The sequence below is a fragment of the Theropithecus gelada genome, chromosome 4 (genome assembly GCF_003255815.1).
Source record: "Theropithecus gelada isolate Dixy chromosome 4, Tgel_1.0, whole genome shotgun sequence".
Lineage (NCBI taxonomy): Eukaryota > Metazoa > Chordata > Mammalia > Primates > Cercopithecidae > Theropithecus > Theropithecus gelada.
Genome location: NC_037671.1, coordinates 30,786,470 through 30,930,648, shown reverse-complemented (window position 1 = coordinate 30,930,648; position 144,179 = coordinate 30,786,470). Strand labels below are relative to the sequence as shown.

The 144,179-nt window shown below is 39.6% G+C and overlaps 6 protein-coding genes across 11 annotated transcripts; 1 reads left to right on the top strand and 5 right to left on the bottom strand.

The window, feature by feature from the left end:
• Positions 1-5,473: 5,473 nt before the first annotated feature.
• LOC112622987 (zinc finger protein with KRAB and SCAN domains 8) lies at positions 5,474-24,126 on the bottom strand. Of its 2 annotated transcripts, none has more exons than XM_025383101.1 (6): positions 23,961-24,126; positions 17,033-17,541; positions 16,220-16,361; positions 13,026-13,117; positions 12,580-12,703; positions 5,474-11,898 (listed from the first exon to the last, which is right to left on the bottom strand). In XM_025383101.1, exons 2-6 carry the CDS (start codon positions 17,447-17,449, stop codon positions 10,937-10,939), a joined length of 1,737 nt encoding a protein of 578 aa, XP_025238886.1. In that variant the 5' UTR covers positions 17,450-17,541; positions 23,961-24,126; the 3' UTR covers positions 5,474-10,936. The 2 variants fall into 2 exon arrangements, with proteins under 2 accessions (XP_025238886.1, XP_025238887.1); XM_025383102.1 differs by having other exon boundaries at positions 17,019-17,541; positions 23,961-24,080.
• Positions 24,127-27,897: 3,771 nt separating this feature from the next.
• Positions 27,898-91,922, top strand: LOC112622991. Its single transcript, XM_025383107.1, has 2 exons — positions 27,898-29,206; positions 91,016-91,922. The coding sequence occupies exons 1-2, from the start codon at positions 28,863-28,865 to the stop codon at positions 91,242-91,244; spliced, it is 573 nt and encodes a 190-aa protein (XP_025238892.1). The 5' UTR covers positions 27,898-28,862; the 3' UTR covers positions 91,245-91,922.
• ZSCAN16 (zinc finger and SCAN domain containing 16) lies at positions 36,252-41,650 on the bottom strand. 3 transcript variants are annotated; one of them, XM_025383103.1, is made up of 4 exons: positions 41,529-41,650; positions 40,403-40,854; positions 39,403-39,541; positions 36,252-36,909 (listed from the first exon to the last, which is right to left on the bottom strand). In XM_025383103.1, exons 2-4 carry the CDS (start codon positions 40,787-40,789, stop codon positions 36,389-36,391), a joined length of 1,047 nt encoding a protein of 348 aa, XP_025238888.1. In that variant the 5' UTR covers positions 40,790-40,854; positions 41,529-41,650; the 3' UTR covers positions 36,252-36,388. The 3 variants fall into 3 exon arrangements, with proteins under 3 accessions (XP_025238888.1, XP_025238889.1, XP_025238890.1); XM_025383104.1 differs by lacking the exon at positions 41,529-41,650 and having other exon boundaries at positions 40,490-40,808; XM_025383105.1 differs by lacking the exon at positions 41,529-41,650 and having other exon boundaries at positions 36,778-36,967; positions 40,403-40,848.
• A 959-nt stretch (positions 91,923-92,881) lies between the features above and the next one.
• ZNF165 (zinc finger protein 165) lies at positions 92,882-101,846 on the bottom strand. 3 transcript variants are annotated; one of them, XM_025383446.1, is made up of 4 exons: positions 101,021-101,846; positions 96,575-96,985; positions 96,157-96,295; positions 92,882-93,882 (listed from the first exon to the last, which is right to left on the bottom strand). In XM_025383446.1, exons 2-4 carry the CDS (start codon positions 96,983-96,985, stop codon positions 92,975-92,977), a joined length of 1,458 nt encoding a protein of 485 aa, XP_025239231.1. In that variant the 5' UTR covers positions 101,021-101,846; the 3' UTR covers positions 92,882-92,974. The 3 variants fall into 3 exon arrangements, with proteins under 3 accessions (XP_025239231.1, XP_025239234.1, XP_025239232.1); XM_025383449.1 differs by having other exon boundaries at positions 101,280-101,364; XM_025383447.1 differs by having other exon boundaries at positions 101,090-101,303.
• An 18,433-nt stretch (positions 101,847-120,279) lies between these two features.
• On the bottom strand, positions 120,280-121,209 carry LOC112623692 (olfactory receptor 2B6). The gene is given in 1 exon segment (XM_025384297.1): positions 120,280-121,209. A coding segment is annotated over 1 exon segment (930 nt).
• Positions 121,210-142,700: 21,491 nt separating this feature from the next.
• LOC112622044 (putative olfactory receptor 2W6) lies at positions 142,701-143,654 on the bottom strand. Its single transcript, XM_025381297.1, is given in 1 exon segment — positions 142,701-143,654. A coding segment is annotated over 1 exon segment (954 nt).
• Between the last annotated feature and the right edge of the window lie 525 nt (positions 143,655-144,179).

Genomic DNA, 144,179 nt, shown 5'->3' with positions numbered 1-144,179 from the left:
CCATCCTCCGAGGGTGTCCACCCCAGGGCATAAGCAAAACCCTAGAAGAAAGTCAAGAGGGAACTCACCTGAAAAACTGCGATTAGACTATCTGACCAAGCGACTGAGGACAGCTGTTGGCCTAGAAAGCTTGACTTTCACTTCCACAGATTGCGCGCCTGGGCATCTGGTCATCTACTCTAGGATCCTGGAGGCTTCCCTCTCAGTGGTTTGTGAGCTGGCCAGAATGGACCGTGTGAAGAAAGGATCGCTTACTCCAAGAAGGCATTTTATGCTTTTTATCTCATTTAATCCTACAGGGCAGACATTCAAGTTCTTCTCGCATATATATAAAAACTGAGAAGCAAATAAATTTTCCGAGGTCAGGCACCTGTTAAAACAGCCAAGATGAAATTTCAATCTAGGGCTTGCTTCCCAGATTAAGCCACTTTATGGCTCCTCAGGGGTTAGTACTCAGAGAGTAATCTCCAAATTAATTTGTAAATTCAACACTATTTCCATGAAAATATCAACTTTTTAGAAGATTTTAATGTTCACCTAGAAGACTAAACATACAGGACTACCTGGGGAAACTGAGAAAGAAGGGTACTTGTCCTAAAGAACTTACATATTATAAAGCCTTAATACTTAAAGTGTGTAGTACTCATGAAAATGGTACAGAAGGCTCAGAAATAGGCACATACATTTAACATACAATAAAGGTAGCAAATAAATTTTAAAAAAAAGCGAACTCTTCAAATGCATGGTGAGAACTGGATAACCATCTGGAAAGATGGTAAATTAGATTTCTACCTTACTCTATAAACTAGGATATATTCCAAATAAACCAGTTTTAAATGTTATAAATGAAACCATAAAAGTACCAGAGGAAAACATGAGGTGAGTCCTTTATAACCTCAGAATAGAAAGGCCTTCCTCCTGGCCGGGCACAGTTGCTCACGCCTGTCATCCCAGAACTTTGGGAGGCCAAGGTGGGTGGATCACAAGGTCAGGAGTTTGAGACCAGCCTGACCAACAGGGTGAAACCCCGTCTCAACTAAAAATACAAAAATTAGCCGGGCGTGGTGGTGCATGCCTGTAATCCCAGCTACTCAGGAGGCTGAGGCAGGAGAATTGCTTGAACCCGGGAAGCGGAGGTTGCAGTGAGCAGAGACCGCACCACTGCACTCCAGCCTGGGTGACAGAGCGAGACTCCATCTCAAAAAAGAAACGCCCCCCTCTATGAGACAATATCCAGAAGTCATTAATGAAAAGATTGATAAACTTGACCCACATAGAATAAAAACTCCTGTGAGGTAAAACAAACAAACAAAAGCACTTTAAGCAAAGTCAAAGACAAAAAAATGGAAATACAGTTACAATTTCTATTTCTGAAAACTGGCAGCCAAGATGAAGCTCCTGAATGATTAAAAAACGTGGAAATGGCACATCTGAGCTGTATTCTCTCCTGCTCCAGTCTCACTCTGAACTTAATCAGACTCTGCTAAGCATTCACAACTCACTTATCCTGATCCTATCCTATAGCAGTTGTTTTAAAGTCTCCTCAGGTCCCTTACTTCCAGAATCCCCAGAAGACCACAAAACGCCAAGTTTAGCACAACTCTTCTGTAGAGGGAAGAGTCTGTCATTGACACCTCAGTGGCATATTCCTGGATGGCACTAGAGAATATCTTATTCTCCCTCTGCTTCCAGAGCTGGCATTTCTTGCCTACTTCCTGACTGTATCCAAGAGCTGGGGCCAGAAAAAAAATAAACACATGAGTTTATGAAAGAATCGCTGTAGAAATGAATAAATCAGCAGAACAAGCTAATCCCAGGGAGGTAAGGAGAGTAAGAAATAATTACAACAAATACCTGGATAGCACTTCCTAGAATGTAGCAGGTACTGTTCATGTAATCCTCATAACAACTCTAGACAGGTGCTTTTACTATCCCCATTGACAGATGGCACATAGGCACAGAAAGATAAAATGACTTGGACAAAATCACAGTTAGTCTGGCTTCTGACTTACGTGCCTGAAAAGTAGGGGAAAAAAGGGAAGAATCCCTAAGGGACCAAAAGTTTTAAGATAACTTGATAGTATCTCTCCCCACCTGCTGTCTGGGTTCACTCAATTCCTTGAAATCATCCAGCTTAGCCACTTCCCCAAGGAAAATCCTCCCTCCCTCCCCTGGTCAGTGCTGCTCCCTCTCCCAGACCTGGTGTTCCTCAGATAGGATGATCAGGAACTGGCCTCAGCCACTGTCAACTGGACTGCTGGAGCCAGCTTACAGAATGCTGGCCTGTGGAGTTTTCTCATTAACAGAATCCTTGGAACCAGCGAAACCAACTCCTCTAAAGATGCAGTCAAGCGTCTTTTCCTGTAATTGAAGAGTCTTCAAGAACACTTCTGTAAAAGAAAAATTATTTTACTCAAAGAAAAAGCAAAGATTGCCATAGGTGTTACACTACTAACGGTTTTGGGGGGAAAGAAGTGCAATGCTAAATAAGGAGCTAATTTGCAAAGGGCTCTCAGATCACATGCTGGGGCAGCAGGTCTGCAGTGGTGATCTTTCCCATTGCCTTTGAGCACTGGTTGGGATAGTGGAAGGGCTCATGAGAGAACAGCATTAAGGGTGCTGTAAGGTGGTCCTGGCGTGGATGGAGGTGACTGTTAAAGGGAAGGGTAGCCATTTACTGCCAAGCTGAAGTACAGAGAGAACGAATTCTGCATTCAAAATGAAATGTCACGGGGACAATTAAGTGGTGGAACAAGCCTCTCCTGAATTTAGAGCACCGAACACTTATTTCCAATTCTTTGCAATTTCCCCCTTTTGTTTGAAAAAGCTGAAGATCTGGTGGGCAGTGATTGGTACCAGAAGCACACTTGTAGTTGGTACTCAATGAAGTTCTGAAGACGGCAGTAAAGACCAGGGTTGTAACTGAGAGGGAAGTAGTCCCAACTCTGGGCCCCTGCAGCACTAAATCTCGAGGAAAAACCCTTTCCTGGAAGACTGCATTTGGATACAATCCCCACTGTCCTAGGACGGGTTGCCTCTCCTGGGGTTCCTGCTCACATTCCACCCAGGCAGGCGCGGAGAGAGGAGGTCTGAGGGGTTGCAGCTGTGCAACACCCACCCAAGCGGCACCCAGATGCATACCAGCCTTTCTCTGCCTGTGCGCAGCAGCCACCTCCGAGGCCTCGCCGCAGGGAGGAAGTCCCTCTCAGCACTTCCGGGGCGTGCCCCGGAAATCTCTGGGCGGGGCCTGGCTGCGCCCGAGTTTGCCAGAGAGGGGTTGAAACCTCAGCCTGTCCAGGCTGTGGTACGGGCGGGGTCTAGACAGGGAGCGATTTGCTCTGGACCGTCGGCAATGCTATGACTTCCTACCTCACCTCTCCCGAAGGTTGTTTTTGCTTCCTGAGTTTTATCCAGGGCAGGACCACCCGTGTATGTTGGAATTTAAAGATAGTACAGCTGGTGAAATATCTCGTGTGGGCCCTACAGGATCCCTTAAACCGACAAATGGGGCCACAGACATCTGGTCTTATTAGTGATCTGAAAGCCAACACACTATATCCTGTGTGCTTTCTCAAAGATTAGAGACAGGAACCAAGAGCAATCTTTTCAAAACATGACTGCGATACTGCAAAATTTCTCCGGCTATTCAATTATTTATGAAAGAATTTAACTCAAAACACTGTAGTCAGTAAATATACTGGCTTGAACATAAAGCTGATAAAAGGAGTAATTCGTAAAACAAAACATTAGAGGTGGAGGCACAAAGTTTGAATCCATCTTATGGCAGAGCATGAATTAAGAATATACAAGGGTCACATCTGAGAGCATAACTAGGGGAGAATGGGCAAAGCCCCAGGAAACCTAACCAAGTGGCCTCTTTGAGCCTCCATTTACAGAATAATGGATTGGAACACTAAACTTAGCATTCTAGACTATGAATATTTAAATATGACAGAACAAGCAGTTATTTCTTTGGTGTATTACACATTTAAACTGATTTTCTAACTTGGGTTGAACTTTTGAGACCTCTGTCGCCCAGTGGCATAATCACAGCTCACTGCAAGGGCTCAAGGGATCCTCCCACCATATTCTTTTGAGCAGCTGGGACTACAGACGCATCCCACTACACCTGATTAATTTTTTTATTTTTTAAGTTTTTTTTTAGAGACAGTCTTGCTGTTGCTCAGGCTGCTCTTGAACTCCTGGCCTTAAGCAATCCTTCTGTGTCTTGGCCTACCAAAGTGCTGGGATTACAAGCACGAGCCACTGCACCCAGGGGTTGAACCTTTCTAAACCTGCTGGATTAAGTACCACTGAACGGCAAAAGGAAGCTAGTGCTTCTAAAGGCCTACTTTTTAACGATTTAATTTAGGAAATCACATTTCCTCCTACATATTTGCCTTCCTAAATAGGATTAACACAGTATGTTAAAAACTATGTTAAAAACAAGTAAAGCTGGAATGGTTTTACTTGGCAAACTGACAATATTCTGGCTCGTGATTTCCTTGGTGTGCTGGTAATTCCTGCCTAGTGGCTGTCCAAGGGACTGAGGGTCGTACGTTGACCTCAAGGATAAATCTTTGATGTTATAGCCCCTCTGCTAAAGAGACAGCCCCCAGCATTTTACCGTTGATGCTATAATGAATCAAGATGTGGAAGACTAAAACTAGTACTTCTGTAACACTTGTATGCTGAAACACTTGGCATAGAGATGATGGCAGATCTGATGCTGAAAGCAACCTTAAAACATCATCAATAACTTTATTGTTTCTCAATACCCTGACATATGTTGCTGTGAATGCCAAACACTAAGTCTTCTTTTTCTTTTGTAGTCTTAAACACCACAAAATATGCACACACTTAGGATTCTCTTAAAGCTTGGAATAGCTACTTTTTCTAATTGTATTGCCAGTACTTCATATCTCTTTCTCCTATTTACCTTAAATATATCAAGTCTCGCAACCTCAGCATTAAGGATTTTGGGCCAGATAATTCTTTGTGGGGCGGGAGCAGGGGCAGGGGCCGGGCAATGTGGGGGGTGGGGTTGTCCTGTGCAAACATGATGCTTAGCAGCATCCCCAGCCTCTACCTACTAGATGGCCAGTAACATCCCAGCTGCCCACCAATGGTATGACCAAAAATGTCCCCAAACATTGCCAAATTTCTCCCAAAGACAATCACTAATCTCATATACCAAAGCCTATTCTCAAGCACTTTTGGAATTATAACCTTAACACAATAGTCTTAGTGCTTCTTATTTTCTTTCTTGACCAATAAGGCTGGCCAAATGGAAAGCTTCAGCTTTTTACACATAATTTCCTAAAGTTGAATTTTTTTGGCCTTACTCAGGTAGAGGCAGATCCTGACATACTATACTAACATATGAAAATAGGTCTGTACATTTTTGAGCACCCAAAGTGGTAAGACACATTCTTGAAAACAGCTTAAAAATTTCTGTAGATAACACCACAAATAATCCACACAATACTTCAACAAGCATTTATTAAACGCCTACTATGTGCTCAGCACTATACTAGGCACTCGGGGGTGCAGAGATACAAATGTAAAAGTTATTATTCCTGCCCTCAAGGAGCTTACAATTTAATTTTGGAAATAAATACAAATATGAAACTATAACACAGAGTGCTAGAAAATAATTACAAAGCAACATATAAGTACATGGACCACAGTATAAACTCAAAGGTAAGTGCTGAGGCAGCACAGAATGAGGGAGGTCACCACATAAGGTGATGTCAATCAGGGAGAGCTAACTCAGAAGATATAAAGATAAGCTTTGAAGGGAGTGATGAACATGAGCTGGGACCAAAGAGCAATCTAAGCAAAAAGAATAGCATGAGAAAGGCACAGAGGCAAGAGCTTGTAAGACATCAGTAGAAGGCTGTAGGAAGTTTGAATCTGCTGAATCAAGGTGAATATGCTAGAGAGTAATGAAGGCTGATGAATATTAAGCATAGAGGTAATGGAGAATTTGGAACACCACTGCTCCATAGGAATTATCTACTGGGTGTTACTTAGTGAAAATGAAATTTTACAATAGAGATATTGTAAAAAACAGGTGTTTGAGGAGGATTGCCTTGGAAAAATTATCTACTGGGTGTTACTTAGTGAAAATGAAAATTTTACAATACAAATATTGTAAAAATGGAGTTTGAAGAGGACCACCTTGGAAACTTTATACAAGATGGGGATCCTGGGAGCAAGGAAATTGGAAAAAAAAGAATTACAGTAATCTGGGCCTCAGATCTACAAGAAAGGCTATAATGGGATGTGAGAAATGGGAGATCAAGCCTCAAGGAGAAAACTGATTAAAAACTAGACTGACAGCAAGTGTTTGGACATGGAGAATGGAGAGCAGAAAAAGATAACTCCAAGGCTGGGGTAAAAATATGAAAGGTGGTGACACTTTTCAGGGCAAAGGAATTAGGCAATGAGGCCTGTTTAAAAAGAAAACAGGGGTTGGCGATATATGGTGATGAATCCTGTTTTCAAATATCAAGTTGTACAGGTACCTGTGGAAAATTCCGAAAGTCACAAACTGACCCACAGGGTGGGAAAAATGAAGTCATTCGAATACAAATAGTAGGTATAAACAATCAAAATGGATAAACAGGAGTATAGAAAATAAAGTGAATAAAAGATAGACGGGAGATTATTCTCAGCGGAGAAGAGAAGGGGGAGTGGGTGGAAAGATCAGTCAAAAAAAGAAAGCCAGATATTAGAGAAAAAGGTTCCCACAAGCCAAAGGAGGGAAAATTCAACAATATAAAATATAAATTAGATCAAAAAGGACATTTAAAAAAAAAAAAAAAGGCCTTACTATTTGTCCACTGGTGAGTCTACGAACATTTCACTGGAATGCTAAGTATGAAAGCCAGCAAGAAGTTGTTTTAAGAACAGATTAAAGAAAAAGGGGGGGTTGAAAAGCGGAAGACATGTTTGAAAAACCATGAACAACAGAGGAGAAATAGAATGGTAGTTAGAAATGGGCAATGAGGTTGAAAGCATTTCACATTTTATGCTGCAGATGAACTTACTATTGTTATCCTAACTGACCATCTGCCTGGCCTGGTACATGGGTATTTCATTTCCCTCCACAATTCTACTTTCCCTTTGGCAGTTTAGAGAAAAATTATATTTGAATTTATTATTGGTTTATCCTCCCAGTTATTCTGTTAAATTATGTTTTGTTTGCACAATTTAGTTTTATGGTACTACAAAGCATCAGCACTTAAAAATGATATAACTATAACCCCAAAGGGCATTTTCAACCAATTTACCAGTAATTCTAATGTATTTGCACTCTACTGCATATTCTCTTCCCCAGTACCTCTCATGACAAGGGCTACATATTTTTAAACAGCTGACTAGATTACCATGTACATTATACACAGCACAGCACAGTAGTCAGAAGCACAGGCTCTAGTCTAGAATCAAACTGTGTGGGTCAGAATCAGTTTTATCACATACTGGCTGTGTGATATTGGTCAACTCACTCAACTCTCTAAGCCTCCGTTTCCTCATCTATAAAATGGGGGATAAAATAATACCTACTGATATGGTTTGGCTGTGTCCCCATTCAAATCTCATCTTGCATTGTAGCTCCCACAATTCCCACGTGTCGTGGGTGGGACCAAGTGGGAGATAATTGAATCATGGGGGCAGAACTTTCCTGTGCTGTTCTTGTGATAGTAAGTCTCATGAGATCACACTGTTTTATAATGAGGAGTTCCCGTGCACAAGTTCTCTCTTTGCCTGCTGCCATCTATGTATAAGACATGATTTGCTCCTCCTTGCCTTCCACCATGAGTGTGAGGCATCCCCAGCCATGCAACTGTGAGTCCATTAAACCTCTTTCCTTTATAAATTACCCAGTCTCAGGTATGTCTCTTTATTAGCAGCATGAGAACAGACTAATACACTTATTATGAGCCTGAGAAAGGCATAACAGGGTTGGGCACACAGTAAGTGCTCAATAAATGTCGGTTATTATTATCTGGAGACTCAGAACCAACAGTAAAGTTAACTGCTCTGTTTGGGAATCAACCACCATATTCTAGCTCTGCACCTTGCTCCACGGAGAAAATCTTTGAAACCTAACATGCCTCTCCCAGGGCTATGTTGGATGGCATTAGAGTTATGAAAGAACCACCTTATCATGTCAGTTCCTAAAATGAGAAGCTTAGGATGGGAGGAAAAAGTACTGATGAACCGTTGATTTCAGGTAACATAAAGATAGAATCTATAGGATAAAGGAGCTTAATGAATGCCATTCACAGTTAAGAGCTCAAAATAACACACAGCCTGGTCAATAATATTCTATGCTAAGAGTGTGAACTTGAGACAAAGAATGATTTATAATGTCCTCAAAGAATCCACAGCCTTTTTCTATTGTCTTATACCGTTTGGCTAATTCTATATATGTGCTGTATCAGCTTTGATAATTCTTTCAAGACACAGTCTTTTCTCACACCGAATATAACACTGATTTTTCTAGTCATTATTTTCTCCGAATTTATGCCAGATGCTTAGTGATTCTGAGATTTAAGTAATCTGGCTACACATTACTCTGAATACTGACACATAAAGAGACTTTAGCTAGTACATATGTACACATTTCAATATGTTGCTCTGGTCTATGGCCATACCACCCTGAATGCACCCAATCTTGTTACTATGTTGCTTTGCTAAAAGGGCTTTTTATTGGAATAGAAGAGAAGCGTTCTTCTAAAGTGTACGGCAGGTGTGTGTGTGTGTATACATACACATGTGTACACACACATGTATTTTCCCTCTGACAATGCACCTATCATATGTAATACCTGCATACAAGGTAGTACTGGCCCCAGGAAGAATCAGTATCTTACAGAGGGTAAGGCACAACTGAAACAGAGAGCGAAGATCTAGATATGACCAGATTTAGTTGTTTCTGGTTTCTTAAAATTTCAAATACAAAGAAATTAGGAATGGTAACTTATAAATCAAAAAAAGAAACAAGAGAAGGGAGAATAAAATAAAGGATAATGAAAAAGACTGTTGGAAACCAATTTGACAAGTGATGGGTGCCTTCATTCACCAATAGCTCAATGAAATTGATGTAAATAATTCTGATGTTGTTAGTAGTCAAAGTGGGCCATAGGGAGGCAGAGAAGGAATGTTATAGGGAAAGAATTTGTGATCCAAAAGGTGGTCCTCTATGAGATAAGATTTTGATTGCTATTTTTGACCCATCAATCATAAAATAATATGATTAAGTGTTATTTCTTTTCAAGATAGTCACAGGGTGAAATTATGAAGCTTTCATCAGAACCTATTTTTTTTTTTTCTGAATAGGCTTAATGTAATCAATTTTAAGTTTGAAGGTTAATTTTGGAAAGCCCAAAATTAATTCCAACTCTGGTAAATAAGTGGCTACTCAAATGGTAAAACTAAAGTGTAAGAGTAATAGAGGGTTTTCTCATATGGATTATTAAATGGGAATTCTAAGAATGTTCCAAATATTTGGAAGAATACAGTAGTACTATTGGAATAACAGTACTTGGGAATAACAAGTGACAACCCACATTGGATGCGTAAGTTCTGGCATGTTACTTTAAACCAGTCTCATTACTTTATATAGTATTCCTTGGTATAATGAAAGCCTCAAAGATGAAATATAGTGTCTGGTGATACCGAGTTTAATAGTACATCTCTGTTGGTAGATTACAGACATGGATTACAGATCAAGTGCACCAGAGTTCAAAAGAATGAAAAACTGTGAGGTAAGATATTAGATTACCACTGTGGATATTAAAGTCATATAAACTAATGGCAAGAAACAGATGGAGAATAACGAGTGAGGTGCTAAGGCCATCTAAAGAGGTGGGTGCAAGGTAGTGATAGGAGTGACAGACCATCTAGTCAGGGAGTTTGCACAGGCTGATAAGAACCTGAGAAAGCAGTACTGTAATGGGCCAAAAAGGATGAGTATACATTCTTTGTAAGGTTTTTATCTTCCTAAAGCATCTTTGTCTCCTTCTCCTACCTGATGCCATAACTAGCATAGTGCAAACTATTTGTACCACAGTGTACAGTGGGGAGGTAGAAGGAGAGTCAGAAGTCAGCAAAATGTATAACTATCCAAGATCAAGAGCAGCTGGGCTGAGTCTCCACTCACCTCTTTCTCTGTATTACTCCCATAACCATCACTATATGTGTCCACTTCCTTTGCTGACACAGGTACTGGGACTGGGGGTGGTGAAGGATATATATAGATGCTTAATGATTCAATGGAGTCAGTGAAGGTGATACATGAAGAAAAATGCTGGAGTGCTGTTAAAAATATAGCATTCTGAGTTTGTATGGGAATACAAATTTCCACTGACTAGAAGGAATATTAGAATAAAAAAATGCACACTTAAGCATAAATACATTAAGTGTCTGTAAAATTTTCCTAGAAAGCTACATACAAATATAAGTTTCACACAGAAGCTACTTGTGACTCTAAAGCAGCTTCTTAGATCAGATTAGGAATACAAGGGCACCTTCAAGGGAATAAATGGGAGAGAGGGATCACATGAGATAGGAAGAAGCAGAGGAACTAGGAGTAGCAGCCTCTCTCAAATCTATAGCTACTCACCTAAAAGACAAACTTAAGTACCTCAAGCCACGACAAGCAACTTGCTCTAATGCTATTTTAAATTTCTAAAGGATACATTTGTCAGGAGCTCCATCAGATACTTTCAAAGACAGTCAAGCTAATCAAACCCCAAGGCACTGGGCCCAAATTACTGAAGAGCTATCCTAATTTTGCCACCACTATAGATTCTGACACTAAAGTTGTGATGACCTTTCTGCCTTTTAGTACACTGAAAGAGCTCTCACTGATGTGTGGTTTCTCTAATGCTGAATAATGTTCAAATTGTAACTGAAGTTGTTCCTAAACGCCTATGGATTCAGATTTTTCACCACTGTGGATTCTCTGATGTCGAATGAGACTCGACCTCTGAATAAAGGCTTTCCCACACTCATTACATTGGTAGGGCTTCTCCCCTGTGTGAATTCTCAGGTGTTGAATGAGACCAGTGTTCCCATTGAAAGCTTTCCCACATTCTTTACATTTATAGGGTCTTTCTCCAGTGTGGATTCTCTGATGTTCAATAAGGCCTGACTTCTGACTGAAGGCCCTCCCACACTCATTGCATTTGTAGGGTTTCTCCCCAGTGTGGCTCCTCTGATGACCAATAAGATGTGAGCTCCGCCTGAAGGTTTTCCCACACTCATCACACTCATAGGGCTTCTCCCCCGTGTGGATTCTCTGATGTCCAATGAGGTGTGAGCTATGACTGAAAGCTTTCCCACACTCATTACATTCATAGGGTCTCTCCCCACTGTGGATTCTCTGGTGCAGAATAAGGCCCGCACTCTGACTGAAAGCCTTCCCACACTGATTGCACTGATATGGCTTCTCCCCAGTGTGGATTCTCTGGTGCAGAATCAGGCCTGTGTTCTGACTGAAGGCTTTACCACACTCCTTACAGTGATAGCGTTTTACTTTGTTGTGGATATCCTGATGTGAAAGAAGGGCTGACCTGTAACTGAAGGCTTTACCACACACATTACACTGATAGGGTTTCTCCCCAGTGTGGATTCTCCAGTGGCGAACAAGGCCTGAGCTCTGAGCAAAGCTTTTCCCACATTCATCACATTTATGTCGTCTCTCTTGTGTGGGATTTCCCCGCTGCCTCTCTAATCTGCCCAGAAGGTCTCGGGCTTCTCCATGCTCAAGACCCCTGATAATATCCCCGTTGCATTTTGCAGCTGTCTCTCCATGTGGTTGGATTCCAGTAGATATTACCTGTTTTGATGCTAATTCCCTGTTCTCATTCCTGGTCTCACCACCTGAATAAAAATGTAATAAATAAACATTAAGCCAATGTCACATCCTATTCTTTATGGTAGGAGAAAGGAACTGAAGATAGGGAAAAAGGAAAGTACACATGAACAGCTATAAGTAAACACAAAACTTCTGTCTCCAAAACAGCTTCTTAATAGTGACCTTGCTTAATATGAGCTAGTCAACTGGGAAAGAGGTACCATTAAAAAAAAAAAAGGTAACTGGAAGGGGAACTAAAGTCAGGAAAGGATCAACTGAGGTAAGATGAAAGCTGGGGAGTGAGAGGAATATGAAACTACTAAAAAAACTAATGAGCAGGACAGAAATGGGAAAACACCCCAAACAGTCATCAAAAGGGAGGAGATACAATTAATTTATGTGAGAAAAATCTATGTAGGAATCCCATGACAACTTGGAGAAGAAATGTATGAACTCAGACAGCACCTGTGAGATGTCAATTTCCAACTGGCAAACATGCCAGTACCCTAGTACAAAATATAAGGAAGTTCTGGACAGGAGAACAGAAGTTTCATGTAAGATTTCAAGAAGTCTAAACATTATATCCCTCCGTTGGATCCTGAGCTTAAACTCAACTATGTCTTTCAGAAAGGCTGTAGCTACTATATACATAAACAACAAACAAACAAAAAATCTAAAATGACAATAATCACCACAGTTCTCCTTACCCAGGGAGAACACGTTTCTGAAATTTTCTGGCCTGTTATCTCTACTCAGATCCTTCTGTGATGGATCAAGAAGCCACTCCTCTCGAATAAGGGACACGGCCATGTCTTCAATCTTCTCCAAAGTCTGAAACAAAACAAGATACCCATTTGGGGACTGTGATTCTTCCACAGCTCAAACCTAGAGCTTGGGAGATCCACCAGTATTGGGAGAAGATTACAACTTGGAAATGTACTATGTAAAGGGATATGAATAGCCAGGAAGAAGAGGAAAATGCATGAGATCAATTGGGGGAAATTTAGGATCGATCTGTCCCTAGGCAAAAGAATTTTTGGGATAAGTTTTTGGGTAGGTACTGCTACAAACTAGACAGTCTAGATATAGGGCAGATGCCACAAACACTGACAAGCACAGCTATGGGGTTTCAGTGAGAAGGAGCACAACTCACCTGGAACCCTGCTGTGAGAAGTGTAGCTGTCATTTCCTGGTCTCCAGAACTTCCTTTCTGGGAAGGAGTAGGACTCTGGGAAGTAGACATGGCTGAGAGGAGAAAGGAGCTATGAATGAGACCAGTCCTGTCCTGTGGTTGTGGGAGTCGGCAGTCACCAATTCCAAATTATTTGTATTTCAGCAGATATACACGTATGCCAAAGATTTTGCACATGAAGTGCTGATATCTTGGATTCTGGGCCCATATCTATGGTTGCCCCACAAAACATATGCACCCCAATGTCCCTGAAGTCAGACTGAAGTTACACTCAAAAATAGAAAGTATACTGGTTTCCTAACAGGAATCACTTTTCAATTTCTTCTCTACCATCAAAACTACTTCTATCTTTGTGCTTGTACACAGTATTTCCTTAGGTCCTGTTCTCTTGGCAAACCAAGTATCAGAATCAATCAATCTCTATTAATTCATTATCTTTCTGAAATGTCTACTATGGCTTCCAGTATTTGCTTTCTATAGATATCAAACAACTTACTATTAAAATATAGACTACTGTATCTCAGGCAACAAGCTTTAGGACTTTAGACAAGAATTATTAAGAGTGTTTTAATGCTTCTTTAGAAATATTAAAAAGTCATATTTATAAACTAAATCGCATAAATGAAAAAATATGAAATGCAGGGGAAGATGAGATTGGAACATCTCATTCTGCAATAAAGTAAAAAAAATTCTCAAAAAACGATGGGAAAATGTCAAGAGGATACAAGAGCCAGACTGAAGAGGCCTTCTGTGGCCAAATCTGAAATGATTTAGCAAAATAAAGACACTGGCCGAGCACAGTGGCTCATGCCTGTAATCCCAGCACTTTGGGAGGCTGAAGTGGGCAGATCGCTTGAGGCTAGGAATTCGAGACCAGCCTGGCCAATATAGTGAAACCTCATCTCTACAAAAATTAGCCAGGCATGGTGGCATGTGCCTGTAATCCCAGCTACTGGGGAGGCTGAGGCATATGAATCGCTGGAACCCAGGAGGCAGAGGGTCCAGTGAGCTGAGATCACTGTGATCACAGTGAGCCACTGCACTCCATCCTGGATGACAGTGAGACTCTGTCTCAAAGACAAAACAAAAACAAAATAAAGACAGTAACAGAATATTTATGGAATAAATAGGAATTTATGAGTCCATATTGATAAAGAAAAAATAATAAAATTGGGACAAGGGAACACTCTCCTTTACAATAAAGAAATGTAGAAGAAATGACACAGTTAGAAAACCACTACTTCATAACTATTTCAGTAATCACTAAGTCAGTTAAGAAGCACCAATGAGGCCGGGCGTGGTGGCTCAAGCCTGTAATCCCAGCACTTTGGGAGGCCGAGACGGGCGGATCACGAGGTCAGGAGATCGAGACCATCCTGGCTAACACGGTGAAACCTCGTCTCGGCCGGGCGCGGTGGCTCAAGCCTGTAATCCCAGCACTTTGGGAGGCCGAGGCGGGCGGATCACAAGGTCAGGAGATCGAGACCATCCTGGCTAACACGGTGAAACCCCGTCTCTACTAAAAACACAAAAAAGTAGCCGGGCGAGGTGGCGGGCGCCTGTAGTCCCAGCTACTCGGGAGGCTGAGGCAGGAGAATGGCGTAAACCCAGGAGGCGGAGCTTGCAGTGAGCTGAGATCGCACCACTGCACTCCAGCCTGGGGGACAGAGCAAGACTCCGTCTCACCAAAAAAAAAAAAAAAAAAAAAAAAGAAACCTCGTCTCTACTAAAAAATACAAAAAACTAGCCGGGTGAGGTGGCGGGCGCCTGTAATCCCAGCTACTCAGGAGGCTGAGGCAGGAGAATGGTGTAAAAACCCGAAAGGCGGAGCTTGCAGTGAGCTGAGATCCGGCCACTGCACTCCAGCCCGGGCGACACAGCCAGACTCCTTCTCAAAAAAAAAAAAAAAAAAAAAGAAGCACCAATGAACACTAAAACTAGTGTTTTAACAAGAAAAGTTTAATGAGGACTAAGATATTTAAATACACTCAAGAGTATCTTCCACAAATTATTTATTACTTATTAGTTACAAATTACTTATTAGTTACAAAGGGAAAAATAGTAACTATACAAGAATAACTTTAACCAAGTCATCAAAGATAACACCACCAATAATAGGACAAATTCCTGTTGTACCCTTAAGAAGGAGTACAACATCTCTTGTTAAGATTTAGGTCCTGTATCCTTGGCAGGGTGAGGTGTTCCTGCCAAGTATATATGACCTCAATGTAAACATGATCAAACATCATGCAAATCCAAATTGCAGCCATTCTACAAAATAACACACCTGTACTGTTCAAAAAAAAGAAAGGTTGAGGAACTGTTCCAAATTAAAGGAGACTAAAAAGCCATGACAATTAACTGCAAAGTGTGAATCCGGACTAGACTCTGAACCAGAAAGGACATAATTGGGGCAACTGGTAAAATATGAACTGTGGCCTAGGTTGGTATTGTAGCAATACTACATTTCTTAATTGTGATAAATTTAGGAATGTATTTATTTAAGTTACCTAAGAAATGCTCTTGTCTGAGGAAATACATACTGAATATTTCCAAATGAAGTGGCATGACACTACCAGCATAACCCCAAAAACACCTGTGTTGTAAATGTACTGGGGTAACAGAAATACGCAACTACATAAAAAATAGCCAAATTATTTAATTTGTCCATGAGTTTACCACTAGAATGAATAATCTATATTTAAAGCCTAAACATTTAAACACAGACATTGGGACTGGTCTGTAAACAGGATTTTAGTTCCTGGGTCTTCAGGAACGAGATAGGTATCCCAAATGGACTTTTTTTTTTTTTTTTTTTTTTTTGAGATGGAGTCTCGCTCTGTTGCACAGGCTGGAATGCAGTGGCATGATCTTGGCTCACTGCAAGCTCTGCCTCCCGGGTTCATGCCATTCTCCTGCCTCAGCCTCCTGAGTAGCTGAGACTACAGGTGCCCGCTAATTTTTTGTATTTTTTTTTTTAGTAGAGATGGGGTTTCACCATGTTAGCCAGGATGGTCTCGATCTCCTGACCTCGTGATCCGCCCACCTCGGCCTCCCAAAATGCTGGGATTACAGGCGTGAGCCACCACACCGACCCCAAATGGACTTTTATTTCTACTTCCTCTCCTTATTATCAATGAAATCTGGCTACTCACCTCTCTCTTGTGACCCTTGGGGCACTGGAGATTTATGCTGGGTTGCTTCAGATTGGAGCTGAGTATTTGGAGGCTCTGGTGCAGATTCTGAATGTACTACCTCCTCCCAGAGTACCCTATGTCCATGTACACGAGCTGAGACCTGGAAACAACAAACAGTTGAATAATAAGAAATTCCTTTGCGAAATGTAATGAACAATGAAAGAGGACCAAGAACACATCTATAGGGATATATACTTGGGGAAGGAAGCAGCGGACTCTCCCTTACTCCTTAGGGACAGTAAGGAACACCAATATGTAGATGAGCACAGAAGGAAAGGCATCATTTTTGTTTAGTACTAAAGGAAAAGCTTTCTGCGGATGCCTTCCCTGCTACACAGAACACCAGTATTTTGTGCTCCTAAGGCAGAAGAAGGAGGAAAATAACAAACTTAAAGCAGTGCTATGCAGTAGAAAAATCTTTTAATAAGGAACTAGAAAGCCTGATTTCTGGTCTCAAATTTACCTTTAATTATTTGGGTGTCCCTGAAAAAGTAACTTAAGCTTCCTATACATTAAGTTCCCATCTGGCAAATAAGAACAACACAGTTGTAGGGACATTATGACAAAAAAAAAAAAAAAAAAAGGATTTATATCCTTTACAAACATAAAAAGAACTCTACAAGTACGAGTCATAACTACACTAAAACTATTTTCATCTTTATCCAACAGAAACTGATGCTAAGCATCTGCTCTCCCACTGTGATGCCTATGTCCCTCTACCAAGCTTCCAGGACTCCCACAGTCACAGCATGCACACCTCCTTCTACTTACTGGTCGTCCTAGTATATCAATCTGCCTTTCCAAATCCTCTAATAGGGTCACCACCTCCTCTCCGTTCTCTAGCTGATGTTCCTTAACCAGAGTCTGGAGCTCCTCAGGTAGGATGGTCAAGAACTGCTCCAGCACCAGCAGCTCCAGGATCTGCTCCTTGGTGTTCAAATCTGGCCTCAGCCACTGATGGCAAAGTGCCCGTAGTTGGATCAGAGCTTCTCGGGGTCCTAGTGTCTCCTGGTAGCATAACTGCCTGAAGCGCAGGCGGAACAGTTCTTGGCCAGGAGGGTTATTCTCATGCAGACTAGATTCCTGGTCCCAACCATGATCCTCCTCTACCTTGACGATTACAAGATCCTCTTCAGGAGTCTGGTCTGGTGGGGATGGGGCTGATGGCTTTCTTGATTCTTCAGCCATTAGAGCCTGAAAAGTTCAGTAGGTTTGTTTCCACTATCTTCTTTATCTTCTTAAGAGAAGACTCTTCTGAGGGCCTCTTTCTAAGGGTACTTCTTCATGAAGAAAATATGATAGTGTTAAGGCAAGTCAAAAGTCACTGTAACTTACTATGGTATCTTAACAAGTTCCTTATCATGACATGGACTTCACGGTTCAGCCAACTAAATGATCCTCCCCACTGTTCCAGAAATAACTTCTTACTTCCCTAACTTTCTGCCATGCCAGTCACGCCAAACCCATCCATAGAAAAACCCCTTCCTTCTGCTTTCATCACCATGTTTGGGGATGTGGAACATGGCTAAGCAAAGTCAGGAAACTATGTAGACTGGGTCTAGTTGAAATTCTGTGTTCAATCTCAGCTAGCCTTCAGGGCTGCTTTTAGCCTTTGTTACACCAGCTGTACTAACCTGGTTCTACACACTTCAGCTCTCAACCTTTCCCTTACTTGTAACAGATGAGACTAATTTCCATATAATCTAATTCAAGGTATTGTCAAAAACTTTCCTAACACTTTGCTCTTCTCCACCCAACATTCCTTATCCTACCTGTGCCCCCCATCTTTCCTCCTATCTCAAGGTTAATTTCCTCTACTATGAATGTGACCTCCAACTCAAAAACTCTCTATAGAGCACTCCAAGGAACCAGGATGCCCTATTGACACCTACAATCCAAAAGTCTACTCCTACACTCAAAAGGCTACATACCATATGATTTTATTGATGTGAGATTCTGGAGTGGGAATCTCACATAAAATCATATGGTATGTAGCCTTTTGAGTCTGGCATCTTTTACATAGCATAATACATTTGTTTTTAATCAATGATGCATCAGCAGTTTGTTCCTTACGTGGATGAATGTTTAAATGTTTATCCACTTCCCAGTTGAGCAATATCTGAGTTGTTTTGTTATCACTGAATAAAGCCACTATGAACATCTGCATGAGTTCTGGTGTGAGTGTAGTTTTCATTTTATATGGGCAAATATTCAGAGGTAAACTTGCTGTGTCATAAAACACATATATGTATAACTTTATAAGAAACTGCGAAACTGTTTTCCAAAGCACTTTGCATTCCACTACCTGTATATGAGAACTGCAGTTGCTCACCAATTTGACCAGCACTTGATATTGTTTTTGCTTTTAATTTTAGATATTCTAACAGGTGTATGTGTGGTGGCAACTCATTATGGTTTTAACATCTCGTATGATTTTAGTATGCATTTCTCTACCAATAATGTTGAGCATCTTTTTCTATGCTTACTTAACATCTGTATATCTTCTTTAGTGAAGTATTTGTTCAAAACTTTTACCTATTTTTAAATTTAGTTATTTTAAAATTAGGTTTTAAGCGTTCCTTATATACTCTGGACACAAGTCCTTTATGAGATATGTAATTTGCAAGTATTCACTCTTTTTCATTCTTTTCACAGGGTCTTTTGAAGAAAAAAAGTTCATTTTTTTTAGTGACTGTGCTTTTTGTGTCATATCTAAGAAATCTTTGCTTAATCCAAGGTCACAAATATTTTCTCCTGTTTTTTACTAAAAGTTTTATAATTTTAGGTTTCACATTTAGGCCTATGATCCATTTTGAGTTAATTTTTGTATAAAATTTGAGGTATGGATGGAGGTTCATTTTAAGGATTCTCCTTTACGTACTCAACTGTCTTTGTGTATTTGTCAAATATCAGCTCACTATATGTATGTATATATAAGGGTCTATTTCTGGAATCTCTATTTTGTTATTTGACCATCTATTCTTTCACCAATACAGAATAGTCTTGATTGTGTGACTTTTAAAATCTTGAAACCAAGTAGGTGTGAGTCTTGCAACTTTGTTGTTCATTTTCAAAATTATTTTCACTTTTCTAGTTCTGTTGTCATTTGATACACATTTTAGAATCGGTGTATTAATTTCTACAAAAATTCTTGAATTGGATTTGTACTGAATCCATAGCTCACTTTAGGGACAATTGATAGCTCAACAATACTGAGTTTTCCATTCCATGAATACAATATGTCACTCTGTTGAAGTCTTCTTTGACTTCTTTCATCAGTACTGACACTACCTTCTTAAAGGACAAGATAAAATACTGTTGCCTTTAAAATCCTTTCCTGGTGTCTCCAATTCTAAATTATTTTCCTCTCATTCTATACCTCTGTTACTTAAATGTGTATTGTTTTAATGTGACTTTCCCAATAACTGTATATTTATTAGTTCTAAAGGAATTCTGACTTCGTAACTTAATTGTATTTTCCCCAGAGGCAAAGGTCTATATCTTTATCTTATTGATAGACTCGAAGAACATTAGCTGTATTTACAATAGCAAACACAGAACATGTTTATATTTCTTGTAAGAGTGAGGTTTAAAAACAAGACCTGACGTCCAAAAAAAGTTCAATTTCATGATCTTATTTCTTTGTGAAATATGTCTATGGTTTCCATCTTTGGTATAGACATCATCTCTTGCCTAGAATTGCAATGGTAACTTTGGTTATGCTTTTTTCCCATTCATGTTCTACAGTATTGCCTACTGTGGGTTGAAATGTGTCCCCCAAAAAGATATGTTGATTTCCTAACCTCTAGTACCTGTTGATGTGACCTTATTTGGAAACAGGGGCTTTGCAGATGTAATCAACTTAAGATGAAGTTATACTGGAATGGAAGCCAATACAACTGGCACACTTTTAAAAGGAGAAAAGACACAGAGAGACTCTCAGAAAGGAGAAGGTCATGTGAAGACACAGACACACAGATGAATGACAGCTAAGTGACTACAGAAGCAGACATGGAGTTATACAGCGCAAGCCAAAGCTTGTCAATGACAAGAAGCTAGAAGAGCATGGCTCTGGCGACACCCTGATTTTGGACATCTAGCCTCCCTAACTATGAGACAGTAAGTGTCTATTGTATTAAACTACCAGGTTTATGATACTTTTTTTTTTTTTACAGTAGCCCTATACTGCCAGAGAGATTTTTTAAAAATATGTAGTATGACTCACTTTCTGAAAATATTTCAATAGGAACCAAATTATTTAGCATGGTATGCAAGGCCCTTTATGAATGTAAACCTGGCTGGCTTTATCTACTTTAAACTCACATAAAGCCTTTTTGGGCTGTGGCTTTCTCATACTTCCATTCTACTACAGAGTTCTTTACTCTTGCTCAGTGGTTCAAAACTGATGGCAATATTGTCCTTACCCCCATCCCAGGGACCTTTGGTAATATCTGTAAATATTTTTGTTGTCACAACTTGGGGGGAAGGGGTGCTACTATTATCTCATACATAGAGGCCAGGGATCCTACAACGCTCAACATAGCCCCCACCACAAAGAATTATTTGGCCCAAAGTGTCAACGCCAAGGTTGATAAATCTTGGTCTAGCTAAAACCATTCAACTTTTTTTTTTTTTTTTTTGAGACAGAGTCTCACTCTGTCGCCCAGCCTGGAGTGCAGTGGCACAATCTCGGCTCACTGCAAGCTCTAACTCCCGTGTTCACGCCATTCTCCTGCCTCAGCCTCCCAAGTAGTTGGGACTACAGGCTCCTGCCACCATGCCTGGATAATTTTTTTGTATTTTTAGTAGAGATGGGGTTTCACCGTGTTAGCCAGGATGGTCTTGATCTCCTGACCTCGTGATCAGCCCACCTCAGCCTCCCAAAGTGCTGGGATTACAGGTGTGAGCCACTGTGCCCGGCCTAAAACCATTCAACTCTTAACTATAATTTATCTATTACCTTTTTCATGAGTTCTTCTCTGTCATCCCCCTGCCATTTGTCATTCCTACCAAAGCATTTTTTACATGGTCCAAATTTAGGACTTATCACATTGTGAGAATGGGTCATAGCCTTACTGCAAATGTTTATTGACAGAGGTGATCATTATCTTTGTATTTCAGGAAACACTGTAGAGAATGAAGAAGAATGTAAGTAAAGGTAGCATACCCAAAACCAGTTGTCATAAGATGCTAACATCAAGATAAAACCAGAGACCTATAGTCCACAAAGAAGAGACAGGTACTTAGGAAAAAAAATCAGATTACTGTACATATAGTTCCCCATACAGATCATCAAGGCAGCGCTTATCTTTCTAGTTTCTGGAGTTGCGGCGGGGGGTGGGGGTGGGGGTGGGGGTTGGTTTATAGACTCTTCAACCTAAAGAAAACACAGAACTTCTTTCCAGCAAAATGTCCACAGATACAAAATTGTACATTCAATTTTAGCAGGGTTCACAGACTCAAAGGCCATCTAAGAATGACAGAAAGGTTAAAAACAAACAAACAAACAAATCCTCCATAGAGAGTATGTACAGAAAAGGAAGCGAATTTGAAAATTATTTTTAAAGTTAGACAAGGCCAGGAACAACAGGGTGGAGAGTAAACTACAGATTAGAAGAACCAAGGAGCAAAAGATATGGTTAAATATATCAATTAACATCAGGGGTATAGTTCACTGATTACGATTTTACAGGAAAGTGGAGGAATTTGCTAGAATAGTGAGATTTGGGGGAAGAGAGAATTTGAGGAAGATGCTGAGATTTTTTTGAGAAAGGGTAATCAATTTGGTTTGAACAAATTACCTATTTGTTTTTGTTTGAATAAATTATCTATAATTTTAAGATAATTTATTTTAAAATGATCTTAGCTCATTTTAAAATAATTTAATTTTTCAAATCAAAACAAACTTGAATTATCTTAAAATAGCTTCTTGTGGTTTAATGTTAAAAAACTTAAAGGTCATTACATGGGACATAAATTCTAACTGTTTAGAATGTGATGTTATATAGTGATAGTCTTACCATGTTTTCTTGTAAATTTCCTTAAAGCCGAAGTTCATTTTTAACTACTGAACAACTGGCCATCTGTTACTGAACAATCCTCATCCATAATGGTTATAAAATATTTATTATTATTATCATTATTATTATTTAGGGACAGGGTCTCACTATGTTGCTCAGGCTTGAGTGCAGTGTCTATTCACAGATGCAATCCCACTTCTTACCAGTACAGGAGGCTATAAAATATTTTAATGTGAAGTGTGCAGCATTCAAGAACTTTATATTGTTGATGTGGTATTAAAAAGTCTCAATAGTAATACTGATGAAAACCAGCTAATTACCAGGTTTGTTCATTTTTTATACCAAATCGGCCAACAGGTCTTGCCCATTGCCCATCTTGATTATTCTATTTAGTGGCTAATTTTCCATATTTTTAAGTCTCTTCCCTCTCTAATCAGCTAGTTTTTGAGAATTACAACCTATAAATAACTGAGTGCAAAATTACTCCACTATGTACTTTCCTCTCAGTTTTGTGCGTACATGTCTGTATTAAGTTGGTGAGCACTGTGTGGATACAGACTGATTTTTACAGTCTCCTTAAATAACACCTAGTCAAGTTTACATGAGTTTAATATGCCATCTTTAAAGCTTCCTCTGAATTTTAAATGCTGTAATCCTGTGAGATACTGAAGGCACAACTCAATTTTAACAGCATTATTTTTTCAATAGTTGTAGAAGGAATGTATTCTTCCTTCAGACTAAGTCTTAATTTGAGAAATGTTTGGGAACTGAAAACAAAACAAAAAAGACATTTTCCAGGATTTAAAATCCAAGAAAAAGTAGGTGAAGCAAATACTATGCTTTGTTATCTCAAATTGCATTAGCTGAAAGTTTTAATTAACATCACATTTTACATTTAACCACAACAGAAATTCAAAACATGTATGTATTTGCTAAAACAATGACTGTTCGTAAATATACTCAACGGAACTAACAAACAACAGAAATATGTTTTTAAAGGTGGTGGTGGCAGTCAAAGTAGCCTGACAAAAATTATTCATGACTAACCAGAGTTTTGGAAATGGGGACCTCCCAGAGTTCCTCGTTGGCTAACTTCAGTTTGCTTTAACAAATGAAATAGGCATTCTGATAACGCTGAATTCTGAATTACCCTGAAATTAAAAAAAAAACAAAACAAACTTTCGTACAATTATCTAGTCAACACACCACCAGTTTCTGAAAACACTAAAGAAAGCAGAGTAACAGCAAAAATGGGTATGCATGGAAAACTGGGGCTTCCAAAAGCAAAATATGTCTTTTTTAAAAACTGAGAATTTTGTTGTGACCGAAACGCAAAATAGCGCTATCTGAAAACAATTCAGACTCTGGAAATAATTGGATAAAAAATAACATGGGGGGGTCAGTTCCCCATTTTAAGATAAACACGATCGACTACAAAATCATACCACAAAACGATTATCTATGAAGAAAGCTTCATAAAAGGTTCCCTCGCAAAAAGTTCGAGGGCAATGCGTGGGGACGTACTCTGCCTGTACCAGCAACTAAGGCGTCGGAATCGGTCCGCGGCGACGACCACCGCACAGGCCCCTCTGCGGACCCCTCACGCCAGTTCTCAGCTGCGGCCTGGACCAGCCACAAAGCACCCACTTTTCTCCGACCCAGAGCCCGACTGTACTCACTGTGAGTTGCAGAGGCGCCCCGGCGGGGGGAAGGTACGCTGCAACGGATAAACACACCCGGAGAAAGGTCAGGAAGTAAAGGGGATAAAAACTGTACTCCGACCAGGGCCCTCCGGCCACTAACTTCCAAATCTGCGGAGGCACAACACCGTCCAGCACGCATCTTGCCCCAAAGGCACTTCCGGAAGCTCTCTAGGAGTCCTGGAGGTCTAAAAGCTCTATGGTCTGCCGACTGCGGGTACAGGAGTACCACGCCCCTCACCTGCTGTGTGCTGTGCCTCGGGTTCATCTGCGTGCCTCAGGCTTCCCCGTCGCTGGGGCAGTGAACGTGCTGGGGAATAACGGACCTTGGTGTCCCCTCTGCCTTGTGTGCTCGTGCAGCTCCGCGCGTTCGCTGACAATAGTAACGGCCCCCTGGGGGTAGATATCCGACGTAGGGAGGCTGGAGCTGTGTAAGGAGGCTAGGAAAGTGTTGGAGGAGGGAGCACTTCATGGTTCCTCAGGATTCCAACTGGACTCGCGTTTGGCCCCGTTACATACCCTGTACTTTACTGTTCATAAATATATTCATAAATATATCCAGTCCTCCCACATAGAGTACAAACTTCATGAAAAATTCCTGCTAATCACAGTTCATAGTTTTGTGAAATCCCTATGGCATGGCACTTAGGAATCGCATACTTTATTAAGTATTCAAAAAATCGTAATTAAATATATATTCTTTTTGGATCTTTACATATTTCCCACTCTTTCCTATGTTAATGAATTTCAATTGCTTACAACATCTGCTTTGCTGCTTAGCTGTTTTAATGCTAAACCTATGATGTAAGCTTGGGGAGTAAACCCTAGTTTTAATACCACAAAATTTGGGGAACAAATCTATGTTCATTCTTTTTTTGCTAGTCTTTTTTTTTTGAGACGGGGCGCTATTGCAGAGTGTGGTGGTGTGATCATAGCTCACGGCAGCCTCAACCTTCTGGGCTCAAGCAATCTTCCCACCTAAGTCCCCCAAGTAGCTGGGACTACAGGTGTGCACCAACCTCAGCTTTAAAAAATTTTTTCTTGTAGAAACGGGGTGGGGGGGGGTCTCACTATGTTGCCCAGGCTGGTTTCGAACTCCTGGGCTCAAGTGATCCTCCTGCCTCAGTCTCCCAAAGTCCTGGGATTACAGGCATGAGCCACCGCCCTGGCCCTATGTAATGAACAGACCTGTTGCATTACAGCCTTTTAACTTTTGAGACTAATAGGATTTCAGGGGTGGAGGTTGTGGCAAGCGTTAATTTTTGTTGTTTAGGTCTCATGTATTTATTTCCTTCAGCGCCTTTCCCAACCACCTATTTATTGAGTTCTCAGGGCTCCTCCAATTTTCACCTTAATTTCCCTCTTTATCTGCTCCTGCTGGTAGCTACCACCACCGTTTCTATCCCTTCCCAATTACTAACTCCCCAAATTTTGTGTACTGACAAAGTTGTTTTGATTTAAGGGTTTTGTCATCTAATTATCACATGAAAACAAGTAAATAATAGTAAACACTAGGAAGCTACAGTGCTTCTGGACTCCTTCAAAGCACTTATTTTTGCTTTTTATTTCACAGCTGTTGCTTTCCAACTGGGATGGTAACTGGAAGTAACTGGTGACAGATTAGAACTCTACTTTGTTTCTTTTTTTACATTTAAAAAATAACTTTTTTGACTGAGCAAGGTGGCTCATGACTGTAATCCCAGCACTTTGGGAAGCTGCGGGAGGATCACCTGAGCTCAGGAGTTTGAGACCAGCCTGGCCAACATGGCAAAACCCCATCTTGGCAAAAAATACAAAAATTAGCCGGGCATGGTGGTGGGCTCCTGTAGTCACAGCTACTCCAGAGGCTGGGGCAGGAGAATCACATGAGCCTGGGAGGCAGAGGCTGCAGTGAGCTGAGATCCTGCCATTGCACTCCAGCCTGATCAGTGGAGCAAGACCCTGTCTCATCTTAAATAAACAAACAAATAATTTTTAAGTCTGAAGTTGTGCACATACATAGTTGTACAAATTCAATGTGCACACAACTATGACTGCACATACTATGTATAAAATTGTGTACACACAGGAAGTAAAATAGCATCATGCTATAGGCAGTTTTCTCAAACTGGACACACAGACACCGATTATAACAGATAAAATTGATAAATTTGACTTCAAAATTTTAAATTTAAATTCTCATGAGAATTTAAATCTTCTCAAAAAAAGCACCATTAAGAAAGTGAAGAAAAAGCTATACACTGGAAAATATTTGTAATACATCTATCTGACAAAGAACTATCCAGAATATATAAAGAACTCTCACAATTAAATGAATAAGATAATTCAACACAAATAGGCAAAATATTTGAACACTTTGTGTACAAAAGATAAAAGAATGGCCAGTATGCACACTAAAAAGTAATAATTATTCATCAGGGAAATGCAAAGTTAAAACCACAATGAGTTACCACCACATATCCATTAGAATGGTTGATAATATCACCAATTTCTAAGTTATCCAGGTTTGAGAGGCTTCCTTAGCTTACTCAATGAAATATGGAAATAAAGGAGAAATTATCGGCACCAGATTTCTCCTTTGAAATGTTACTTTTCTCCATTAATGTAACCACCATCCTCAGTTCTAATTAATTCATATCTATGTGACTGCAACAGCCTTGAGATAGTCTTCCTAACTATCCAAGACGTGGTCCTTAAATATCATTATCATTCTTCCAATCACTAACCCTGAGTGGTTCCTTATCTCTAAGTAAAATTTAAACTTCTCTGTTTGCCTTTTATTTTTTGTATTTTTAAAAATAAATGAAACATGATATATTATACCAAATTATTAAAAGCTGGTATCTCTACCCTCAAATGGTATTTACCTAGAATGTTGGGAGATAATTCTTTAATGGTCTCTCAAATTACTCCTAGTCTTATGGTAGATTTTTCTTTCAGGTTAGCTTTTCAAGGATATTTGTATCTCCTTTTAGAGCACAGTTGTTTCCTGACCAGGATAAAGATAATGGCTCATTCTGGGGCAAGGCTAAGCAAAGGATGGGCTTCCTACGCTTGGCATTCCTCTGTTAGGTTGCAAACCCACTGTTCCATCCTAGCAGAGGAATGCCAAGCTTAGGCCACTCTGTGGGCTTTGGGAACATAAGCTTTGGGAACAAGGGAATATAAAGCTTATGTTGCCTGTGTTATTAAGTAATAAAGTCTTATGTCTCTGACGCAGGAGTCCAGGGTCTTCTGTTAGTATCCATAAAACTGTGGCAAGTTAAATTGTTAGCTTGCAAAGTAGGGTAAAAGTTTCACAATTTTCGACATGGGGTAATCACTGTTAAGTCTGGAGTGCATCCTTTTCCTGTACAAATACCCCACAAATTATATCTATATACACAAAATTTTTCAACAAAAATGGAATATATATTGTTCTGACACTCCTTTTGTCACTGATCATTTATCATTTTAACGGTTGAAAGGTATTCCTCAATAGCATATGTCATATGTAATTCTTCCCCATTGATAGACATTGATAAACAAGTGTTTTCCTTTTTTTATACCACTAGCATCCAGTCTGCCTTTTATTGCCTTCCAGAATGACCTTCTCCCTATCCCATACCCCTGGGTCACAATTCCCCTGTACCCCCAAGTCAAAGGACTTATCTCATTGCTCACTACTCAATCTAAACACTCATCTATTATTCTAATAACCCCCTCTCAAGACTTTATTATTCGATTTTGCACTGATCACATTCTGTCTTATATTACTTGCTATTGTTACATTTGCTGTCAATAGATTAAAGCTTCCATAGTTGAGGTGTCGGTTCTGAGATCTCCCTCCCAGTTCTAGTAAGTGGTAGCCCTTGAAATAATGCAGATGTGCCATACATTTCTGACAGGAAAAGTGGTTTGCCTTTTTTTGTCAAGTAGCTAATCAATCTGATTCATCCTCTTCCTTCAATTCTAGTCTTATTCAATAATTCCTTCTCCTTAGGTAGGTCCTCATTCACCCAAGTACTTATCAAGCACCCACCATGTGACAGACGACAAGTGAGGAGAAAGTGCTGGGATGAGCACCTCTGTGGATCATCCATCCATCTTTTGTATCCTTCTTGGTTTTTCCTTTACCCAAGTCCTGTACTTTACTCTTCTTCACCCGTGCTTCAGAAAAGCGGAAGTTGGTTAATTAATTCCATTTGTCTGACTTGGATGAGAGTTGACAGCAGACAAGGGGAAAGGCAGGGAAATGCCCTTAGACTGTTCTTACATGCACTCTCACACTTAATAGTCAAAGCCACCCTATGAAATAGGCACTACGTTATTAGCCTGACTTACATAAACGAGTAAACAGAGGCTTGAAGAAGTTAAAAAATAAATTGTCCTAAGTCCTCACTGGAGAGTGGTGGAGTCAGAATTTGAATCCAGGTTTAAAGAATTCCAGTGCCGGCACGCTGCACCTATTTCGCTCTAGACACTCATTTCCCCTAAGGATCAGAGAAACTCAAAATAGGCCCCTTGTCGTCTCCGTAAGTCCGCAAGGTCCTGCCAGTGCCCAGTGAGCAGGGCACCGGCAAATACAGTCTGCGACCGCGAGACGTAAAGGGAGGAATGCTCCTCGGCGCCCCTCCCCAATCTATCCTAAAGTCAAGAACGTCCGAGCCCGCCTTTTTCCGGGGGCGGGCTGCACTAAAACAGTAAAATCCCCCATTCCCCATCAGCGGTCGACTGGGGGCTCTCCCGAAGCGGCAGCTCTACAGGACCACTCTTCTACCCCAAGATCCCTCGGCTTCGGCCCCCTCGGTGCCAGGGTTTGCGGGACCCCACGCTCAAAGTCTCAGGCTGGGGTCGACAACTGCACAGAGGGTCGGGATAGGAAATTGCGGGTAGCGGCAGATGCTGGTCCCCAGGCATCCCGGAGGTTCCCACAGGTCTGCAGTGGGCCTACTTTGCGAAAAGGGCCCAGCTGCGGCGAGCCTCGTTCAAATCAGATGCCAGACAGTGTTTCTTCGGATCCATCCAAATAGGTCCCTAATTTCTCCTTGTGGGAGCCCTGGGCCTCCTTCCAGGCCGGAACCCAAGTGTTTAGGCAGCTGGGAAAGACCGGCCCCCTTTTTCAGTTCTCTAGCGACCTCTAGCCACTTCCGGTTGCTAACGGTTCCCAAGCAGCCCACGAAAACGCTACGTGAGCTGGGCCCTGGGCCAGAGGCAGAAAACGGACGGAAGAAAAGGTCTGGCCGGTGAGTGTCAGAGTGAGAGCGAGGTTGGGTGGTGTTCTCTGCCGGTGGATAGGCTCGACCGTCCGGTTTGGGATTGGGGTTAAGTATTAGGGAGCTGTTCAAAATTATGCTAATTGTTAAGATTACGAGTATTATTTAAAAATACACACAACAGCAACAATACAATGAGTCCATGAAGATCAAATGTCAGTTAACTGATTTAAGCAGCTTTGATAGGAAGAAAATGCTGAATTTAAGGCTAACAAAAAGATCTAAGTGCGCTGTTAGGGACTAAGACTTTTATAACATTATGGGCCAATCACTCTTCTAAACCTTTCACATTTGGTCACTCATTTAATTCCTACTTTATGAGGTAGATATCATTATAATACTGTTTTACAGATGGGGAACCTGAGTTTCAGAGAAAATAAGTGTATTAGCCAAGGTCATATAACTAGTAACTGGCAGAACAAAGATTCATATTCAGGCATTCTTCCTTTAAATTCTGTACTCTCGCCTTTCGTTGATAACCTGGTTTTATCAGCTTAGGAAATTTGCTGTCCAGATGAAAGTATAAGTTTCTACAGAGATACGTTATTGCAGCAGTGTTCTGAATCTCATCGAGTTTGTTGGCAATTTGTCTTTAAACAAAGGGTTTTTTGTTTGTTTTTGTTTGTTTTTTCTTTTTCTCTCTCTTTTTTTTTTTTGACAAGGGTGCTTTCCACAGAGATTTAAGGAGAAGAGAACAATAAAAATTTTCATTTTAATAAATAAGCCCCATTTCAATGTCCCCTTTCCAGTTTCATGCCTCTGATTCTTCTCTGTCATTATTTGTTTCTATTAGGTTAAATCATTTTACCTTTCTGGTATTTAACCATTTTGACCCACAAAAACAAGGGATTTCATTTGTTTAACCTAATACAGAGACATCTTTTCAAGCAGAATTTAGGAATCTACAACAATGAGCAAGATTATATTTTCATCTCCAAAATGTACCTTAAATCTGTTTGTTTCTCTTTATACCTACTGGGAACCCATGGTCCATGCCACCATCTTCTCTCACTTGGGTTACTACAGTAGCCTCTGGACTGATTTCCTTACTTCTGCTATTTTCTCATTCTTGCCTCTTTAAGGAGCCAGAATGATCTTTTAAAAACAAACATTGGATTATGTTCCTCCCTTCTAGTAGTTCCCCATCACGTTTAGAATACACATCCCGGCCCCTGCTCACCTCTCTAACCTAATCTTGTGTGACCTTCCCCTTAATCCAGTGCTTTCAACACGTGACCTTTTTCAGTTCCTGTAACACACCAAATTCATTCCTAATCAGAGACTTTGCATTACCTCTCTCCTTTGTGTGGAATGGTCTTCTGCAGAACTGAAGGTCAGTTCTGTCTAATAAATAGGAAGATAATAGGATTCACCTATGTAATTTAAAACTTTCTTATTAATAGCCATATTAAAATGCAAAAAGGCAGGTGAAATCTTTAGTTTAAACCATCATATCCAAAATATTACTATATCAACATCTAATCATTATAAAAATTATTAATATCCTGTATTCCATTTTTTGAAAGCCAGTGTGTTTATACTTATTGGACATCTCAATTCACATATTACATTTTCATAAATAATTTATACTGAGATTACATAAAATTTAAAATGGAAAAAATAGATTCACAAATCCAAATTATTTCAAACATACTTAAAAGTTACCTAGTGAATTATGAGTTTTAAAGTTTAATTAAAATTATAAATTTAGTTCCTCAGTTGCAGAGCCGAATGTACTTCGTGGCTACTACACTGGACAGTACAGATTTAGATCAGGGATAAAATGTCCATGTTCATGTTTGGGTCAAGGGGCAAAGAAGAAAATTGCACCAGAAGTGTGGCAAGGAGGGAAGGGGAAGGTCTGCAAAAATGCAGTGTAAGCTCTTTATGCAAGTCACACTGAAGTCACATTACTAGTCCTCACTAGTAAATAAGGTAAGGCTTTCTAAAGTAGACTACTTTTTAGCATCATTGCTGCACTGATTTTAGGTATGTTGGGAATAATTTTCTGGGGTAGGAAAAGGGTCCAGTAGTGCTGGTCACATGTAGCATTTCTTTCTTCTCTTTCCTTCCTTTCCTTCCTTTCTTTCCCTCCTCTCTTTCATTTCCTTCTTTCCCTCCTTTCCCTTTCCCTTCCCCTTTCCCTTCCTTTTGTTTCTGCTGTTGTTGCCCAGGCTGGGGTGCAATGGCACGATGATCTCGGCTCACTGCAACCTCTGCCTCCCGGGTTCAAACCATTCTCCTACCTCAGCCTCCTGAGTAGCTGGGATTACAGGCATGTGCCACCACGCCCAGCTAATTTTGTATTTTTAGTAGAGACAAGGTTTCTCCATGATGGTCAGGGTGGTCTGGAACTCCCAACCTCAGATGATCCACCCACCTCGGCCTCCCAAAGTGTTGGGATTACAGGTGTGAGCCACCGCGCCCGGCCACATGTAGCATTTCTAAGTAGAATTTTATTGTATATGATGTGGAACAGTCATAGAAATCTGATTATTTTCCTATAGTTCAGGGGTTCTCAACTAGGGGTGATTTTGCCTCTCAGGGGACATTTGCCTCACTCAGCCTGCCCACCAAATTGCCTGGAGACATTTTTGGATATCACAAGTGGAAGTACTAGTAACATCTAGTGGGTAGAGGCCAGGGATACTGCTAAACATACTACAGTGCAGAGGACAGCCCCTGACATCAAACAATTGTCTGGCCCAGAATGTCAATAGAAATAGTTTCTCAAGGTTGAGAAACCTTGCTCTAGAGGATCTGAGTAAGAAAGACTGAGATACCTACTCTTTTAAAACCTCAGCCTAACTCCCTTGTAATATTATGATGGGAAAAACAGGTTGTTTTGAAGCATTTCCGTTTCCATTTGTTTCCACTGTTGATGGATTTTGTGATGAGACTATAATAAAATAATTTCATCCTCAGGATAAGAGTGTAGACCATTTAATAAAGCTAATACAGTGTGTGCTGTACACATAAGACTCAAAGCACTTGGGATCAGGAGCTAGTCTTTTTACCTTTATATGGCTTGTATCAGATGATCCACTGTCTCCAACAATGATTGATGCCAATATATTAGAATCACTTGTCTATCTTTCCTATCTCCATCCCTTGTTTTATAGTTGTTCCTCTCCCTATGCCCTTGCCCTCCTTTTAAAATTATTCTCTTTTCATCCCTTTCTCCTCGTTTTCCCCCTTTTCATCAATACCCACTGACACCTCCTATAGACCCTCCCTCAACACTCATCTATTTGTTCCATTCATACCTGTTGACACCCTCACTTAGAACTGCCAGTTCACTACCATCCTATCTGTGTCTGAGAGAGCTGTCCCCCATAATCCCTATAGCTGTCTGTTGTAATTACTGTCTTGTTAGTCCATGAAACTACAAAATATAAATTCTTGACTCCTCCCCCAGGAAAAAAAAAAAAAAACCCTCCAGAAAGATATGAAGAACAACAACACATTTGCTTTCGACACAACTCTCTGAGGAACTGCTTTTGATGTTCAGGGTTTTTTTTTTTTTTTTCAGACCAGGTGCTGTCCATTCGGGATGGCTCTCTTCTAGAACTGATACAGTGTCCAAAATATTACACCTCCTCTTCCAAGAAATGTGGCTTGATTGAGCTGTGTTATTTCCAACTGGTTGCACTCCCACCCGTTTCTTCTGTGGGTTTCTACATGCTTACTAAGACACTGCCTGCGTCTCCATAGTACCAGCAACTACTTCGATTTCCTTTGACCTCATGCCTCTTTTGCCTTTTGCCTGCAATTATCCTAGATCCCACTGACTGTTCTTCTCTTACCTACATCATGCTAGGCTGTCTCTGGCCCCATGTCTTTCTGTCCCTCCCTGACTCTTACCGTTACCCTTCTGATTAACATTAGACCAAACCTGTGGTGGGCACTGTGGTGGCAATTTGGAATCAACATAAAATCTAAAAAGGGGCCGGGCACGGTGGCTCAAGCCTGTAATCCCAGCACTTTGGGAGGCCGAGACGGGTGGATCATGAGGTCAGGAGATCGAGACCATCCTGGCTAACACGGTGAAACCCCATCTCTACTAAAAAATACAAAAAAAAAAAAAAACTAGCCGGGTGAGGTGGCGGGCGCCTGTAGTCCCAGCTACTCAGGAGGCTGAGGCAGGAGAATGGCGTGGACCCAGGAGGCGGAGCTTGCAGTGAGCTGAGATCCGGCCACTGCACTCCAGCCTGGGCGACAAAGCGAGACTCCGTCTCAAAAAAAAAAAAAAAAAATCTAAAAAGGGTAGAATGGTTGTACTGCTCCAGACTGCTCTTCACTCAGCCTTTAAGGGTGCAGAACTCTAAGACTAGAACAGCTCTTTGTACATAATACGTATTCAAAACTACTAGCTGAATGGAATGTTCTGTCATATATAGCAGAAGTCCCCACGTCCCCGCCATGGCCAGGAAATCAGGAGGTGAGGGGCCAGTGAGCAAGCAAAGCTGAGCTCTACCTCCTGTCAGATGAGCAGTGGGATTAGATTCTCACAGGGTCGCAAACCCTATCGTGAACTGCACATGCGAGGGATCTAGGTTGCACTTTCCTTATGAGAATCTAATGATAAATGAAACCACACCCACTTCCCTGTCCCTGGAAAAATTGTCTTTCACGAGACCAGTCCCTGGTTCCAGAAAGGTTGGGGACTCCTGATACAGAGGATAAAGGAAAATCAGTCTGTCATGTGTTTACCAATTTTAGGAAATCTACTCTTGGGGTAGCCAAAATCATCTTTCTTACCATTGCAGAAGCCTCCCTAAATTCAAGGAAGGATAAGATCAGAAACGTGAGTTTCCCCTTTAAAGATCTGAACACTTTCTAAGCATTGTAGTGTTTCTCAGAAAGATTAAAGGTAAAAGGGGAAAAGCCATTATTCAGAAAGCACCTAACTTTATTTTTAAAATAAGGATGTTTCTAATACTAATATTAAATATTTCATACTTTACTTTTCAGGACCATTAAAGAAAATCCTTTCTTTGACTGTTTCAAATTCTTTGAAATATTGCTCAGGTAATTATAGTAAGTCACAAAACAAGTATTCGTGTGAAACCTGACATTAAAAAATGTGTTGATGTAAGATATTCAAAGTAAATATACATTTTTTTTAAAGGACCATTATGTTAAAGGGACATAAAAGCTCAGTTTATGTTTAGGGCATTATGAGAAATACCTCAAGATTCATTTTCTTGGCGGGGCATGGTGGTTCATGCCTGTAATATCCAGCACTTTGGGAGGAGGATGGGAGGATTGTTTGAGGCCATGAATTCGATACTAGCCTGAGTAACATAGTCAGACCCTATCTCTAAAACAAACAAAATACCCAGACACGGTGGTGTGTGCTTGTAGTCCCAGCTACTCGGAAGGCTGAGGTGGGAGGATCGCTGGAGCCCAGGAGTTCCAGGCTGCAGTGAGGTATGATTGTGCCACTGTACTCCAGCCTGGACAATGAGGCTAAACTCTTTATTATTATTATTTTTTAAAGATTCATGTTCCTATAGTTGTAGACATAAAAATGATTCTTGTAGTTTTCCTGATCTTAAACACAACGATAAAGCAGGTGTTCTTAATAGATATCTTCAATTGAAATCTCTTAATTGAAAACAAGAGATTTGAAGAGATTAGATCACTTCTTTCCTGATTGTTTTGGTGATCATTATTCCTAGAACTAAGCAAAGAACCAGAGTTCTGCTCTTGGCAGTTTGATTGGTGGTGTGAATTTGAATGTGCAAGGCCTTCGGCCACAATTCCTGTCATGGTATAAGATTCTCAAATTAGTGATGTGGCCAGGTGTGGTGGCTCACACCTTTAATCCCAGCACTTTGGGAGGCTAAGGTGGGCAGATCACTGGAGTTTGAGACCAGCCTGGCCAACATGGCAAAATCCTGCTAAAAATACAAAAATTAGCCAGGCATGGTGGTGCATGCCTGTAATCTCAGCTACTCAGGAGGCTGAGGTAGGAGAATCGCTTGAACCCGGGAGGTGGAGCTTGCAGTGAACAGAGGATCACTCCAGCCTGGGTGAAAAAAAGACAAAAAAAGTGTATATCTGTGCTATCCAATATAGTGGCCACTAACATGTAGCTATGAGCACTTGAAATGTGAGGAACTGAATTTTCCATTTTATTTGAGTTAATGTGAGTAGTGGCCACCCATCTGGACAAACTGGACCAAGTTAGATCAACCCCTTCCTATCTCCCTCAGTTTAAAATAACCTGAAATCCAGAAAAGAAGTTATTTATCTAGTTATAGATCCTTTCCTCTCCCCAGCAACTCCTAATGATCACAGACTGCCTTCTCCTCCATTTTGTTTTCCTCAGCCTCCTTTTTTTCTTCTTTTTGAGATAAGGTCTTGCTGTTGCCTAGGCTGGAGTGCAATGGTGCAATCACGTCTCACTACAGCCTTGAACTCCTGGGTTCAAGTGATCTTCCCACCTCAGCCTCCTAAATAGTTGTGTGGGACTACAGGTGTGTGCCACCATGCCTGGCTAATTTTTCTTAAGTTTCTGTAGAGGTGGGGTCTCGCTGTGTTGACCAGGCTGGCCTTGTCTTCTGATGGCTTATTCTTTATCACTGGCAAACAAAAATTTCCAAAAAATAATCATACTCCCCATTTTAAGATAAAAAAGGGATATTTAGGATATTATATGAGTAATGATGGAAAACAAATAATTAGCATTGTTTTATATCTTAATCTCAAAAGTAGTTTTCATCTGTTTTAACTTGTCAAAACATACCTGGTGAGTTTCCATTATCATCTGTACAGAAGGGGAAATGAAGGCAGAGAAAAACTGTATGTCTTGCCTAAAGTCAGACAGTGAATGGTCAACTAAAAGGATCTAGAGCAGAGACAGAATTAATTCACTGTCTTTCATCCAGGAACCATTGATCTTGGACTGCAGGTGAGCAGTGTTGTCAGTGGACAAAGCTTTCTGAAAGAATTCTTGATTCCCCCTCAAAACTGAACTAATTTGAAATAAAAGGACATTTTACTCAGGTAGATTCTTTGGTGCCAGAGAAATTTAATGATGACTGAAGCTTTGACCACACTGAGGAAACTCAAGGTTTCTAAATTAGATTCTCTGATAACTAGTTAGGCCTGAGTGTCTAAAGAACTTTTGATATCACTACTATATTAGTAGAGTTTATTTGCTGTATGAATTCTTTGATGTCTAATAAGAGCTGAACTTACTCGGAAAGGTCTTCCACACTCATCACATTCATAGGGTTTTTCACCTGTGTGGATTCTCTGATGTTGAATAAGACCTGTGCGCCCACTGAAATCTTTCCCACATTCTTTACATTTATAGGGTTTTACTCCAGTGTGTACTCTATGATGTCCAATGAGATGTGAGCGCTGAATGAAGGCTTTTCCACACTCGTCACATTTATAGGGCTTCTCTCCAGTGTGAGTTCTCCTGTGTTTACTAAGGTCTGAGCTATGACTGAAACTTTTCCCACATTCATCACATTTATATCGTCTTCTTTCCCTCTGTTGCCATTCTGATCTGCCCTCATTTTCCATAATATCTTTGGACTTAGGATGCTGAGGAGTATCTTTGTTCAGTCTGTCATTTATCTCCCCAAGGAATTCCTTGTCTTTGGGCATATCTTCCTTCTGGAACAACTCTTCATTCTTAGTCCTAGTTTTATCACCTGTAACAAACAAACAGTACACAAACGGGTCCTATTGTATGTTTGAGAAGCAAACAGCCTATGGAAGAAAGAACATGTAAATGTTATAAATGTGTTATAAAATAATGAGAAGTCAACATAACACACATATCAAATATTTGGTACCATCTTATTTTTGGTATCATCATAGCACAGAGTCACAATGGAGGGAAGAAATTAAGGAAGATATCAGCAGAAGAAGTTGTTTGAGAGTAGATTAAGAAGAAAAGGCAAAAATAGAGCTCAAGAGATAAGCTAGCAATACTGTATAAGGGAAGAAGGATAAATGAGAGGACTATAGATATGCCAAGGATAATTAGAGAGACTGGAGAACAGAGATGGGGATGGAGGTAAAAGTTTGGGAGAAACATGCAGGGGCCTGAAACATAGGTGGCAAGTAAAATCAAGTAAAAGTGAATGGAGAGGATAATAGGATTTGGGGTCTGAGAGGAATATAGTGAATAGGAACCATCCAAGGAGAGGCGTGTGTTTGAAGGATAATAATTAGCCGGAAGCAGGGTGACAACATGCAGGTCAGGGTAAACAGAGGAATGAAAAGGAATAGGAAATGACAATGGATAGTCAGTGTATATGCTGGATAAAATATTTTTTTCCTGAAACTGATGTTCTTGCTGTTATCGCCTCCTGTCTAAATCCTAGCTTAGTGGTTTCTAACCTTACTGTGCATCAGAATCAGCTGGATGGTTTATTAAAACACAGATTGCTGATTTTCCCTCCCACAGGTGACTCCTTATCAGAATCAAACTCAGAGCAGTTGCTATTCTTAGAATATTATTCTCTGATGCTATTTTTTTTCTCTGTTTCTTTGCCTAAAATGTCACCCCCTTTCAGTTCCCACATGACCTTCTCAGCTCAAGCAAGCCTACTCTGTGATACTTTTGCAGGTGCACCTTAGGGATAGCTATCCTCTTTGCAGTTCACAGTGTATCTCTAGTACAGTAATTATTATGCTATTGTAAGTGCTCACTCTCCTGCTTCTTGAAGAGAAGTAATGTAAGTGTCTTACCTTTGGATTCCTTACATTTAGTATAGTGCCTGGCATACAGCTGCTACTTAGTAAATGCTCAATGAAAGATGAATGAATCAAAAGATGGGTTGAGCTAGGCACAGTGGCTCACGCTTATAATCCTAGCATTTGGGAAACTAAGGTGGGAGGATCACTTGAGCCCAGGAGTTTGAGACAAGCCTGGGAAACATAGTGAGACCTCTCTTCTAAAATAAAATAAAATAAAATAAAAATAAAAAAGAACAGATAGGAGGTTCTCAATCTCACTTCTAAAGTCAAACAGTAACCAGTACTCCACTCCTAGAGTTAAAGCACTTAAAGGCTTCTTTATGTTACATATAATTAAATGTCATCCTTTCCAGATAGCAGCTAGGAACATCTTCACTCAAAATAATCTTTCAGATTAGACAAATCATTGAGTAGGGATCCTACAAAATGGGAGAACTATATTGGTAAAACTTAAGTAGTAAGAATACAAAATAGGCTGGAGTATAAGGAACTACCCGGAGAGGCATTATTAGACATGAGAGCCTCTAGAGAAAGGGCGGTAAGCACTGAAAAAGGTAGGGTTTGGACAAACTGGAATTTAAAATTCACCTGCTTTTTAATGTAGCCTGGGGGATACACTAGACACCCTTGTTTGTAATTAGGGAGCTGGGATGGGGGACCAAACCCAGTTAATTTGACATGCATATAAAAACAAGAAACTTTGCTGTACTGACTGATCATTGTCTCTTTTCCCTACTTCTTTCATCATGGGAATGTGTTATGGATTGACTTGTCTTCCTCCACAAATTCACACATTGAAGCCCTAACCCCTTTCAAACATTACTGTATATGGTGATAGGGCCTTTAATGAAGTAATTAAGGTTGAATGAATTCATAAGGGTAGGACCCTAATCCAGTAGTACTAGTGTCCTTACAAGGGGAAGAGACACCAGGAGTGTGTGTGTACAGAGAAAGGCCATGTGAAGACACAGCAAGAAGTCTGCAAGCCCAGGAGAGAAGCCTCACTAGAAACTAACCCTGTAAGCATCTTCTTCTTGGACTTCCAGCCTCCAGAACTGTGAGAAAATAAATTTCTATTGTTAAGCCACCCATAAGTCTATGATATTTTGTATGGCAGGCCTCGCTGACCAATACAGGGTGCCATAAGTTCTCCTGTCTCAAAATGGAAATTTAGGGAGATTTGGAACTAGAATCATTAGATAACAACAGAATTATAAGGATATTAAATAAACTCCATCCTCATCCCTTGGGCCAAATAACAGCTTTTTTTGTCCAGTGAGAAACTAAAATATAACTCTATCATGGAGCAAGGGTAATAACAGGAGAAAATTATCCACAGTGAGGTGGAGGACAAGCAGGGAATCTTTAAAAGGAGAAAGTTCTTCTCTTACCTAAGGAAGCACCTCTTCCCTCATATACTTAGAGCTGTTCCTGCTTACCATTCCTTTGTGGTTTCCCAGCTTCCTGCTCCAGTTGGGTCTTCTTGGGATGGAGCTGGACAGTCAGTGATTCATATGGCCTTCCCAAGGGGGCCAACTTGTCCATGAGTATGTCCTGTCTCTCTGAATTGCCTGGGACCTAGGGAAAATAAAGTGTGTAAGGTGAACTTTATGGAAACTTAAGTAACTTCAGATAATCAAATGAAACATCTGCCAGGGACATAGGAAGGGGGGACAAATTCTCATTTCATTGTAAATGGCAATAATGGCTAGGAAAAGGAACAGAGGCTAATCTCTACAATTCAGGACACTAGAGAGTAAAATTCAGTGTCTCTTCTTTCATTGATCTGCAGAAGTCCAGGATCAGAGCACTGGGATTTGGAAGGTAGCTTAAAAATCATCTAGCCCAACTTCCAGCAAATGGGAGCATTTCTTCTATAACCATTCTGTCTGATATGGTAGTCACTAGCAAAATGTGGTCACTGAGTACTTAAAATATGGCTAGTATAAATGAGATAAATATCGTGGGTTAAAAATATATTTCACCTGTTCTTGTTTTTTTAATGTGGCTACTAGAAAATTTAAATACATATACAGCTTTCATTACATTTCTGTTGGACAGGTCTATTCTGCAATATCCTTGACATCTACTTGAATCTCCGCTTGAATACCTATATGGAAAGGGAGTTTCTTATGGGGTAGCCTATTTTATTTATGGGTATCTATGAATGGCAGAAAATTATTTCTTTTCCTCTAATACCTGATTGCCTTTTGGTAACTTCCCATTGATCTTAGCCTTCCAAACAGGCATAGAATCAGTCTAGTGACTCTTTTCTCTTTACCCAGCCACACTTTAATTATTTGACATAGGTAGTCAGGTCCTTTCCTATGCTTTGTTCTTTAGAGTATAAATATTTTGAGATGTTTTTTCATATGCCTTTTGCTTTGGCTCCGTCCATATGCCCTTATCACTCACAGCCAGATGACTGCCCCTTCACACCTGCTTTCCAGGTTCATCAAGCTCTCTCTCCAGATCCTCCAGCACAGTCACTGCCTCCTCTCCAGTCTCTGGATGGTGTGCCTGCACCCATGCTTGCAGGTCTTTAGGAAGAATGCTCAGGAACTGTTCTAGCACCAGCAGGTCTAAAATCTGCTCCTTGGTGTGGCATTCTGGCCTCAACCACTGACGGCAGAGCTCCCACAGCTGGGTAAGAGCTTCACGGGGTCCAGGTGCATCCTGATAGCAGAGCTTCCTGAAGTGCTGTCTACAGAGTTCCCTCCTGTGAGGACTGCACTTTGGTGAGCTGGAATCCTGTCCCCAGTAATGGTCTTCTGCCTTAATTATCGGAAGTCCTTTTCGTTCCTCAGGTTCCAGGGCTGTGGTCATTCTGGGCTCTGTCAGGAGAGATTGAGTCAAAGAGAATCTCTTAGAATCCTGCCTCAGAGACACTCCTAAGGCATAAAAAGTTGTTACCATAGAGAAATTACAAAAATTGCTGTGAATATAAACACATCATAATAAAGCCAAGCCACCAGAAGTCAATCAGAGAAAACAGTCTTATAGGAAGCTGAAAACAACAAAACAAAACAATAAACAGTGACGCAGGGACATGGTTTGAATCTGTGCTCTATTGTGTAACTTAGAGGAAGTTATTTATTTGGACTAGAACTACAGATCCTCATGTACAATTCTCATGTGTGTTACAGGGTTGATACATAGATTACATGAGAACGTATGCAATGTCTCTGGCATGGCAGCAGGCACTAGTAAGCACTAAATAAACACCAAGTATTATTAACTGCTTTGTTAAAAGGCTCTTCATTCTGTTACTATGAGATGCATGGGCCATTTGTGTCCCCAGGATTCACTGGTTATAGGATATGTGTGCCAACCCTGGAAGGGAATCAGATGCCTCTGCAAAGGAACCCGCAACCAGTGTCCCCCTTCCACCCGTCCTCTCCCAGAAGGTCGGGCCAACTCCTCTCCCGTAGATCTGTTGGGGGACGGAGGGAGGGAGAGGAGTATTACACTCTGCCCGCGACAGGGAGGTGTGGGGAGGGTGTTGCTGCTGACCACAGCTGCGCCTTGTCCCCTTTTCTCCACCTGGGAGCCGGGAGACACTCACCTTAGGCACGGGGAGGAACAGGTGCAATAACTAGCGTCCTTTGGACAGCCCCGAACAAAGACTAGACTCAAAGACACCAATCAGCGCCCGGCCGCTTCAGCCGGGCACTTCCGGGCCGCTCTAGGAAGCTTCGCCTCTGTGGCAGCTTTAGGGCTTGCCTCCTCAGCCCTAGGCAGTGGAGGACCCGGGTTCTACACCTCGTATTGATGGGATTGCGGGGCCTGCGAGCAAGTCTTATTTCTACTTTTTAAAAATGTTTTACGGTTTAATTATTAAATAAGTAGTATGGATAAGTAATGCATTCACATACATTTATTAAAAAGAGTAAATGTCCCCCAGCGTCTAGTTTGACAGTATTTTTTGTGACTTGTATATCCTTCCATAGATACATTACACCGTTATAGATTGTCTGCGCTTTTTCCCCTCTGCATAAAGAGTAGCATTTCTGTAACTTTCTTATTTTTCTTTTTACCAAGTGGTCTTGGTAAAGACTGTACATAACTGTTTCCTTGATCTTGGTCTTTTTAAACAACTGCACAGTATTCAACTGTGTATTATGTGCCGTAATATATTAATAAACTACCCCATTGGTGGTCATGAGGTTGTTTCCAATTTTTCTTTTTCAAACATTGCTGCAATAACTTACCGTGAACTCACATTTTTCATGTGTAAGGATATATCCATAGTCTGCATTTCTAGAAAGGGAGTTACTACAGCATAGAAGAGGGAAATTTGTACTTTTGTTAATGCCAAATCACCAATCATAGAATCTACTAGCAATATTCTTATTTACCTATACTTGTCAACACAGTGTTATAAAATATTTTGATCTTTGCTAAACTGATGGTTGAAAAATGCTCTTAGTTTTTTCCTCCCTCTTCCCGTTTGTTCCGCAAATATTGATTTACCTACTATGCCAGGCACTATTGTGGAAGCTGGAACTAATTTTGAGCAAAACAATGCCCTTTCTTTCATGGAATTTATAATCGTGTGTGTGTGTGTGTGTGTGTGTGTGTGGTGGCAAGGCAGGCAATAAACCAAAAAAAAATAGTGTATAGATGGTGAATATTAGTGCTAAGGAGAAAATAAAGGAAATAGGGAATTTGGGGTGAGAATGAAGTGATACAGTTTAAATAGGATATTCATGGAGGACCTGACTAGTAAATTGACATTTGAGCAAAGATTGAGGGAGCTGAGGGAATGGGCCATCAGGGATAAAGATGTTTCAGGGAGAGGGATAACAAATGCAAAAGCCTGGAGTGAGGTGTGTTTTAAGTAATTTGGGCAAAGGAAGGATACTTGTTTTTCTGGAGCTGAGTGAGCAAAAGTGCATTGGGTGGAGAGAGAGTGAGAACCTTCGGTGAGTGCAAGGGTATTTTTACTCTAAAATGATAAAATGCTAAGCTACTGAAAGTTTATTTTCTTTTCTCTTTTCTTTCCTTTTCCTTTTTTTAAGTGATGGGTCTCATTCTGTCACCCAGACTGGAGTGCAGTGAGTGGTGTGATCATAGCTCACTGCAGCCTGAAACTCCTGGGCTCAAGTGATCCTCTTGCCTCAGCCTCCTGACTAGCTGGAACTACAGGTGTGAGCTACACAGCATGGCTCATTCGAGATTTCTGAGTAGAGAAGTAACATGATTAAACTTGGGTATTGAAATTATTATTTTGGCTGCTATGTTAACAGTAGACTTGAATGTGAAGGGGTTGGGCAAGGGCAGAAGCAGGGAGACAGGTTGGAAAACTGGACTGGGAAGGGGCTTTTTAAGAATAACGCAAAACCCTAAAGACATAAAACTGAAAAGGCCATGGAGGAAAAGATAAATGAAACTGGTCTTGTAAAATTAAAATATTTGAATGAAAAAAGTAAAAATAAAATATAAATTAAAGGTAAAATATGCCACACATCTAAAAGACACAGCTGATTTTCCTTATATACAAAGACCTTTTATCTTACCAAAAAATAAAAATATGAACAAGCCAATAGAAAAATAGACAAAGTACTTAACCTGCATGCATTTATTGTCAGGCCTCTGACAATATGATACAAAGCCATCATAACCCCTGTGACCAGCAAGTATACATCCAGATGACCTGGAGCAACTGCAGAACCACAAAAGATGACATTCCACCATTGTGATTTGTTCCTGCCCCACCCCAACTAATCAATCGACCTTGTGACATTCCCCCCACCCCCCAACAATGAGTCTCATGATCTCCCCACCCTGCACCTTGTGACCCCCGCCCCTGCCCACAAGAGATAACCACGTTTAACTGTAATTTCCCACTACCTACCCAAATCCTGTAACACTGCCCCATCCCTATCTCCCTTTGCTGACTCTCCTTTTGGACTCAGCCCACTTGCACCCAAGTGAAATAAACAGCCTTGTTGCTCACACAAAACCTGGTGGACTCTCTTCACACGAACTCAGATGACATTTATAGAACACAAAACTAAGAATAATGAATATGAAAAGATTCACTAATAAGAATTTAAATAAAACAAGAAAGATGTTTAAAAATCTTTCAGATTGCTAAAGACAAACAATTTATAATATTCAGTGTTAGGAAGTGTATGGATATACGAGCATACTTAGTTGTACATTTTTAGAAGGTAAGACTTATTTAGAAGGTGAGAAGTTGTCCATACCCCTTGATTCAAAACTTAGCTTCCTGGATTTATCTATATAGAAATGCTTACTTAAATGTTTGAACATATGTACAAAGAAGCACTGTTTATTTAAATTGGGAAACTCGAATGCCTAATATTTGGAATTTAAATTTCTATATGTCTATTCATTAAAATACCACCCAGTTTTTAGAAACTAAGAGATGCCAAAGGTATATTGAGTAAAATAAAAAGTTACAAAAGATATGGTATGATTGTTTTTGTGAAAATTATTATCTTAAAAATGTTGGCCAGGCACGGTGGCTCACACCTGTAATCCTAGCACTTTGGGAGGCCAAGGCAGGCAGATCACGAGGTCAAGAGATCGAGACCATCCTGGCCAACATGGTGAAACCCCGTCTCTACTGAGAATACAAAAATTAGCTGGGCGTGGTGGCATGTGCCTGATAGTCCCAGCTACTCAGGAGGCTTAGGCAGGAGAATCACTTGAACCCAGGAGGTGGAAGTTGCAGTAAGTGGAGATCATGCCAACGCACTCCAGCCTGGTGACGGAGTGAGACTCTGTCTCAAGAAAAACAAAATAAAGTAAAATAAATGAATAAATAAAATAAATAAATAAATAAAATTCACCGTGAGTATCAGTTGGGGGTAATCTTAAGGAGAACTTGCATTTTATACATTGTATATTTCTGGAATATTTCAATTTCTTATGAAGATTTGCTACTGGGAAATGGGAAAAGATAATTGTTCTTAAAACCCTATTTATTCTCCACAACCTACAAATTGATGGAGAATTTCATCAATATCTATTTTCCTCCTCTGAAATTCTTTGCTTGACAAGTCAAAGATAAGTAATGAATTCACATAAATTTATTAAAGAGAATAAATGTCCCCAGCATCTAGTTTGACAATTTTTTTTTTTTGTGAAATGTATATCCTTCCGTAGATATATACCTTTTGTAGATATATACCTTTCATCTTAAAGGAATTATGCCTTGTAAAAGGGTATAATTCCTTTAAGATGAAAATCAGATTCAGATTCCCTGTGCTTTTAAACAGTAAATATAAGTGAGCAAATAAATTTGTGTGAAACATTTAGAAAGTGTAGATATAAATAATTTTCAAATAAACTTTAGAACACTCTCCACTCTGGAAAGAAAATTTTAGAAAAAGTATAACCCCTGCATTTCTTTCCATTAGAAGTACATGATCAAAAGCCAAAGTCCCTTTTTCCCTTGACTGTGACATAACATGTCCCTCATAGGCAACTGAACAGATAAAAAATCCAGACAATGCTTAGTAATTTCCTGCTTCCCCTTTAGTGCACAGTGTATTATCAGTATGTTTTGCTCTCTTTATTTTAAATATCTTACTGAATTAAATTATCTCATCAGCTTTTTAAGCACAAGCCCAGCCTGCTTTCTGGATGACACCTGCCACAGGTCAACCTTCCTGAACTTCCTAAATAGGCCAGAATATTCAAATATGCCCCTGGCTCATCATCCAACTTCGGAGAATTAACTGGCTAGCACCTTGGAGCACCTGCTGTGGTAACGTGAGTGGCTGAACACCAGACAAAAGGAGGATTCCAATCATTGTTGCAGATCTTGTTAAAATCCTGGCTCTATCCTCAGCTTAGGTGTATTCTTCCTGTACTAGGATAAAGCCTCTCTCACGTCTTCATTAGTCTAAGTATACAGTCTGGTATATGACAAGCAGGACCTTCCTCTCCTGCCCCTGTATCTTCCAAAACTACAAAAACAGAAAGCCCCAACCTTCTCACCCCTGCCACACACAAATCCCCACAGTGGACTATTTAAAAAATAACAGTACTTGGTAGATGTATATTCTCACTTGCTTTCGTTATAGAAAAGAGAAAGAAAATAAATGAACTAAGCATCCAACTCAAGGAATTACAAAAAGGAGAAAGCCTCCCCTGCCCCCAAGGAAAAAGCTAGAAAAAAATAAAGTAAAAGCAGAAGAAAATTGATTAGAAAATAGAAAATAGAAAAATAGTGACATTAATAAATAAATACAAAAATAAAATCTTTGTTAACAAGCCTATGGTAAATCCAATTGAGAGAAAACATTTAAACATTATAAATCACAAATAGCAGAGGAAAATAGCCTGCTAACATTTTTGAAAATCTCAATGAAATTAGTGATTTTCTGGCAAAAAATATTAGTTCCAAAATTCATTTGAGAAGTGGACAAATCTAAATAAACTAACCCTACCCTAAAGACAATAATTGAAAATGTTATGAAAGAATAATCTCTGGACTCAGATAATTCTGTAGCATTTTAATTTTTCAAAAGCATTTACATGTGTGTGATGAATTCTTTCTAACTTTTCCATTTGGAATATACAGAAATTGGAAGAAAAAAGGGGAAATCTAATTACCTAATTACCTAAATACAGTTGAGTTTGTTGTAATTTCCTTTCAATTTTTAATATTTTAAATATTTTACATATTGTGATTATATTATGTAATATATTCAGTGATGAAAAGAACACAAGCACGGCTATGCTGCTTGACTTTTTTTTTTTTTTTGAGATGGAGTCTCGCTCTTTCCCAAGGCTGGAGTGCAGTGGCGCTACCTCAGCTCACTGCAGCCTCTTCCTCCCAGGCTCAAGTGATTCTCCTCCCTCAGCCTCCCGAGTAGCTGGGACTGTAGGCGCACACCACCATGCCCAGCTAATTTTTGAATTTTTAGTAGAGACAGGGTTTCACCATGTTGGCCAGGATGGTACAATCTCTTGACCTTGTGATCCACCCGCCTCAGCCTCCCAAAGTGCTGGGATTACAGGTGTGAGACACCATGCCCGGCCCGCTACTTGACATTTTAATGTAATAAAAACTTGTCATTTTATTATAAACTTTTCATAAGAATAATTTGTCTATACATTGTTTAAGAAAATATATAGAACCTAAAAGAAGAATTGGAAAGTTTACATTAAATATATAAGGTGCTTGGTACAATGTCTGAACCACAGTAAGTGCTCAACAAATGGCAGCTACTATTGCTATACTTTATAAGGGCTTTTCCTTTTGCATGTATCATTTATTTAATTCAGAATGAGTATTATTATCTCAGAAAATACTGTTGCAGGGTGGAGAGGGGGAATAGACAAACTTCGTCCCACAAAGGAGCACTCTGGATGCCTCTGGAGAAGCCAAGCATATATTTTTGCTCCTCAGGAGAACCTTTTTTGCTGAAGTGGCATCTAGGCTGAGCAGGATTCAACAAACTGGGGCCTAGAGTGGTAGACAGGAGAGGTATCCTGTGTCAACACTCAGAGACTAACACAGGGCAAGGATCCTGAGTGGCCCTCAAGGAATAGTAGTACATTTAGATTTGGGTTAGGATCCTTCATATAAGGCATTTGGCTTACATGGCTTGGAAATAAAAGGTTGATTATTACTCTGAAGTCAGTGATAAAAAGAACATAAAGTACTCCTACCTCCAGAGACCTTCAGCTTCCATCTCACATTTCTCTAAAGGTTGCTGCGTTCTCCCCTACTATACTTTCACTAGCTTGGCTTCCATTTCCTCTTTTTAGTTTGTTTTTGTCATGTCCTTGTCCTTTTTAACCACTTTTTCCCTTCCCCCCTCCTAATTTCTCTTCACTTTCCTTTGCTTATAGAGTTTATTCCCATCCTTCCCTTATTCTTCGCTGCTTTTTTCCCCCTACCTCTCCATTTTCCCACTTTGGCCCCATTCTACCGTTTTCCCCACAACTGCTCCTAATACTAAATACTTCAAATGTAAATGATTCTCTCCTCAGTTTAATACCTGCTTTTGGCCCAGTGTTTTTTCACTATTACACTTAATGTTGACCCCCTTCATGTGTTTTTTATCTTACCCAAAGAACTAGTCTTTAAGGAGTCTCCTAGAAGCTATTATAGTTGACTTCCCATAGATTACCTACAAATTCTATCCAAATAAAATTTCGAAGTGGCTTTCCTCTAACTTCAGGTGATCAAAGAATATATTTAAAATTTTTAATCTAAATCTTCAGATTTGTTAGCAGAAAACCTATTCTTCATTGAAAAATTTAATTGGAAGGCTAATATATAAAACTAATGAAAGTGAAGCTGTTTGGGTGGTAAAGCATCTACAGTCCTTGAAACCTCACTAAGAAATCCTTAGGGCACACAGTTTAAATGGGTGAATGAAGGGGACAGTGAAGGGGTGGCCTGCCCTTCCACACCTGTGGATGTTACTCCTTAGGGGGAACCAGAGACTTGAGAAAAGAAATGAGACACAGAGACAAAGTATAGAGAAAGAAAAAGTGGGCCCAGGGGACCGGTGCTCAGCTTACAGAGGACCCACGCCGGCCCAGTGTCTGAGTTCCCTTAGTATTTATTGATAATTATCTTTACCATCTTAAAGATAAGGGAGTGGCAGGACAATAGGATCATTTTAGGGAGAAAATTAGCAGTAAGACATATGGATAAAGATCTCTGTGACATGAATAAGTTCAAAAGAAAATACTGTGCCTTGGTACGCATATGCAAACATCTCCATAAACCTTTTAGCAGCATTGCGCCAGCGAGTCCCACCTTATGCCGTAAGGCGGTTTTCTCCTATCTCAGTAAACAGAGCATACAATCGGGTTTTACACCGAGATGTTTCATTGCCTAGGGACGGGCAGGATTTTTAACCAGCAAGCTGCCTTCAGGCACTTGTTTAACAAAGACACATCCTGCACAGCCCAAAATCCATTAAACCTTGAGTCACCACAGCACATGTCTCTTGCAAGGTCAAGGTTGGGGGTAGGGTCACAGATTAACAGCATCTCAAATACAGAACAAAATGGAGTCTCTTAATGTCTACTTCTTTCTATATAGACACAGTAAGAGGCTGATCTCTCTTTTCCCCACAGGACAGTATAAAGCAACAGAAGCTGTGTGGCAGTGAGGACCGTGTCCAGCTGGAGAGTAGAATGAATTTGAATGAATTATTAGAATGAATTATTATTTACACAGGTAGGATGGTTCAGTGAGGGTAAAACAAGATTCGTCACGCAAATTCCCAGTAACCTTTCACATCTTAAAGATGGCAAACAGTCCAAATGGGCTGTATTTGGCCTGCACAGGCATTTCCCCACCCAATGCAGTATTTTTAGTACTTTGTGTTCTAGGTGAGAGTAGAATGAATCAGCTCGTCAACTGCTGCCATGTGGGAATGTGGTGTCTAATGTAGTCACGTCATGCATTTTTGTAAAAGTATCTGGAAAGTTAGATTTTATGTGAAATCTCCAGATTCTTAAATAATGGCAATAGTTTTAAATATTTTTTAAAATACTGCATTGGGAGGAAATGCCTGTGCAGGCCAAATACAGCCCACTTGGACTGTTTGCCTTCTCTAAGATGTGAAAGGTTACTGGGAATTTGTATGATGAATCTTGTTTTACCCTCACTGAACCATCCTACCTGTGTAAATAATAATTCACTCTAATATTACAAAATGGCTTTTGTATTTCACAATGCTTTTAGGGTAAGTAAGTAAAAAGCTATAGTATTTTTTCAAGTTAAAAAAATACAGGGCTTTTTTATGTAGATCAGATGTTCTAATTTCACACTCTAGAGAAGATTATTACTCCAGCTTCAAAGAAAGCAAATAGAAGAGGAGAAAAAGGGAAGGGGAAAGAGAACAGTAGTAATTGCTAAAACCTCCAATATATGTCTAATAGAATTTTTAGATTTCCTGAGCCACTTGCTTTAGAGACATTTTGAGAGTATGGAATAAGCCCCTGCAGAGTCCCAGTTTATCAGGTGATGTGCCTAATGGCAGAGAATCAGAAAGCCTTGTTTAGCAAGCCTGCAGGTGCTTGCCCATTTCAGCCTTCACATATATTTTCTTTCCTTTTTTCTGGGACAGAGTCTTGCTCTATTGTTCATGCTGGAGTATGGTGGTGTAATTATAGCTCATTGCTGCCTTGAACTCCTGAGCTCAAGCAGTCCTCCTGCCTCAGACTCCTGAGTAGCTGGAACTACAGGCATGCACCACTATGTCCAGCTAATTTTTAAATTTTTTGTATGTTGTATGTAATTTTTTGTTATATGTAATTTTTCTATGTTGCCCAGGCTGGTCTTGAACTCCTGGTCTCAAGTGATCCCCCACCTTCACCTCCCAAACTACTGGGATTACACGCCTGAGCCACCATGCCTGGCTGTATTTTTAAATGACTGCTGAAATTGCAATAGTGATTGCAGAGTTCCCTACAAGACTGTATTGGTGGCATCTTTTTCTAGTTGGGCTTTTTTGTTGTTCCACAGGAATGAGCATAGATGAACAATGTTGCACCACGCTTGACATCACCGGGGCTTCTTTTCAGTGTGGATTTGCTGATGTAAAATGAGGTGTAAGCTCCGCTGGAAAAGTTTTCCATATGCACCACATTTTCAGGGCTTTTCTCCAGTATGGGTTCTTCGGTGTCCCAAAAGATGTGAGCTGTTACTGAAAGCTTTCCCACACACATCACACTCATAGGGCTTCTCTCTACCATGGATTCGCTGGTGTCTAACAAGAGCTGAACTGTATCTGAAGGCCTTTCCATGCTTGTCCCATTCATATGGTTTCTCTCCACTGTGGATTTTCTTGTGACAGAAGAGGCCCAAGCACTAGTGTTGGAACCGAACTCTCGATTCCCTCCTGGGCAGGGGTCGCCGCGAAGGATCACCGACACGAGGTTCACAGCAGAGAGTTATTTATTACTAGCGCGCTAGGGTCCCAAGCTCTAAGTTGGCCCTGGGACCCCGACTGCTTGTTACAGGCTGTTTATATAGGCAAACACAAGTTCAAACACAGCTTATGGCGCGAAATTCAAACAAAGCTTAAGGCGTAAAATGATTGGGTCTAGCTATAGCCTGAGCAAGGGGTCTTGGTTTAATTGGTTAGAGCAGGACCTTATGAGGTTCTTTCCTGGAGTTGATGATTCCGGGAACTTCGAGGCAGGGTGAGACCCCTGGAATTGGCAGGGTGGGACCTCATGAGGTTGTTTCCCGGAATTGGCAGGGTGGGACCCTATCAGGGTGGGACACTATCGAGGCAGGGTGGGACCCTATCTAGGCAGGGTGGGACCCTATCTAGGGCCACCTGGTGCTAACTTTTTAGGTTTTGTGAGGCCTAGTTTCACTAGCTAAAGCTTTTCCCTCACTCACTACACTGCTATGGCTTCTCTTCAGTATGAACTCTGATGTTGTCTCAGATATGAGCTCAGAGAGGATTTCCCACAATCATTACACTGGTATGGTTTCTCTTCTGTGTGAGTTCTCTGGTGTCAAATAACATCTGAGCTGTCATGAAAAACTTTCCCACACTCACTACATTGGAAATGTTTCTCCTGTGTGGGTCCTTCAATGCTGAATAAGATATGAACTGTAATAAAAGACTTTCACACTCATCACACTGATAGGGTTTTATTTGGCTAAACTAAAATTTACTGATGGTCAGTAAGTTGTGAGCTCTGAGTAAAAGTTTTGATACATACATTACATACATGAACAGCATGTCTTACGGTACAGATTCTTTTATGTCTAATGAGGCTTGAGTTTTGAGTGAATGTTTTCCCACATTCATCACACTTATATTTTCTCTCAGTTGATTGTGTTTCTCTGATATACTACTTTGCTTTTTTTTTTTTTTTAAAGACGGAGTCTCGCTCTGTCGCCCAGGCTGGAGTGCAGTGGCGCGATCTCAGTTCACTGCAACCTCCAGCTCTTAGGTTCAAGTGATTCTCCTCTCAGCCTCCCAAGTAGCTAGGATTACAGGCTTGCACCACCACACCTGGCTAATTTTTGTATTAGTAGAGACGGGGTTTCACCATGTTGGCCAGGCTGGTCTCAAACTCCTGACCTCAGGTGATCCGCCCATCTCTGCCTGGAGTGGTGGGATTACAAGCCACTGCGCTCGGCTCTCTGATATATTTCTGTCCATCCTTCATGTTCTTGGGTTTCTCCTCATTCAGAAGCCTTTCCATTGATTTTGCCAGGCAAATTTTCTTGGGATTCCATATCTACAGTAAGTTCTTGCCCTTGAATCAGTTCTATATTATTGATTCTGATAACATAATCTGAAATAAAAAGTAGAGCATCCAAATGTCACTGGGGTATACAGGAACTAAAATCATATACTAGAAGTAAATGGCTTAAATATACCAACAAAATGGTTTTAAAACATTTGAGGAGGAAATTGGGGGATGGCAATGGAAGAGAGGATGGACAGAACTTTGAAGGCATGATTGAAGAAAAGAATGGAGAAAAGTAGGGAGGAATGATAATCATGATCCAATGAGCAAGCACAGTAAACAACAGAAGAGATCTAAGATAAAAATATGTTCACCAGGAAAGGCCGGAAGTTGAGTAGAGAAAAGTAAAAAGAGAGACAGGAAGTCAACAGTGGCAGGTACCCCGTGAGTGCCATGAAATAGTTCTGTGCAGGTTGCCCTGAAGGCCTCTGGGAATACCGAAAAAGTCAGGGAATCAGAGCACAGGGAAGTATCCCATTTCCCATGTGCAGAACAAACAGATTAGGCACCTTAGACAAAACAAGATGTTATCACCGGAATAGAACAGAAATTACTTTGGTCCCTAAAGACCTCACTACTTTTTTTGTAGAGAACACTGGGGATCTGTCAAGCTTGAAACTGCATTCTGTGGGTCATTTCAGACTTCCCAGGCTAACAGTCACTGATAGAGAGAAGGTTCTTTAACAGACCCTCAACTTGCATCTGTCTTTGCCCAGGGGATCCATGTTCCTATAATTCCTCTGCCTATATTTTCTGGAGAGGTTCCTCTGAGCAGGGTCTCAATACCCTCATTTCTTCAGGGCAGGAGATGTGGCCATATCCTCAGTAATCTATAGTTTTTGAAAACATGAGATTTTCATACCCAAGGCATATTTGCTTGAACTTAATCCTATTTTTAGGACCCAGAGTAAAGGGGAGAATTTGTAACTACCTAGGAAGAACACAGAGAAAAGCAGTGTTTTGAGTGGATAAGGAACATTAAATGGAAAAAAAAAAAATCATGAAGACAGCTGAAGCACTAGGACACGGACAAGTCACAGCTAACTCTAGGCAGAGGCAGTGGGATTCATTGTGCTAAAATGTGTTGACTAAACAGACTCGGATGAAGAAGAGAAGGAGCCATGGTGAGACAGTGAATTCAAATCTTTGAGAATATGGATGAGGAATAAAGTTCACTAAGCAATCTGTCTGAGAAAAATGACTCTCATCTGGGTCTTGGAACTTCTGTGAAGGGCAGGAACAAGGGATGAGGCAGAGCTGAGAAAGCACATTGCCAAGAGTGAGATCAACCTTCTCTGGGGGCCTCGTTTTACACCAGAGCCTGCAATAATCTCACCATACCAGCTTGCCACACTGCTTAAAAACCCCTCACTGTTAGTGGCTATTTAAGGTTATCTTAAAGTCTTTGGGTACTTTAAAACTTTATGTTACAGCTACCTGTCTTGGTCCATTTTGTGCTGCTATAACAGAATACATAGACGAGGTAATTTATAAAGAACAGAAATTTATTTCCTGACTTCTGGAGGCTCGAAGGTCCAAGATCAAGATGGTGACATCTGGTGAGGGCCTTCCTGCAGTGTCATCCTAGTCAGAAGATGGAGGGGAAGAGAGAGAAAGAAAAGGGGAAAGAGGTGTTGGAGGAAAAAACACACCAAACTCATCCTTTTATTAGGAACCTACTCCCATGATAACTAACCCACTCCCACAATAAAGACATTAATCTTTTCATGAGGGCAGAGCCCTCATAACCTAGTCACCTCCTGAATATCTCACCTCTCAACACTGTTGCACTGGGGTTTGAGTTTCCAGCATGTGAACTCTGGGGGACAGGTTCAAACCATAGAGCTACCTGAAATATATCTGTGTGCAGAATCTGAAAGCAAATTGCACAGATACACATTTATAAAAGAACATAGTCTTTTAGAACCATTAGCAGATAAAAAAGTGACTATCATAGATGGCATCCAAAATACTACTACAGATATAGTAACTAAAATCCATATTAGCATCAGACGAAAAATATATGGATTATTATAAAAAAGAAGCACAACATAGAAACTCAATTAGTAACTGAATAAAAGAGGTTGAGGAAAATGGTGTATTTCCAGTCAAGATGGCACAGTGAGTTTGAAGGGGTGGCCTGCCCCTCCACACCTGTGGGCGTTTCTCGTTAGGTGGAACAAGAGACTTGAGAAAAGAAATGAGACACAGAGACCAAGTATAGAGAAAGAAAAAGGGCCCAGGAGACCAGCGCTCAGCATACAGAGGACCCACGCGGGCCCCAGTCTCTGAGTTCCCTTAGTATTTATTGATAATTATCTTTACTATCTTAGAAAAAGGGAAGTGGCAGGATAATAGGATCATTGTAGGGAGGTGGTCAGCAGTAAGACGTATGAATAAAGATCTCTGTGACATAAGTTTAAGGAAAAATGCTGTGCCTTGATAAGCATATGCAAACATCTTCATAAACCTTTTTAGTGCATAAAGAGCGGCATTGTGCTAGCAAGTCCCACATTTCGCCCTAAGGCGGTTTTCTTCTTTCTCAGTAAACACAACATACAATCAGGTTTTACACTGAGATGTTCCATTGCTCAGGGACGGGCAGGAGAGAGATGCTTTTCTCTATCTCAACCGCCAAGAGGCCTTCTTTCCTCTTGTACTAGTCCTCCTCAGCACAGACCCTTCACGGGTGTCAGGCTGGGGGACGATCAGGTCTTTCCCTTCCCACGAGGCCATATTTCAGACTATCACATGGGGAGAAACCGTGGACAATACCTAGCTTTCCTAGGCAGAGGTCCCTGCCACCTTTGGCAGTATATGTGTCCCTGGGTACTTGAGATTAAGAGAATGGTGATGACTTTTAACCAGCAAGCTGCCTTCAGGCACTTGTTTAACAAAGCACACCCTGCACAGGCCAAAATCCTTTAAACCTTGAGTCATGACAGCACATGTCTCTTGCAAGGACAAGGTTGGGGGTAGGGTCACAGATTAACAGCATCTCAAATACAGAACAAAATGGAGTCTCTTACGTCTACTTCTTTCTATATAGACACAGTAACAGGCTGATCTCTCTTCCTTTTCCCCACAGAATTCATACTTCACCTCCAAATACAAAAAGTAATAGATAAAAATTAAAAATCTGTAAACACATCTGTGCTTAAAAAAAAAAAAAAAAAGGAAAAGGAAAAAAACCCAATAAGATAAACATTTCTGTGTACCAGAAAGGAAGCAAAAACACAGAATGGTGGCTATAGCTGAAGCTCTGGGCCTGCTGGGCTCCTGGTCTTAAAAAATGACTGAAGTCTTGTCACCAGGGGAACCTGGAGAACTACAAGTGCTCCATGAGACGAGGGACTGGCACCATCACACTGCATGGTGCCAAAGGCTAGGTGGAACAGACAGGCACCCACATACACAAGTACCTTAACGTGCACAGAGCAAGACAGTACCCTGTGACCAAGAACCATGTGAAGCCATCTGGAAGCCTGTGACTACGTTGATGATATTTGTGATATCACATGGAACAGAAGTCCTAAAATATCACTGTATAAAACCTCGTTCTGGAGGAGGAGGTGCAGGTAAAGGTACAACAGAATTGGTAAACAAAGAAGAAGAGAAAGTAAATAGACCAGAACTCCAAATGAGGCTAGAAATAGAAATTTCAAAACGAATGAATTGAATGCTAAGAAAGATGGTGACAAAATCACCAACTGGAAGATGAATTCAATCCAGATGAAATTACTTTCATCAAACAGCCTGATGAAATTAATAGATTAAAGATATGGGGAAAAAAAGATAAATAACATACCATCCATGGCAAATAAACATAAATTTATGAAACGAAATAAGCAGAACAAGGATAATTGCTATGAAAACTGAATAGAAATTTTAGAAGTAATAGTTTTTGAAATAAAATCTTCAGTGGAATGGATAAGCTGAAGACAGTCAAAGGGAGAATAAACTGGAAGATAGTAGAAGAGGAATCCACTAGGATGTACCACAGAGAGACAAAGACATAAAACGTGAAAAAGCAGTTAAGTGGAATCGATGATTGGTAAGTGGTTTTAATGAGTACATGTTGGAAGCTCCAGCAGACGATAATGTAAGGAATAAAAAAGATGCTTATTTAAGGAACTCATAGCTGAGAATTCCCCAGATTGAAGAAAAACATGGGTATTAGAGCAAAAGTGTGCATTTATAGGCCAAGCAAGCTGAACAAAGATAAAACCGTACTGGACATACTTAGTGAAACTCAGAGCATAAAAGTTAAGAGTAAATTTAAAAAGCTACTAAAGAGAAAAAATGGAATCTTTTTTTTTTTTTTAAAAGGCAGACTACTAGTAGCTTTTTGCTAGCAAACAATAGACGCTAGAAGAGAGTAAAGTATTAATAGTATCTTCAAAATGCTAAGGGAAAAAAAATGTCAGTTTAGAATTTTATCCCAGCTACATGATTTCAAAGGAAGGGTAAAATAAGAGAACTTTCAAACATGCAAAAGCTCAGTCTACCACCCAAAGAACCTCACTAAAATAATTTTTAAAGGATAGACTTCAACAAGAGTGAACCCAGAGGAAAGGTGTTAGTATACAAGAATGGTGACCTCGGAAATTGATAAAAATTATCAAAAAATTTAATTTACTATTAAAGAACTCATCTGTTGAGCATACAAGCCCTTCATGATCCTAGAACTGGGATTCTTGACCCTAGCTACACCTGGAGAGTTAAGAAGAAAAAGCAAGCCCATGCCTGGGCCCCACTGTAGTCCAGAGAAAATCCACTTTCTGAGGGTGAGGCCCAGCCACTGATAAATTTTTAAAGTCATCCAGATGCACAATCACATCACTCTGATGTGAGACTGCCCTGCCTACCTTTCCAGTTTCATTTTCCTAACTCTTCACCTCTCTCACATTTTTACATTCCATCTCTACTATAGAGTTAAGAACATGGGCTCTGGAGACAGGCTATTTAAATTCTACATCTGCTATCTATTAATATGGCAGTCTAATACCATTTTAGGATAAATCTGATAGACCTACCTACCTAGAGCCTCTAAGGGAAGCAGTGATTTGCAGGCCAGAGTGAGCACTCATGTCCATAATTTATAAAAATTTCTAAATTATGAACAATAGTTTTATTATTAATTAAATTAATTGTAATTAATTTAAATCTTCATGAAAAGGATCATTTGTGTTCACCCTACTCCAAGAATATGTTATACATCTTAGTAAGATGACCATTAAATAATAAAGTTTGACCAACAAATGGCAAGCTTCAGTTATTTAGGGAAACCCTAGCATGTAGAACACCTTATTTTCTAATAATGCTCTTACTAGAAAATTTGGAAAACATGCATTTCACAATGATACCAGAATGAACAAACATACCCCTATAGGTAAGATGTATCCTACAGTCATTAAAAGTCCTCCCTAGGTATAATGAGGAAGACCACAATGAAGAAAACATAGCTCATATTTTTTAGATGACACTAGTTCCAAAAAATGTTCTTCATTTCCATTGGGAAAGTGAGCATCATTTCCATCCATCAGACATAGGAAGATTCCAACCCTGATACCTGGATCCTTACTGAAGCCAGGAGAGGTGTCAGAAAGAGCCATTCTGTCCTCTTTCCAGTACGCTCTGGAGCTTTAGGACAAGTGATCTAGCTAAATCTCTCGCTCCCTCTCCATCCACCACCTGAAGCTGCGCACTCATAATGTTGAGTTGCAACTATAGCAACAGTCTTTAAAGTGGTCCTTTTTCTCCTCCCTCTGCAATACAGCTTATATCTAGTTTATAGGGCACATATTAGTTCCTGCTTGTATAGTTGGTGTTCACACTGCTATAAAGATTGAGACTGGGTAATTTATAAACAAAAGAGGCTTAATTGACTCAGTTCTGCCTGCCTGGGAAGGCCTCAGGAAACTTACAATCATGGCGGAAGGTTAAGGAGAAGCATTGTGGAAGGTTCAGGAGAAGCAAGTACCTTCTTCACAAGGTGGCAGGAAAGAGAAAGTGCACAGGGAAAACTGCCACTTTTAAAACCATCAGATCTCATGAGAACTCCCTCACCATCACGAGAACAGCATGGGGGAAACTGCCGCCATCATCCAGTCATCTACCACCAGGTTTCTCCCTGGACACATGGGATTACAATTCGAGATGAGATTTGGGTGGGGACACAGAGCCAAACCAACTGCTCAAATTAACCCCCATCTCAAGAAGAAAAGAAAAATAGGCTGTCTACAATTTTGTTCCAGACCACCTAGTTAGCATTATTCCTCTATTGGCTACTCTGTCTCAGCCAAACTAATACACTCACATTCTCTTATCATTGTTTGTACTTTTCCACAGTATTCCCCTGCTTAGACTTCATCATTCACCTTTACTGAGCATTTTCTACATATCAGTTGCAGGGGATACACAAGAACTTCAGACAAGTGAAGCAGTTAATACAGTATGCTAATGCTATGACAGAAGTATGCATAAGATGCATCATATAACTCAAACATGTGGGGGGTATCAAGAAAGGCTTCCTAAAGAAGGTGACAACTGAGTTGAATCTTGAAGAATAGCTATGAATTGGGTTGGCAGAACAATGGAGAAGGTTTGGTCAGAGGTGGTATTTTACAAGACTAGCTCAACAAGGTGGAGGTGTGTGTGTACATGTGAGTATGTGGCAGTGGGGTGGAAAAATGTTGGCCATATTTGCAAAAAACTAAAATGTACCATGGGTCCGATGCAAAAATCTGAAATGTACCATGGGTCTGATGGGACAGGGAAAGAAAGAAACACTGAGAGGAAAAAAGGGATGAATGACTGTAAGTCTTAATGTGACGGAAGAAGATAATAGAGGGACAGAGAGCTAGAAGAGGGGTAAGTATGAGGAACATCGTTCCTGATACTGTCTGCCCAGTGAAATGTTACCAGTTCTTTATGATCCAGTTCAAATTCCAATCATTCCACTAACATTACCATCAGGGCCTGAAAAGACAGATTTCTCCCTTCTCAGAACTGTTATCTCTTATTTGGCAATCATTCATTGCCTCAAATGAGGCAATCTTTTTATTGGTACCCAACTCCTTTAGGGCAGGGACCCTCATAGAAACCAGAGCTAGGTTTTACACACTGTGAAAGCTAAATATTTAGTGAAGTTTTGGTGGGGGGACTGGAGTCTCGCTGTGTTGCCCAGGTTGGTCTCAGACACTTGGACTCAAGCGATCTTCCTTCCTCAGCCTGCTGAGTAGCTGACATTTTCTTTCTTCTTAACAGGAGCCACGAAGCTCTCATGTCCTGGTCCCTGACCACCTCTTCTCTGGGGCTCTGCCTCCATGCTGCAGTCACACTGGTTTTCTTTCAATTCCTCAAACCCACCAATTTCTTTCCCACTCCAGTTTTTGCACATGCTCTTTTGGTCTGGAATGCTTTCCTTTCTATTATTCACTTAGCTAATTTCTACACCACCTTTAAGATTCAGCTCCCATATTACTTCCTCAAAGAGGCGTTCCCTGACTACCCTCTCTCCCCATATACAATCTGTCACAGTGTATTTATTTGTGTGTTTAGTACCTCTGTCACAAGACTGTCTCCATGAAAGCAAAGATCATGTCTGCTTTGTTCACTATTCCTAGAGCCTTGCACAGTGCCTAGCACATAAAAAGTAAATATATATTTGCCAAATGATGGATGATTCTAAGGTCTCCAGGGGAGCCATATGACCCAAGTGTCAACACTAACCACAATCCTTTTGCTGTTGAGAGTCCTGAGAGTCACTTTTAAATTGAGTCTCCACGGAAGGATTGAGGCACTGAAGTCTCAGAAAGCACTTCCTGACCAGGTGCAGTGGCTCACGCCTGTAATCCCAGCACTTTGGGAGGCCGAGGCAGGTGGATCATTTGAGGTCAGGGGTTCAAGACCAGACTGACCAACATGGCGAAACCTCGTCTCTACTGAAAGTACAAAAAAATTAGCTGGGCATGGTGGCATGTGCCTGTAGTCCCAGCTACTTGGGAGGCTGAGGCAGGAGAATTGCTTGAACCTGGGAGGCGGAAGTGGCAGTGAGCCAAGATCGTGCCACCGCATTCCAGGCTGGGCGACAAAGTGAGACTCTGTCTCAAAAAAAAAAAAAAAAAAAAAAAAAGAAAAGAAAAAGAAAAAAAGAAAGCACTTCCTGCACATGGACCTGGGCTGAAACCTGAGGACTAGCTGGCTCACTTGGGCATCTGAAGGGGCGACAGTGTACATGATCCCCAGAGATCCCACAAAGGACCAGCTTGGATACCCTCTCCAGGCTGTTCTACCCAAGTGTATAGGACCCTTTCTTACCTCCAGCAAAGCCACTGCCTCCTCTCCATTCTTTGGATGATGCTCATGCATCCAGGCCAGGAGCTCCACGGGCAGAATGGCCAGGAACTGCTCAAGCACCAAGTCTAACATCTGCTCCTTGGTGTGCATCTCAGGCCTTAACCACTCACAGCAGAGCATCCAGAGCTGGCTCAAGGCCTCACAGGGCCCAGGAGTCTCCTTGTATCAGAACTGTCAGAAGTGCTGGCAGAATAACTCCTGTTTGTTTGGGCTACTCCTTTTTGGGCTGGATCCCTGCTCCATGGCAAGGCTTTCTTTGTTGTTTACTTCAAAGAGCTGCTTTGTCTCTTCAGGAGCCCATGAAAGGGACACAGTGGGCATTCTAGCTCCAATGGGCTAAGAGGATTGCTGCTGTAAGTGTTATGTTAAGACACACTCCTAAGGTAACAGAAACTATAGTTCAAAAAATAAAAGTGTAAAGCAGTTCAAACCTTTTCTCAAATAGAAGGAATGTTTGTCAAGAAACAGCAGTTTTCACAGTCCTGAGAAACTTTTTGGATGCTTGTTTCCCAAAAGTAACAACAAAACAATGTTGGTAAGGCAAAACGAAGTTTATTCTTGTGGGTGATAAAAAGCACTACCTTGACAGAGTCCTGGTAGCATCTCTGAGGGAGGAAGGCAAAGTCAGGATATTTACAAGATTTGAAAGGTTTAATGCTGATCTTTCAAAGCAGAATTAGGACTGGGCAAGGATGGTGATACAATAATTTAAGGTTGATGGACACATTCATTAAGATGAAGGTTTTGAGGTGAGGGTTTCAAAAAGTCTGGATGCTAATTATTTAAAGTTGAAGAATGTGATGTTCATTTAAATAGATTTTTTGAGGGTGAAGTTCTTGAAACAAAAATATTTGCAATTTTTATCTCCTACAGCAATAATGTCCTGGAATACTAAAGTCATGTTGATAAAGACAGTACAATAGTAGTATCACATTAGTAAAGACAGTTGAATAGTAAAATTATGCCAACGTAGTTAGGAGGCTGTGTGGGTATAGGCATTTCCAATTTTCCAAGTAATAACTGATTTAGGCAGGGCCTATCTGTTACCCAGGATTAACATGGTGGGCAGTGGTTAAGGGCATGGGCTGAGGATTCCAAAAGTCCTGGGGTCGAATCTTGTCACATTCTCTTATGTGTAGTGGCCTAATCTCTCTAAATTTCTATTCCCCTTCCACTGTTAAAAACAAACTTCTAATTTTGTTTGTAACTTTTTATTTTGAACTAATTTTAAACTTAGAGAAAATTTCCAAAAAGGTATAGAATAGTCCCTATATCCTTCACCCAGCTTCCTATTATATTAACATCTTACATAACCATGGCACAATTGCAAGGCCAAAAAATAGTATTGGTACAATGTGATTAAACCACAGACCTGATAATATAGGGTTGTTTTAGAAAAATTACAAAAAGCATTAGATGCAGTGCCTGGAAAGCATTAGACTCAGTGCCTAGCACTTAGTAAGACCTCAGTAAAGGACTGCAGTTATCGCTGACCTGGTCATCCAGGGGCTGGCAGGGGAGTCCACACCTGGTGCTCAGGGACACTTCTCTGTTTTTTGGCACACAACTTAGGACCACGCAATAAGGCCCTCTACTGCCTTCTCTGTGCTTAACTTCTGTTACCCAATCGGCATCTTTGAAAGAGATCTTCACTTCCTGGGCTCTAAGGATTAATTCAGGGGCTTCTGGAACAGGTTTGGAGAAAGGCTGTTTCAGGAATCATTCAAGATAAAGGACATGGAAGCGGGTTCTACAGGTTGCCTTCCACTAGTTTAGATCTTTGAAAGAATAAGGCAAAATACATGTTAACCAACGAGACTGCAAACACCTTCCCTGTTTACTCTGTAACATAAACGAAATGGCAGATCATCAGTGGACAACCATAACGAGCCTCGGACTCAACAAGATCTGGCTATGTTCCTTAAGCCATCAGGGCCTGACAGATCCCAAAAAAATTCCAGTAATCGGCGGTCACGTTGGAGAAAAGGGTGGTCCGCACAGACCGACCAGGTCGGCGTCTGTGAACCAGAGTCGGACTTCGCAACGTCTGCGGAAACGTCTGGGCCGCGTGGGGAGCTGGGCTCCGGTTAGCTAGGGCAACCCGGCGGTGCCAGTGCCGGGACGCCCACCAGTCCGCCCCGTGCAGTGTCTCCGGACGGCGCTTCCAGCGCGGGGATGAGCAAACACGGGGCTCCTCTCGCCTGCACCTGGCTGAGCCGGGAGACTCCGGCGGCGGCGTCCTGCTCTCTCCCCGCCAGTCCTACTACCTGGGCCGAGTGGCCGCTGCAGCCCAGCTCTAACTAGCTCCTCTGCGCCCTGCCTGGCCGCCGGCGGAAGTGCGTTTGCGAACCCCTTCCGACCTTGCGCCCCAGCTTCCAGAGGCTTCAAAGAGGTGCGCACCGTGTGAGGTCCCCAGTGCGCGCCGCGGAGTCTCTAAATGGGGTCACTTAGGCATGGGGTTTTGTTTCACAACTTGTCTCATCCCAAACAAAGGATTTGAGTGCCAGTTCCGCAGCGATGAGTCCGTCAGTCCTCCCCGCTCGGGTCGGCAGGCGGGAACCTCCCGCACTTCATCCCTGTCCACATACCTGGAATTTCAGTTTTCTCACAAAAGTACACTTTTCCCAATCACTGTAACCATAAATGGCTCAAAATAAAAATGAAGTTTTTCTTGACTCTGGAAAACAAAACAAAAAAAGAATCAGAATTGTTTCAAACAAAATGTCACAAAAGATCACTGTAGTCCTCTATCAGATTAGGCCTATGTTATTAATTCTTGTTCTGCTTGATGTTGGGTTTGTAATCTTCATGAAATCATCAGTTTTTTTGTTTGTTTGTTTGTTTGTTTGTTTGTTTTTAAGAGTTCTGGAAGTTTTTAGTTAGTCCAGTGGTGTGATTTCCAAAGTTATCGGAGACCTGCATTCAAGAGTACTTGGCAGTGTCCTTTCCATGAATTTCCTTGAAGAAAAATAAAATTTTAGACTGTAGCGAATTGTAAATCACTTTTTGAGAAGTAAAGAAAGACAATAATTGTCTGGGGATGACAAAAGGCTTAGAGTAGCCATGGTTAAACACACAGTTAACAAGAAAATTTGGTTACTTCTGTGGCCTACAAATTTTGCCATAATCATAATTATGACTGATAACAAAGACACGTCAGAATTTAGGAATATACGATTTTGGAACACATGTTAATAACATTTATACAGATGTGACTGAAAGTTTTGGGTTTTTTTTTTTTTTTTTTTTTTTGCCTTTTCCCACATCTTCTAGTCAATGAAAGTTAAATGCCATTTCTTATTTGACAATGCTTCCTGTGTGATTTTAACATGCCAAATAAGCCTAATATGTTTCTCTTGACCTATCAGACATTCCTTATAGAAAATACTTAATTTTAGAATTTGAAATTTGATTTTGGGAAGTATGCCAAATATCAAAGTCTTAAAACCTTTGATATCAAAAATAAGATCACAAGTCATAATAATCATTTATTTAGCCAAAGTGATAATTGAAATATTTCAAAAAGCATAAACCTTTACTCTTTGAAAGACAGGAGATTCAAAACAAGAATCTGTCTCTCTCTCTCCTTTTTAAATTTTTAACAGTTTATTCAAAAGGTGAACACCAGTCTTATATCTCTTATTAATACTATATTGTTCAAGCAAGACAATGAAATTCTACTTTGTATCAGTGTATTGTTAATATTAAACATAATTTTAATAATACCTTATAAACAGATCCATCTATTCGCATTAGCTTTGACCATGAACTTTTTAAAACCTTTTCCACAAACTTTTTATAACCTTTTACAATTTTTCCTATTCTCTTTTCCCAAATTTCTGTATCCATTCAGTTTATTATTCTTTTTAAGCCTTTCACTTTAAAGCAACCATTTTTAAAAAAATTTTACTTTAAATTCCGGGATACAAGTGCAGAACATGTAGGTTTGTTACATAGATATATGTGTGTCATGGTGGTTTGTGGCACCTGTCAACTCGTCATTTACGTTTTAGGCCTGCATGCATTAGCTATTTGTCCAAATGCTATCCCTCCCCTTGCCTCCACCCCCTGACAAGCCCCCATGTGTAATGCTCCCCTCCCTGTGTCTATGTGTTCTCATTGTTCAACTCCCACTTATGAGTGAGAACACGCAGTATTTGTTTTTCTGTTCCTGTGTTAGTTTGCTGAGGATGATGGCTTCCAGTTTCATCCATGTCCCTGCATAAAGGACACGATCTCATTTCTTTTCACGGCTGCATAGTACTCCATGGTGTATATGTGCCACATTTTCTTATCCAGTCTATCATTCATGGACATTTGGGTTGGTTCCATGTCTTTGCTATTGTGAATAGTGTTGCAGTAAACAGACGTGTGAATGTGTCTTTATAGTAGAATGATTTATATTCCTTTGGGTATATACCCAGTAATGGGATTGCTGGGTCAATAAGTATTTCTGGTTCTAGATATTTGAAGAGTCACCACACTGTCTTCCACAGTGGTTGAACTAATTTACATTCCCACCAACAGTGTAAAAGTGTTCCTATTTCTCCACAGCCTCACCAGCTTCTGTTGTTTCTTGACTTTTTAATAATCGCCATTTTGACTGGCATGAAATGCTATTTCATTGTAGTTTTGATTTGCATTTCTCTAATGGTTAGTGATGTTGAACTTTTTTCCTTATGTTTGTTGGCCACATAAATGTCTTATTTTGAGAAGTGTCTGTTCATATCCTTCACCCACTTTTTGATGGGGTTGTTGTTTCCTTGTAAATTTGTTTAAGTTCCTTGTAGATTCTGGATATTAGACCTTTGTCAGATGGGTAGATTGCAAACATTTCTCCCATTCTGTATGTTGCCTGTTCACACTGATGATAGTTTCTTTTGCTGTGCAGAAGCTCTTTAGTTTAATTAGATCCCATTTGTCAATTTTGGCTTTTGTTGCAATTGATTTTGGAGTTTCGTCATGAAGTCTTTGCTCATGCCCATGTCCTGAATGGTATTGCCTAGGTTTTCTTCTAGGGTTTTTATGGTTTGGGGTTTTACACTTAAGTCTTTAATCCATCTTGAGTTAATTTTTGTATAAGGTGTAAGGAAGGGGTCCAGTTCAGTTTTCTGCATATGGCTAGCCAGTTTTCCCAGCACCATTTATGGAATAGGGAATCATTTCCCCCATTGCTTGTTTTTGTCAGGTTTGTCAAAGATCAGATGGTTGTAGATGTGTGGTGTTATTTCTGAGGTCTCTGTTCTGTTCCATTGGTCTCTATGTCTGTTTTGCTACCAGTACCATATTGTTTTGGTTACTGTAGCCTTGTAGTATACAGTTTGAAGTTAGGTAGGCATGATACCTCCAGCTTTGTTCTTTTTGCTTAGGATTGTCTTGGTTATATGGGCTCTTTTATGGTTCTATATTAAATTTAAAGTAGTTTTTTCTAATTATGTGAAGAATGTCAGTGGTAGTTTGATGGGAATAGCATTGAATCTATAAATTACTTTAGGCAGTATGGCCATTTTCACGATATTGATTCTTTTTTTCTATGAGGATGGAATTTTTTCATTTCTTTGTGTCCTCTCTTATTTCCTTGAGCAGTGGTTTATAATTCTCCTTGAAGACATCCTTCACATCCCTTGTCAGCTGTATTCCTATGTATTTTACTCTGTTTTTAGCAATTGTGAATGGAAGTTCATTCATTATTTCGCTCTCTGTTTATTACTGGTGTATAGGAATGCTTGTGATTTTTGCACATTGATTTTTTATCCTGAGACTTTGCTGAAGTTGCTTATCAGCTTAAGGAGTTTTGGGGCTGAGATGATGGGGTCTTCTAAATATACAATCACGTTATCTGCAAACAGAGACAATTTGACTTCCTCTCTTTTTATATGAATGCCATTTATTTCTTTCTCTTGCCTGATTGCTCTGGCCAGAACTTTCAATACTACGTTGAATAGGAGTGGTGAGAGAGGGCATCCTTGTTTTGTGCCAGTTTTCAAAGTGAATGCTTCCACCTTTTGACCATTTAATATGCTATTGGCTGTGAGTTTGTCATAAATAGCTCTTGTTATTTTGAGATATGTTCCATCAATGCCTAGTTTATTGAGAGTTTTTAACATGAAAAAGATGAATTTTATCCAAGGCCTTTTCTGCATCTATTGAGATGATCATGTGCTTTTTGTCATTGGTTCTGTTTATGTGATGGATTATGTTTATTGATTTATGTATGTTGAACCAGCCTTGCGTCCCAGAGATGAAGCCAATTTGATCATGGTGGATAACCTTTTTGATGTGCTGGTGGATCTGGCTTGCCAATATTTTATTGAGCACTTTCACATCGATGTTAATCAGGGATATTCAGGACTTGAATTCAGCTCTGGATCAAGTGGAGCTGAGAGACATCTACAGAACTCTCTACCCCAAATCAACAGAATATACATTCTTCTTAGTGTTACAGGGCACTTATTCTAAAATCAGCCACATAATTGGAAGTAAAACACTCTTTAGCAAATGCAAAATAACTGAAATAATAATAGTTTCTCAGACCACATTGCAATCAAATTAGAATTCAAGATTAAAAAACTCACTCAAAACCACACAACTACATGGAAATTGAACAACTTCCTCCTGAATGAGGTCTGCTGTTAGTGTGATGGGCTTCCCTCTGTAGATAACCTTGCCTTTCTCTCTGACTGCCTTTAACATTTTTTACTTCATTTCTACCTTGGAGAATCTGATGATTTTGTGTCTTGGGGTTGATCTTCTCGTCAGGTATCTTAGTGGTGTTCTCTGTATTTCCTGAATTTGGATGTTGGCCTGTCTTGCTAGGTTGGGGAAGTTCTCCTGGATGATATCCTGAAGTGTATTTTCCAGCTTGGTTCCATTCTCCCTATCTTTTTCAGAAACTCCAATCAATCGTAGGTTTGATCTTTTTACATAGTCCCATGTTTCTCGGAGGTTTTGTTCATTCCTTTTCATTCTTTTTCTCTAATCTTGTGTGCATGCCTTATTTCAGCAAGAGGGTCTTCAAACTTTGATATCCTTTCTTCTGCTAGGTTGATTTGGCTGTTGATACTTGTGTATGCTTCACAAACTTCTCGTGCTGTGAGCTCCATCAGGTCATTTATGTTTCTGTCTGAATTGGTTATTCTAGTTACCAGCTCCTGTATTTTTTTTTGTCATGTTCTTACCTTCTTTGCATTGGGTTAGAACATGCTCTTTTAGCTCAGCAGAGTTTGTTATTAGCCACCTTCTGAAGCCTACTTGTGTCAATTTGTCCATCTCATCCTCTGTCCAGTTCTGTGCCCTTACTGGAGAGGCACTGCAATCATCTGGAAGAGAAGAGCCACTCTGGCCTTTTTGGTTTTCAGCATTTTTTCATTGATTCTTTCTCATCTTCATGAATTTTTCTAGTATCAATCTTTGAGGCTGCTGACCCTTGGATGGGGTTTTTGTGGGGAGTTTTCTTTTTGTTGTTGATGCTGTTGTTGTTGCTTTCTATTTGTTTTTCTTGCAATGGTCAGGTCCTTGTTCTGTAGGGCTGCTGCAGTTTGCTGGGGTTTCACTTCAGGCCCTATTCACCTGGTTCACTGCAGCTTACAGTGAGACCAATGCAGAAGGTGAGTGATTTCTGCCTTTCCAACTGAGGTAACTGGTTCATCTTATTGGGACTGGTTAGACAGTGGGTGCAGCCCACAGAGGGCGAGATGTCACTTGAGGAGGCTGGAGAGCACAAAATGGGTGCCTGCTCCTTCCTCTAGGATCTCTGACCTCAAGGGGCACCGAACTGATACCAGTAGGAACACTCCTGTATAGGGTGTCTGACAACCCCTCTTGCAGGGTCTCACCCAGTTGCGTGGCACAGGGAACAGGACCCATTAAACGAAGCATTTTGACTGTCGCTTGGTGGAGGGGGTGTGCTTCTCGGGGGGGAAGCCCACTCATTTGTTCTGCCTGGATTCCTCAGAACTAGCAGCAGGAAAGTCTACATCTTTTGGTCTGTGGAGACTATAGCCACCCCTCTCCCTAGGGGCTCAGGCCAGCAAGTGATCCTATTGTCTTGGCCTCCCAAAGTGCCAGGATTACAGCTGTAAGCCACTGTGCTGATCCCGAGTAAGCAATTTAAGCAATTTTCATTGTTATGTACCAGATGCAGAGTCCAGGACAAAAGATAGATTTGTGAAGATAATGTCAGGTGAAACTAACCCTTCCTAGCATGTCCAGGAGATACAGCTGAGCCAGGGAGAATATACTTGTTTGGTACTTCCCTGCAGCTATTGGCCGAAGTGCTGTCATCATACATATATTCCCAGGCCTTAACATGGCCACCTGTCTAGATTCCAGAATTTAATGGCTCTAAGACATATGCTCACACACAAATTGAGCAAGTATCAAAGAATATCACAGAAGGAACAGTTTTATGACTTAAAACATTTAGTAGAGATAAGCCTAAACCTGTCTGACCAGCAGACCCAAGCAAAATGTCTGAATTATATTTAATACTGACAGTTCTGAAGACATTTTTACTTTACCAACAATGTTTTTCCTAGAGATACGAGCACAAAAGAAAATTTACCAACAACTTTAAAACTAGTTTTATTTACTGAAGATTACTAAAGTCCCATGAACCTGAAAAATATTTGGGCTTATTAATTCATGAGTGCTCAGTTATTTATAAGTCAACCTGGTACCATGTAGATAATATACAAACAGATAGGTATACAGGTATACATAAAAGTAGAGACAAAACCTTTTATAGCATTTTTAAAAATTATTTTATTTTTATTTATTTTTTCTTTTTTTGAGACAAAGTCTCACTCTGTCGCCCAGGCTGGAGTGCAGTGGCATGATCTCGGCTCACTGCAAGCTCCACCTCCTGGGTTCACGCCATTCTCCTGCCTCAGCCTCCCGAGTAGCTGGGACTACAGGCGTCTGTCACTGCGCCCGGCTTTTTTTTGTATTTTTAGTAGAGATGGGTTTCACCATATTAGCCAGGATGGTCTTGATCTCCTGACCTCGTGATCCACCCACCTTGGCCTCCCAAAGTGATGGTATTACAGACGTGAGCCACTGCGCCCAGCCTATAGCTTTTATTTTAAAACTTTTCCATGAAGTAGATAAAACTCACTAGTTTAAAAGGACAATTTGTGCCTTTGTAAATGGAAGAAGTTAAAGTTTATCTGTTTCACAAGGCTGAAGCCTTAACTGAGTTTTAGAGAACAAGGTAGCAAGTTTACATCTCAAAGTGAAGAGAAAGAATTTAAGCTTTCCAAAAGGCCAATTAAGTTTTACATTTTTCTCAGCAAAAGTCATGACAAAGGGATCTGATAAGATGACCGAATAGGAACAGCTCCAGCCTGCAGCTCTCAGTGAGACCAATGTAGAAGGTGGTGATTTCTGCATTTCCAACTGAGATACCCGGTTCATCTCATTGGGACTGGTTAGACAGTGGATGCAGCCTATGGAGGGTGAACAGAAGCAGGGTGAGGCATCGCCTCACCTGGGAATTGGGAAGGGGCAGGGGACCTCCCTCCCCTAACCAAGGGAAACTATGAGGGACTGTGCTATCTGGCCCAGGTACCATGCTTTTCCCATGGTTTTTGCAACCCACAGAACAGGAGATTCTCTCATGTGCCTACACCACCAGGGCCCTGGGTTTCAAGCACAAAACCCAGGTGGCTGTTTGGGCAGACATCGAGCTAGCTGCCGGAGTATTATTTTTCACACCTCAGTGTTGCCTGGAACCTCAGGGAGACAGAACCATTCACTTCCCTGGAAAGGGGGCTGAAGCCAGGGAACCAAGTGGTTTCGCTCAGCGGGTCCCACTCCCATGGGGCCCAGCAAGCTAAGAACCACTGGCTTGAAATTCTCACTGCCAGCACATCACTCTGGAATCAACCTGGGACAATCAAGCTTGGTGGGGGGAGGGGCACCCACCATTACTGAAGCTTTAGTAGGCGGTTTTCCCCTCACAGTATTAAGGAAGCCACCGTGAAGTTCGGATTGGCCTTTCTAGATTCCTCTTCACTGGGCAGGGCATCTCTGAAAGAAAGGCAGCAGCCCCAGTCAGGGGCTTATAGATAAAACTTGCATCTCCCTGGGACAGAGCACCTGGGGGGAAGGCAGCTGTGGGTGTGGCTTCAGCAGACTTAAACATTCCTGCCTGCCGTCTCTGAAGAGAGCAGCAGATCTCCCACAGCACTCAAGCTCTGATAAAGGACAGGCTGCCTCCTCAAGTGCATCTCTGACACCCATGCCTCCTGACTTGGAGACACCTCCCAGCAGGGGTCAACAGCCACCTCATACAGGAGCACTCTGGCTGGCATCAGGCAGGTGCCCCTCTGGAATGAAGCTTCCAGAGGAAGGATCAGGCAGCAATCTTTGCTGTTCTGCAGCCTCCACTGGTGACACTCTGGCAAACAGATCTGGAATGGACTTCCAACAAACTCCAGCCAACCTGCAGAAGAGGGCCTGACTATTAGAAGGAAAACTAACAAATAGAAAGCAATAACATCAACTTCAACAAAAAGGACGCCCACCCCAAATCCCCATCCAAAAGTCATCAGCATCAAAGATCAAAGGTGGATAAATCCATGAAGATGAGGAAAAACCAGCCCCCAAAATGCTGAAAATTCCAAAACCAGAATGCCACTTCTCCTCCAAATGATCACAACTCCTCTCCAGCAAGGGCACAAAACTGGACAGAGAATGAGTTTGATGAATTGACAGAAGTAGGCTTCAGAAGGTGGATAATAACAAACTCCTCTGATCTAAAGGAGTATGTTCTAACCCAATGCAAGCAAGCTAAGAATCTTAATAAAAGGTTACAGGAACTGCTAACTAGAATAACCAGTTTAGAGAAGAACATAAATGACCTGATGGAGCTGAAAAACACAGCATGAGAACTTTGTGAAGCCTACAAGTATCAATAGCTGAATCGATCAAGCAGAAGAAAGGATATCAGAGATTGAAGATCAACTTAATGAAATAAAGCATGAAGACAAGATTAGAGAAAAAAGAATGAAAAAGAATGAACAAAGCCTCCAAGAAATATGGGACTATGTGAAAAGACCAAACCTACGATTGATTGGTATACCTGAAAGTGACAGACAGAATGGAACCAAGTTGGAAAACACATTTCAGAATATCATCCAGGAGGACTTCTCCAACCTAGTAAGATGGGCCATTATTCCAATTCAGGAAATACAGAGAACATGATTAAGATACTTCTCAAGAAGAGCAATCCCAAGACATATAATTATCAGATTCTCCAAGGTTGAAATGAAGGAAAAAATGTTAAGGGCAGCCAGAGAGAAAGGTCAGGTCACCTACAACGGGAAGCCCATCAGACTAACAGTGGATCTCTCTGCAGAAACCTTACAAGCCAGAACAGAGTGGGGGCCAATATTCAACATTCTTATAAAGAAGAATTTCCAACCCAGAATTTCATATCCAGCCAAACTAAGCTTTATAAGCAAAGGAGAAAAATAGAATCCTTTACAGACAAGCAAATGCTGAGGGATTTTGTCACCACCAGGCCTGCCTTACAAGAGCTCCTGAAGAAAGCACTAAATATGGAAAGGAAAAACCAGTACCAGTCACTGCAAAAACATACCATAATATAAAGACCAATGACACTATGAAGAAACTGCATCAACTAATGTGCAAAATAACCAGCTAGCATCATGATGACAGGATCAAATTCACACATAACAATATTAACCTTAAATGTAAATGGGCTAAATGCCCAACTTAAAAGACACAGACTGGCAAATTGGATAAAGAGTCAAGAGCCATTGGTGTGCTTTATTCAGGAGACTCATCTCATGTGTAGAGACACATGTAGGCTCAAAATAAAGGCATGGAGGAATATTTTCCAAGCAGGAAAAAAAAAAAAAAAAAAGCAGAGGTTGTAATCCTAGTCTCCGATAAAACAGACTTTAAACCAACAAAGATCAAAAAAGACAAAGAAGGGCATTACATAATGGTAAAGAGATCAATGCAACAAGAAGAGCTAACTATCCTAAATATAAATGCACCCAATATAGGAGCACCCAGATTCATAAAGCAAGTCCTTAGAGACCTACAAAGAGCCTTAGTCTCCCACATGATAATAGTGGGAGACTTTAACGACCCACTGTCAATATTAGACAGATCAATGAGACAGAAAATTAACAAGCATATTCAGGATTTGAACTCAGCTCTAGACCAAGCAGACCTAATAAACATCTACAGAACTCTCCAACCCAAATCAGTAGAATATACGTTCTTCTCAACATCACATAGCACTTATTCTAAAATTGACCACATAATTGGAAACAAAACACTTCTCAGCAATTGCAAAAGATCAGAAATCATAACAGTCTCTCACACCACAGTGCAATCAAATTAGAACTCAGGATAAAGAAAGTCATTCAAAACCACACAGCTACATGGAAACTGAACAACCTGCTCCTGAATGACTACTGGGTAAATAACGAAATTAAGGCAGAAATAAATAAGTTCTTTAAAACCATTGAGAACAAAGAGACAACATACCAGAATCTCTGAGACACAGCTAAAGCAGTGTTTAGAGGGAAATTTATAGCACAAAATGCCCACATCAGAAAGCAGGAAAGATCTAAAATCAACACCCTAACATCACAATTAGAAGAACTAGAGAAGTAAGAGCAAACACATTCAAAAGCTAGCAGAAGACAAGAAATAACTAAGATCAGAGCAGAACTGAAGGAGATAGAGACATGAAAAAGCCTTCAAAAAATCAATCAATCCAGGAGCTGATTTTTTGAAAAGATAAAAAAAAAAAAAAGACCACCAGCCAGATTAATAAAGAAGAAAAGAGAGAAGAATCAAATAGACACAATAAAAATGACGAGGGGGATATCACCACTGGTACCACAGAAATACAAACTACCATCAGAGAATACTAAAAGCACCTTTATGCAAATAAACTAGAAAATCTAGAAGAAATGGATAAATTCCTGGACACATACACCCTCCCAAGACTAAACCAGGAAGAAGTTGAATCCCTGAATAGACCAATAACAAGTTCTGAAATTGAGGCAGCATAATAGCCTACCAACCAAAGAAGCCCAGGACCAGGTGGATTCACAGCTGAATTCTACCAGAGATACAAAGAGGAGATGATCCGATTCCTTCTGAAACTATTCCAAACAATAGAAAAAGAGGGAATCATCCCTAACTCATTTTATGAGGCCAGCATCATCCTGATACCAAAACCTGGCAGAGACACATCAAAAAAAGAAAATTTCAGGTCAATATCCTTGATGATCATCAATGTGAAAATCCTCAATAAAATACTGTCAAACCAAATCCAGCAGCACATCAAAAAGCTTATCCACCACAATCAAGTCAGTTTTATCCCTGGGATGCAAGGCTGGCTCAACATACACAAATCAATAAACGTAATCAATACACAAACAGAACCAATGACAAAAACCACATGATTATCTCAATAGATGTGGAAAAGGCCTTCAATAAAATTCAACACCCCTTCATGCTAAAAACACTCAATATGGTGGATGATGCCCGTAATCCCAGCACTTTGGGAGGCCAACGTGGGTGGATCACGAAGTCTGGAGATTAAGACCATCCTGGCTAACACGGTGAAACCCTGTCTCTACTAAAAATACAAAAATTAGCCTAGCGTGGTGGTGTGCGCCTGTAGTTCCAGCTACTCAGGAGGCTGAGGCAGAAGAATTGCTTGAACCTGGGAGGTGGAGGTTACAGTGAGCTGAGATTGTGCCACTGCATGCCAGCCTGGGTGACAGAGCGAGACTTCATCTCAAAACAAACAAACAAATAAACATGTTCAATAAGCTAGGTATTGATGGAACATATCTCAAAATAATAAGAGCTATTTATATCAGACCCATAGCTAGTATCATACTGAATGGGCAAAAGCTGGAAGCATTCACTTTGAAAACCAGCACAAGGCAAGGATGTCCTCTCTCACCACTCCTATTCAACATAGTATCGGAAGTTCTGGTCAGGGCAATCAGGGAAGAGAAAGAAATAAAGGGTATTCAAATAGGAAGAGAGGACGTCAAATTGTCTCCGTTTGCAGATGACATGATTGTATATTTAGAAAACCCCATCATCTCAGTCCCAAAACTCCTTAAGCAGATAAGCAACTTCAGCAAAGTCTCAGGATACAAAATCATTGTGCAAAAATCACAAGTATTTCTATACACCAATAACAGACAAACAGAGTCAAATCATGAATGAACTCTAATTCACAATTGCTGCATAGAATAAAATACCTAGGAATACAACTTACAAGGGACGTAAAGGACCTCTTCAAGGAGAACTACAAACCACTGCTCAAGGAAATAAGAGAGGACAAAGAAACAGAAATGGAAATGGAAAAAAATTCCATGTTCATGGATAGGAAGAATCAATATTGTGAAAATGGCCATACTGCCTAAAGTAATTTATAGATTAAATGCTATTCCCATCAAGGTACCATTGACTTTCATCACAGAATTGGAAAAAAACTACCTTAAATTTCATATGGAGCCAAAAAAGAGCCCATATAGTCAAGGCAATCCTAAACAAAAAGAACAAAGCTGGAGGCATCATGCCTACCTAACTTCAAACTATATACTACAAGGCTACAGTAACCAAAACAACATGGTACTTGTAGCAAAACAGACATATAGACCAATGGAACAGAACAGAGACCTCAGAAATAACACCACACATCTACAACCATCTGATCTTTGACAAACCTGACAAAAACAAGCAATGGGGAAATGATTCCCTATTCCATAAATGGTGCTGGGAAAACTGGCTAGCCATATGCAGAAAACTGAACTGGACCCCTTCCTTACACCTTATACAAAAATTAACTCAAGATGGATTAAAGACTTAAGTGTAAAACCCCAAACCATAAAAACCCTAGAAGAAAACCTAGGCAATACCATTCAGGACGTAGGCAAAGACTTCAAAGATTTCATGACGAAAACTCCAAAAGCAATTGCAACGAAAGCCAAAATTGACAAATGGGATCTAATTAAACTAAAGAGCTTCTGCATAGCAAAAGAAACTATCATCACCATGAACTGGCAACGTACAGAACGTACAGAGAAAATGTTTGCAATGTATCCATCTAACAAAGGTCTAATATTCAGAATCTACAGGAACTTAAACAAATTTACAAGAAAAAAGCAACCCCATCAAAAAGTGGGTGAAGGATGTGAACAGACACTCCTCAAAAGAAGACATTTATATGGCCAACAAACATAAGAAAAAAAGTTCAACATCACTAATCATTAGAGAAATGCAAATCAAAACCACCATGAGATACCATCTCATGCCAGGTAGAATGGCGATCATTAAAAAGTCAGGAAACGAAAGATGCTGGAGAGGATGTGGAGAAATAGGAACACTTTTACACTGTTGGTGGGAGTATAAATTAGTTTAACCATTGTGGAAGACAGTGTAGTGATTCCTCAAGGATCTAGAATCAGAAATACCATTTGACCCAGCAATACCATTACTGGGTATATACCCAAAGAAATATAAATCATCCTACTATAAAGACATATGCACACGTATATTTATTGCAGCACTGTTTACAATAGCAAAGACTTGGAACCAACCCCAATGCTCACCAATGATAGACTGGATAAAGAAAATATGGCACATATACACCATGGAATACTATGCAACTATAAGAAAGAATGAGTTCATGTCCTTCTCAGGGACATGGATGAAGCTGGAAACCATCATTCTCAGCAAACTAACACAGGAACAGAAAACCAAACACCACATGTTCTCACTTATAATTGGCAGTTGAACAATGAGAACACATGGACACAGTGAGGGGAACATCACACACTGGGGCCTGTTGTAGTGTTGGGGGCAAGGGGAGGGAGAGCATTAGGACAAATGCCTAATGCATGCGGGGCTTAAAACCTAGATGATGGGTTGATGGGTACAGCAAACCACCATGGCACATGTGTACCTATGTAACAAACCTGCACATTCTGCACATGTATCCCAGAACTTAAAGTATAATAATAATTAAAAAAAAAAAAAAAAAGAAAAAGAAAGCCATGCAAGCAAAGTGAGGGACCAAGCATATAATTAAAAGGTGGTTTATGTTGACGGAAAAAACAAACAAAAATTCCTGGAAACAGAATCCAAAAGAGAAAAAGCGGAAAGGCCATATATACATACATCTCACGCACACACACACAGACTCTCACACACACACTCACACACACACACTCTCTCTCTCTCTCACACACACACACACACGCCTGATTATCAGCTTTTAATTAAGCTGACTTCTGACCATAGAGCTCTTAATAAAATTCTTTTCACATCTTTTATCAGATTTCATCTGGGACAAACAGCCAATATTCCTAGCTTTTAAGCTTTTTTTTTTCTTTTAAACCAAAGGTACCTTTTCAAGTGACTCACCTGAACCAATAAGCCTTACCTAAGGCCTTGTGATGCACAAGGAAATCTCCAAAGAGGTGCAAAGCAGTCCTCACAAGACCCAGAACCACCTCAAATGTCAAAGAAAGAAATTCTTGCAAGCCACAAATGGTATACAACCTATGTTTTAGTCAGGCCATATTCTCTAGGGTCTCTGCTTCTCAGCTGATGTCCTACACATAAAGGCCAAATGGAAGATTGAAAGAGACAGCTGGTAAAACAGGAAAACCAAAGGTGCCTATAGGGGTAGTGCCAAAGGTGGGAAAACATGGAAAAGTAAATTTATGGGAAGAGTAAAGTCTGCTTCTAGATTCTCTGGGGCTGTCTCTGAGCTGATATGTAAGCTTTGTAAAAGGACCAGTCTTCAGGTAGGAAAAGGCAGGAAAACCTTTGTCTTTGAAAATCGCTTTCCTGCCATCAGGCAAGCAAGGAAGGAGGCAGAATGTCCTCATGCATTTTCACCTTTTCTAGCTCAGTATTTTAGAGAGGAATATTTTAGTTTCCTATAGTAGAAAGAATTACAAATGAGTACCCCAAAATGTCAAGAGTCATATGAATAATTTGAAACAAATAACTCAAATTTATTCTAATATATGTTTGTTTGTTTGTTTTCCCCTGAGCTAATGGTGTCTGCTAGAGGTGTTTGAACCAGAGCAACCCCATCCTGAAAAGGAGCTGGGCAAAATACAGGCTGAGACCTATTGGGCTGCATTCTAGGAGGTAAGGCATTCTAAGTCACAGGATGAGATAGGAGGTCAGCACAAGATACAGGTCACAAAGACTTTGCTGATAAAACAGGATGCAGTAAAGAAGCTAGCCAAAACCTACCAAAACCAAGATGGCTAAGAAAGGGATCTCTGATTGTCCTCGCTGCTCATTATATGTTAATTATAATGCATTAGCATGCTAAAAGACACTTCCACCAGCACCAGGACAGTTTACAAATGCCATGGCAACATCAGAAAGTTACCCTATATGGTCTAAAATGGGGAGAAACCCTCTGTTCTGGGGAATTACCTATCCCTTTCCCAGAACACTCATGAATAATCCACCCCTTGTTTAGCACATACTCAAGTATTATCAGTCAAGCAGCCCAAGCTGCTGCTCTGCCTAGGGAGTAGCCATTTTTTATTCCTTTACTTTGCTAATAAACTTGCTTTCACTTTACTCCATGGATTTGCCTTGAATTCTTGCATGAGATCCAAGAACCCTCTCTTGGGGTCTGGATCAGAACCCCTTTCTGGTAACATATCCACTGAGGAAAGGAATTTTGTGATGGCCTAAAGAATTTTAACTCTTTCAAATCTGATCTCAGCTAGAATGCTGCTTAGCTAATTCCTTGGATGTTAACATTTCAAATGAATAATAAGATTTATATCTTCAAGAGACTGCAAAATCCAGCAAGACATTCAAAGGGTATTGGCTGATATTGGGTAAGGATTTAATCGGGTTTACTTCCACTTTAACGGTGGCAGCTGAATACATTTTAGCAATGTCAGTGGAGGATTGGGACCATAAATGGTCTGGCAAAGCTTGCAATAAATTATCAGTGGCATTTATTAGTCCCAGTGTAGAAAAATATTATTGGATATGTATTTTTTATAATCTTAGGAGTTTCATTCTTATTCCGTAGTTGTTCATTTGCTCCTTCTGTTACAAATTTAAATACATTTCTCCCTTTCAAGAGAAGAAAATGTGTGCATTTTGAAATTCCAAAAAATATTTGCCTAAGAGATATATGGGAGCTGAGGGAACAAGCAGAAAGGAACAACACTGAGTAAACCTACCTGGAATTCTAAGGTTTTGGACTTACATACAGTAATAGGTTGATTAGATATGCCTACCATTTAGTTTCATTACTCTGAGGAAGCAGACAGTTTAAGGTAGTAGGGTAGAGGACAGAAAAAGTAGCTGTAGTGTTTTGAGGGTATGTGTCTGTTCTCCATTCATGAAGATGTAAGATACATTTGGAGAAATGGGAAAGCCCCCTTTTGGTCCTTGAAGCAACCCTACTTATCTTGTCAGGCCCTGTCCTCTTGTTGTTCCTGTTGTCATTTAAGTTTTCCACAATCCTTTTAAAAATGGCCAGGCATGGCTGGGCACGGTGGCTCACTCCTGTAATCCCAACACTCTGGGAGGCCGACGGGGTGGGCGGATCACCTGAGGTCAGGAGTTCGATATCAGCCTGACCAACATGGAGAAACCCCGTCTCTACTCAAAATACAAAATTAATCGGGCGTGGTAGCACATGCCTGTAATCCCAGCTACTTGGGAGGCTGAGGCAGGAGAATCGCTTGAATCCAGGAAGTGGAGGTTGCGATGAGCTGAGATCGCGCTCTAGCCTGGGCAACAAGAGCGAAACTCCATCTCAAATAAATAAATAAATAAGTAAAATGGCCAGGCTTTTTGCAATAGAAGCAAATGCCTCTTTTGTCATTAGAAAGAGGATCATTCATCTTTTCTCAAAAGGCCTAGTTTGACTAGTCAATTGTCGTAGTTACAAACTAAGGCCTCTTTGAGGCCTTAGTTATTTTTTTTTTCTTAGTAGCTTTAGAAAGTTGATCTGCTAAGCTTGCTAATTCATGAATTTATATATTCACCCAATTAAGCTGGTGTCTTTTAATTAAGATAACCAAGTCCTCATTTAAGTCGTTGAGGAAAGTAGAATTTATAAGATAATCATTCTGGTGATCTTGGAGATTAGAATCAGCCATTCAGAATTTTGTTTAAAAGTTTTCTTCAAATCGTTCAAAATAATCAAGTACAGAATCAACTGATGTTTGAGTACCTTGTGGAATTCTACTCTAATCTACATGTTTAGAAAAGACCTAGGAGACTTCCTCAGGCAGTGATAATGGAAAGAGACAGCTGGTAAAACAGGAAAACCAAAGGTGCCTATAGGGGTAGTGCCAAAGGGGAGTTCAGATAAGAAAGAATATGAAGGCACAGGGATGTAACCACTCAACAGATTTACCTTGCCCACTGCCTAGACAAAGCTGATATATCAAGACAGGGGAACTGCAATAGAGAAAGAGTTATTCATGCAGAGCCTATGGTGTGGGAGACTGGAATTTTATTATTACTCAAATTAGTCTCTGAAAACTCAGGGATCAGAGTTTTAAACTATAATTTAGCAGGTAGGGGCTCCGGAAGTGGGGAGTGCTGATTGGTCAGGTTGGAGATGGAATCACAGGGGGTCCAAGTGAGTTTTTCTTGCTGTCTTCTGTTCCTGGGTGAGACTGCAGAACTGGTTGATCCAGATTACCGTCTGGTGGTGTCAGCTGATGCACTGGAATGCAGGATCTGCAAAATATCTCAAGAACTGATCTTGGGGTTTACACCAGTGATGTTATTCCCAGGAGCCCCTTGAGGAGGTTCAGACTCTTGCAGCTGGAGGCTGCATGGCCTCAAACAGTAATCTTACAGCTAATTTGTTAGTACTACTAAAGTAGACTGGTCCCCAGGCAAGAAGGATTTGTGTGTTTTGTTTTGTTTTGTTTTGTTTTTCTGGGAAAGGGCTATTATAATTTTTGTTTCAATGTTAGATGATAAATTCCTTCCCAAGGTTAGTTCGGCCTATGCCCAGAGATGAACAAGGACAGCTTAGAGGTTACAAACAAGATGGAGTTGGTTAGTTTGATCTCTTTCATTGTCATAATTTCCTGAGTTATAATTTTTGTAGAGGCTATTTTAGGAGTAGAAGGAGGAGGAGCTGGAGGTGAAAGAAAGCAAATCTCTGAAGTCTTTTAAAATTCAGAAATAGTTTCAGATATTCTTTTGTTTACCTCTTGTGAACCCCGAAAACCTGAGACAAGTCTCAGTTAATTTAGAAAGTTTATTTTGCCAAGGTGAGGACACACACCCATGACACAGCCTCAGGAAGTCCTGACGACATGTACCCAAGGTAGTCAGGGCACAGCTTGGTTTTATACATTTTAGGGAGACATGAGACATCTATCAATACGTATAAGAAGTACATAGGTTCGGTTCGGAAAGGCGGGACAACTTGAAGCAAAGGCAGGAAGACTGGAAGTGGGAAGGGGGCTTCCAGGTCACAGATAGATGAGAGACAAATGGTTGTATTCTTTTGAGTTTCTGATTAGCCTTTCCAAAGGAGGCAATCAGATATGCTTTTATCTCAGTGAGCAGAGAGAAAACTTTGAATAGAATGAGAGACAGGTTTGCCCTAAGTAGCTCCCAGCTTGAGTTTTCCTTTCAGCTTAGTGATTTTGGGGGCCCAAGGTATTTTCCTGTCACATTCTTGAATACAGAAAATTTTCTCAGAATTTCTTTAGAAGTTTCTAGTTGCCGTTGGAAGTAAGTCTCCCCATTCAATTTGTCTGGTTCTAAACCAGCTTCTTCCAACTGTGTGCACCAATAAATGATTTAGCCATTTCTAAAGATGCCTATTTTGGCCATTGCTGCTATGACCATCCTGGTTTAGGTGGGTCCACGTTCCTAGGTGTTTATAAGAGGACACTCCGTAAACATTATAAATTCAATTGGTATTTCTAAAAGTGGCTGTCCCTTAAAAGAGTGCTTAGATTTTTAGGCTTGATTTCTCATATTTTAGGAACTTTTCAAAAGTGACTAAGGCTAGGAATGTGTTTTGAGTCCAAGTATGCTGCTTATAAGTGTCACTGCTCTAGGTGTCACCCAAGAGTTGTGAATTGCTCTCTTACATATCTTGGGCTATCTCTAACTACCAGGTGACATTAGAGTGCTCAAGGTATAGGGGACCATACCCTCATATTATACCTGAAGAGCAGAAGGGGATCCCTAAAATGTTATTTTGGTGAGGAATGCCCTACAAGGCCACTTCACATCCTAGGCCATATACCTGACACCTCTGCAAAGTCTTCAGTCATCTGGAACACCTGAATGGGTCAGAAGGCACAATTGCTTCTTTTCTTCAGGGCAAGAGAACTCACCCTCATATATTTTTCAGTTATAACTAACAGGAATTAGTAACAAATGAAAATCTACATCTGGATTTCCAGCAATAGAAAACACCTGTAGTCTTAAAAGCATGCCATGTAAAATGAAACCACCAGTGCCTAATTGCTAGTACGTTGAACTGAACCCTCTGTGGGACAGAGGTGGAAAAGGCAGGAATTCTCTGCAAAGCTCTTTGCCTAACTGTGACCTAAACCTTCTGTCCTCAGGCAGAGGCAGAAAAGGCAGTTTTTCCTGTAACCCAAATCTTCTATCTGCGGGGTGACAACAGAAAAGCTTCATTCTAGAAAGGGAGGATTGGAAAGAATAACTCGAACAAAATATAGACTTTAAACCAAAAAGTGAAAAGGTACAGATTTTCAGTAGAACTTACCCCTTTATCTTCAACAATTTCTCTCAGAGTCAGAAGAATGAACATAAGGGGTTGCAGGTAGCCAACCTCTTGAGTCCAGGAGGAACGTTAGATGGTAGGGGATGGGTTGTTCTGAATCCTGCTCACAGTGCCAAAAATGTCAACCTAAAAGGAAGAGATTGAGGCACAAAATATAATTTAAGGAGTTTACTTGAGCCAAAGTGAGGACAGCTGCCCAGGACACACTTCCAAGTTGCCTGGGGAGTGCTGTGCCAGCCTTGGTTACAAGCAGGCTTTTAAAGTCAAAGGGAACAAGGAGTGAACTGATGCAACATTGTTTGACAGTAATTCTCATTGGTTTACAGAGATAACATTGATTAATGATTGGTTATATGTTAACATTGGCTATATGAACTATGGGGTATGAGTTATGGTGTCCAGCATATTGTACTTTATTGCTTCTTGGCATCAGTTATTTGAGAGTCCACACAGCAGGTGGCTTCAAGAGATAATTATTTAACTTGAGGTGGAGTGACATGACTGCTGTTTCATTCTAATGTCTCTCTGGGCCTGATAATTTAAAGGGGCTCACATTTCTTAGATAAAAGGTTTATTTTCTTTTCTCCTCCCCACAACCCAAATACACTTTTTTGACATAAGGATTATTCTGAGAAACAGCAAACATGGGAGAAGATCTGAAAACAAGGTAGAAGTTACCGTAATGAAAGTGAAACTTGTATTTATGAAACAGGACATCTCTATTTGTAAGGGTGTCTCCCTCTCTATACCAGGAAGAGAAGGAAGACTCTGAATTACAAGACAGTCATATCAATGGAGAAGGCACAAACTTTGATTTGTACAACAAACCTTATTCGTGTTTACTTTTCCTGGTCATTTCCATAACTGGTCTCTCTCACACCTCTGTTTTTAGCTAAAGATGGTGTTTAAGCCTGAATTCTAAGCCATCTCTTCGAGAGTTACTCTTTCTTTGAGCTTTTCCCCATGCATACATGAGATATAATACAGGTTAACCATCTTATTTGTCTTTTTCTTATTAATTTGTCTTTTATTACAGGGGCCCCAACAAAAACTTAGAAGGGTAAAGGGAAAATTATTTTTCCCTCTTTTATAGACCAGTCAGGGAAACATAATAGCTAGGGGTGTATTTTAAATTATTAGCATTAATTTTATTGTTCATCTTTATATTATGCAATGCCAGTTTTAAATGCAAACATAAAAGGATTTATCTCATGTGTAGAATTACCAAGATTACACAAAATTCATATTTTGTAGCTTCTACATGCATATATATTTTGTTCTTACCACATTAGTGAAAACACTGTATAAAACGAACTCATCACTTGAAAGGCACACAGTCTACCAAAACTCTCTATCTTTAGCTTACTGATGAGTTAGGAAGGATTGAAAGAAAAAAGAACTAGGAGTTACTCAATCTTTCCCTTTCCTTCTGTGTCATTTTCAGGAAGTGTTTGCCTAATATAGAAAGTAACATGAATAAAAAAGAAATACTTTTTCCTTATGAAACACAGGAGTCATGGCTGACACACCTATAACAAAAGACATATTAACAAGAGGAAAGCATTACAAATTTATCTAATTAAAGTTTTACATGCCACAAGAACCTTCAGAAATGAAGACTGAATCAGGTAAAACTGTATTTTTAGCCTAAGTATGATGAAAAAAGCAGATGGTTGTGGAGAAACCTGATTGAACAAAAAGGGTATGATTTTACGGTAATAAACTGAGCAAGGTCTCTTTGTTCAGATTCTTCTTGGTCTCTCTGCATGAATTCCTTTCCTTTAAGTATAAGGCAGGACATCTGACCCATGAGGATCTTGTGACCTACTTTCAAGGGAGGTAGGTCAGAGAGAGTGACCTTAGTAGGTGTTATAGTTTGCTTTGAGAAAGCAAACTATAAAAAGAGAAAGATGGGCGAGAGACACGAGGGAGGAGAAGGTCAGAGAGACTTTCTTGCTTCTGAAGTCCTCCTGTCTCCTTCAGCACATGCCAAGGTGCCATACTTTGGCACACCATGCTTTGAGCCCTGATAGTTCCTTGGCTACTCCAGTTTTTTAGACCCTGCCATTGACAGATTTCTGACTTAAAAGCAAGTTCTGGTTCCTGCAGAAAGCATGATCTCTCCAGGCTGTGAGTGCCCCAGCTTACTCAAATACTTTCCTTGTACTCACTTTGAATCTTGCTGAATGAACTGTGATGCATTGTTGACCCACCAGAATTCCATGCTCATGGAGGATCACAAGTGCCATACGTGAATGGTGCAGCAGGAAACCACAGATAACACATATAGCATGGAGAGCTTCTGCTCATGTGGATGCTCTATTGTTCTACTTACCTCACTTACAAAACACAAGTTCAAAGGTAAAATTAACAGTTTCAAGCCTGTGACAACAAAGCACTAAACTGTGCTCAGGGCCCTCTAAACACAGTACCCTTGTGAATACTGGGCCCTGTGGCCTGTGTGACTGCATAGGTCACACATCTTTGAGGCCAGGCATGAAGATCTAGCAGACTCAATGGGGAAACTGACAAGGAAGACAATTGCAGAGAAGCCTTTAAACATACAAGTTGTAATTATGGGATAATTTTGCCTGGAACTCAAATCTCATTAGACACAGGAGAAACCAGACTGGAGAAAAACCTTATAATTATAGTGAGTGGAAAAATTTTTATTTAGTGTTTCCAACTTAACTGGGTATCTGAGAAGTTGGTCTTGGGAGAAACTGTATCATTGTAATAAGTGTAATTGGTCAACACTGTTATCCTGAAAATCTATGTCAAAGTGAGGTCTTATAAATGTAAAGAATGTGGGAAAGCTTTAAATTAAAGTGCCAGCCTTATTCAGTACAAGAGACTTCACACAGTAGAGAAACTCTATGAATGCAATGAATGTAAGAGAAGTTTTTGGGTGAGCTCAGCTCTGATAAGGCACCAAACTTCCATGTAGATAAGAGACCCTAATAATGGAATAAATATGGGGGCCAATTTTGCTAAGAATTCAGGCCTTTCCCAATGGATAATGCATTTTGGAAAAGGATGTTATGAGAAGGAGCACAAAGAAAGCTCCAAAGTCATTTCCTTCTCACATGGCACATTTTTTCCTGACTTGATGGCCCTCATATGGAGATGATTCTTCAAAATGTCTTGCAAGGTGAAAAGACTTTCCCTCTACCCTCTGAGGATTTGATAACTGAGTCTATGACAGAAACTGATAACAGGCAGGTTAACATGAGAAGATGTACAATTTTATTATGTGCATGGAGGCAGTACAGAAAAGAAAGCATACACCTAAACAACCAGTGAGATTCAGGAGTTTCTATCTACAGGGGAGGGGAGGGGAGATGTAGGCAATTTAGGGGAGAAATAATTTTTGGGAAAGATGAATGGGTCCTCAGAAGAAGAGCTGATAGTTTTTGAAGAAGTTTGTCTAGGTGCTGTGTCAACTTCTAGCCTCTCTTGTGATAAGAGTTAATCTTCCCTGGTTGATGAAACTCTCAGGGAGGGGACTGATGACAACTGAGCTCCTTTTGGAGGATCTGTCTTTAGGCAGATAGGGGGAGTTCAGAGAAAGCTTCTCCTTACATTTGTTGTTTTTCAAGTCGCTTTGGCTAGAATTAACCCATATACCAAATTGGCATAGTTTGGAGTGGCATTTCCTGAATTCCTTCAGTCTTCTAGCTAAACACTCATAAGTCTTCTTTGCAATGCACTAGACACTTATAATGTAAGGGTTTATGTATTGTCTTTGTATAAATAGCTGTAGCTTTGGAGACTGTTGCTTCTTTGCCTCATAACTGTGTAACTGTTGACAAGTTATTTGACTTCCTTATACTCAGAATTTTCTTCAATAAGATGAGGGTAATATCTGCCCTACTATCTGCCAAGGATATCTGAGGATAAAAGAAGGTAATACATGGAAAGTATTTTGAATACAGCATTCTTGTGCTGGCATAAGAAAGCTGTAGTATAGGTGAGTATTGGCTCTGCCAAATCAAAATGGAAGAACAAAAGGATTATATGACATATAAGTAAAGAAATAAACAATCATAAAATACCTGTTAAAATGTCATGAATCTCATTTAAGCAACATATTACAAATGTATTTCTAGGCTATGGACCAAAATCTTTTCCCAGGGTTTATGTTATAAAGGGTTTTTTATTTTGTCTTTATAAAATGTACATACTCAGAAGACAAACTTTACTGTGTTTCTAACCAAATATTTTTTCTTGAAAAAACGTGGAATATCAGTGCTTTCAGATGAGAAAGATGGGATTAAAATATTTTAAGACTTCTACAAAATTTTACGAAATGATGTGGATACATAAAAAGTTATGTTTCAGAGTTAGTGTATTAGTTCGTTCTCACATTGCTACAACGAAATACCTGAGACTGGGTAATTTATAAAGAAAAGAGGCTTAATTGGCTCATGCTTCTGTAGGCTGTACAGGAAGCATGACGCTGGTATCTGCTTGGCTTCTGAGGAGGCCTCAGAAAACTTACAATTATGGCAGAAGGCAAAGGGAGAGCAGGATTCTTACATGGCAGGAGCAGGAGCAAGAGAGACAGAGAAGGGAGAGGTGCCACACACTTGTAAACAACGAGATCACACAAGAATTCACTATCAGGAGAACAGTACCAAGAGGATGGTGCTAAACCATTCAGAAGGATCCAACTCCATGATCCAATCACCTCCCACCAGGCCCTATCTCCAATATTGGGGATTACAATTCAACATGAGATTTGGGTAGAGACACATATCTGAACTATATCAGTAAGTAACTCTGGGTTGAAATGAAAAGAATAAAGAGGAATTATTTCTAAATTCAAATTTGTTATACAGTATGAATTTAAAATTTGGCTTATTATCTGTAATAGTGGATGACTAAAGAATTTTTATTATATTGTATTTTGAACCTTCATAATTTGCCTTTTTCAGTGCTTCTGAGAAGTGGGTTCCTTTGTAGGAGCTACATATCAGAGAGCTATCTTGGCCTACATTTCACTGCTGGAGACACATTATTTAGAGCCAGAGCTGGAAATGAAAAATAATTCCTTAACTCTCCGAAACTGGTGCTGATTGGGAGGAAACTAAGGGGTGAGAGTTTCCAACTACAGACTCATTTGGAAGATGGGGAACCAGAATAAAGAAAAGGAAAACTAGGCTAGTTAAGTCTGAGTCTTGAATCGTAAAGATCTCCGTATCTCAAGGCTATAATCTCAGTAACTAAAGTTTCCCCAAATTAAGGGAAAGAAATATAGTACAGAGTAATACTTAGTGATTTTCTAGGATATAGCCACTGTGAATGGAGTATGCATCCTATATTTTTAAAATTTTTCATGAATTCTATTCCTAAGTATATGTTTCACTTTGAATAAAATACTAAATTGGGTTACTTATACTTTTGGGAGCACACACTGGTTTTCTGTGAAAAAATGGCCCTTAGAAAATGTAAATGGTTCTTCAGTCAAAATCTACTATTAATACTTTTGTCCTTTTCTTTAAGCAAGCAAGCTATGCTCCATGCAGATAACTATCTTCCCTGCTTGTGATATCTCTAAGAATATATTCCTTGTAAGCGAGGAATAAGATAGCTGGTAAATGGAAGGAGACCTCTCGTGCACATTATTGCCACAGAATTGGGACATGAAGTGGTGTTAAGTTGGGCTGCCATAACAAAATACTATACTGGTGGTTTTAAATAAGAGAAATTTATTTTCTCACAGTTCTGGAGGTTGAAATCAGGGTACTAATATGGTTGGTTTCTGGGGAGGGCTCTCCTTCTGGCTTTCAGATGATCACTTTTTTGCTGTTGTGCTCACAAGACCTTACCTTCATGTGTGCATGGAAGAGATATCAAGCTCTCTGGTGTCTGCTTTTAAAAGGGCATTAATCCTATTATACCAGGGCCCTGCCCTCAAGAACTAATTACCTCTCAAAGGCCGCATCTATAACACCAACTCATTGGAGGTTAGGGCCTCAATGTATGAATTGTTTGGGGGTTGTTGGTGGGACCACAAACATTCAGTCCAAACCACTGAGCAAAGGAAGAGACAGAATAAAGGAACAACCAAGAAGAGAGCTGTGTTGAGCAATGGGAGTAAAAATGAGTATCAAAAGTAGAGGAGGATGAAAGTGAGTGGAAGGTCTGAAGATGGCATGTGGAAAGTGACAGGTAAGAGAAAAATAATTTGTTTCTATTGAGAGTCAGGACAAATTCCAACATACTGAAGTTAGAAGTAATGGGTCCAATGAGGAAGTAATGCTGAAGACGATTGACCTAAGGGATATTTTAGAATTATTTGTAATGTTTGAATTAAAGACAACAGGGACTAAAGAATAAAAATGTTTAGATGAGTCTAAAAGATCAGGTCAATGATGTAGCTTCTATTACAAGGGAACAGAAAAGAGGGTACAAAATGGCTTTAGGTGATCCAGGGGATTCAGAAAAGGTAATTTTAAGACAAAAGAGTAAAGTCTACTTTACAGAGAAAGCACTAAATGTGTAGTAGAGATTGGTATATGAAGTTATATATTATGAAAATATTACAAAAAATTAAAGGTAATTTTGTTTTATGAGAGTGGCCTAGAATAGCTTTTTAAAAGAAATTAGGGAAGCTGGTGTACAACTTCCTGCTGAGGCTGATATCAGGGAGGACAGCATTATGCCATTCTGCATCAGGTCCTTTGTTAGTGCCACATAAGCTGGAATGTAGTACTTCAGGGGATGGACCTTCAGTCTGATTCAGCGTGGTGTTATGTCTGAGATGCTCCTGATGCTGTTCAGCCTGGGTAACTGGCAGAGCTTTCAACCACTCCCTTTCTCTTGAGATGGATTACAATGCTCACCTTGCTCATGAATGGCCTGGAATTCTGGATATTCCCATTTAAACTGTCTTTTCATTGGCTGGAAAGGAATAGTTGGTGGCTCCTGTGCTGCTTGATGATGATATTCTGAGTGCAGTCCCATTCCACATGCACTGGCTACAACTTGGAAACGATTAGATATGGCTGGGCTTGTGAAAGACTCAATGAGGGAACCACAGTTAATATATTTAAAAGACATCTTACAGAACACATCTCAGGGCATAGAATAGAGAAAGAATGCTGACACAGTCTTCTTCCACCCTTAAGAAGTAAGGAGCAAACCAGAAAGGATGAGAGTGAGAAACACAGAGAATTATATATCTAGTGGGAGGGAGTGGAGATTGAGCTCTGCAACCTTGCTTCCCTGGGTGTGTGGCTGCTGCTTTCTCTGGCTAGGGTGTTCATGTGCCTTTTAATCACACATGACATTCTGTTTCATCAAGCTCTCTTTCCAAATCCTCCGCCATGATCACCACATCCTCTTTGTTCTCCAGCTGATGCTCTAACATCTGGGCTTGGAGCTCCTCTGGCAGCATAGTCTAGAACTGCTCCAGCACCAGCAATTCCAGGATCTGTTCTTTGGTGCGGGTCTCTGGCCTCAGCCACTGATGGCAAAGTTCCCAGAATCAGCTCAAAGCCTCACAGGGTCCAGGTGCCTCCTGGTAGCAGAAATGCCTAACGTTCTGATGAGCTACCTCCTGGTTGCTGGAGTTCTTCCATATGAAGTAGCCCATATCTTGGCCCCTAGTGTAGTCCTCTGCTTTAACTGTCAGGCGACTTTTCTATTCCCTTTGAGATTTAATAGTCAAGGCTGCAGCTGTTATGGGCTATAACAGTTCATGTAAAGTCTTATTTTGCAGGTTGGGGTATATAGAAGTCTGCTTTAAGGAGGCTGTCCTTGGGCAAGTTTCTTTTGGGTCACTCCCAAGGCAAAATAAATCATTACTAACTTGCAGAAATTAAAAGGTTGCTAAGAACTGTTATTTATTTTTTTAAGATTAAAGACATCTAGTTATCTTGAAACTCATTGATTGAACCACTAATTCAAAAGGAAAATGGACAATTCGGGTGAATTTTATCATGTGCAACAGAAAGCACAAACTAGGTAAGACAGACATACAATTAATAATATGATTTGAAAACTGCAGATACGAGGATGAAATCACTTTTGTCAGACCCAGGTAAAATACGGCTGGGAAGGCATGAAGGAGAGGAGGCTCATGCTTACATGTTTGAGATAAGAACTGTTTCCAAGGTCTTTCTAAACACCGCACAAGAAACCCTTTCATTTCCTCCATGCATCTCCTGCTTTGACAAGGTTTATCAGTAGACATTCTTCAGGACTGCTATAATTCAGATATGATGTTCTGGAAAGAACACTTGCCCAATTATGGCATCTCCACCATGAACTGACAACTCCAGATCTGAGCCTCTGAAACCAATGAACACGGTCTCTAAGCAGCTTATATGAACCTCTCTTTTTGCTAATAAAAACTTGCCTTTACCCTTCCCTCACTGAATGCATTAGTAGCTTGCCATTCTGTGCATTCTAGGTTATAATCTTCATTTCTCATTTGCGAGTCAACTTTTTTTAAGTTTAACAATGGAAACAATGTGAAGCTTGACTACAAATATTATAAAATTAAGACACCAAAGCAAGCATACTAGTGTGTCTCACTACAAATACATCTACATATAACACTTCTGATCATTAGAAAATAATCCAATTGTGTTTAGAGGTTCAATGACAGCATAAACAGATTTAAGTGTGATTTATACACCTCATTTCTCCCACAGGGCTCCTCTACTAATGCCTCTGGGAGACAGCTTCATACTGCCAGCACCAGGAGGGGAGAGGAGAAGAAAGGAAGTCTTCTCTCCATGCCCTCCTGGGGCCCATCTTGGTGTTGTGTGTGGTGAAGGGGGGACGAATCTGGGGTCTCAGTCGCAGCCTCCTCTTGCAGCTGCCACCTTCATCCCCGAAATCCTGTTCCTAACAATCAATAGGAACCCTGAGAAAAGTTAGAGGTGTGAAGTCTGCACATAACCCTGGGCCACAAACTCGGTCCCGGACGCCACAGGACACTCACTCACCCGGGACACACATCCTGGCTGGAAGATGGGCGTGTACCGGGGCTCCTGCTGCTTCCGGCCCCTCTAGGAAGAGGCTCTCCGTGGTGGTCTCGCGCACCCCATATTGGGAGGGAGCCGCCGCGGGGTTTAAGGGTGCAGTCGGTTCCTAGCCTAGCGGGTGGCAGCTCCCTCCATGATTTTGAAATGTTGATGCATTAATCTTCTAGAAGGGTGCTAGGTCTCCCTCTTTCCCCCGCCACCAACTTTAGAGTTGTGGTGTACAAGCGCTATCTTTTCTGATGTTATATTCCATAGGAATATTTTCAGTGACATAATCAAGTTTAAGCGTTAAGAACTAGGGCCCTGGAATAAAATGCGTTTAAACCTTGGTTCTACCACTTACTATGTGATCTTTAGCAAGATAGTTAACTTCATTACTGCTGAGTTTTCTCACCTATAAAATGTGAAAAATAATAACCATTACAGAATGAAGTAGGACATACTAGTACAGTGCCTGTAAAAAACTGTGGGCTCAACATTACCTTAAAAAACAAACCAAATATTGTGTTACTTAGATCCTGTCAGGACATTTTTAAAGTCATTGAAAGTAAATGCTATCTCTTACAAAGCCTCTTAGTGGGAGATTTTGTACATTTCACATTATCATACATCTAACATCAAGCTCCTGTTTACATTTTATAATGTAAAAACCTTACATACTATGGAATGTTTCAGACTTAAATCATTCCTCCCTACCCTCTTTCATATACTATTGCTCTACACTCTCTTCTCAGTCTTTTCTGTAGACAGCAGCCAGCAGCAACGAAATAACATTTCAGGACCATTATTTCCAGTACTAACTTCCTCGGTAATCTACCACAATTGCCAGTAGCCAGAGAATCCTATCACTTTCTGTCAGGAGAGCTCACTATAGTCCCTATCAACCTACTCCAGAAAGGTGCCAAAAACCAGTAAAAGCCTGGTTATCCTGTGTTTATCCTCCAACTTCTGAGGTTTAGTTCAATTTGAACACATTTTCTCACTCCTAACCCAATTCTATTTCTTCCTGTCTTACTTAAATATCTGGATTCTGGCCTCTTCCCTGGGGTGCTCTTCTGCTTTTTTACTTCCTGGTATGACCTCTGGACACAGATTTTGGCCTCATATAGGAATGCCACCATTACATATGTCCTTATTTGACATGACTCTCTAACTTAACATTAGCATCTAACATAGTTTTGTGGTCTTCAGTTTTTAAAGGGATGCTCTGAAAACACTGTTCTGCAGTGCATTGTGCAAGCTATTTCACTCCTGGGTTTAGCTGACCTCTTTTTGTGCAAAACTAACTAGGAAAATAAACTAGGACTGATTATCAGTCTCTTTACCTAAATCTTTATTTTCTTCCCACACTGTAATCATGGTTGTTTCCCCAGTCTCTATTTCTCTACACTGCACTGCCATAGACTACCCTATTTATTAGGCCCCCTAAATGTAGCTCTTTCGGTTTGACTTTAGTAGTCAATGAAAGAAGGGGTACATCATCAGTCTCACAGAAAGCACACACACACAGATGAAGACCAGACACTGGTCTTTCAGTCTTTCATCTTGCCCAATATTTATTTTTTATTTAATATTTTTCATATTGTGTCATTTCCTCAGCATTTACATACAAATTTAAGTCCCTTACATTAATAGGTTTTCCCTCATGTGAATTCTCTGGTGTTGACTAAGGTTTGAGCTCTGACTGAAGGCTCTTCCACACTCACTGCATTCATAGGGTTTTTCTCCAGTGTGAATTCTAAAGTGTCGAATAAGATGTGAGCTCACTCGGAAGGTTTTCCCACATTCACTACACTCATAGGGTTTCTCTCTGGTGTGAATTCTCTGATGCCGGATAAGATGTGAGTTCAGGTTGAATGCTCTCCCACATTCTTTGCACCCAAAGGGTCTTTCCCCAGTGTGAATTCGCCGATGTCTAGTAAGATCTGAGCTCTCTGCAAAGCTTTTCCCACATTCATTACATTCATAGCGTCTCTCTCCAGTGTGGATTCTCTGATGCCTAGCAAGTTTTGAGCTGTGCCTGAAAGCTTTCCCACATTCATTACACTGATGAGTTTTATCTGCACTGAAAACTGCTGCATGTTTAGCAAGTTTCGGGCTCTTGAAAGATTTTCCATATTGGTGAATTTTTTCTCCAGCATAAATTCTTTGAGGGTTAATAAAATCTGAGTTCCATTTGAAGCTCTGGTCACAGGTACCATGTTTACAAGATTTCTGGTGTGTGAATTCATTTGAGTTCAGATTTAATCTCCTCTCACATCCATCATGGCTTATTATTTCACCTCTGACTATATTTTTGTGGGTGAGGATTTTACCAAAACCTTCATCCTGGGCAGATGACAGTCTCTGAGACTCCCCTGATTCTTTTTCCCATTGCTTCTTTACCCTACCTGCAGACTTACAGATGTCTTGAGATTCACCAGATGCTTCTGATATGTATCCTGAGATTCTTCCAGATGTAATTCTCTGTGATTCAATTTTTTCAAAAATTTCCAGCTTTGGCATGGATCTACTGTTTTCACTCTCATTATCTAAAATAAAAAAGAAAGAGGTAAATATCACCTGTTTGCTGCACTAGAAGAAAGAAAATTTTGCAGCATGCTCAAGATAGTTACATATTGATATGCCCACTTTAATATATGACCTTTCAAATGAGAGGAATGATAGAATGAAAGAGGATGACAGGAATGAAAGAAACATTGGTAAGAACAAGCAATGCCTGCAGTGGTTGGCAGAGAGAGGAATCAGACATGTGAAGCATATATATTAGAAAAGATTGGGAGGAGGATTGCCATCAGCAAGAACTCAAGAGATAGGGGGAGACAGAGTAAGGAGAAGGAACTCTACAATGTTGACTGAAGGGGATCTTGGGAACCTTGGATCTATGATACATTTCTAGAGGGAAAATGGAGGCACTACCTCAAAGAAAGCAGATTAGAACACAAAAAAAGTAAAGCTATGTTACTCTGAAGTATGTGTGAGAAAACTTCCATCCAACTATCGTCTATTTCTTCCTCATATTCCATGGTAAATCAGTCTTCTAAATCCTGTCATCTCTGTCCGCTAAGTGTCCCTTGTATAAATCCCTTCTTTTACATTTCTGCTACCATTGCTGTAGCCTTCAACCTCACCATTTCCTATCTAGACTTTAACTGCCTCCTTGCTGTTTTGACTGCACTTTTCTTCTTCCTAGTTATCCTAAAGATCCTTACTAGACTAATGGTCATTAAACACTGTCATCCTTACATACTCTACTCAAAAACCTTGAATCTCTCTCTCTCTCTCTTTTTTGTTACAAGACTAAACTCCCCAGCCTGGTTTCCAAGATCCATTTATCATCTAGTCTTCACAAATCCCACCTTGTAGCTCACAACTCTATACCATGCTGGAGTTGAACTGCCCTTCTTTGTTATAAGGTATCCTTTGTCTACAATATGCTAGGGCAGGAAAGAGGGTTAGGGAGTGCTGTTCGTGGGGTGAGGGAAATTTACAATTTTATATAGGATAGATGGAGATGTTTCCAGAACAAACCTGAAGGCAGAATGTGTAGAAATTTATTAAAAATTAATGGTGGCTGGGCGCGGTGGCTCATGTCTGTAATCCCAGCACTCTGTAAGGCTGAGGCAGGTGGATCACGAGGTCAGGAGTTTGAGACCAGCCTGGCCAACATGGTGAAACCCCGTTTCTACTAAAAATACCAAAATTAGCCAGGCTTGGTGGCAGGCACATGTAACCCCAGCTACTTGGGAGGCTGAGGCAGGAGAATTGCTTGAACACAGGAAGCAGAGGTTGCAGTAAGCCGAGATCACGCCACTGCACCCCAGCCTGGGTGACAGAGCAAGACTCCGTCTCGGGAAAAAACAAAACAAAACAAAACAAACGAACAAACAAACAGTAAGTTATTCTTGGGTTTACTATAGGGACCATTCACACCTTAAGTGATACTGTATCTATGAATCTTTTAAATAGATGAGTTTTAGAATAGAGATGCATAGTCTATGGAAGTAGTCTCTAGAAGTATAGCTAACTTTCTATAAAAGTGTAAAAGAGCTTTATAAGACCAAGAGCATAAGAGGAAAAATATGGACCAGGGTCTATGTTACTTGTGAATTAGATACTATTTCTCAGTATATCATCGTGTATCTGTTTCTCTTGATCATTATATGTACTTCTCTATGAACATGTTTTGCTTCTGCCCATGTATTTCTTTTTGTTTTGCTTCTTTTCTCTTTTTATGATATTTTTTCACTCATTCACTTTTATTTCTTTTAATTTGGTCATATCATAAAAATGTTCTGTGTTTTGGAAATATTCTGGATAAGGAACAAAATTATATTTTCCCCCACAATTGGCCAAAGACTCACAGGAAAACAAGTTCTCTCTTTTCATTTTTTTTTCCTTTTTGAGATGGAGTCTCGCTCTGTCGCCGAAGCTGGAGTGCAGTGGCGCGATCTTGGCTCACTGCAAGCTCCGCCTCCTGGGTTCACACCATTCTCCTGCCTCAGCCTCTCGAGTAGCTGGGACTACAGGTGCCTGCCACCATGCCCAGCTAATTTTTTAGTACAGACGGGGTTTCACCACGTTAGCCAGGATGGTCTCAATCTCCTGACTTCATGATCTGCCTGCCTCGGCCTCCCAAAGTGCTAGGATTATAGGCATGAGTCACCGCACCTGGCCACAAATTCTCTCTTTTCATTGGGTAATAAAGGAAAGGACCACCTACAGTTACCAAGACTAGTTTGTGAAGGGAGATTCATTCTCCTGTTTCTTCAGTGATGTGCACTGTATGGCATTCTGCCCCTTACCACAGTCCCATAGGAGCTGGGGTTCTGATGAATCAAAATAGGCCTTGGTTTCCACTGGCTGTAACTGGACACTAAGTGCTGGTCCAGGTGGTGACACTTTTTTCCTGAATATTTCTTGTCCACGTTCATGGGCTTGAACCTGAGAAAAATAAAGTACATTTGGGCTATAAAAGAATCCCTGTGTTAAACATCTTCTAACAACGAAGAGAAACTCCCATAGGAATACAAAACTGGGGAAGGAAGAATCAAGTCTGAGTCATTTGTAAAATGTCATGTGGAATCAAACAGACAGGAAAGGAGACATAAATGCACATTCAACCAATAGCTCCTGCAAGCTAGATACGCAATCTCAGGCCTCTCCTCCCATTGTGGGACTTTATCCATTATGGAGGTGTTAGATCTCCCATCCCCTATGCACCTGGAGTACTGCTTTATCAGTGCCTCTCTCCAAATCTTCCACTATGGTCACTGCCTCCTCTCCACTCTCTGGGTAATGTTCATGCACCCAGGCCTGCAAATCTCCTGGCAGGATGGTCAGGAACTGCTCCAGCACCAGCAGTTCCAGAATCTGTTCCTTGGTATGGATCTCCGGCTTCAACCACTGACAGCAGAGCTCCCGGAGCTGGCTCAGTGCCTCGCGAGGTCCAGGAGAATCCTGGTAGCAGAACTGCCTAAAAAGCTGCCTGTAGAGCTCCTGCTTAAGGAGTTCACTTCTCTGTAAGCAAGCGTCCTGCCTGTGGATAAATTCTTCCTCTTCTATCTTCACTATCAAAAGTCCTTCATCCTCTGGAGAGTTCTGGGCTGCAGCTTTCTTTGATTCCGTAGCCATCTGTGGAAAGAATATATTATCAGAACTGCTTTGGAAAGGGTCTTCTTTAGTTTCAAGAGTCCTCCTGAGGGATCAAAAATTACTATTACTGTCTAGGAAAATGAAAGACCATGTAATAAAAATCATCATTCTCCCTTACACAAAAATTTACTGGGCATTTATTGTATGCAAAAGCACTGACATACTTGATTTGTAGAATACAACTGTTATGATTTCTGCTTCAAGATAGCTTAACGTTTAAATTTAAAAATAAGAATTTAAATTAGAAACAATAAACTTAAATGTAATACTAAATATTAACAAGGTACATGTTATTAAATTTTAAAAGTCACAGAGAAAATAAGGATGAAAAAGAAAAATGACAGAAGTGCTTCATAAAATGGAGATGGGAAAAATACAGATGGTTGCAGTGGTCAAGGGAAGCTTAATGAAAAAATGAAATTCTGAAGAATAGAAAAGATTTGACTGGGATGCGAGAGAGAAAGAAGTAGGAAATTACAAACAGAGAAATAGTCTGAACAATTGGGTAAGGGTAGGAATACAGAAGTGGGAAAGCAAAATGTTTAGTAGGTTTGTATAAGAAAATTATCGAGACAAAGCTTGGAGATGTCACTGCAGAAAACATCAAATGTCAGGTTCATGAATTTGGAGTTTATCTTTTAGGCACTAAGGAGTCATTGAAGAGGAGTCAATTCTTCTGAGCAGAATGACCTACTGAACACTGTAGAGATGAATATGTTCTTAATTTCTAGGGTGGGTAGTAATAGGAAAAGACTGAAGCCACTGTATTCATGAAAGTATGAGGTTCTTTTTTTTTTTGAGAGGAAGTCTCACTCTGTCACCCAGGCTGGAGTGCAATGGCACAATCTCGGCTCACTGCAACCTCCACCTCCCAGGTTCCAGTGATTCTCCTGCTTTAGCCTCCTGAGTAGCTAGGATTTCAGATGCACATCACCACACCTGGCTAATTTTTTTGTATTTTTGGTAGATATGGGGTTTCATCATGTTGGCCAAGCTGGTCTCAAACTCCTGACCTTGTGATCTGCCCACTGCCCAACTCGGCCTCCCAAAGTACTGGGATTACAGGTGTGAGCCACCGTGCCAGGCCTGAGGTTCTTTTACTGAACATTTCACTAAGTTGACTACTGACTGATGCAATCACATACATTTTATTAAGAATCTTATCACAAGCAAAGTGTTGGGCTATAAGTTGTATAGCGATGGTTTACAAGAAAGTCTGAATCTGACACTGGGCTTGCTGCCTAATCATCATATGGGATCTCTGGTAGAAACAGCTTCTTAGACCCTACCTCTGGAGATGCTGACTTGGGCCCTGCTCCTAGAGATGGTAACTTGGTCAGTATGGCATATGCCTGGAAAATCTGTATTCTAATATACAGCTTAATGGATTAAACAAGAAGTGTTTGAGTTTGTGAACTAGTTGGGAAGAAATTATAAAACATGGAAATAAAAGATTTAAATGAGAAACATTTAACATGACATACACATTGCACATGTTTGTTAAATGTTGAATATTGAAGTATAAAATGAATTTATGGTGGAGATGCTGAATGTTCTAACTGTCCTGCGGTGGGAAGAGACTGTCAATGGTAGAAGGTATTTCCCAGAGGTGGTGGGTGTTAGAAATAAATTTTTGGGCGGCAAAATAAATAGCACTCGAACATGAATTTTCTCATCAAGGCAATTTTGCTTCTATAGAAAGGTGCGTCTTGCAGATGGAGCAATGGCGAGAGCACACCTGAACAAGGGAGGGGAGGGGTTCTTATCACTGACGCAGGTAGCCCTTACTGCTGTGTCATTCCCCTATTGGCTAGGGTTAGACTGCACAGTCTAAGCTAATTCCGATTGGCTATGTTAAAGAGAGCAGGGGTATGAACCAGAGTGGTGGGGTGAGCAGTTTCAGCGGGAAGGACAGTTATGGAACGGGTAACTAAGGTGATGCAGGTCAGAGCAGGTGACCAGGGGAATAGATGTGAACTACTGATTGGAACTGGTGGAAAAGGTTGTTTACTGAAACTAGGGGCAAGAAGATGAGGTTAAACTTTAAAATGGAGAGCAAAGAACTGAACATACTGACATAATAATTCTTTGAAGAGAAATGTAGAACTCACTGTATTTAACATGGGGCTTAAATTGGTCAATAAAGGATGAGAAAGATTCAGAAAGGAAAGGACAGGAACAGAGTTGAGGAAGTGGGAATGAGCAGCAGGTTGATGGTGAGATCAGCTTACAGGGTATGGTGGCTGGAGTGACTAAGAACTCTACTGCCTCTGTTAAGAAATTGCTCAACTCTAGTCTGAGTTCTTACAATTCCTAACACATACATATATGAATATATAAGTCCTTGTATTATTTTTAGTTGTTTGGCTCTTTTTTTCATCAACTGATTGCTGTTCCATGAGGTTAAAGACCATGCATTATTAAGTGTTCTTAAGGCTTCATATTTGTTGATTGAATGAAAGGAAAAATTTGGAAAGTTTCAGATGACTTCTGTTTTGGATGATCTGTATTTAAGATGATAATAAGACATCTACTTGGAAAAATATTTCCAACAGAAACAATGATATTTCAATAATGGAAAGGAACTTGGAATGGGAAGACAGATTTTGACAAGTGTTGGGAACAGGGCCCCAAATCTGGCCATAAACTGGCCCCAAAACTGGCCATAAACAAAATCTCTGCAGCACTGTGACATGCTCGTCATGGCCTTGATGCCCTCGCTGGAAGGCTGTTGGTTTACCGGAATGAGGGCAAGGAACACGTGGCCCACCCAGGGTGGTAAATGGCTTAAGGAGTTCTTAAACCACAAACAATAGCATGAGCGATCTGTGCCTTACGGACATGTTCATGCTGCAGATAACTAGCCAGAGCCCATCCCTTTATTTCGGCCCATCCCTTTATTTCCCATAAGGAATACTTTTTTTTTTAAATGCTACTAATATTTAGATGAATTTATTTTTTTACACATATATCTATACATTTTAAAACATATAGAGATTAAATTCAATGTGCATTTACTTAACATTTGCAAGAAATTATATGAATATTTAATATATATTCACTAACATACTTTTAGTAAATCTTATGACTGGCTTGCTGTCAATAAACATGTGGGTAAATCTCTGTTCAAGGCTCTCAGCTCTAAAGGCTGTAAGACCCCTGATTTCCCACTCCACATTCTATATTTCTGTGTGTGTGTCTTTAATTTCTCTAGCGCCGCTGCGTTAGGGTTTCTACGACCGAGTTGGTCTCCGCAGACAAGATTCATGAAAAGGGTAGTTGAAGATATCTATCAGTATTAATTCTCCAAGGCTATGAAATAAATATCACAGGTTCAGACTGAACCTTGGAAAACAAACAGTTTGAGTGAGTATAAGAACAAAATTTATCAATGATAAAAAAAAAGGAGGGGGTTAGTTCCATGTATTAACCAGAGAGTCTCAATCCCTTATATTTTACTGGGTCATTCCTTTGATGTTTCTTGTTATGTTTCCTAGATTCCCTAACCAAGTAGTGTCCTAATGCTTAATGAGCATGATCTCATTTACCATAGTAGATGGGTATAAAGTAGGCCCATATAATCCGAATGAAACTTCAATTATGCTAAGCAGCTGGTTCTACGACATGTTATCTCAGCTGACAGTCCTATCTCCAGGTGTTTTATCACTTCTCATCCATTTAAAACCTAGTCCCCCTAAAGTTAGTAGCTTTAATAAATATTTATTGAGCATCTAGTGCCTTATAATAGTGTTAGGAGGACTTACAAAAACGGGTAAGCAGAAGTGTAAACAAACGCTAGGAGAACAGAGAGGAACGAGTAATTGATTATGAGAAAGGTGGAGGTTAAAGAGGAGGGCTCCTGATGGATGAACATGCCTTGGTGGGTATATGGAGGAGGGGAGAACGGGTGAGAGTTTTGTTGGTGGAGGGGGAGAGAGTCAGGGGAAATCCGGTAGAGACCACAAAGCAGAACAGAGGCGTCAAGGGGCATGCTGGTAAAGGCTCCCATAGTACCTTGTGTTTCTCAAGGGTAGGTCAGTGTTGGTTTCACTGCATCCTCGGCACACAGGAAATACTATTTACCGTGTCAATAAATTTCAGGACAAGCCGGGGTTGTCCCCAAGTGTCCTACAAAAGGGCAGTTACTCTTCCCAAGGGAAGCAGGGGACTGGGGATGGTCGTCACAGCAGTTTCTTTTGGCAGACAATGACAAATGCGAGACATTTGACACCCCTCCCCGTTCCACCTGGCTGGAATGGGCAACTCCTCTTACCAGTGACCCCAAATTCAGGATCAGCAGGACAGCCCCCACCCCACGCCACCACGCCCTCTCAGCGCCCCACTATGACGTCACGCGCGGCGGAGGTAACTATGGAGACCGCCAAACCCTCACTAAATACGTAAGCGCGCCTGCCCTCCCAACGCCGAAGCTGGTTCCACCTTTCTCCGGGATTCCTCTGAGGTCCAAGGTCTAGTCACCCAGAGGCTGCTAATTTCAAAGGCACTATGAGAGGGACTGGATGTTTGGAGGGGGAAACAGGGCTGGACGTCTGGGTCCCCAAACCCGGACTCACCTCTCGGACAGGGCTGATTCCGATCGGACACTTCCGGTGGAAGGACTGAGCGGCACTACACTTCAAGGATTCCGTCCACAGGGACTTGTGAGTCTGCGCAGAAGACGGGATGCCTTTGGACTACGATTCCGGGAATCCTTCCTGGGTCGCTTCAGGCGCAGACTTTTCGCCAAAGTCCTGAAGCTCTCAGGGCTTGAAGGAGAAGGCGTCTTTTTTCTCCATTGTAGTAGTGTGTCTCGCTAAATAACAGAGGGGACTCTCGAAAATAAAATGACGTTGGCCGGGCGCAGTGGCTCACGCCTGTAATCCCAGCACTTTGGGAGGCCGAGGCGGGCGTATCACGAGGTCAGAAGATCGAGACTATCCTGGCTTGCAGGGTGACACCCAGTATCTACTGAAAATACAAAAAAAAAAAAAAAAAAAAAAAAAAAAATTGCCGGGCGTGGTGGCGCGCCCCTGTAGTCCCAGCTGCTTGGGAGGCTGAGGCAGGAGACTCGCTTGAACCCGGGAGGCGGAGCTTGCAGTGAGCCGAGACCGCGCCGCTGCACTCCAGCTTGGGTGACAGAGTGAGACTCAGAAAAAGAAGAAGGAAAAAAAAAATATTTACACTCGAGCACAAATTTTCTCAGCAAAGCAATTTACTTCTATAGAAGGGTGCGTCTCACGGATAGAGCAGTGGCTAGAGCACACCTGATCAAAGGAAGGGAAGGGGTTCTTATCCCTGACGCAGGTAGTCCCTAGTGCTGTGTCGTTCCCGTGCTGGCTAGGGTTGGACCGCACAGTCTAAGTTAATTCCGATTGGCTATTTTAAAGAGAGCAGGGGTAAGAGCCGGGGTGGTGAGGTGAGTAGTTTCGGCGCGAAGGACGGTTACGGAACAGGTGACTAAAGGTGACTCAGGTCAGAGCAGGTCACCGGGGTGACTCACGACAGAGCAGGTGACTAGGGGTGACTCAGGACGGAGCAGGTCACCAGGGAAACAGATGTGAACTACTGATTAGAACTGGCGGAAAAGGTCGTTTACTGAAACTAGAAGCAAGGAGATGAGGAAAATGAGGAAGTTAAACTTTAAAATGGAGAACAAAGAACTGAAGGTACTGACATACTGGTTCTTTGAAGAGAAATTTAGAACTCACTGTATTTAACAAGGAGTTCAAGGCCAGCCTGGCCAACATGGTGAAACCCCGTCTCTACTAAAAATATAAAAATTAGCTGGGTGTGGTGGCGAGTGCCTGTAGTCCCAGCTACTTGGGAGGCTGAGACAGGAGTATCGCTTGAACCCAGGAAGTGAAGGTTGCAGTGAGCCAAGATCATGCCACTGCACTCCAGCCTAGGCGTCAGAGCAAGACTCCACCAAAAAAAAAAAAAAAAAAAAATTTATTCGGGAATAGGAAATTGCATTAAAGAATAGACTTGCCAGAGTAAACTATGTTTCTATTCAGGGAGGTAAGGGAAGACAAAGGTTTTTAAAGGAAGAATAAGGAGGTTTATGTGATTGTTTAAAATCATTATCCTTGACTACAAAGATTGGTAACAAGGATGACACCAGTCTGAGGTTAGACAAACAGTTGCTGGGCAGATATCCTTGCAGAAGTATTTTTGGTGTAAGGTGGGTTTTGCAGTCATATGTGATAGTTTTCTTATGAGGCGTACAAGCCTGAGAAGGGCTATAAAGAGACCCTTGAAGAGACCCTGGCTCTATCTGTCAGATTCTTGCTTTTGTTTTTATTTTTTAACACTAGTGGACCGGGTGTGTTGGCTCACTTTTCTAATTCCCCACTTTGCGAGGCAAACACGGGAGGATTAATTGAATTCAGGAGTTCGAGACCAGCCTGGGCAACATAGCTGGGACCTTGTCTCTACAAAAATTAAAAAAAAAAAAAATAGTCGAGGGTTGTGGAGTGCACCTGTATTCCCAGCTACTCACGAAGCTGAGGCGGGAGGATCACCTGAGCCCAGGAAGTGGTGGCTGCAATAGTGAGCTGTGATTGCACCACTGCACTCTAGCCTGAGTGACTCCTGCCTCTATTTAAATCTCAGACGGTGAAATTGAAGCCCACGCAACAGGGATGCAACTGAAACTTCACCTCCTCTGCAAAACCTTCCTGCATTCCCATGCAACTTTTCTTCTAAGGCCTTGTTTGATTCATCGCCTTACTCCAGTGGAACTCAGATATTCAAAATGGTATTAATTATAACCACTGGCTGTCATTGGTCCATGCGTGGCCTTAAAATGTGAACATTTTTTAATCCATTACCTGATCTGTAAGAACTATAGATTGACAACAACTTAGATTTAATACTACTCTTTTTCTAGTCCCTCTCTGTACTACCTCTCATCTGAGGAAACACTATCACAAATTTTGTATTTGTTGTTCCCTTGCTTTTTAACAAGATGATTCCATTAGATATGTACTGTTTTGTCCCTCGAAAGTGGTGGCAGGGGAGTTCACACAAGGGAGTGCCCAAAACTGTCCTAGTTGGGGCTGGTTGGAATTCCAAAGAAAGAAGCACTATGTGCCAAGGTGATCAGTCTAAAGCATTTATTGAGGGAACTTACATCGTGTTGCAGAAATCCTCCCCATGGATAGGAGAGAAAAGGGGTGTTCTACCTAGATATGTCTGTAGTGAGGGGGTCAGGGTATGGAGTTTATATGAGGGTTTAAAGAATTTGGCTCAGGGCCAGAGCTAGTTTCTTTCAGTGTTTTTGGCGACAACTTAGATACCTTTATCAGTGCCTGAGAATGTTCAAGACCCAAGTTTGGGTTCAAGCATGCTGGGAAAAAGCTGCAGCTGGCTAGGTCAAAGAGAGGTCAAGGCACTCTGATTTTCAGTCACAGAATAGTCAAGGCTCTATGATTTCCAGTCAGAGATCCTACAATCCATTTTCCTGATTGTCTCTTACAATTTCACATGCCCATCTCTTCCTATATGTTCCCTGAGCTGGTCAGAAAGGGTGGGATCGTCGGCAATTTCTTTCCCCTGGCTTTATGAAACACAGCAAACAAAACCTACGCTAACAGTAAATACAAGTGCACATGACAAGATCTAAAATCACATTTTCCAAAACGCTTGCTAGCAGAGCTTTCCACCAAGGACCCCATCCTGGAAAACATGACTTTGTGTAGACCACTTGGCATACCCTATGTGGTCAGTAAGCTGTAATTGCTTCTATAAGTGAAGGATGGATTGATTAACTTCAGCTTCTTTGTCTGGAATATGCACACAATGTTCACTTTTGAAAAGGGCGCAGGTTCCCCCTTGCACAGGTGTCAGCATCTCTAGGGCCATTTGGTTTTGTAGACAACTTTTTTCATTGCTGCTTTTTCAATGTTCAAGGCCTCCATACCATGTTTGGCATCATTCAAAGCTGTGGAGACGAATCTCTGAAGGGCTTCCAGCTTCTACATGATATCAGAAGAACCTACTGGAGGCACAAATATAGTCAATAAGTAATCCCACCAAGAAAAAACAGACCTACTCCACTGACTTCTCCAGATGGACTCATTGAGGGATACAGGAATGGTGTCAGAGATTCTGGAGTCATCCAAGCCACCCCAGGGGAAGCCTGGGCCGCAGGTTAGTAGCACAGAGCCACTGGGTACCATTTGGGGCAATTCAGTATATTCCTGGCCTACCAGACTGTTTGTGACAAATCAATCTGTGTCCTTAAGGATAATGGTGTATTGGCATTGGGCAGTTGGGAGGAAACCTAGGTACTAGAATACCTTAGGCATTACCTGAATGTCTTTAGCGTGATTAAGTTGTTCCTAACAGATCTCTGCAACTCAAGAGAGCATCCTTGCTGTAGGGATGAGCTAAAGAAAGCCATCCCACATTTGCCAGTATGATCTCCATTGCCAGAAACTGGTGCTCTTCAGGGCAGTTTTCACTTTTATGGTTGCCTTCTGTGGGACATGTTTAGGGAAAAACTTAAATTTTGTCTATAGTTGTTCAATGTCATATCTCAATCACTCACATTTGCATGTGTGGTGTTAGATGGATCTAGGGTACCTATTTTATATGTATTGTCCGGTTATCCAAGTTTGTACAGAGATCCAGTCTTTACCCAGTAGTGGCTCAGTCCACCATAGAGTTCCTACATGGCTATTCAAGGTCATAAGACCAAACACTCAGCAGTTAGGTTGGCCATGCAGGTGGGCTGTGTGATGGCCCCAGGCCAGGAAAACATTTTGGAAGGATTTCCAGGTGCCAGTGGGAATGATATAACAGCAAAGGACAAGGCAACTCAAGCTAACAGTGAAATGAACTGTAAACTAGTTCAACCATTGTGGAAAACAGTGTGGCGATTCCTCAAGGATCTAGAACTAGAAATACCATTCGAGCCAGCCATCCCATCACTGGGTATATACCCAAAGGATTATAACTCATGCTGCTATAAAGACACATGCACACGTATGTTTATTGCGGCACTATTCACAATAACAAAGACTTGGAATCAACCCAAATGTCCATCAGTGACAGACTGGATTAAGAAAATGTGGCACATATACATCATGGAATACTCTGCAGCCACAAAAAAGGATGAGTTCATGTCCTTCGTAGGGACATGGATGCAGCTGGAAACCATCATTCTCAGCAAACTATCGCAGGAACAGAAAACCAAACACCGCATGTTCTCACTCATAGGTGGGAATTGAACAATGAGATCACTTGGACACAGGAAGGGGAACATTACACAGCGGGTCCTATTGTGGGGAGCGGGGAGAGGGGAGGGATAGCATTAGGAGATATACCTAAAGTAAATGACAAGTTAATGGGTGCAGCACACCAACATAGCTCATGTATACATATGTAACAAACCTGCACGTTGTGCACATGTACTCTAGAACTTAAAGTATAATAAAAAAAAAGATAAAAATAAATAAATAAATAAATAAAATAAAATAAAAATAAATAAATAGAAAAACATTTAGAGTTAAAAAAAAAAAAAAGAAGTGATTACAACGATCTCAACTTGTCAAGAAACAACCTGACAAGCCCCAAACTCTCTTCTCTGCTTTACATTCTAGTTTTTCTCTCAAGATGAAAGAGGAACAAAGCCATATGATTACTTTTCTTACAATTTGATTGAAGTGATAGAGTAATGGTGTTGCACTACTTCAGAAAATGGTAAAATGGAGTAATTGCAATAGGGTAATTAAATTATAGAGAAAAGAGGCAATTGTAATAGCACATAGTATTCCCATTCTTCCTCTGTCTACCTGCCATTTGGGACAAACACCTGGTGTTCAGCAGGCTTTCTGGAGCTGTCAACCAAAACTCCAAGACAAGGATGTCCTGCTGACTCCAGAAAATAAACAAGGCAGATTTGAAAGGTCTTATAGACCCAAATGGGGGAAAAAATGGAGGGGTAATATCTTAGGATCAAAAGCCGTACCTGAAAGTTGGCATAACATATTTTCTTGCAAAGATCATGGGGATTGCATGCTCCCTTTGGGTAATTAACTAGTGCAGCAGAAGGAAATAGAAGAGTAAATTCTTGTGGGAAATAATGGAGTCATCAGGGAAATCATCAGATGATTGGGAATCAAAACTCTTAGGTCCTTTTTTAGGTTTTAGTCTGGGCCATAGCTGTTCATATCCTTAAACTTTGACTTTTTATTTCTATGGTAAAATACTCTTGGTGTTTGGTGAGGCAAAAAAGTAAATTTGGCAAGATAGCACAAATATGAACAGTATTTGAATACTTCTTTGTACTTAAATTGAGATTTTTGTCAGTTTTCTTAGGAAAGAATATTGAAGTCTAATTTATTTATATTTTAATATAATTTTCAATTGAAAATTATATTAAATCCAAAGAGTTTTTTTTTTTTTTTTCCATTGTCACTGGATTTGTAACTTTTATTTACAGGTTCGATTGGCAAAGTTACTGGAATGTATGACATACAAAATAAACACATGAAATTTGGTTGACTGATGCTCATAAAATTATATTCAAACAAAAAACTGAAGTCACACTGATTACCCTTTGGAGAAGGTAAAATTGGCCCCCAAGAACCTCCAAAATCATAATATTGTCTCTAAGAGAAGTTAAGGATTACAGAGATTTCTTTAAGAATGGCTCATAGCTTAAGAAGAAACATTGAGCACATTCATTGCTGTGAGAGACTAAAGCTTACATTTTCCTCAAACTGATGTTATTTGAAACTCATGACTGACCCTAAAAAAAATTATTTCAGGCCGGGTGCGGTGGCTCACACCTATAATCCCAGCACTTTGGGAGGCAAAGGCAGGCAGATCACGAGGTCAGGAGATCGAGACCACCCTGGCTAATACAGTGAAACCCCATCTCTACTAAAAATACAAAAATTCACCGGGCATGGTGGCACGCACCCTTAGTCCCAGCTACTCAGGAGGCTGAGACAGGAGAATTGCTTGAACCCAGGAGGTGGAGGTTGCAGTGAGCCGAGATCATGTCATTGCACTCCAGATTGCATTGAATCTATAGATTGCTTTGGGTATCATAGACATTTAAACAATGTTAATTCTTTCAATCCACGAACATGGATATCTTTCCATTTATTTGTGTACTTTTTAATATACTTCAACAATGTTTTATAGTTTTTATTGTAGCGGTCTTTCACCTCCTTGGTTAAATTTATTCCTGGGTATCTTTTTTTGTAGTGATTATAAATGGGATTGCTTTCTTGATTTTTTTTTTCCAGATAGTTTGCTATTACACTACTGATTTTTGGATACTGATTTTGTATATTGCAACTTTACTGAATTAGTTTATTGGTTCTGGCAGTTTTTTTGGTGGTGTCTTTAGGGTTTTCTATATATAAGATCATGTCATCTGTGAACAGGGACAATTTGGCTTTCTCCTTTCCAATTTGTATGTCTTCTATTTCTTTGTCCAGCCTACTTGCTCTGATTAGCACTTCAGTACTATGTTGAATAAATGTTCTAAAAATGGGCATCCTTATATTTTTCCAAATCTTAGAGATTGGAAAATCTTTCAACTTTTCCATATTCAGTATGATGTTAGCTGTTAGCTTGTCATATATGGACTTTATTGTTTTGAGGTATGTTCCTTGTACACTTGGTTTGAGAGTTTTTATCATAAAGCCTATTGAATTTTATCAAATGCCTTTTATTTGTCATGTAATTTTTGTCCTTGATTCTGCTAACATGATATATCATGTTTATTGATTTGTGTATGTTGGACCATCCTTGCAACCATAGGACAAATTTCACTTGATCATAGTGAATGATCTTTGTAATGTGCTATTGAATTTGGTTTGCTATATTGTTAAGAGTTTTTGTATCTATGTTCATTAGGGATATTGACCTGGAGTTTTCTGGTTTTGTTGCATTTTGTCTGGTTTTAGTATAAGAATAACAATGGCCTTGTAGAATGGGTTTGCACGAATTTCTTCCTCTTCAATTTCTAAAATACTATGATTTACATAAATATGCAAAGATAACAGGAGTTTCAAGTAAGTGAATTTTTAATTTTCCCTGTTTAGTCTTGTAAAAATAAAAAAGTTAACATATAACCATATGAAAATGTAATATATAATTATGACTATATGTTGCTTTAACATTTATAAGTGTTAAATAAATGTTGGAAGTAAATTTTTAAAATTAAGCTTCAGTTTAATGTCATTTGTTTTTTCATGTTTTCTCTGTCTTCTAAGTAAAAAGGAAAGATACTCAACCCACTAACTCATTTAACAATTGACTTATTGTCCCTGATAGTTAAGTTCTGAAGGAGATGAGAAAAAAAAGATGGAATTATAGATTGGAGAGACTAAAGAATGAGAAATGTTTGGATTTATTGATAAAAGAAGTTTTTCTTAGGCCATCTTTTTCTGGTAAAATTAAAAGATGGTTACATTTACTCATGTGATTCTCTCTGCATAACTGAAAAATCTTAAGGGAGTCTGAGTGATGACATCAATGGGTAACATTTAAAATTAGAGCAAGTGGGAAAGTGATTTTCAACTTCTGCAGTTCTTTATAAAAGTTGGAAGGAAGAACAAGACCTTAGAGATCTCATTATAATAATTATTAGAATTCAGCTGCCAACAGCAATGATCTTGTTTTCTCCATGTCCACAGGGATCCAGCTCTTGGGAGAGTAGAATCGATTAACATGTTCTGCCTATGCTGCATGCAACTATTAAAAAGTTTCAAATGAGTTTTGTTATAATTCATAAAATGGAATACTCTCTGGGGTTGTCTGCCTTAGAAGAGAAACAGTCAATTAAGGACTAATTACAGTGGAGAGCTAAAGTGAGTCAGCTCCTGTCACTGTTGTCTTCCCTTTGCTTTACAGTTGCATCTTAGAGCTATTCAGCAGCCCTGGGATTTACCCAATACTATTATTCACACCATCAAATCTGAAACTTTCCCAATAGAACTCAAATAATCATCCCCTCACTTCTGGATGGCATTTTGGTGAGTAAAGATTTAGTGAGAGTACCTAGGAAAGCTATTCTCTATCAGTGACTTTTTTGTTCTATGCGTATCCTTCAGGAATAATTCCCATAAAATCTTATAATGCAGAATGACTCTGGGATATGCAATATGTTTCTATCATTAGACATTTTCAGGCACTGTGAAAGACACTTGGGATGTAAATAAATGTTACATATGTGCCCTCAAGGATCTCACAATCCAGAGAAAGGTAAGAATGAGGAAGTTACAATATTGTGTCACAATTACTATCTTATCCAAGACAGTGAAAAAGATAAACATTGGATTATTTATTCTATTATGTTTGTTAAGTGCTTATTATTTTTCCACTCTTTGATATTTTCATTTCCATTAAGTATTGTGTTTACTGCTATATTCCCCCATGTGTAATCCCTTCTATTAAGTATGAGTTAGTCTTACTGATGATGGCAGGAGGCAAATAGGTTACTAGGTGGGAAGGGGCGGGTCTGCAGTGAGTCCCGACCTTCAAGCCAAGAATGGCCTGAAGCCTCGGGACTGGGCTGCCAGTTCCAAATGGAGTCCAAGACATAGAGTGAGAACTTCCTTGATGCCTTTTGGCTAATCAGATGGTTTTTCCCGGCCTACTCATTGACCAATTAACATGTACTTTCTCCATGGACCAATTCTCCCACCCATGGACCAATCAGCATGTACTTCCTCCTTTTCGAGGATGGTTATAACCTTCCTGGGGTTATTCTGAGCCCATAAAAACCCCAGATTCAGTCCAATCCTGCCTGTGAATAGGAGTTACCCACTTCGGGTCTCCTCTCTGCTGAGAACTGTTCTGTTGCTTAATAAAGCTCTTCTTCACCTTGAACACCCTCCAGTTGTCCATGTGACCTCATTCTTCCTGGACACAGGTCAAGAACTCGAGACCCATGGAATGGCAGGCATGAAAAGGGCTGTAACACTTTCCAGGCTGGCTCACTGAGCTGTGGGCAGTGACACACTCCTGTTTGTCAAACTGTGGGAATGAAACCTGGTGACTGGGGACTCTTCTGAGGGCCCAGACCTCGGGATTTCCCCTACCAGAGCTGTAACACTATAGCCCTGCCCACCTTCACTGGTGTAGGTGGCTGCCCCATGCAATGGGAGGCAGGGTGTGGTTGGGCCAGCCCAGGAGTAGGTTGGAGTGGGATGGTGGGACCGAACCAGTTGTAACACAAACGGGCTGAAACCGACCCTCTCTCCATTCACCAAGCTGCAGGTGGTGTGAACAAGAGAGATGTAGCATGTGCCCTGCCCAACCCTTGGGGTTCTTGTGGCATCGTCAAGTTTTCAGGCATCACCACATTCCCCTCATCCAGGCGCCAGTGCCTGCAGTGGAAGCTGCTTGCCGTACACCTGGTCCAGCCACAGCCTTGCGTGGAGTCGGCACCAGGAGCTGCCTATTCCGCCACAGCAGTTGGTGCGCCTGGTTATGTTCAGTGGCCAGACCCCACACTCACTCACACAACCCTCACTACTCTGTGCCTGGCTCACTCTCGGCGGGCATGGGATCTGGGCCGGTAGTGCAAACAGAGTGCAGCCTGCTGAGCCAAGTGGGCAAAATGAGCCCAGTGGGCACGAGCTAAACTCAAGCAGAGGCGCAGATGGCCACAGAGGTTTCTGGCTGGCAAAGTGACACCTGAAGGATCCTGTGACATTATTGACTCACTTCTAACAATTAGAATAAAGCAGAAGTGTTGTGATGTCACTTCCAAGATGTTAGGTTATAAAAAGACTGGCTTTCATGTTGCATGCACTCACTCTCACTCGTTCTGATGGATTACTCATGGTGGAGAAAGATAGCTTCCATGTCATGGAGCAGCCGTATGAATACGCCTAAATGAGTAACCCTGCAAGTAGGTCTTCTGAGACCAGCCAACTATCAGTGGGTGAGATTGGAAACCCCATTAAGACCTAAGATGCCTGTAGCTCCAGCCAACACTTTGTATCCTTGTGTGAGACCAACCCTGAGCCAGAGGACCCCACTAAGCTGTGCCTCAATTCCTAACCTAAAAGAAACTGTGAAGTAATAAATGTTTGTTGTTTTAAGCTGGTAAGTTTTGGAGTGATTTGTTATGCAGCAATAGATAACTACCTTACCATACTGTCAGGGGAAATTGACCCTGATCAGCAGGAGGAAGCAGGGCTCATTTTAGACAAGGGGCCACAGAAGAATTCATGTGGAGTACAGGAGATCCACTTGGCTACCTCCTGTGTTCCATCATAACTATGAATAGACAGATGCAGCAACTTCAGACTGAAGACAGCATGATTACCAAGGGTTCAGACCTTTAGAAATGAAGGTTTGGGTCACAATCCCAGGTTAGCAACCAAGACCCTTCAAGATGCTAGACGAGGGTAGGAGAGATTGGAATAGATAACTAGAAGATACCCTTGTGAATTTCCACTCAGAAAGAGAAGTCCATGAATACCATGGGAGATCTGCTTTCCTAACATGTTGGGAGAAAAATATCTGTGTGGGTCATGGAATGGATTACAGTGATCAGGAAATTGATGTACTATTCTGTGTCTCAGAAGAAATGAATGAGACTTTCTGCCACTCTGCATCTTTGCTAGCAATTTGTATTGTCGATTTTTAGATTTTAGTTCATTCCAATGAGAATGTAGTGGTATCTCCCTGTTTTTTGATTTGTAATTTCCTAACAAAAAATGACATTGACTATCTTTTTACATGCTTATTTGCCATTTGTATTTCTTCTTTGTTGAGGTGTCTGTTCAGATATTTTGCCCATTTTTTAATTGGTTTACATGTTTTCTTATTGTTGAGCTTTGGCTCACCAATACCTTGGGCAATGATATCTTAAATATTTTTTTCCATTCAGCTCACTGATAACCTTGTTTAGCCAGTCATCAGTTGCCTCCATGCCTACTCTGTCCAGGATCTTCTTGATGTCCTTGGCACTAAGGGAGGTGTTGCTCACAAGGGAAGGTAATAGGTAGGAAGTAAGATAGAGCATCTCAGTGGCAGTGGCAGTGGCAGAGGAGGGGCCTCATGGGTCATGATATGCATGTTTTGCAAATATTTTCTCCCGATCTGTGACTTGTCTTTTCTGCAACTCTGGAAATAAAGCTAAGGCACAGAACAAACAAAGTTAAATGGTCTATCCAAGAGAAACTGCTGAATCTTAATAAGCTAGTTGGGGTCTGTGATATTTTAACTTGGGGATCCCAAGCTCAGTGGCATCGTATTCAAACTCTGGCAGCCTTTCAGTCAATAGAGAGGTTTGACCTCTTTTGGAGCTCTGTTAAAAAAAGTAAAAGTCATGTTCACTGAAAACTATAAAACATTGTAGAAAGAAATGAAAGATTTAAATAAATGGAAAGTCATCCCATGTTCATGGGTTGGAAAACAATATTATTAAGATGACAAAACCCCCCGAATTGATCTATAGATCCAATGCAATCTGTAACAAAATCACAGCTGGCTTTCTTGTTTTTTGTTTTTTGTTTTGTTTTGCAGAAATTGACAAGCTGATCTTAAAACTAGTATAGAAATGCAAGAGACACAAAATAGTCAAAGCAATGTTAATAAAGAAGAACAAAGTTGAAGGACTCACACTTCCTAATTTCCAAACTTACTACAAAACTACAGTTATAAAGAAAGCAGGGTACAGGCATAAAGGTAGACATATGGATCAATGGAATAAATTGAGAGTCCATAGATAAACTTACAGATTTATGGTCAATGGATTTTTGACAAGGGTGCTAAGATAATTTATTGAAGAAAGAATAGTCTGTTCAACAAATGATGCTGGGACAAACATCAAATAGATATGCACATCTAAAAAGATGATACTGGACTCCTTCCTCACACCATACGTAAAAATTAACTCAAAATGGATCACAGACCTAAATGTATGTAGAGGCTGAACTATAAGTCCCTAGAAGAAAACCCAGGTAAAAATCTTTATGGTCTTCATTTACACAGTGGTTTCTTAATACTTAAAGATAAATTGGGCTTCATCAAAATTGAAAAACTTTGTGCTTCAAGGGACACCATCAAGTAATTGAAAATACGGAACAGGAGAATATCTTTGCAAATTATATCTCCAACAAAGACTTGTACCCAGAATATGTAAAGAACTTCTGTAATTCAGTAATAAAAAGACAACTCAACTTAAAAAGTGGGCAAATGATTTGAATACACATTTCTCCAAAGAAGATATACAAATGACCAATAAAAACATGAAAAGATGTTCAATATCACTAGTTATTAGGGAAATAAAAACAAAACCACAAGATACTGCTTTGCAACCAACAGGATGTCTATAATAATGAAGAATGGCAGTACCAAAGTGTTTTCAATAAAGTGGAAACTTAGTATCCTCTTATGTTGTTGGTGGGAATTAAAATAGAGTAGCTACTTTGGAAAACATAGTGGCTGGGTGCAGTGGCTTATGTCTGTAATCTCAGCACTTTGGAAAGTCGAGGCAGGCAGATCACTTGAGGTCAGGAGTTTGAGACCAGCCTGGCCAACATGGCAAAACCCTGTCTCTACTAAAAACACAAAAATTATCCAGGCATGGTGGCGGGTGCCTGTAATTCCAGCTATTTGGGAGGCTGAGGCAGGAGAATCGCTTGAACCCAGGAGGCAGAGGTTGCAGTGAGCTGAGATTGTGCCACTGTACTCCAGCCTGGGTAACAGAGTGAGACTGTGTCTAAAAAAAAAAAAGAAAAAATTAAACATGGTGTTACTATATGGCCCAGCAATTTCACTCATACATAGAATATATACCCAACAGAAATGAAAACATGTGTCTATATAAACTTATACTTAAATGTTCATAGTGACATTATTCATAAAGACCAAAAAGTGGAAACAACTGAAATTTTCATCAACTGATGAATGGATAAATGAAATTAAGTATATCTATGCAATGGAATATTATTTGGCAATAAAACAGAATGAAGTACTGAAACATGTTACAACATGAATGGGCCTTGAAAACATTATGTTAAGTGAAAGAAGTCGGTCACGAAAGACTGTGTATTATATGACTCCATGTATATGAAATGTCTAGAATAGGCTAACGTATAGATATGAAAAGTAGATTAATGGTTGCCAATGGCTTGGGTTGGAAGTGAAGAGCAGGTGAAATGGAAAATGACTGCTAAGGTACACAAGGTTTCTATGGGGGATAATTATAATTTCTAAAATTCAGCGGTGGTGATGATTACAGAATTCTGTGAATGTACTGGAAAACCACTGAACTTTATTTCTTATTTTGTTTATTTTATTTTGAGAGAGGGTCTTGCTCTGGCACTCAGGTTGGAGTGCAGTGGCGCAATCAGGGCTCACGGCAGCTTCCACCTTCCTGGACTCAAGTGATCCTCCCACCTCAGCCTCTCAAACTGCTGGGATTACGGGCATGAGCCACCCCACCTGCTAACTATACTTTTGAATGAGTAAGTTTTATGGTATGTAAATTATATCTCAATAAAGGTGTTAAAAATGAAACAAGCTTGAACCTGGCAGGGCCTGAACAGTACTTCTAAATGAGAAAGTTTTCTGGTATGCAAATTATATCTCAATGAAGGTGTTAAAAATGAAACAAGCTTGAACTCAGATTGCATCACTGCATTCCAGCCTGGGCAACAGAGTGAGACTCTGTCAAAAATGAAAAAGAAACAAAAAAGCTACAGATTAGGAGAAAATAATTGCTATGTATGTATCTGATAAAAGACTGTGTCTGCAATACATAGAAAAGTCTTGATAATAATAAGACACTTCATTTGACAAATGGGCAAAATATTTGAATGTATATTTTATAAAAGGAGCTGTATAAATGGCTAATAAGTGCATGAAAATATGCTCAACATCATTAATCACTTGGAAAATGCTAATAAGTACATAATGAGACATTACTACACATACCCTAGAATGGCTATACTCCAAAAGTCTGAAAACGTGTCGGTTAGGATGGGGAGAAATTAAAACCCTCATGTGTTGCTGGAGAAAAATATAAAATGGTATAATCACTGTAGAAAACAGCTTCGTATTTTGTTAAAAATGTACACATGGATTTGCCATTACAACCTAGCATTTCTACTCCTAGATGTGTGCTCATGAAAAATGAGAATTTATCTATATAAAAAATTGTCTATGCATTTTCATATAAACATACTCAAAATAACCCGAACTGGAAACAATCATAAAGTACAACTGGTGAACAACTGTGTAAATTTACTAAAAGTCATAAAACAATAAAAAGCAAGTTAATGTTATGCTGCTTAATCAGAGGATAATAGGCTACATAGCTTCAGTCTATGAATGTCTATAGATAACTATTCATCCTAATCTTTAAGTAAACATTCCAAAACTTCAGAACTTTTGGCTCTAGACAGTTATTTTATTCCTAAGTTAAATTCCTTCTTTATTTATACTCACAGACTCACAGAATCTCTGGGTTAGAAATCATCCTGTAAGTCATGTAATCCAACCATCCTTCCAGTATTTGAATACCATATGAAATATTTCCACAAAGTGATATACTTGAATAACTGTTGCTAAGGAAATTTTATTTTATTTTATTTTTAAATTATTTATTTATTTATTTTTTTGAGATGGAGTCTTGCTCTTGTTGCCCAGGCTGGAATGCAATGACACGATTTTGGCTCACTGCAACCTCCGCCTCCCGGGTTTAAGTGATTCTCCTGCTACAGCCTTCCGAGTAGCTGGGACTACAGGTGTGTGCCACCACGCCTGGCTAATTTTTGTATTTTTTTAGAGACGGGATTTCACCATGTTGTCCAGGCTACTCTCAAACTCCTGACCTCAAGTAATCTGGCTGCCTTGGTCTCCCAAAGTGCTGCGATAACAGGCGTGAGCCACTGGGCCTGGCCAAGAAATTTTATTATTCATGAAGCCAAATCATTCCATTTTTGTTTTTTACTGACTGTGAGCAAGTCCTTCCATACAACCAATATTGTCTCCACATACTTCTTACTAGTTCTTTCTATTTTAGAAACCAACAAATAAAGTCTAACTCCTTTTCTATATGACATTTTCCCAAGTGTTTCAATTTATCTGTCATTTCTTTTTCACATTTTGTTTCTCTGGACCTCAATGGAAATGGTTATCATGGATGCAATTTATTACAAAAACTCCCATAAGGATAGGTATATCTGTTATAAGGATTATTATGAGTTGAACTGAATTTGATAATCTACATGTGGTACCATGAATATATGTCCTTAGTTCTATCCTTATGAGAGTCACTGGCAATCTTATAATTTCTACTATTACATAGAATATAACATGTAGTAAAAGCTTTTGCATTGATGTTCAATTTTATTTTTTATTTTTTTAGAGATGGGTCTTGCTATATTGCCCAGGCTGGCCTTGACTCTTGAGCTCCAGCGATTCTCTTGCCTCAGCCTCCAAAATATGATGTGCAGTTTTATTCCCTAAATTTAGTTTACTATTCCTGGTTGGACCTGATTGCTCTTTTATTTGAATATTTATGTCCCATTACAATAAAACCTCTCTTCTTGAGTAATTTCCATCAATCAATTTTTGAGTGAGAATATAGAAATAGATATGAACAAAAAGAATGCTACTATTTTCTGGTTATTCTCTGTATCGTAAAATATATATCACAAAACACTTTATAAAAATTAATTTTATTAAAATGAGCTATATGGAGAAATTACAGCCCTTGTGGACAGTTAGTGAGAATGAAAAATGGTGCCACCATTATAGAAAACAGTATAGCAGTTTGTCAAAAAATTAAAAGTAGGATTACCATATGATCTAGCAATTCCACTTCTGGGTATATACCCAAAAGAACTGAAAGCAGGAACTCAGACAGATATTTATACACCCATATTCATGGCAGCATTATTCAACATAGCCAAAAGGTGAAAACAACTCAAATACCTATCAACTGATGAAGAGATAAACCAAATGTGGTATATACATACAATAGAATATTATTCAGTCTTAAAAGGGAGGAAATTCTGACACATGCTACAACATGGATGAACCTTAAAGACATTATGCTAAGTGAAATAAGTTAGCCATGAAGAAAAAGCACTCTACAATTTCATTCATATGAGGTATCTAGACTGTTCAAAATCAGATGGAAAAGAGAATAGCAGTTGCCAGGGGCTGGTGGGGACAAAATATGGAATATAGGTAGTTATTTTTTAATGGGTACAGAGTTTTAGTTTCAGGAGATGAAAAAATTCTGGAGATTGACGCTCAATGTGATTGCACTTAATGCCACTGGCTGTACACTTAAAAATGGTTAAACTACCAAATTTTATGTATATTTTATTATAAGTATAAAAAAATCCAAAATACATTCTCCTTAAAAGTGGTTTGTATTAGAAAAATAAATTTCTCAGAATTGCAAAAAAGGAGAGACACAGTTAGTTTAATGTGTCTTGTTCTATATGAATCTAATATATTTTTTATATTCTCAAGGTAACTGATAATAGCTTAGTTATAGAAGTTACCAGTATAAAATTATACACCAGCATACAAGTATAAATACTAGTTAAAACCAAATCTGCAATTATAAAATTAGTTAAATCAATCAACCTCTCATTTTAAAAATTAACTATTTCAATTTCTGGAATTCTGTTTTCTCTTCTATGTCCTCATAATTCATCAAACTACACTGACATTGGCTTTGAGATACACATTTGTCTCCAGTAATCTGACCTGTCATTTATTTGGACCTTTAGCAATGAATTAATTTTCAGTGAGAAAATTATTATCTTTTTTTTTTTGAGACGGAGTCTGGCTCTGTCGTCCAGGCTGGAGTGCAGTGGCCGGATCTCAGCTCACTGCAAGCTCCGCCTCCCGGGTTTACGCCATTCTCCTGCCTCAGCCTCCCGAGTAGCTGGGACTACAGGCGCCCGCCACCTCGCCCGGCTAGTTTTTGTATTTTTTAGTAGAGACAGGGTTTCACCATGTTAGCCAGGATGGTCTCGATCTCCTGACCTCGTGATTCGCCCGTCTCTGCCTCCCAAAGTGCTGGGATTACACGCTTGAGCCACCACGCCCGGCCGAAAATTATTATCTTACGCTTTAAATATACTTTATCAGTATTTTGCTTCCATTTATGCTTTTTATGATAATTATTCCCATTAGGAGAGAAAACTGAAGTCAGAACTTGGCAAACCAGATTTATTTCTCTGTTAACATTTTATTATGGCAAAAGTACTGTAGGTTTTGATAAGAAACATGATAAATATATTTTAAGCTACTGTATTTTCTACATGTATAATGCATTAGTAGAAGAAAACAATGGATAAAGAAGGGTAGCAAGGTTGTTAAATTATTATAATGTAAATGAATCACTCAATAACCGAAAGAATCAACTAATAATGTAAATGCATGCTATTTCCTCAGCACTACGATGACTTCTAAAGGTGATGTGGTAAAATGTATGCTGTAGTTTTTGTACACTCAAGAATAAAATATAATTAGACTACTATTATGCAAGACAAAAGTACTAAACAATAAATCTTTGGAAATCATTACATAATGTGCTATTTTGGAATCTAAGCTGTAAGTGCTTTAGGGTTTAAAAGAATGGTAGATAATATGATAGTTGGGAGAATTAGGAAAAAAAATTCATGTAAAAGAAAATTAGCTGGACCTAATAAATATCTAGGGTTTGATTTGCAAAGGAAATAAAAAGAATGCTTTCATTTAGTAGAAAAAACATGACTACAGAAATATGGTAAGAAAATGGAAAATCTGGTTATAATTTTAGAATAAAAATTATTATAGATTTCCTTATTATGCTGATGTGGGAGTGGAAATTTTAAAATTAGAATTGTTAACCCAGATCCAAATTTGAAGTGGTGGGGTTTGAGAGTTTCAGTGAGCCTCCTTTAGTGTGTATGTGCTTTTGTGTGTGTGTGTGTGTGTGTGTGTGTGTGTGTGATATTGGAGAAAGAAATTCTGGCTTTTCTAAGGGTCTAAGTTACACTGAATTGTACAAGCATTGATGGGATGTTTGACAAACCTTGAAGATGTTGTGATTACAATTTTTGGTGAATTGGAAGGTCAATTCTGGGGGCTTGTTCAATGAAAACATTTCGGCAACAGAAGCAAATATAGTTCTTCGTCAAGGAAATTTTATTTGAAGGAGATTACAATTGTTCTCTACAGTAATGACAAAAGTAGGACAACTTGCAGAGAAATTAGTAAGCTAAGTAAACATTTTGTCTTTAGCAAAGCTTATCATTTGCATGTTTCTTATTTCTTGATTAGAAGACTCTTGCAACCAACCTTTTAAAGGCTTCCTTTACCTCTTTGTTCCTAAGTGTATATATAAGGGGATTCAGCATGGGTGCAATGATTCCATAGAAGAGAGAAACCATCTTTCCTCGGTCCTTGGAGCGGGGTGAAGGTGGTTGCACGTACACGGAGATAGCTGTACCATAAAAAAGTGACACCACAATTAGATGGGAACCACATGTCCCAAATGCTTTTTGTCGACCTTCAACAGACTGTATTCTCAACACTGCTCGGACAATAAAAGCGTATGATATAAGGATGAGTGTTAGGGGTATTAGATGGAAGAGCACACTGACAAGGAATAGTTCAGCCTCATTTGCTGTTGTCTCAACACAGGATAACTTGAGCAGTGCAGGGACTTCACAGAGAAAGTGATCTATCACATAAGGGTCACAGAATGGCAGCTGGAGAGTCAGGGTAGACAACCACACTGAGTTACCAAAACCAGTAATCCAGGATGCAGCTGCCAACTGGAGACAGAGTCTCTAGTGCATGATAACTGAGTAATGGAGAGGCTGAAAAATAGCTACAAACCTATCAAGGGACCTGACAGCCAGGAGAAGACATTCAGTAGCCCCCAAGGCCAGAAATATGAAAAGCTGAGCTACACAGCCGCCATAACTGATTACTTTTCTGATGCTGCATAAATTTACTAGCATTTGTGGGACTGTACATGTGGTGTAGCAAAGATCCAGGAGTGACAGATTGATAAGAAAAAAATACATAGGGGTATGGAGTTTGGAGTCCAGGTGTGACACTGGAATAATGGTCAGATTGCCAAAGATGGTCATGACGAAAGAAATCAAGAAGACCACAAAGAGTAGAAACTCCAGCCAAGGTCGATCTGAGAAATCCAGCAGAATAAACTCCTGTATGATGCTCTTATTTACCCAATTCATGATTAATGTTTCAAGTCTTGGTTTCCTGAAACAGAAAAATTCAGGAAGTCAATTAACACCCATTTGTTGACTATTTCAGTTACTTATAGTCATTTTACTACCTGTTTGAAGATATTTACAGAATTGATATTGCTTGTTTTATAACATGAAAAATATACAGCTGAAAATCCTCATAATTACCAAAGTATTTCTAAAATTTAATCTTTTTATATCTGTATCATCACTGCAAAAGTGAAAGCTAAAATGTAAAAAGTAGATTCCTGATTTAAACAACTATCACAAAATTTGTTCTTTGATCTTTTGTCGTTTGGTTAATCTTTCTAATACTTTCCACATAGATAGCTATTTTTAGATTCAGTCATAATCCCTAACACATTTTTTTTCACTCTAATTTCTCAATGCTAAGGAAACTGTCTTGTCATCTGAAACAAAGAATTTGTTAGTTTCTTACTTTTTTTTTATTTCAATAGGTTTTTGGGGAACAGGAGGTGTTCGGTTACATGAATAAGTTCTCTAGTGGTTATTTCTAAGATTTTGGTGCACCCATCACCTGAGCAGTGTATACCGTACCCAGTGTGTAGTCTTTTATCCTTCAGCTCCCTCCCGCCCTTTCTCCCAAGTCCCCAAAGTCCATTGTGTCATTCCTCATAGCTTAGTTCCCACTTATCAGTGGGAACATACAACGTGAAACAATTAAAATTATTTAGACCACCTCAAAAACTATACATATAGGCTTTAGCAAGCTATTAGACACATCTCAAGGAAACATCTTTTGCCTTCTAGGACTTTATCAAATCAGAATAAAAAGATATTAGCATGGAATTTGGAGGCAGATAATCTGGGTCCATGTCCCTACTAAATAAGTCATTAGTTACATCCTCCTGGGATTATTTCTTACTCTTTGTGAGCTTCAAGCTTCTCATCTATAAAATGAGTATAATAGTGCCTTCCTGGGATAGTGGTACAAAGTGTAGACAAAAGGAACTGTAGTCATCTTCTGATGCTCAGAGAAAAATTATGTATGATTTTCAGAACTCTAAATGTCCTAGGGTTGCCAATAAAAAATGACTCTGTGAGTTAAAATTTATCTTCTTATTCTCTCCACAGCTCCAATACCATCAACTTTAACAACAGAGATAATAGTAACTATCTGATGTGAAGTATAAATGTGATCTTTAATGTAAATTGCCTGGCATAATGGCACACAGCAATGTGAATGAAAGTATCATATGATACAGGAACTCTGAGACATTCAAGGCAGAGGCTGTTCAGAGTCCTAAATTTGCTAAGTACTAATATAAGTCAAAGCTACCCGTTAAAAATTTCCAAGTCATCTATCTTGCTAACGCCACCCTCTATTGTTTTATTATTATTTTGTTAGTGTAAAAGTGTAAGTTTAAGGATAAGATCACAAATTTTAAATTATTATTCAATATGTATTTTAATTTTGCTCACTTATTCTACAGTTCTTAGTATAGAACGGGAGCGAAAGCTTTTATAGCCTCTCAAATGAGTCCCAATGCTATGCAGCTGTCAATAAAATTAGGAATGTGGTATAGATATAAATTCAGATATAGCTATAAATGTACAAAAATACTCAAATCCTCAAGGAAAAAAACAAGTTCCTGAACATGTATTTAGCATGCGTCCCTGTGTTTACATAAGGGAATATAATATATTGGTCATATTCATATATGTATAAAATTACCTGGAAGGATACAGACGTGTTAAAAGTTGTTACTTCTGGGGAATGGAAATAGAAAGAGGGAGAAAAATCAGATTTTGATATTTGACTTTATCCTTGCTCTTTCTAATTTTTAATAAATATTATAATGCCTTTTATTAATAAAAATTATTATATATTACATAATTACTTTAAGTGAGGACACATTCATACTGTATGTTTTACTATAAAGACAAGCATTGCTTTAGACTTTATAACTGAAACAATCTTATATGAATTTAGACTTTTATCTCTTAACAGATTTTTAAAAAAGAATCTACATTAATCTACATGGACATTTTCTGAAGACTGGACTGCAGGGGCATTGGGCATTCGGCATCTTATTGACAAAAAAAATCGAAAAGGGTTGCCACTCATTATAGGAATTCTGAAAAGCAGAACAAGTGGAATCCATAGAAAGAAATTTCACAAGTTCACAATTTCCTTGAGTTAACAAGTGTTGGAAAATACCCTCAGTCTATATAATTAGGGTGACTGATTGCATATCTCAGTTTGCCCAGGACTGTGAGTTTACTCCTGCTGTTCTGACACAATTACTAATAGAACCGCTCAATCTTCAAAAGGGTTCATGTTTGGGTGATAAGTTATAAGTCTCTCTAGCTGTAATATTGGAGACTAAAATAATTTTCAAATTATTGTTCAAGAGATACCTCATCACTGAGGACACTGCATATGCTTTCTCCTTACTTGTGCCAGTGGCTTTCCCTGACCAGCCCTGTATCTGGCATTTCTCTGCCTAGAATTCAGCCAAAAACAAACTCTCCAAGAAGCCCTGACTAATGACAATTCTAGAAGGGAGGAATTCAATTAACTTCTCACCCTTTCTCACTGAGGTTCAGCAATTACAAAAGTATTAAATGCACTTCTGTTATAGGTAATGTCCATGATCCACAGCAGTAAGGGAAATTTTGCCCCAAATTTCTCCTGCAGGAGAAGAAAAGTACTGGGGAGACTGCCGTGCAACTCATTCTTATATTCTGCTCTGCTCATTTTTGGGGCAAAATTTCCCCATCTTTCAAATATCTAGTAACCTCAATACATATCCACTCTAAAAAAGAGAACTTTTGTTAAAAAGTTGAAAAATTGGCTGGGCGTGGTGGCTCATGCCTGTAATCCCAGCACTTTGGGAGGCTGAAGTGGGTGGATCACCTGAGGTCAGGAATTCAAGACCAGCCTGGCCAACATGGTGAAACCCCGTCACTACTGAAAATACAAAAATTAACTGGGTATGGTGGCACATGCCCGTAGTCCCAGCTACTCGGGAGGCAGAGGCACGAGAATCACTTGAACCTGGGAGATGGAGGTTGCAGTGAGCTGAGATCGTGCCACTGCATTCCAGCCTGGGCAACAGAGTGAGACTCCATCTCAAAAAAAAAAAATGTTGAAATATTATCTTGCACACAGAAGTTTCAAGTAATTTGAATTGTTATTCTTATCACTGTCATTGGATTGGAAGGACTTGTTAACAATGGAAACAAGTAGGAAACTTGTATCTCGGAAATCCTTGCAGATAACATAACCAGTTGTTTCACGGATCACACCTGTGCTGATGGTGGTGCCCAGTCATGGCTGACACCTCAAAAGGCTACACAATCTATTCCTCTGGTCCTGAATAGAATTCTGTTTACAGCATCTTCGGAAGATATCATTCTCATTTTGAGTTAACAAGCTTTCCTTTGGTCAAGATAGGAACATATTTTAATAATGCGAGACAAAAGGGATCAGATAGCATAGCAACTGTGTTACAACTGCAGGTAAGAAAAAGTGAGTATTGGGCCAAGTGCAGTGGCTTCTGCCTGTAATCCCAGCGGGAAACTAGGGCAGATTGCTTGAGTCCAGGAGTTCATCCTGGGCAACATGTTAAAACCCTGTCTCTACCAAAAATACAAAATCAGCTGGGTGTAGTAGCATGTGCCTATAGTTTCAGCTACTCAAGAGGCTGATGTGGGAGGATTGTTTGAGCCCAGGAAGTTAAGGCTGCCATGAGATATGATTGCATTACTGCACTCCAGCATGGGCAACAGAGACCTTGTCTCAAAAAAAAAAAAAAAAAGCAAAAACGAAAGTGAGTATTGTAAAAAGCAAGAGCTGAAAAGGTTTATTTGGACTTTTAGAACTTTTATCTACATATAACTCAGGATATTTCAATTTTATTGCCCAAATAAATACAATCACCACCCGTTTGCTTGTATATTAGTTGGGATTGCATCCATCAGCTACATACTGAAGTTTTTCAGTACATGGCTGACAGAGGATTCAGAATAATGAGGTTCAGCAAAGTCCTGAAAATTTTATTTTAAGCTGTTTACTATGGAATGAGCATTGAGATAAGAAATATGACAACAGCTGTAGTTTAGATGCTGCTACTAAGTCACTTCACAACTGGGCAAGTTACTCAATGACTTTGGGAAGCAGTTTAATCTGTTGTAACACCAGAGTTTTCTGTTTTCCACTCGATATAAAAATTGTTTGCTTCTAAGTTTTCTATAATTATCATACCTCTGAGAATGTATAAAAAGCTTTAAAAATACTACAGTGAACCCCCATGTTCCTGCTGGAGTATAAGGATAAATACTAGGAGTAATTTTTTCACACAACAGTGCAATTTGGCTTAGAATAGATGAAAAGTTTGCCAATATTTTTTGTCTGTTTCACAAAAGGTTAATTATTCAGGTGGAAATCTGAATCTAGAGGTTCAGAGAGATTATTTTCGCAGGCTAGTACATAGCAGACAGAAGGCTTGAATCCAAGACTGCTCTGCTCTAAAGTTTTAATTTCCAGTAGAGTTAACAAAACATTGCAAATAGTAGTATAAAACAAATAAATGGAATTAAGACACTGGAGCCTTAGTCAAATTTTTCTAAGTGAAATAATCATAAACAGTCCATAAGTGCTCAAAACACCCAAATTTTAGCAAGTTTTATATAATAAATTTCTGAAATGTGTTCTACCTACCTCTATTTTAAGCATTAGTGATAGGATGATTTGTGTGTCCAAGAAGCTTTAAATTCAAATAGGATGAAATGGAAGCATGCAGATTCAATAACCTCTTCGTAAGCTATTAATTGTAAAACTGATATGGTGAAGTTTGTTCACTTTTCCCTTGTTTCACTCTGTAAGTGGCAAATTACAAGATCTCCATTCAGGATTAATTTAGAAAATATGAGAGTAGGTACAAAGCATTACAGATAATCCGACATGTTTTTCTGATATTATATTACCAAGTATGAAGGTATTTATTCGTCTTTCCAGAATTCTCCTCACCAGGTTTACAAAATAAATGAGAGGGATAGGAAACTTTATTTTCGAATGTTGAGTGTGCTCTGGCTTACAGGGGAAGATAACAATCCTCATGTGGTTTATGGTAATTGACCATGATACCTGATGGGAAGAGAGAAGGAGGAGATCTCTGTGACGTGATACTTCATTTTAGTTTAGATTTTCTCCCTAATGCCCTTTCTCTGGGGATTGTCTCCTCAATTGTTTCTGAGACAAAAGGGAATGACAGTAGGGACTAAAATACTTTATCAAATAAAGTCTGGATTTTGTGCCACCAAACTGAGTGTTTGTTTCCTTTTTACTAAGCAAGTTCTGTCAAGCCACAGAAAATTGTCCATTAACTCTGAAATCCTGAGGTCAATTATTATGCAATAAAATAGGCTTCCAGTTAATTTGATGTAGAAATATTTTTACCTTGATTTACATAAAGTAGTTTTCTTCATTATATATCCAAATAGGTTTCTTTTCTTTCATAGATTTTGAATTTCTAGCCTTAGTTAAAAAACTCTTCTTCAGTTCAATGTAATTTCCTAGATATTTTTCCAAGATTAAAAAAAGATTTATATTTTTCTATAGTTTTTTCTATACAGGATTTGTTTTTATACATTCTAATATGTAGTTTCATCAGCTTTTAAGGATGAGTAGATATGAGAAAATATATTTTCTCATATGGTTATGAAAAAGGTTGGTATCTATAAGTAGAGTTTTTATAAAGCCCAAGAAAAATACAAATAACACAATTGAAAAAATGCTAAATGATATGACCATATATATACTGTGAACTCAGAATAGAAAATCTATATATGATTTTAAATTCCCAAGTATTCAGACAAATATATTAAAGTAGTAATGATGAGTCACTTATCAGACTGAAAAAACAATGTAACTAGCAGTAACTCCTATTTCTAATGTTGCTGAAGGGAAAAGGCTCTCATAAATTATGGTTAGAAATTCAAAGTGTCACTGACATTTTAGAAATAAATAGGGCAGTTAATCTTGAAAAAAATATTCTACTCATCAACATAGCAATGCCATTCATGGAAATCTATCCTATGGAGTAAAATTTACCAGTACACAAATCATAGAAACAATGATTTTTATTGTAGCAATGTTTGTGGTGGCCAAAGTAGAGAAAAAATTAGTTTCTCAATAGGAAATTGACTAAGTAATTAACCTAATCCAGAAGTATTTGCCTGTGATGTTGCTGAGTGAGAAAATGAAGATGTAAAAAGGAATAAATAACATGATCTTAATTACATAAACAATGACTAAAATGCTCTCAATATAACTTTATGTATTGTGCACCTGCATGAATTACACGAGAGTGAAGAATAATAAAGAATACTTATTAGCTCCTTCATGTGGGCAATCTGAAGAGGGCAGAAGCTGACAGCTGTGAAGGGAGAAGGAAGGGGCATCAAGTAAACCAGGGAAAAAGAGTAAGATGTAATCTACAAAAAATAATGCATACCATTTAAAACCTTCCCAAACTAGTAACAGTGCTTATCACTGAAAGTAAGAGTGAGCATGAGGGCGGGATTAATCAGGGGAAAATGTTTATAATGTTGAATTTTCTTTTTTCCCATAAATGCTTATAATAGATAATTTAAGTAAAGGGAATAGTATTTAAAGAAAAAAAAACACCAAAAAACAGAGGGTTAAACAAATAAGAAAATAAAGACAAATCTTTAGTTTGCAGAATGAATCAAGGTAAATAAACTAAAAAATTTCAGTAGTCCTTAAAGTGAAAAATTAAGAAATAATGCTCAGTTATCAAGGGACTGGAAACAGGGGAGAATCTGCAGTTTAATACTACTACTAATAATAATATCAATGTTTACTATCCTTACAATGTCTTACATTTGTATCCTTACATTTCTATCCTTACAATTGCTACACTTTATTTTTTTTAATGTGGAAATGGAGGCTTAGAGAGGTTAAACAAACTTCCTAAATTAACATAATTTGTTAGGAAACCTAGATCTACTATGAATCTACATTTTTGTTCAAGTTTAATTTCTCCTCTTTGACTAATGCTTAAGGATGATTCTTGCCAAACTCAACACTCCCCGTTTACCCTAATTTCCCAGAGGACTACTTACTTGATTAGTAGTGAAAGATCTCTTGAAACAATATAATTATAATTTTGTATATTAATTTATGACCATCTAATCAATTACCTCTCCTTATATCGGAATGAAATAGGCTTGGCTACAGTAATATTTTAGTGACTAGCCTTGGGGGTTGGATAACTCAGGCTTAGCTCTCAGGAAGAACTTTGTATGTAAGAGGGAACTGAGCATTGAGAAAGACAAACCTTTAATAGTACTTTAGGAAACGCCAAGTATTAAATAGGTGAGAGACTAGGTGAATATAGAATTTGAAAAACTGTATCAGAGCAAAACAAGAGAGGGTCTTGGGCTACTGCCACAAATGTGCATGGGTATTTGTGCTTGATTTAATGGTACCTGAGAACATAACATGTTCTCAACTCAAACCTCATTCTTAGTTTATATTTTCCCTTTTATGATGGGAAGGTCAGCAACATCATTATGTTTAGTATGTAGAAGCTCAGATAAAACTTGGAGCATTCTTGGATTAGATAGGTTTCCATGAACTGATATATTATGACTCAACCAATTTTAGTTACTGCCCCCAAAATTAGAGTGGCATGATTCTGGAATAATTTAGACATTTTCATAAATGTAATTTTGGTACCTTATGCCTGTATATTGGGTATACGTAGAGTTCAGGGCAGGGTCTAGCTAGGCCCCCAAAAAGCAAGGATTCAAGAATGGAAGCTAGATACAAATGCATAGGAAAATTTGGAAAGGTGTGAGATCGAGAACCTTACAGATCTTATTGGCCTTAGAAATAGTATTCTAGTTTGTGAAAGCATAGGAATGTGTGAATGCTTTAGTGGGAGAACTGAATAAATCCTTAGCAATATTTATCTCATTCTGATGCCTGTATTTGGTTGAAATATACTTTATACTATTCTTTGCACTGAATGTTTTGCAAAAATTATTGAGTGGAAATAAGTTCTTTCATGTACATAAATGATGAATGCACTGTGGAAAGGAAAAGTAATGAGGGAGAACATCATGTTTTATATAAAATGCTCTGTCTTGCAAATTTGCTGAAAATTAGAATCAAATTCTCTATCAATAAGGCAGGTGAGCCAGTTGTATTTTCTGTAAAAGAAATTCTATAACAGCAGAAAAGACTGAAGACATTGGCTCACGTTAAGAGGAAATGAGGGTGGTGTGGGAAGAGGCTGAAATTCTACTACAATTATAAAATGCTCCATACTGAAATTCATAAGAATAATGATTTTAAAGCAGTGAATAGTAAGATCACGTGATATGAGAAATATCTGAAGTAACTGAAGACAACAATAAGGTTTCCTTCAAGAAAGGACAGTCAAAAGAGTGATTCCCTTAATCTGATGCTGCAATTATCAAAAAGAAGTTATTTGGGTACAAAGATGAAAGTGTTCTTTTGAGGCTTCCTTTTAAAAATACCTCCAGTAGTAAAATCTGTCATTTTTATTGTCACAAAATCTTGATCAAATTATCTCCCTATTTCATTTTACTATTTGTCTGTTGCTGATATGTATAGATATAATCGATTTTTGTGCATTGATCTGTTTTCCAGTGACCTTCATGAACTCATTTAATTAGTCTAATAGTTTCTATGTAGACTCTTTTGCATTTGAACCCATACAATCATGTCATTGGGAAAAAATGATAATTATACTTCTTTCCATTTCTAGTGTATTTTATTTATTTTTCTTGTCTTATTACACAAACTAGGACCATCAGTATAATGCCAAAAAGAAGTGATGATAGTGGGCCTCTGTGTCTCATTCAATACTTTATAATTGTGTATGATGTCTGCTGCAGGTTTCTTGTAAGTATTCTTCATGAGCTTAAGGGAATTTTCACTATATTCCTAGTTTGCTAAGATTTAAAAAAATAAATAGGCATTTAATTTTATCAAATGCTTTGTCCAAATCTATAGAGATTTGCCAAAAATTTTTTTAATTGATAAATAGTATGAAATGATTTTCAGATGTTACACCACTCTATCCTGTGATAAACACCACCAGTGCAATATGCTATACTTCTTGTATAACACTAGATAAAATTGATTAACAATTGTTTAGGATTTTCATATCTAGGCTTACAAGAGATTGGTCCCTAGTTTTCCTTTCTTGCAATGTCATTATCACATTTGGTATTTAAATTATGGTGGCCCTACAAAAGGGGTCATAAATTGTATCTGCTATCTATTTTCAATATACTATGAATTTTCCATAGTATTTTCGTATACCATAGTATTTTCAAAATACTATGGAAGAAATAACCACAAAATCCCTGGGACATCCAAAAATAATCATTTTTGCTTAGAAGTCCCTGGTTTAGCTGAGTGGTTCAGTTCCTCAAGTCTCATGTATGTATCTGTGGACAATACAGTTTGGCACAATAATTTTGCTAGCCTTGGCTGAAGCCTCAGTTGAGAAAATTGGGCTAAAATAGCTCTACTCAGTGTATGTCATTTTTCACCTTGCTATCCTGAGCATGTTCTTAAGATAAAATTGGAGAAGCATGAAAGGGAGTTGGAAGCATGCAAAGCCTCTGGCATATTCTGTGGACCAAAGAAGTCACAAAACAACTCAGATTCAAGGGCTCAGGGAATAGACTTTACTTCTTGATGGGAGATGCTACAAAGTTACATTGTAAGTGGCATAAATACAGAGAGGGTTATAGAATTAGAAATATTTTTATAATCAATCTATCATAGTTAATCTTTTCATATAAGAAATATGCTTACTTCTTTCCATGATCCCCAAAAATCTGTCCAATCATGGCATCAGCCTCAAAGTCCGGGATCCTATGACCAGCATTGCGTTTGGATGCAGCTCCTCTTGATCTACAGACCTACTCTAATAGATACTATGGTGCTCCACCCAGATAACATCTTCAGGGCCAAGGCACTCATCCCCAAGGTCCTAAGATACTGATGACCGATGAATCATCCCTAGAAATTTCTTTGGCCATAGGGAAATGCCTTGGCCAAGGTTTTACCTCCTCCACAGTTTACAAAGACTCATCTTCTTTGCTTCTATTGGGAAAACTCTGAAAGGCCAGCCTAGCTCCTAAGCTCCCCATAAGACTTTGTGAGTTGCAGCCTCAGCTGTAAATGCATTTTGGATACTCCTCCAACGTATTTACCAATAGGGAAGGTTGCCATCTCTGAGTGGGCCCTAGAACAGGAAAAGGCTCTTCAGAAATTCCAGACTGCAACATAATTATAGTATTCCACAACTCTAGGCATCATGTGAAGCCACAGGTTAAACTCCAATAGTAAAATTGCAGTGTAGACCCCTAGAGTTCTTAAAGTTATCTGAAATAGAGAACTATAAATGTTTGTAAAACCAGTTTATGACATGCTAGTAGGCATTGTAGAGTTAGAGTCTGACCACATGATGTCAAGTAACTATGAGGCAAGAACTGCCCATCATGAGCTGGGTTCTGTCCAGATACATCAAATCATAAGGTTGGGTGGGCCGTTAGCAATGCAATATTAGATGGAAATGGTATATCCTGGACAGGGCACAAGCAAGGCTGGCAGTCTAAGTAAGCTTCATGAACCTGGTCTTATATGTTCATCTTTTTTGCATTGGGACCTCTCCTTCAGTTCATTTCTATGTCTGTCTGTGGCAGAAATTGGGGGTGGCTAATAACTAGCTTGCAGTAGAGAAGAAAGCTCATACATAGCTCATAGAGGGGTCAGCCCAATGTGTTCACAGGAGCTGAAAATGGATTGCTTTTACACTACAACACCACTCATGAGTGGTCCTAAAGACATTGGTGAGAAATCTTCCCAATGGGAAGAACTCTGGGAAGTGAACTAGGCCATCTATTTTTTGTGTGAAGAAAGAAGTGACCCAAGAAAGAATATAATGGGAGGTAAAAAATGGCCTGGCTGATTAATTAAGGAGCAAGAATGGAAGATCTGAGACCACTTTGTCTGAAACAGGGTATGTAGATGGTTACATGGAAGTTAGTATAAGTGTGAAGAACTTTGCATTACACCTTAATGTCCACCAGGGACTATCCATTATGGAAGATGGACTCAACATCTGGATAGTTGCCTAAGCTAGTTGGCATCAGCCAGCCTCTATCATTAACCATCCCAGTCCTGGCACAATGGAGTTGTAAATGCAGTAGTTCTGGTAAAAGAGATGGAGGCAATGTGTGGACCCAACATCTTTGGCTCCCTCTTATCAAAACTGATCTAGCAAATTGGTGACCAGATTGAAGACAAGTTTACCAGCTTAGACACTTTCCAAATCAGAAGAGGCAGCAATTTATTTTGAAAAGTATAGGCAAGAATATGCTGGGTATGAGCCTATCTTTCTTGCCTATAAGTCTTCAACCTTCTTTACTAGCTGGTGGTTTATATTAGAGTGGCATGAGATTTCATATAACATTTTGTGAAGAATAATGCAGTGAAGAAGTATGGCAGTGGGTAAATGATTATGACTCCATTGGTTGTGTCATATATTACACCACACAGAAGCTGCTATCCTGAAAAAACAACGAATGTCTTTTTAATGGTAAGGCTAAAGTACCACTATGGAGGCAGAACTTTACTAGACTAGTACCTGGAGGTGTGCTCCAGGATTCAGTTTACATTCTAAATCAAACACCCTTAGATGGTACTTTGTATCTAGTATACAAAATACATGGGTCTGGGAACCAAGGAGTGGAAGCAGGAACGGCTGTACTTTTCATCACTGTCAGTGATCCACTTGAGGAATTTGTGCATCCCATCCCCACAGTTTTGGGGTTTGTGGGTTCAGAGGTCCTGGTTCCCAAAGGGAGAAAACTTCCACCAAAGACCAAGGCAAGAATCTAACTTATCAGGCTTCTCAGACTAAGGGACCAGCAGGTAAGAAGTGGAGTCATCACCTTAAGCAGGGACAATTTACCCTGATCATCAGGGAGAGCTAGAGCTACTGTTACATGAGGAGACAGGAAGTAGTATCTTTGTCAACTCTAGGCAAATCCTTGGCCAATTTTCAGAGCAAACATACAAGTGAAGCAAGCCCAATTTTAAAAGGACGTAGTGACTAGAGTCGGGAATCAAGATTTGAGTCACTTCACCAGTTTAAGTTACCAGGATCTGCTGAAGATGAGGGAGGTCTGGAATAGATAACAGAGAAAGGCTATGATAAACATCAGCCGTGGCCTCTAAACCAGCTGGAGTGATGGAAGTTGTAGATCATCTCACTAACCTTCACTAGTTTTCCTTAGGAAAAGAAGCTCCGTGGAATTTTAAAAGAGAATACATATCTAAGAATACATATAAGGAAATGGATCAAAACACAAAGAGTGGACTATGGTAGACACTGCAACATGCTAGCCAGTCCTTATTCAGAAATAAAAGACGTATTTCCTAGCTGTCAACTTTCTTTAGGGGTTGTCTTAGCTAAAGAAAACTGACCTGCCAGAGGTCATTCCTTCTTCCAGAAGCAGCCCACATACAATGACCGATCAAAATGGTGGCATAAAGCCACTCTTGCCTCAAATAGGGACAATTTTTAAGAGCCATCCTAGTTTCAGAGTTCCCTATGGGATCTGCTGAGGTCTTCTTTGTGAATGCATTAAAGTTCAACTTTTCCCTCTGCCAAGCTTGTTTCTCTTTTCCAAGTGTTTTACAGAGTATCTCCTAATAAATTCCTGCACACCAACCTCTGTCTCAGAATCTTCTTGCCAGGAACCTAACCCGCACCAGTACAATTCAAGGTAAAAGCATATTTAGAAAAAAAACCCAAACCAAGAGAATTAATTGCCAGTTGAGAGATATGACAATAAATACTAAAATAAGTTTTTGAAAAGGAAGTAAAATTAACTCAAGTGAAAATGCTAAAAATACAAGAAGATATGGAGCAACAGGAAAAGTAAACATATGGGTAACTGTAAATGAATGTTGATTGTGCAAAACATTAATAGTAATATCTTATAGGATTAAAAGTATGCATAGACTAAAAAGGCATAAAGAGAATAACATAGAAGGCATGATGAGGCAAATGGTATTAAGGTTGTCTAAGATTTTAAAAAATAATAAATGTCATAAATTGTGTTAATCTATAATTGGTCCCAAATATGCACATACAAGATCCAGGGCAACCACTGAAAGAATGTTAAAGAATGTAAAACTAATTAGCTAGTATAGGGTAAAATGAAATTTAAAAATTGATAAATTCAAGAGAAAGAAAAAAGAGAGAATGTAAAACAAGTGAATCAAATAGAAATAGTAACATAATAACTATAAATCCAAATATATCAATGATTATATTGAATACAAATACAATAAATAAACTAAAAGTCTAAAATTATGAGACTAGAGGAAAAAAATCCAACCATAAGCTGCTTATAAAATAAGACTTAAATATAAGGACACAATATTTGAATGTAAAAGAATAGTAAAAAGCATATGTAAATGTGAATGAAAACAAAGCTTATGTTGCTCTATTATTATTTTTAAAAAGTACACGCTAAAGCAAGATGCACAGCTAAAGAAGAGCAATATTTTGGAATGGAAGAAGATTCAATTCACCAGGAAGAAATAACAATTTTAGTTTCTGTATGTATCCAATAACAATTATTCAAAATATGTACAAGATAAATAGACAGTTAAAAAGAGATAGAAACAATTCCACAATCATATTGGGATACTTCAATATACCTTTCTAAATAGTATATAGGAAGAGCTGACCAAATTTCAATATGGGTATAAAACATTGTAGGGGAGGCAAAACTTACCTCTGTCCTCTCAGGCTCTCTGGCTAAGTCTGAGAATTAAATTGATACAAGACAGATTAACAGTAGAAAAGCACACAGATTTTTTACATACACATGGGAGGCCTCATAGGAAAATGAAGACCCAAAGAAGTGGCACAACCCAAGTGCTTCTACACTACATTGAAGAAAGACAATTTGTAGAAAAGTAACTAAAATAAATGGGGGAGAGCAAAGGAAGATATGAGTTACTTTAACAAGGTCTGTTTGTACAGAATTCTTTTGGACTCAACTTCCCATCTATGGTGATAAGAACATTTCTTTCCAATGGAAGTTTTATCTACTGATTTTAGGAAGAAAAAGAAAGGTCAGAGTGCCTTTCTTGTACCTACTGTTTTTCATGTGCCTTTAGCTCAAAACAATCCTTATGCCGAAGTGGCATATTTTGGCATCTGATAGAATATTCTGCCACTCATCAAGACATAAAATATAAAAGAAAAGCCATATGGCCATCTTAGTAGATGAAGGAAGAGTGTCTGACAAAATGCAACATCCATTTTGATAGTAGTCTAATAGAAGAGAACTTCCTCAAATTGCTGAAGAGCATCTATGAAAAATGTATAACTAACAGCACACTTACTGAGGAAAAACTGAATGCTTTTCTCCTAAGATAAGAAGCATGGCATGGATGTCCACTCTTATCTCTTCTATTGAACTTTGTTCTGGAAGTTATAGCCAGTGCATTAAGACAAAGCAAAGAAAAGGCATCTAGATTGGAAAAGAAGATGTAAAGTAGCTTTACTCACAGATGACATGATTGCCTGTGTAAAAAACTTGATTGAGTATACAGTAAAGCTTCTGGAACTAAGTGAATTCAGCAAGTTTGCAATATACAAGATAAATACTCAAACATTCAATTGCATTTCTATCTAGTAGCAACAGATAAATAGAAATTAAAACTAAAAATACTTTTTATGCTAGTATCAAAAATATGTAATTTTTAAGAATAAACCTGATACTCCATCATCATTCTCACTGAACCATTTTTTCCATACCCTCTTTCTACTTGTCTCTTCAGAAATAAATTTCTTCATTTTTGCTTATCTTTTTATTTTTTCTTATGAGCATACATCCATGTATTTTTTTATGTCCTCTGCTTTCTTTCATCAAAAGTCACATGCTATAGATACTTTTTTTGTACTTTGCTTTTTACACCTAACAGTATGTCCTGGAAATTACTGCATATTGGTTCCTAAAGATGTTCCTTGTTCCATAATAGTCTATTGTATAACTATATCATTGTTTATATGATCACTCCTATGTAGAGGCATTTATGTTGTTTTCAATATTCTTAATTTATAAGAAATGCTGCACAAATAACTTTGTACATATGTGTTGTTGTACTGAAGGAGATGTATCTTCAGGGTAAGTTCTTAGACATGGGATTGTTGGGTAGAAAGATAAGAGCATGTGTGATTTTGTTAGATATTCCCAAATTTTCCTCCAGAAGGGTTGAACTCATTTGCATTCCCAACAGCAATGTACACTAGGAGAATTCTGGCTCCTGTCTAGAAATCTATGTGCGATGTTTCAAGTCTGGTCACAGGCAATTACAAAGATTTTACCTGGCAGAATCCCTAGGGGAAAACTGCCTCCTCACACCAGACTGGATGTACAGCCAATGTATGGCAATCCTAGGAGAGCTGCAGCCAAGAACTCGGGCCCCCCACTGGCTTGCTATGTTCTTTGGTGTCTTGGCATTCCTAGCCCAGGCATTTCCTTTTAGAGGCCTCTTTATCTGGGGTCTCTTGCCAACATCTTCCTCAGGTGCCTCTGCCAATACCTCCATACCGGAAGAAGGGGATGGTAAACTTAAAGGCACTTTTATTCACTTTTACTCAATATTAACTACTTTTCTACTTGCAGCCTTTCTTCCTGTCCCTCCCTTCAACCACTGGGTCCATAAAACTGTCACTGAAAAAGGGGACTTGTCGCAGACTCCAAGAGCAGGTTCTTGGATCTTGCATGGGAAAGAACTCAGGGCAAGTCGCGGAGTATAGTGAAGTTAAGATGACCTATTAGAGACTTCAGTTACAAAGTAGAGCATCCTCAGAAAGCAAGAGGAGGAACACACCACCTTAAACATACTGCTTGCTTATATAGGGTGTTAAGAATAGAGTGTTTATTAAAAGTCTAGGATCAGCTTCTGACAGTCTACTAGTATTGTTATTTTCCTATGTTACTATTGATTTCAGTAAGAATTTATGAGTATTCTTTTATTTTTTAAAGCAAAATCTATCCTTAAACTAAGAATGCTTTTCATTCTTAAAGTATTGGGACATTTCAATAAGTTCTGGGTCTTTAGTTAGTTAACATCATTAACTCAGTCCCTCAACCATAAACAGCTTGTAACCAAGAGTGTCCAACTCCCTGGGAAGGCAACCCAGCAGGTTTGGCTTTATCCAGCCTTTATTCAAGATGGAGTCACTCTGGTTAGGAAGCCTCTGACAGAACTGCAGGAGCCTTTTGTTTGGGACTTTCAGCATTTGAGAAGATTCCCCAGATTTGTGCTAGTTCACAGGGTATAATGGAAGTGTGGGGAGCACTTACTCCAGTTTAGCTGCTTTACAATATTATCAGAGTAAGTGATTAAAGGCATTTACTTTAATGGATTTAAAGGATTGCTCCTTTCATTTTGGCTGTTGTTTTAATTGACTTCTCCCACAACTGGCAGCTCAGCTCAGCTCTTGCTGGCCATTGGAACTCCTGTTTCCACGGAGCTTCACTAAAAGAACATGCCAATATTTTTAATGCCAATCTAATAAGTGAGAAATAGTATCTCAATATTGTTTTAATTTGTGCTTGTCTAATTATATATGCATTTAAATTTTTTATATGTTGAGAATAATTTTTGTCTGGTTTGTTGATTGCTTCATTTCTCCATTTTTCTATTTGATATTTGGCTCTTCCTCCTTCAATGGTTCTTTATATATTAGAGATATTAGCCCTTTGTGCTATACATTGTGAATAGTTTCTACTACTTTTGTCGGTTGCATTTTGACTTTGTTTACAATATTTTTGCCATAATTTTTTTTAATATGTAGACAAATTAGTCAATCATCAAGAGGAATTCATCCATTTCCTTTTGATACTTTTATGTTTTCAATTTTATCTAGATCCTCAATTCCTTTGGAGTTTATTTTGTAGTGGGTGTAAGGAAAGGATCTTATGTTTTTTAATAATAATCTACATGATCCTGCACGAATAAAAATAATTCCATTTTTACCTAGTTATTTCAGATGTCATCTTTGTAATATACTGAATTACCATATATATTTGGGTCTAATTCTGGACTTTTTATTCTATTCCACTGGCATAGTCATGCACTAGTACCATGTTATTTTAACTATAGAGTTTTATGATAATGTTTGGAAGGGCCAGTGCTCCTTCATGGTTTTTACTTTTCAGTGTTTTCTTAGCTATTCTTTCATTTTTTTGTTTTTCCATCTGAACTTATTATCAACTTGTTTCAGGCTAATACTGTTCTAACGGTCTTTATCTCTACCATGTTTTATATATTGTGACAACACTATAAACATGTGCATTGTGCTTACAACATGCCAGGAACCATTCTAAATGCTTTCATGTATTAACTCATTTAAACATCAAAATAGCCCCTGGAGAATGGCAGTATTATTATTCACATTTTTAAGCGAAGAAACTGAAGAATGGAGAAGTTAAATCTAAAGTAGAGATGAAATTCCAATTATGCAAGGAAGCCCATGTTCTCAAACACTTGACCCTTCTCTCTGTGGATCTATATAACCTCAAAGCTAACTTTATCTTTGACATATGTGTATCAGATTTGGGGGAAGAAAGAGTGGCTTGCAGCAGCATGATTTTCCTGAGACTCTGTATGCCTGACTTCAGGTGAGAACTCTCTGAGTGTTGATAGGCTGCAGCTGCATGCAATACCACACGAAAGGGTCAGGGAGGGACCAGAAGGTAACTGGAAGGTAACTGGAAGGTAACTGAAAAACCCAGAGGAAAAACTTAAGATATTGACTTCTGATACCAGGCCTGACTGCTTATTATTGGATGGCGTATATTATGATGATAGGAGTGGAATTAACTAGGAGGAGCTTATGAAAGCACATCATGTGAAGGAGGCTTTACAAATCTTTCTCCTAGGAATTGCATATACATGATTCCCATTTACGGCATGAAACTTCTAATCTCACTTGACCTACTAGTCACATGTTAGACAGTTGATCACTCCTTCCTTCTGGAAACGCTTTCTGCTCTTTCAGGATACACCTGGTCTTAATCTTCCTCCTGCTCACTCAATCCCTTTCTCTGGTTCTTCCTCATTTTCCTGAGATAAAAAATATTGTGCTTGCGACTTTCTCTGCTGGGATCACTCTCCCACAGATGTGTTTTCTTTGCTTTCTTATCTCCATCAGATCTTTGCTTGAACATACTTTCTAAGGTCTTCCCTGACTTCCTCCATTTGAAATTGCAGCCCTTCCGTAATTCCTCCCACCTTTCCCTGTTATACTTATCGTCATAACACTTACAAAGACATTAACTATCACGTTTCTTTTATTTGTCAGTTTTCTTTCTTCTCCACTAGAATATAAGCTCAATGCTATGATGATTTTGTGGGTGTGTATTTTTGTTTATTTTGTTCCAGTACCTAGAACAATGCCTGGTGCATAGTAGGTGCTTAATACATATTTACTGAATGGATAAATAAGGAAGAAAACCTTGAAAATAGACAACATATAAAATAGATGAAAGTTGTCTTCATGGCTGTTGTATTACCCATCAAGACAACAAGATGGAAAGTGATGTGCTAATCTGATTAATAGGCACTCATTGAGCTGTTCTCTTATAGATCATAATTCAAAATCTACAGTGAGTAGAAAAACATGCACAGAGGCATATATGTAATATTTATTTCTCCTGGAGTTAGTTTCAGCATCATGGCTAAGAGATACGCAATTGTGCACAGTGGGTTGGATCCTGATGCTCTTTTATCTAAACCTCCATCTGCTCTGTCTGTGTAAAAGACCAGACTGTAAGAATGAGTCATAGATTAGCAAAAGGAAGAATCTGTAGAGGATAAAATGTTTCTGATTTTTTTAAAATTATGGGCAGTATTATGTGATTCCCATGAACGATTCCCAAGGCAGAACTATTAGAATATATTTGATTCAACTCACTTTATGCCTAAGTAAGCTATGTCAACTTTATAAACTATCCTACAAAATAAGTAAAAGGTGATGCTGGGCCATGTTAATGTTTTTAAGGACATAACCAATGTTATTAAGGACATTTTTCCCTTGAGATCTGACACTGATTATTCCCTAAAACCTATAATAATGATTCTAAGTTTTTTAGAAGAGAGTGTAATTAACATAAAGCTTATGGAGAAAAAATAAAGTTTTGAAGAAAATTAGTCGGAAATTCCACAGGGTGCTTCCAAAATCAATGTATCTATAGAGATTTATACTCTGTTTTTTTAATCTTCTGTCTTACCTATGAATTCTAAAGTAATGCATGTTTAAACAGTATGGAGATTATAAAAAATTAATATAATCATTGTTTTTAGAGAATGATTCTAAAAGGACTTTTATTTATTTAGAAATGTATAGTATATACATGCTAGTAAGACACATATCCATAAGTTGTTTTCTAGTAGAAGAGATGGAAAATGCTAAGCTGTGGGTCTCAATTCTGTTGGCTGAATTGATCCCTTTAATAAACATCATCATGGACAAATATCATATTTTACTCAGTGTAATGTAGGAAAAATCAAATATATTCTAATTTTTCTGCCTTCTTATGGAAATAACTGAATATCTTCCACAATCAAAACCAAACCAAAACCCCATTCTCATAAACCCTAACTAATCTAAATATAATATAATATAATCCACCTGGATAAAATACAAGAGTTAGAGCTCAAAAAGTGGCAAATACGCACATTGTATCTGACAATTATATGTTTTGAGGAAAATACATTAACTATGTGGTATATTTTCTAAGGCTTCTAGATTAACCTGACCTTTCTTAAAATTTTTGAGGGAGCTTAACTGAGAAATTGCTAAACCCATTTTGTATCCAGTTCCTAATGATGCTGCTAGCAATACTCCCAAATTTTGGAATCCCTTATTCATTTGCAGAAATTTTAACATAATAGATGTTTTCCAAAGTTTTGAGATGAGATTGATTCAAATGATATGTCAGATCTGAAGAAACACACTTACCTTTAAGGTGGATATCCATTCATTTGACATAAACCATTCAAATCAATTTCCCTGATGACTGTTGAGGTACTGCTATCATTAAGGTAAATGTGAAGAAATCAACACTTGGGGAATACCCAATCATTAAGATTCTAACAGCCCCCCAGAATTGATCTCATTTCTCTCTGCCTCTATTCAAGGTTATCCTGACAACATATGAGAAAAGCAGAGATTGAACAATCTTCAAACATTTTAATCAAGAAGACTCCTTAGCTTTCTTTTGCCATTAACAAGTAATAACAAGGATCGAGTAGTAACAAGAAATTCTTCCTTCTATATAAAGCAAACACCTCATGGTCTTGCTTTATCTCCTTTCTTCTTGATTCTCTATCACCTCAGAAAATCAAACATAAATGTCATTAAACTCAATTATATAAATAATTCAACATATTCGGAATCCACGATTGGTTATGGTGTTGGAGATACTAAAGCTAGATAATTAAACAATTTATTTTGGCTCTCATTCAAGCATTTGGCACTATAAAAGCACATTTGAACTTTCTAGAAAAAAATAAGTACTTCTTCAGCACGACTTCGAAGATCTTTCTTTTCATATACTGTTGAGGACCTACTAAGTCCTTCTAAGATATTTCTTTTCATATATTGTTGAGGACCTATTAAATAACTGTGATAGAAACTGGTATGAGAACAAAAATGGCTGGTGTCTATATTCACGGCCAGTATTTTGGAGGCTTCTGGTGATGATGCTTGATTTAGAAGGACTTGAAAGGAATACAGGTGATTGTCAACTCAGGAGGAATATTACATGTTTTACATGTTTTCCTTCTTTTCTATCTTTCTTTTTTTCCTTCCTTTCTCTTTCTTTTTCTTTCTTTTTTTTTCTTTCTCTTTCTTTTTCCTTCTTTCTTCCTCTTTCTTTCTCTCTTTCTTTCCCCTCTCTCTCTCTCTTTCTTTCTGACAGGGTCTTGCTCTGTCACCCAGACTGAGTGCAGTGGCACAAACATGGTCACTGTAGCCTCAAATTCCCAGGCTCAAGTGATCCTCCCACCTCAGCCTCCTGAGTAGCTGGGACTGTAGGCATGCACCACCATGACTGGCTAACTTTTTATATTTTTCATAGAGATGGGGGTCTCACTATGTTGCTCAGGCTAGTCTCAAACTGCTGGACTCAAGCAATACTCCCACCTCCCAAAATGCTGGGATTACAGGTGTGAGCCGCTGCTCCCAGTCTCTACTTTCTTGACCTAGCTAAACCATTGAATTCCCCCATCTCATTAAATGCCTCTTCATTCTGCAATGCCAAAACATTCCTATATTTGCTAGGTCTAACAACATGTATAGAAGATGGGTCAAAAGACAATCCCAAAATTTAATCACCCCTTACTATATTTCTGCACTCCCCTTCCCTAGCACCTTCTTCACGGCCTCTTGAACGTCTTTGTTTCTCAGTGTATAGATCAGGGGGTTAACACTGGGAGTGACAATTGTGTAGAAAAGGGTAAGAAACTTGCCCTGGTCCTGGGAATAAGTATTTGCTGGCTGGAGGTACATGTATATGATTGTACCATAGAAGAGAGAGACAACAATTAGATGGGAGCTGCAAGTGTTGAAGGCTTTCTTTTGCCCAGCAGCTGACTTGATTCTAAGTATTGTTCCTGCAATGTAACCATAAGAAATGAGAATGAGGATGAGTGGTGCCAGGATGATAAAGATTGCCAGGGCAAAAGCCAGTGCCTCAAGCATCGTGGTGTCTACACAGGCCATACCAATTAGTGCTGGCATCTCACAGAGAAAGTGGTCCACCCGTCTGTGCCCACAGCGGGGTAGCATCAATGTCTGCGGTGCCATTATGAGAGAATTGCCAAAGCCACTCAGCCATGCCACTGAAGTCAGCTGTCCACAGAGACGTGGGTGCATGATGACAGTGTAGTGCAGGGGTTTGCAGACTGCAGCATAGCGGTCATATGCCATGACAGCCAGGAGGACACACTCCACCCCTCCCAGGGCCAAGACAAAGTACAACTGGATGGCACAACCCACATAGCTGATGGTCTTATCTGGACCCCAAAGGTTGTAGAGCATCTGAGGGATGGAGCCTGTGGTGAAACACATGTCCAGGAATGAGAGGTTTACCAAAAAGAAATACATCGGTGTGTGCAGCCGGGAATCCAGAGCTGAAAGCAAGATGATGGTCATGTTGCCAAGAAGAGTCAGCAGATAAAAGATGAGGACAACCACAAAGAGGATCAGCTCTAGGTGGGGACGGTCAGAGAAGCCCACCAGGATGAAGCCTTCAAAAGAACTTGTATTATCCTTTTCCATCACCTGTGGCTACATATTACCTATTGAGAGAAAGATGAGTGCCTGTGAATAGCAGAGATATAGCCCTTCAAAAGTGAATGATTGGTAAAATAGTAGAATGGCAACTTCCTTAGATATGTGGGATGCTTGACCCAAAATTTTAATAGGTATGGATTAAATCATTATTTGGTCTGAGGAGCAGAGCATTTGGGAGAGTTCCTTTTTTTTTTTTTTTTTGCTCCTGGCTGTGATGATTTACCAACATTTTGCATCACTGTTTTTCAATTGGGCAGGATGTAAAAAATTACTTTCAAAAGCTAAAGGAATTAACACTCAAAATGTTCCACCTTTTTTAAAAATGGAGAAGTAGTAAATGTTTCTAGCCGTACGTGACCCTTGGATAGACAAAGTGGATTGGGCCGGGCATGGTGGTGGTTTACGCCTGTAATCCTAGCACTTTGGGAGGCCAAGGTGGGTGGATTAACTTGAGGTCAGGAGTTCAAAACCAGCCTGGCCAACATGGTAAAACCCTACATCTACTAACAGTACCAAAAGAAAATA

Bases quoted from the DNA above. Each gene is read 5' to 3' on its own strand.
- LOC112622991 (XM_025383107.1), top strand. From the start codon at position 28,863: ATGCTGGTCCCCAGGCATCCCGGAGGTTCCCACAGGTCTGCAGTGGGC. The intron at 29,207-91,015 runs GTGAGTGTCAGA...TTTCTCCCACAG, and splicing joins CGGAAGAAAAGGTCTGGCCG to GGCTCCTCTACTAATGCCTC.
- ZNF165 (XM_025383446.1), bottom strand. From the start codon at position 96,985: ATGGCTACGGAATCAAAGAAAGCTGCAGCCCAGAACTCTCCAGAGGAT. The intron at 96,296-96,574 runs GTGCATAGGGGA...TATTTTTCTCAG, and splicing joins CTGATAAAGCAGTACTCCAG to GTTCAAGCCCATGAACGTGG. The intron at 93,883-96,156 runs GTAAGGGGCAGA...TTTTTATTTTAG, and splicing joins CCAGCTCCTATGGGACTGTG to ATAATGAGAGTGAAAACAGT.
- ZSCAN16 (XM_025383103.1), bottom strand. From the start codon at position 40,789: ATGACCACAGCCCTGGAACCTGAGGAACGAAAAGGACTTCCGATAATT. The intron at 39,542-40,402 runs GTGTGAAGGGGC...TATTTTCCCTAG, and splicing joins TTGATGAACCTGGAAAGCAG to GTCCCAGGCAATTCAGAGAG. The intron at 36,910-39,402 runs GTAAGCAGGAAC...TGTTTGTTACAG, and splicing joins TGGGAAACCACAAAGGAATG to GTGATAAAACTAGGACTAAG.
- LOC112622987 (XM_025383101.1), bottom strand. From the start codon at position 17,449: ATGGCTGAAGAATCAAGAAAGCCATCAGCCCCATCCCCACCAGACCAG. The intron at 16,362-17,032 runs GTAAGTAGAAGG...TGTTGTTTCCAG, and splicing joins TTGATATACTAGGACGACCA to GTCTCAGCTCGTGTACATGG. The intron at 12,704-13,025 runs GTGAGTTGTGCT...GTTTTGTTTCAG, and splicing joins TTCTCACAGCAGGGTTCCAG to ACTTTGGAGAAGATTGAAGA.